This window comes from Pinus tabuliformis, chromosome 3_2 (assembly GCF_031772625.1).
Source record: "Pinus tabuliformis cultivar Carrire ecotype Pingquan chromosome 3_2, CPIR1, whole genome shotgun sequence".
NCBI lineage: Eukaryota > Viridiplantae > Streptophyta > Pinopsida > Pinales > Pinaceae > Pinus > Pinus tabuliformis.
The window spans coordinates 109,496,947-109,641,125 of record NC_142302.1 but is presented as its reverse complement, the minus strand read 5'-3'; the positions used below and the strand labels follow the sequence as shown (position 1 = coordinate 109,641,125).

Here is a 144,179-nt window from a genome sequence, read left to right as displayed (position 1 = left end):
TTCCAAAGTGCCACATCATATGCCTGTTTGAAGAATGAACTCAAAGAACATTGTCCAAGAGTGCAAGAACATCACCATATAATGATTATGCAGCAAGGGGTTATGCCAGTGAATTCAAAAGGGACTTTGAAGGCCCTTGTTTTACTTTTACTGGAATTATTGTAAAGCCACTCAGTTGATAAATATATGATTAAAATTTAAAAAAAAAACAGATAAGTAATAATTTTTTAAGGTTTTTTCTTTTTTCAAGGTGGGTAAACTGTTCTCACATGTTATTATTTCAATTAGATTTGATCTAATGAGGTAGCAAGGATGAACTAATATCCACTAGGTTTATGTTGATATTCTTCTTTATGATGTTCATTCAGTGACCGCATACAAAATATTTTGCTAGAAAACGTTCTTTTAAAGAAAGAAAGTATTTAAATTGGGCAGAAACTTCATACTTCTAAAACATAAACTTTATGAATGGATCTTTCGATGATCGTATACACTGAAATGTTTCGAGAATTGCGAATTTTGTTTGATCATTTCTCTGCTTGGACTGAAGCAAGACATCAAACAAGACATTAAAGAGGCATTAAACAAAGTAGTAGAATTTCGTACATATACTTCTTTGATTCAGCAATTTGTTCGGTGTCAAGATTTTCCTGTTTACGTTAAGCCAAGGATCACAAATAGCTGAAACCACTAAACCTATTGAACCCTTTCTTTTGCGATCTGAAATCATATAGCGATACAGACGTGTTAGAGTAATTACTTTCCCATGCTTAGTATACTTGTACAATATCATAAGAATTACTCTCGTGTAGTTCAGTTCTAACATCAACCTGCCCAAATAACTTTTCTATCGAAACTGTTGCCGGAATTGTAACAAGATTTGTTGGGTAGGGACTTGTTTCCCGACAACCCATCTTGTTTATAGTTAAAATTACAGATAAAATTGGTATAAAGCCAAAGCTACAAAAGCCAAAAAGCTTCTAGTTGCTCATTTTTGTGGTATGTATGATTTGGTGAATGTGTGGCTAAGTCATAGTTGGCCCACTACTCAAATAACTCTTCACATAAATGAACGTGTGGGAATGCATGCTAGTCCATGGGTAAAATGAAGTTCTATTTTTCATTCATGAAGTGTTAAGTGTAATTTTTTATTATGGGAATCATCAACTCTAATCTAGCAATAATTTTAACATCAGAAATGGGATATTTCTACACGTGACTACACTCTACTAAAGTTATTCCCTAACATCAACCTCATGCTTATATGTGCTTTGTTTAAGCTATGACATCACTTCATATATTAGCCAAAATCCATAAAGTTGGTCAAAAATGCATAAATGTTTTTTAGACATGATGTTATTGATAGGATCACATAATTTCAAATAGGCTAATCATTCATCATTAACTTGACTCTGTGATTCTAAAGCCAAATTTTCCCAATATTGCACTACTCTCTACATTCTAATTGTGCCTTCCTCTATTAAATTTCTAATGCTATGGTCTTGTTCTCCGTGAGTCTTTTGAATTTCCTTTATATAGGCAATTTGATTCTGCACTTTGGCTTGTTTCTCATTCCATCTCAAGAACTCTTTATGCATAACTAACAATTGTAGTGTCTCTTCGTGAAGCTCTATTATTTTTACTATTAAATAACTTTTGATCTACCCATGCTTCTTATTTTCCTCTAAAACATCTTCCACAAACTTGGTTGTAGTTTCTTAGGATCCTTTATAATAATCCACTTGACTTCTGAGGAATATAAGTTCCTTCTTGATGTTTCCATCGTCATTTTCATGAGCTCCTTTTTATTAGAAGTAGCACGGGAAATTGTTTCTTCATTAGGTACCAATTCACTTAGTTTTTTCTCTTAATGGTTCTTCCATAATACATATCACACCACCGTCTACATTTACTCTCTGCCTTTTTGGCATTGTCATGGCAATGGCTTGCCTTTAGCAATTATAAATAATATACTCTACATTGAAATCTTCATTTAAAGGTTCAAGAATTGGTGGATCATCGCATGGCAAGATGTTTTCTAAATTACTCGAGGTGTGAACTATTCCAATTCTAGTTCCTCGCCTTTGTCAATTACTTATGTCTCGTTAGGTTCCTAAGCCTAACCAGTTTCCTTATAAGCACTTCTTCCTCAACTTAGGTACCTAGTTTAAAATTTTCTTCCTCATCCTTAGTCAAATAAATGACTTTTGTAGGGGGCACTATGGATCGAGGTTCCTATTGTTGATCAAGTGCTTCGTTGGCTACACTCTCGTTATCACTTTGTATCATTATTAATATTCCCTACTATAGTTTTTCCTCATGTATTCTCTGAATTTCCTCTCCCTGCTTCTTCTTAGCTCTTTAGTAATTTATTTTGTTCTTCCTATCGTTTCCTTTAAATTCTACCTCTTCTTGAGTCTTGTCATCTTGTAATTTTCTCTCTATCTCTTGTAACTTTGTTTTCCTTTGCTCTAGTTCAACAAATTTTCTTTGTTTCTTCAACTCTTCCTAAACAACATCCTCTTCCCATTTCTTTCTCTACTCCTCCTCTATATTTCATTAGAGTTCGTGTTCTTTATATAGCTTGTTTTTCTCTTCTTGAATAGCTTTAAGCTTGGCTTCCTCCTTTAATATGATGTGTTCTTTCCTCCTAGCCTCTTCAACTTGTCCTTAACAACTAAACTTAGATTTATCTCTAACATTTGTTCATATGCAGATAAATTTTTAAACACAATAATACAATGATTCTTTATCCTCTTTAAAACTTCATCTGAAACATGCGCATCCCCAAAAAATGCTTCATTATCCCATCTTTCATGAATATATGCCTAAGTGTATGATACTAACTTAACATGCTTTAAAATTATATCTTTAAGATCATACATTTTGAATTGTCTAGTTTAAAACATATATTCCAAATAATAGACTACTTATTGTCTTGAATGTATTGGATATTTATAAAGGAGTGTCCTACTCTTAAACCATAACAAATTAAAATCATTTTCTTTGCTTCTTTTAGCAATGATGCATTGAATCCTCGAAGAATAGTTTATAAGTCTACTTTTCCGACTATTAACCTATCTAGTGCATACTTGGGCAAGAAATGGGGTGATACAAATGCATGGCACATTCTAATATACATATTTTTATGCAACCAACTCAAAAAAATATAGAAAAGATAGATCAACGACTTCAAAATCAGCCTCTTCGAGGGGGAAACCTCCTTTACATTACACAAATGAACAATTCTTGGATGCTTCAAATGGAAAAATATCCTTTCTATATATAGGAGTCTAAGGGGTCACAATATAATCAGAGTCGACATAACAATAATAACGTAAGGGCACAACAATAACAATATTGGGCTTCTATGGGGCACAATAATAACAATATGGGGACAACATGGGCACAACCATAACAATAATGGCTGCAATGACAATAATAATGGGGGCATAAACTAGTATTATAGGGACCTAACATGCCCCTCTCCTTCAAAAAAGTGTTTTCCTCAATGCTTGAGTAGTTCTGGATGTTTGTGTATAAAATTATCATCCTCCCATGTGGAATCTTCAACGGGTAAGTTCTTCCACTTGATGAGATACTCTGAAATTGATCGATTTTGTAGTTGTTGAGTTCTTTTTTCTGTGACTGCTTCAAGTTCCAATATGATTTTTCCTTCCTTATCAAGTTCTGGCAATATTGTTTGAACTGGGAGCTTGTCACCTATAACCTTCTTTAAGCATGAAACATGGAAAACTGGGTGCACTCGGGAGATGCAAGAAGCTCCAATTTGTATGCCATAGTACCAATCTTTTGCAACACCTTGTACAAACCATATACTTTGGTGATAATTTATTATCCTTATTAGCTTGCTTGAGAGATATTTGTTTATATGGTTGTAGTCATAGAAATACCGAGTCGCCTACATCAAAACTTCTTTCACTGCAATGTTGATCTGCCTGTTGTTTCATTCTATTATGTGCCAAAGTAAGGTTATCCTTTAAGAGTTGAAGAACTTGGTGTTGATGTTTGATGTGATCTTACACTGCTTGAACCTTAGGATTTTCTCTTAAAGATGATGTGATGGACGATGGATGATATCCATAAAGTGCCATAAATGGAGTCATTTTTGTTGCAGTATGGAAGGAAGTGTTATACCACCATTCAACCAGAGGCAACCACTTGACCCATTGTGTCTGTTTATCAGTTACAAAGCAACGAAGATATCCTTCCAAACATTTGTTCACTATCTTAGTTTTCCCATCAAATTATGGATGATAAGATGAGCTATGAGCTAACTGAGTACCCAAACAAGAAAATAATTTTGTGCAAAAATTTCCAGTGAAAATGGGATCTTTGTCGCTTACAATAATCATTGGGTTTCCATGTAGATTTTGTATTGTTTCCATAAATGCAGTAGCAATTGTACTGGCTTTAAATGGATGAGATAATGCACAAAAATGTGCATACTTGGTAAGGTTATCAACTACCACTATAATGACACTCTTTCTTTCAAACTTGGGTAGACCTGTGATAAAATCCATTGAAACCTCCTCCCAACACTGACTTGGAATGGATAAAGGTTGTAACAGACCCGGGGTCTTAATTGTTTCAACTTTATTTTGTTGGCAAACTAAACATTCCGCCACAAACTTTTGAATATCAAATTTAAGGCCATCCCAAAAAAATTCCTTCTTAACCCTGTGGTAATCTTTTAAAAATCTTGAGTGCCCTCCTAATGGAGAGGTGTGCAATTTGAGAAGAATCTTTTGTTTGAGTTGGGAATTATTACAGAGGTATAAGCGATCTTTGTACCATAATGAATCATTTTTCCAGCTAAATGTATCATTTGTACTGGGATCTTGCTGCAATGAGTGCCCACACTTCTTTGTCATTCTTCCATTCATCCCTTGCTTCGTTTATCCAATCTGGTTGGATAATAGAAATGGCACAAAATAATGCTTCCACATCCTCAACCTTTCTGGAGAGTGCATCTGCAACAACATTTTGCTTCCCTTTTTTGTAGATAATTTCAAATTCATAACCCAACATATGTGTGACCCACTTTTGTTGCTCTTCTGAAGATAATCTTTGTTCTAAAAGGTATTTAAGACTATCATGATCCATTTTTACCTTGAAGTGTCTTCCCATTAGGTAAGGTTGCCATTTCTCAAGTGCATGTAGTATTGCCAACATTTCCTTATCATAAATAGCTTTGTTCAAATACTTTCCTTTGATTGGATGACTTTCAAAAGTAATGGGTCTTCCTTCTTGCATTAAAACAACACCAATTCCATTTACTGAGGTATCACATTCCACAATAAATGTTTTTTTTGAAGTTTGGCGTAACTAATACTGGTGCTTGGCACATGGCCTCTTTAAGATGTTTAAAGGCCATCGTTGCTTCTGGAGTCCAAGAAAATGCATCTTTCTTCAATAATGTTGTTAGAGATGCTGTTATTCTTAACAAACTTGCAATAATACCCTGTCAACCCGAGAAATCCTCACAGATGCTTTATGGATGTGGGAATTTTCCATTCCTTAATGGCTTTAATTTTGCTACGGTCTACCTTAACACCTTCATGAGATACAATGTGACCTAGATATTCCACCTCCTGTACTCCAAAGAAACATTTGGAGGTTTTTGCATATAATTGTTTCTTCTCCAATAGTTTAAGCACCATGTCAACATATTTAATATGATCCTTCCAAGACTTGTTGTAGATTAGTATATCATCAAAAATTACTAACACAAATTTTCTAAGGAAGGGTTTGAAAATGGAATTCATCAAACCTTGAAATATAGAAGGTGCATTGGTAAGGCCAAAAGGCATAACCAAGAATTCATAATGACCCTCATGAGTTCTAAATTTTGTTTTCGAAATGTATTCAGTCTTCATTATGATTTGATGATATCCTGAACGAAGATCCAACTTGGTGAAGTAAATTTCTCCATGTAATTCATCCAATAATTCATCAATGACTGGAATGGGATTCTTTGAGCTCAAAAAACTCCTGGTCGTTTTTCATGAGTTTATACGATTTACAAGTGGCTGTTACGGAAAGGTTCGAAAAGCGAAGCTTTCCTTTTTCCATCATTTGAAAATGAGTCGCGCATAAAGGAAGTCGTTTTTGCGAAAGCACTTTCCGTAACGCGGATACACCACCGAAATACTGGCCTTTTGTTTTGACCACAAGCCCCCCCATAATCTTCAGATAGTATTTATCTTTAATAGTGAGCTTGTTGAGCTCCCTATAATACAGACACATGTACCATGATCCATCCTTCTTGTGCACCAATATTATTGGAGCAAAGAAAGAACTTTGACTAGGTTGAATTATACCAACCTCTAACATTTCTGCAACCATACATTCAATTTCACTCTTTTGAGCATAAGGATATCTGCAAGACCTGATGTTTGGAGGAACACATCCTGGAATCAAATGAATAGCATGGTCATTATCACGAATAGGTGGGAGGCCTTTGGGAGTCTCAAATAACTTGGAATGGCTATCCAAGACTTTTTGGATATCTAGAGAAATAGATGATTTTGATGTGGGAACCTCTAGTGAACATAATGGTGCAATTATGCCCCATTGTTCTTTATTTAGAAGCTTTGTCATGCCGTTAGAGATGATTATATTTCTTGGTCTCCCTACAATACCCCTTAATTCAACTTCTTTTCCTTCCTAAAAAATTTCAAGAAAAGTTCTTGAAAATTAAAAGCTATTGTACCCAAAGAATGTAGCCATTGGACTTCTATTACAACATCAACACCACCCATTGGAATGGAAAGCATTGGACTATTCAATACATATTCTCCCATGGATAACTTGATATTATGGCACTTTCCAGAGCAATTTATAGTTCCTCTAGCAACCATCACTTGACACTCTGGTGTTGGATATATGAAGCAATTCAATTCCTTGGCTATCTTACAATGAATAAAATTATGGGTACTACTCAAATCAATCAACACTATTACCTTTTTCTTCTTGATATGTCCTTCTATCTTGAGAGTTTGAGGAGTGGTAATTCTTTCCAATGCATTACAAGATATGGTCGGATTCATTTCTTCTTTCTCTAGGGTTGGTTCCTCGTGTATATCCTCTTCTTTTGATGTTTCTTGTTCCTTTTCTTCCTCCTCTTCACAATCTATGTAAAATAATTTCTTCTCAGCACACTTATAACCTTTAGTGTATTTGCTATCACAACTATAAAAAATTCCTTTTGCTCTTTTTTCTTCCAATTATTGCGGTGTCAACCTTGTAGGTTGTGGAAGGCTAGGGGCAATAACATTTCCATCTTTATAGTTGTGAGTGGTAGGCTTCCTTGTTGCCATAATTTTGCTTTCAATTTTTCTTGCCAACCTGAATGCCTTTTCCAATGAATCAGGTTCCCAAAGGAGAACTTCATGTTAGATGTTATCCTTTAAGGTCCCTATGAACATATCAAGCTTATGCTCCTCTGGAATATCATTTACCCTTATATTCAATTTTTGGAAGTCCTCAATGTGCTCCACCATTGAAACCTTTTGTTTGAGATTTATCAATTGACTAAAGAAGGTGTTGCTCTTTGTATCCTCATAATGTGCCATCATTTCCTCCGTAAAAATTGACCAAGTGACAATTTTTTTACGATAGAAAAGCCATTCATACCATACAAACTGATTGGGTTCCAAATATAAAGTTGCAATGCACATATTTTGTGTGTTTTTCACATTATGGAGATCGAAATATTGCTCCATCTATAGTATCCATGTTACAAGATCCTTGCCATCAAACTTCCTCATATCGACCTTTGGAACATGGTGGGTCTTCAATCCAATGTTAGAGTATATGAAATCATGATTAACATTTATTTTGTTCTCATCGTGAGTTTCATCTAATACCTTTTCGCCATTAGGAAGCATTTCTTGTAGCAACCTTGTCAAACCTTCCTTGAAACCTTCCATGTTTGCTCTTAAACCATTCTTAAAATCTTCCGTATTATCTTTCATGTCAACCATATTAGCTTTCATGTCATCCATATTAACTTTCATGTCATTCTTCAATCCTTCCATGTCTGATTTTAAGTTATTCTTAAAACCATCCATCTTAGCTTCCATTTCATTTTTGGTTATTCTTTTTGAGAGCGAAAATTGTTGCACTAGGTGTTTCCATTTTCTTTCTTCGGGGAATCAATTAATGAGTATTATGCTTCACTATGCCCTTTGAATCACTTCAAATTATCTTTTTAAACAAAACTTATGCAAATTTAAAAAAAATACACACCTTTTTTTCTTTGTAGGAGCTCGATATTGAATCTGTTGTATCTCTGTAATGGAGAATTACCAAGCTCTGACATTTTGTCCTGTGGTAGCCCTCTGAGTCCTCTTTCCAACCCCACAAGTTTAATCGTGATTGGATTCTCCAATAAAGCGTTATGCTCAATCTCCCACAATGACCTGATTATAGACTGGTTTAGTAGAGCAAACTTGTATGAAGTGCCACGTGTCACTGTTTTGACCTTTGGCCCTGAAATGATACCCAACAAACAAAATTTTGTCCTCTTTTTGCCACTTCTTACTAAATTCGAATCCGATGCTCAGAGAGAAAGTTATGGCGATTTTACCAAGGTCACTTGTTTGAGATGGAATTCAGGAGGCTAGAAAAACCCTAACTACCTTGGACGATATCTTCGAAAATATAGAGAGACAAGATCTGAAATTCAGACATGACATTCATTAAGATTACATATCAAATGGTTTTTTTTTTTTTTTTTTTTGGCAGTTTCTGAAGCTTCGTAGAAAAACATTTATAGCGAAAATGCCTCGAGGACTTGTTTGAAGCGGCGAAACCCTAGAATTCAAAGCTCTGATACCAAATGTTATGCAACCAACTCACAAAAAGATAGAAAAGATAGATCAACGACTTCAAAATCAGCCTCTTCGAGGGGGCAACCTTCTTTACATTACACAAATGAACAATTATTGGATGATTCAAATGACAAAACCTCCTTTCTATATATAGGAGTCTAAGGGGTCACAATATAATTAGAGCCGACATAACAATAATAATGTAAGAGCACAATAATAACAATAGTGGGCTTCTATGGGGCACAATAATAACAATATGGGAACAACATGGGAACAACAATAACAATAAGGGCTACAATGACAATAATAATGGGGTAATACATTAGTATTATATAGACCTAACACATATAGTCCTCTTGCAAATATGAGCTAGCAATACAACCTATGATCCTTTTAGCATCATCGGACAATCTTGAGCACTACAAAAAATGATAAATTATAAAATTAGGCCAAGAATAAGTCACAAATGGCTATATAAGATTTATTGTATTTATTATCCCACAAAATTTGGAAATAAACATGAATATGGGCTTGTTAAATATGCCAACTAAGGTCCAAATCTAAAAAAAATTTCCTAGCACATATGACATCTAGTAAATATGAATCCATATAGAAAGAAGGCACAACACCACACTTCTTTTAAATATTATGAACCTTCTCAATCATGCCATAAATCTTATTACATATAATAGTTACCTAGTTAAACAACATTCCCAATGTGGTTACGATATGAGCTAATGGAACCAACATATCTATAAACCTAGATGAATCCTTCTCAATACACAATTGACATAACAATATCATGAGGTACATGTACAATTCCCTTAAGCCTATAATGGAATACCACCCATCAATTATATTAAAAAACATTTTATCTTACTTCCACCAACTAACCAAGATCTTCCCCATGTCATTTTTTTTATAAAATACTTTCACAAAAGGTACATTAAAAAGCACTTCAAGTGGTGGAAACTTATAATACTTTTCCAATTCTTCAACTAATAAAGTCCCCACACAATCACCATTCTCATCCACAATCTTGGATATCTTTAAGATTAGTATGTTTTATAATCCATTCAATTACTTTAGCATAAGGAAACATAAGTGTTTTTCCAATGGCATATTGTAGATGAGATCTCCTAATATTCATGAAAACTTTATCATTAATCTCCCATATAGCAAGGTCATTATGGGGTATCACCTTTGCATACTCTTCCTTCTTAAATTTTAAATATACTTCACTCCATCGGGGCAAAAGGATTTGAGTTTTGATGCTTGGTTCAATATGTTTATATATTGGACACAACAAATGCTCCTCAGGTGTGGGAATTTGAATCACATGAAAAAAATCATCTAATGGATCCTTAACCACTATAGGTTTCTATTGAGAAGCTTCTACCATCTCTTTAGCTTTTTCCCTTAGGAGACCTAGTAAATTAAGCCATAGGGGTTTTCCTTGGCAACATATTTTCTATATTAAAAGTAAATATAAAGCACAATAAAGAAGGAAATTACATTTTGATTAATCATATAATGTATACTTTTCCAAAAAAATATTGATGTCAATTATCTAAACGTGAAAAGAGATCAAAACTAGACAACGCTATAGAAATAAAATTTCATAAATTAAACTAGTAAATATCTACCATAAGAAATTCATCCAATAGTCTCTTATTTGTTCAATTATGAATAACTTACTCATTTTGAGAGAATGAGAAATCAAATATTAAACAGAGTAATGTGCACACTCCCCTTGGCTTATAAATCTATCTTTTATGCACTAAGACACACTCCTTATAGCGAGATTATTTTGTGTAATGCTTCACACTAGTGGATTTATCCCAATTCAATAACTACAATACTTACAACTCGTGAAAACAATTGATAATTCCCAACCCTCGTATAACTCAACTCAAAATCATAATCAAAGTAAGCAATTTGGTTGAATAGTTTGAATTCAATGGAAAATGAACTCAATTTAGGAAACAAGATGACAAAATCTCACTGTAGCCTAATTATATTTATTGAATTTAAGAACTTGAATATTGAGTTTAAAGTAATAGAATTTGAACATTGAGATAAATCTTCCAATTACTAACCAATCCATTGTTTAGCAAGAACTAAAACCATTGTCTACCATTTTAGTGGCTTTTAAAAAGCTTTAACTTGGAAAAAATTCTTTGTGCAATGACAATATTTATCGAAAACAACACAAAATGTAAATGGTGGTCAACCTCAACAAATTGGAAGGGCCAATGGAAATTTTCCCATCAATATTAAATAAGATCCGTGACTCCACCAAAAAAAAAGGTAGGTTGTTGATCGGTGAAAAGAGAAAAACTCAAAATTCCTCTGTCTCGACAAACACCAAAATTCCTTTCTATCAACACTTTTACCTTTTCCCTTACCCCGTCAATGATTACTCAAAACTCTTCTTCAACAAACCTTAAAAATTGTCTTGTTAATGCATGCAAAAATTTGCCTTACCTTTCCTTCAACAACTTTCAGTACTTCCTTTTCGCGAAACTCAAAATTTCACTCCTTTGGATGAAATCAAGTTTTCCCCTAAATGATACTTACTTTTTTCTCCCTTTATAGTGATCAAAATATTTTGCTAGATTTTTATTGGACTCCAATTTTATTTCATCTATTATAATTATAATCAAAGTGAACAATTTGGTTGAATAGTTTGACTTTAATGGCAAATGAACTCAATTTAGGAAACATGATGACAAAATCTCACTGTAGCCCAATTATATTTATTGAATTAAGGAAATTGAATATTGAGTTTAAAGTAATAGAATTCGAACATTGAGCTACATCTCCCAATTACTAACCAATCCATTCTTTAGTAGGAACTGAAATCTTTGTCTACCCTTTTAGTGGCTTTTAAAAAACTTTAACTTGGACAAAATTCCCTGTGCAATGACAACATTTATCGAAAACTGCACAAAATGAAAATGGTGATCAACCTCAAAAAATTGGAAGGTCCAATGGAAAATTTCCCATCAATATTCAATAAGATCCGTGACTCCACCAAAAAAAAGGTAGGTTGTTGATCAGTAAAAAGAGAAAAACTCAAAATTATCCTCTCGACAAACACTAAAATTCCTTTCTATCAACACTTTAACCTTTTCCCTTACCCTATCAATGATTGCTCAAAATTATTCTTCGACAAACCTTAAAACTTGTCTTATTAAGATGCAAAAATTTGCCTTACCTTTCCTTCAACAACTTTCAATATTTCCTTTTTGGGAAACTCAAAATTTCAAGAGTGATGAAATCAAGTTTTCCCCTAAATGGTACTTAATTGTTTCTCCCTTTATAGTGCTCAAAAAATTTTGCTACATTTTTATCGGACTCTAATTTTATTTCATCTATTGACGCTTTGGGAAAAATTATCTTTCCTTGCTCTTTCATTTCATTCTAAGAAGTAAGGTTTACTACTCTCAATGCACTTATCAACCAACATCATTTTTTTATGTTGTTTTCAACTCTTCAAGAAAATGCGTCTTTCCATGAAAACTAGAAATGCTTCTTTCAACATTTTTTTGTTTTTTTTTGTTGGTTAACGATTCCAAAAGCTTGCCACGAACACTAGAAATGCTTCTTTCGACATTTTAAAAATTTGTTGCTCGTTAATGATTCCAAAAACTTGTTAAACTATTAGTGAACTCAAAATGTTTTGCTTTTAAGGATTTTTCCTCACACTAATGGTTTTTTTTACTTCGTTGATACTAATTTTTTGTTGTTGCTGGTAATAATGCTTTTGGGACTTAGAATTCTTGGTTTTTTTCTTAAGGCTAAAGACGCTTGCTACACCATATGAAATGCATAAAATTGACTAACCCAAAACATGTTAAAATTATTTATGAAATTAAAGAAAAACAGTACCCAAAATTTCAAAACTTTTAGTTTGTCTATTGTGTACTCAACATATTGGCATGTTATGGCCAAGGTCCTTTATAATTATTTTAAAGAGATTTCTCTTGAATATGGTCAAACTTTTAATCAATTTGAAGAAACCAAGAAGCTACTTGTGCACACTTTGAGGTGTTGTATACTGAATCCAAGGGAGATTATTCAATGCACACTATATCCATGCTTGCAAATATTCCTAAGGTTATTTCACATAATCAAATTTAGAACTAATGAGGGAGATAACAAAAGATGAAATCAAAAGGGTAGTTTTGGGAATTGAACGAGACAACATGTTAGGACAAGATGGTTTTACAATTCATTTTCTAGAGAATGTTGGGATATTATAAAAGATGATCTCAAGAGGATGTTACAATATGTTCATAAGTCATTGATTGGAGGTAGCACTAATTCCTCTTTCTTGGCTCTCATTTCGAAAAAATCCAATCCCTCTTCTTTCTCAAGAATTCAACCCATCTTGCTCTATAGCACCTCTTATAAAGTGTTATCCAATATATTTTCAAATAGGCTAAAAACTTTTCTTCCCAAATTAATCTATGAAAATGAAGGTGGATTCATGTAGAGGAGACAAATATTGCATAACATTATTTTGGTTCTAGAAGCGATGCACTCTAGAAAAGCAAACAAAGATAAAGGTATGGTAATCAAATTAAATATGGGTAACATTTTTTATAGAGTTTGACATTCTTTTGTTTTTTCATATTCTTTTGAGATATCTTTTTTTGTCCCTCCTCCATATGATGGATTTTACTTTGTATCTGTAACTTGTGATCTCCCTTTGGTGAATGGAAGATCCATCTCCTTCTTCAACGTAAGTAGAGGGCTCTATCAAGGATGCCCTTTATCACTTCTTCTTTATATCATCATGGTAGGATCACTAAATAGGAAATTAGAATAAGAAAGAAGATTAAGACATTTGATAGGGATCAAAGTTATAAGAAGCGTTAAAAGCATGAATCACTCCCAATTTCCTGATGATACTATCTTATTAGGAGGAGCTTCAACTATCATTCTAATCCATTTAAAAAAGGTACTAGATCTATTCACATAAGTTTTGGGAGGATTTTTTTTTTTATAACCAAAGCCAAATTTATAAATGGAATGTAAGTCAAGGAACCATACATAAGCAATCTCTATAATCTTACTCTTTCCATATGAAGAATCCTATACCTCTTTTAGATACGTTAGGATGCCTATTAGTCTTATTAATCCAACTTTTCATGCATGGTAGTGTGTACTTAATAAATTTAAGATGTATTTATAACAACGAGGGGTGCATTGGTTGAATCTAGTAGGGAGAGTGGTCCAAATTAAATATGTACTCTTTGCAGTATCTATATTTCATTGTTCTTCCCTTATAGCTCTAATACGTGTCATGCAAGAAATAGCTCAAGAGATTCAAAAGTTTATATCGCAAGGGGGAAGTTCAATACCAAGAAATTCCACTTGGTTAATTGGATAATTGGAAGGGCCCCTAAGGAAAATGTCGGCCTGTGCATCTGGGATCCTTCTTTAGTAAATCTATCTTTTGGCACAAATTTTCTCTAGAGACTCATATATGGACATAATTATTGATGGAAAAGATACTCCATAAAAATATTTTGTAAGGTCTCGCAAGTTCTATATAGACTCATAGATGGAAATATACAAAGGCTTGCCTATATGATGAGTTTTAGAAGTAATAATACTACTTTTATGTTTTAAATTAACATGGCTTCTAGGTAAGGGGAAAAACTATCATTTACATAGATAATGCCACAAGTAAGGAGGTTTTGGATAGTCATTGTGAGATTTTACCATTGAGAGAATGGATGGACGATTAAAATTTTAAAACATTAGTAGACATCCCTTCTTGGAATGAATAAATCGATCAATAAATAGGTTGGAATTAGGGTTGGCACCCTCACAACCCTAATCACATAATCCCATAGCCTGCTTCTTTTATTAAATGGATATGAACCTAGGTAAAAGACCATCCCAGACAAGAGAGTTCAGGGACATATGGATTACAATGTAAAGTAGGGTTATTTATACCAACTTTAGAATTTAGTCTTTCCTCCATGATCAACAATTTGGAATACTAATGGTTTGTTGAAACTAAATATATTTTGTTGGGCTCTAGTGCATGGGAAAATCTTAACAACTAAGCACCTTCAAAAATGTGGTATTCAAGGACCATCAAGATGTGTATTATTTTGATTTGATCAAGAATCAATTCACCATGTCTTCTTTGAATATGATTTCATAATTGTTGTGTGTGGAGCATGATTGTTCAAAGGTCTTTGTTTCAGCCGGATGTATACCCCAGGAAGTCTTGTACACCCCTCCATGCGGGGGGGGTGCGGGGGGGACTTGTCCCCCCCGCGGGAGTCCCGGGGGGCCGATCCCCCCCTACTGGGGGGTCCGGGGGCCAGCGGTCCTCCGGTGGGGGCTCGGGGGCAGCGCCCCCGAAGCTAAAAACAAATGTAAAATTGCCTTGTAAAAGTATAGTAATTTCTAGTCAATCTGGGCCGTTCATTAGGCGGATGAGCTGACGGTAGAACTTATGTTTAGTTTAGGGTTTTTTTTTGCCCTAGAAGGCAACCCCTCTCTTTGTATGAGGGTATTGTATTTTGAGGCTGTGAAATAGATGTGTATTCTGTGAGCGAGAAACAGAGAGGTGAGACTGTGAGAGAAAACAGAGGATATTACAACGGATTTGTTGTTTGTTGTGTCTCTTCATTTTGCTGGATAATAGAAAGGAAGGACTGGCTGTTCGGGGTGGACGTAGCCCAAACTGGGTGAACCACGTATATCTGTGTCTCTCTTGTTTTGTGCGTTTTCTGTGTTTATATTTCTGCAATATTTTATGTGTTCCATTGCTCCGTAATATATAATTTTCTAACAACTGGTATCAGAGCAGAAGGTCTATTTGGCTGATAAACTCGCAGGAAAGAAGGGTTCCTGGTTCAAGTGGGAGCAATGGCGGAAGATGGTAAGTTTAGGGTCGAGAAATTTAACGGCCAAAACTTCTCGCTGTGGAAGATGCATATGGAAGATTATCTGTATCAGAAAGATCTATACCTACCTTTGGGCGGAAAAACAAAGATGCCGACGGATATGAAAGACGAAGAATGGAACCTTCTCAATAGAAAGGCACTCGGAACAATACGATTGTGCCTTGTTGCGTCAGTCGCCTTCAACATTTCGAAGGAAACCACGACAAAGGGTTTGATGCAGACGTTGTCGAAACTATATGAAAAACCCTCGGCCTCAAACAAGGTATTTCTTATGAAACAGTTATTTAATATGAATATGTTGGAAGGTGGATCTGTTGCAAATCATTTAAATGATTTTAATACAGTTACAAGTCAGTTAAGTTCTGTAGGGGTAAACTTTGATGATGAAGTTAGAGCTCTGTTATTCTTGTGCTCATTACCAGAAAGTTGGAATGGTTTGGTAATGGCCATTAGTAACTCTGTTTCTAGATCTAGTACTTTAAAGTTTGATGATGTTGTCGGTGCTATCCTTAGCGAGGAAATGCGACGAAAAAGCTCCGGTGAGACATCGGGAAATGCTTTGAGTGCAGAGCCTACAGGAAGAAAAATGGAAAGAGGAAAGAGCTCAGGATATCGCAGTAAATCAAGGAAAGGCAGATCCAAGTCCAGATCGGGGATAGTGTGCTGGAAATGTGGAAAGAAAGGACACCTAAAGAAAGACTGTAGATCTCGGAAGGGAAAAGAAGGAGATGCACAGCAAGAAAACAATCATGAAGCAAATGTGACAGGTGAGGTGTTACAAGATGCTTTGATTCTTTCTTTCGAAAATATTACTGATTCCTGGGTGGTAGATTCAGGGGCTTCATTCCATGCCACACTTGATAAGAAATACTTTCATGACTATGTTCAAGGATATTTTGGACAAGTTCGTCTGGGTGATGATAAACCCTGTAAAATCGTTGGAATGGGGAAGGTTCTTGTAAAACAGCAGAATGGAAACCAATGGCTATTAAAGGAGGTAAGGCATGTTCCAGATCTAAAGAAAAAATTGATTTCAACAGGGTAGTTAGGCGGTGAAGGTTGTGTGACAACTTTCACAGATAAAGCTTGGAAGGTCACCAAAGGAGCCCTGGTAATAGCAAAAGGCGAAAAGGTTGGTACATTGTATTTATGCAATGGTATTTCTAACTCTGTTAATGCTTTAACTTCCAAAGGAGCAGATGCAACATTATGGCATCATAGGCTCGGACACATGAGTGAAAAGGGGATGAAGATTCTTCACTCAAGGAATTTGTTGCCGGGTTTGAAGAATGTTGATTTGGACTTCTGTGAGAATTGCATTTATGGAAAACAGAAGAGAGTCAAATTTCTCAGGGTTGGGAAAGAAAAGAAGAATGAAAAATTAGAGCTTGTGTATACAGATGTATGGGGACCTGCTCAGGTATCATCTCTCGATGGCTCTCGTTATTATGTTACTTTTATTGATGATGCAACTAGAAAAACTTGGATTTATTGTGTTAAGAATAAATCTGATGTATTTGATACTTTCAAGAAATGGAAAGCTTTGGTTGAGATTGAGACAGGAAAGAAATTAAAGTGTCTTAGATCAGACAATGGAGGTGAATATTGCAGCAAAGAGTTTGATAGGTACTGTTCAGAACATGGAATTCGCAGAGAGAAGACAGTTCCAAGAACACCACAAGAAAATGGTGTATCAAAAAGGATGAACAGAACAATCATGGAGCGTGCAAGGTGCATGAGATTGCATGCAGGATTGCCTTTACAGTTTTGGGCAGATGCTGTAGATACTGCTGTTTATCTAATAAACAGAGGGCCTTCAAGTTCCTTGGATGGTGGTGTTCCAGAGGAAGCATGGACAGGTAAAAAGGTAAACTACTCTTTTTTAAAGCCTTTTGGTTGTGAGGCCTTTGTCCATATTGATAAAGAAAATAGAACAAAGCTTGAGGCAAAGTCAAAGAAATGTACCTTTATTGGATATGGTGTTAATGATTTTGGTTATCGCTTATATGATTACGAAAATCACAAAATCATGAGGAGCAGAGATGTAATATTCAATGAAAAGGTCTTGTATAAGAATCAGTTGCAGTAAAAGAAACAGGAAAAAGAAAACAAGGAATACACAGTTCTTGATGAAATCAGTGAAAAGGTAAAGGTGCCTGAAAATAATAATAATCAACAACAACAACCACCACAACAGCAACAGGCACCCCAAACACCTGAAAGTGGTGTTAGAAGATCTACCAGGATAAGTAGACCCCCTGAACGATACTCTCCTTCATTATATTACTTATTATTGACTGATTCTGGTGAACCCGAATGTTATGAAGAAGCAATGCAAGTTGAAAGCAGGAAAAAGTGGGAGGTAGCCATGGAAGAAGAGATGGACTCCTTAATGCATAACCAGACTTGGGATTTAGTCAGGTTGCCTGCAGGAAAAACTACATTGAAGAATAAATGGGTTTACAGGCTGAAGGAAGAAGATGGAGGAAAACAGAGGTACAAAGCTAGACTTGTGGTGAAGGGGTTTGCACAGAAGAAAGGTATTGATTTTGATGAAATATTTTCTCCTATTGTTAAAATGACTTCAATCAGAACTATTTTAAGTCTTGTAGCAGCTGAAGATTTGCATCTTGAGCAGTTAGATGTAAAAGACAACCTTTCTCCATGGGGATTTGGAGGAAGAGATATATATGCAGCAACCACAAGGATATGAGGTGAAAGGGAAGGAGAAACTAGTGTGAAGGTTGAAGAAGAGCTTGTATGGCTTAAAACAGGCTCCAAGGCAGTGGTATCTAAAATTTGACAAGTTTATGTCTGAACAAGGTTATACTAGATGTCACTCTGATCATTGTGTTTATTTGAAAAAGCAAAATGATGGCAGCTATATTATATTGTTATTGTATGTAGATGACATGCTTGTTGCAGGATCTAACATGCAGGAAATAAATGTGCTCAAAAGAAAATTGGCAAATTCATTTGCAATGAATGATTTGGGAGCTGCAAAACAAATCCTTGGTATGAGAATAACTAGAGACAGGAAAAATCGTAAATTAACATTGTCTCAGAATGAGTACATACAAAAGGTGTTGAAAAGATTTAACATGCACAATGCAAAACCAGTGAGTACACCTTTTGCTAGCCATTTCAAACTTAGCAAGGAAATGTGCCCAAAGACCCAAGAAGACATGGATTATATGTCTAAAGTTCCATATGCATCAGCAGTTGGAAGCTTAATGTATGCAATGGTCTGCACAAGGCCTGATATTGCACATGCAGTGGGAGTTGTAAGCAGGTACATGAACAATCCAGGAAAGGAACATTGGATGGCAGTGAAATGGATTCTCAGATGTTTGAAAGGTACCACAAATCAAGAATTATGCTTTGGTGGTGCAAACATTTCTCTACAGGGATACGTTGATGCAGATATGGCAGGTGACAGAGATAACAGGAGGAGCACTACAGGATATGTATTTACTGTTGGAGGAACAGCTGTCAGTTGGGTTTCAAAAATCCAAAGTGTTGTTGCACTTTCAACAACAAAAGCAGAGTATGTTGCTGCTACAGAGGCTAGTAAAGAAATGATTTGGTTACAAAGGTTTATGGGTGAATTGGGTAAGGAGCATGATAAGGGCACGTTATACAGTGATAGCCAAAGTGCCATTCATCTTGCAAAGAACTCAGCATTTCATTCCAGGACTAAACACATACAGCTCAAGTACCATTTCATACGATCAGTGTTGGAAGATGGAGAGTTGAAGCTGGAAAAGATACACACTAGCCAGAATCCTGCAAATATGCTAACAAAAGTTGTAACCAGGGAGAAACTGGGAATATGCTCAGTTTCAATTGGTCTTCAAGGATGACGATGAAGATGAGGAACAGCCAGGTCCAAAGAGGAGTCATTGTCCAGCAAATGAAGCAGCGGTGGAGTTTCTACAATCATTCTCCAAGTGGGAGATTGTTGTGTGTGGAGCATGATTGTTCAAAGGTCTTTGTTTCAGCCAGATGTATACCCCAGGAAGTCTTGTACACCCCTCCACGCGGAGGGGTGCGGGGGGGACTTGTTTCCCCCCGCGGGGGTGCGGGGGCCAGCGGTCCCCCGGCGGGGGCTCGGGGGCAGCACCCCCGAAGCTAAAAACAAATGTAAAATTGCCTTGTAAAAGTATAGTAATTTCTACTCAATCTGGGCCGTTCATTAGGCGGATGATCTGACGGTAGAAATTATATTTAGTTTAGGGTTTTTTTTTCCCTAGAAGGCAACCCCTCTCTTTGTATGAGGGTATTGTATTTTGAGGCTGTGAAATAGATGTGTATTCTGTGAGCGAGAAACAGAGAGGTGAGACTGTGAGAGAAAACAAAGGATATTACAATGGATTTGTTGTATGTTGTGTCTCTTCATTTTGCTAGATAATAGAAAGGAAGGACTAGCTGTTCGGGGTGGACGTAGCCCAAACTGGGTGAACCACATATATCTGTGTCTCTCTTGTTTTGTGCGTTTTCTGTGTTTATATTTATGCAATATTTTATGTGTTCCATTGCTCCGTAATATATAATTTTCTAACAATAATTAGAGTTTGGAAAGCCATGTTTAAAGGGATAAATAACATAGTGCAAATGTTAGAATCCTAGAAGTTGATGTTTACAAATTAGAACAAATTATATAGAGGAACACTTCAAAGTAAACCTTCATTTAAAAAAGTTTGGCCAACTTTCCCAAAATTTCTTTGTTGGAGAATATGTCTAGCCAAGAACTGGGCCATATTTCATCAAAAGCTAAACATTTAATCCTCGATAGCACTTAAAGCCAAATTTTTTTTGGCAAAGAGTATTATCCCTAGAGGTAAAGATCTTAAATTGTATCGAATATCAAATGAAGAGGAATATGAGTGGTTCAAGTAGTTTCAACTTTCTACTCAAACTCTAGGCAATAAATAGTCCAAACACTAATTCATACTGTGTTGATAACTTTGTATGAGCTTATTTGATTTTGGTAATTGGAAAATAGCTCAACATTCTTATATAATATTTTCAATGGAGCTTTAAAGGTAATCATGGGGTGGTGGGTGTGGGGGGGTCATCATGAATCCCGGAGGGACATCTGGAACTTATTATTCTTGGGGTTTTGGCATTTTCCCTAACAACAGGGAAAAAGCTTTTTATCACCCCAAGAAACTCTCCTAGGTTGTATATCAGAGATGCTTGGGAACATTACAAACTCAACATAAATGTTGGAAAAATGGTGGATGAATGAAACAAATGTTGCATATTCAAGCCAGATAACCACTTCCACTATGCTTAACCCCAGACATGGGTGAACACCCCCCGACTACAAGGCTTTTAACCACCAATTACTCATAGTTTTAAAGAAATTGTGATGATGGAGAATACTAGTCACACCAGCAGATGCACAGGACCCTGTGATGGCCAGCTGCAACTAGTAAAGAGGTCTGTAAATCTGTTTCCTAACACACAGACAGGATGACAACTCTCTGGTATTAAAATAACAGACACCTACATACAAATTCAATGATACATGCTAAATTCAAACACAGAGGTGGGATGACAACCCCTCTAATGCCAAGCATCAACAACACATGAATAAATATATAGCAGGCACAACCTGGAGCAAGAAGAAGAAGTGGAAAGTAAGCAATTGACAGCAAAAGAAGCTTGCATTAGCTGAAAATGAAGACCAGAAGCTGCAGGTCTCATAGTAGTTACAGTCTCTAGAAGTTGAAGCTTACAACAGAATAACACTCATCAACCCCGATTACATCTGTTTTTTGGGTATATATAGAGTTTCATTACAAAGATATTCTGTTGTTCCAGGCGTGGAGGGGTCATCATTGACCACCAACTGCTTTAACTCTCTGATGGAGTCTGAGTGTGATTGCTTGCTATAGTGGATGAATTTGATCTTTTCTGTTTCTCGATTGTCCTTTCTGAACTGGTGGAGTGTAATATGAAACGAGCTCCATAACTAACAAATGCTTGTGATCTGCTCGAGGCATGTCCTTTTCCTTCTCGGCCATTCTGTTTCTTGAAATCGGTTGTTGAAGAGTAACTGCGCAGAGTGCTGAACACTGGCCACCTTTGTCCTTCAGATGCATGGGATAGGTTATGGACGCGGACAGCATGGCGAACAAATGAGGAAGACAGGGAATAGACATCAGTCATTGGATTGCATAGATGGACGGTGGATATGACTCAGCGGGAGATATCGGGAGGAAACGGGAGCAAAATGATCGTGAGCCATTAGATTTCGGGCGGTCAGATCCGATGGCCATCAGGGGAAAAAGATGCACAGAAGATAACGAGCGAGGAAAACAATTTAAGCGGTGGGCGTTATTGATTGCACCGCTTTGGAGCCTACGACGGTAATCATACACGGGCTCGCGATCACACTCACCAGGCGATGTGTGGCAGATGGGACAGGGTGAAAACCACTTTATCGCGAGTTAACGAGTGGTTAGGTTATGGCAGCGGGGGAAATAGATGTCGTTAGATCGTCGGGACTGATAGGACGGTGGAGGAGCGATCGCGATATCGCATCGGCGGAAGTCAAGGGGTTTGGGTTTATAGACACATGGATGCTATTGCGATCAGCGACTGAAGCCTAGACCCAACGGAGGAATTAACTACTTTTAATATCGCATCGGCAGAAGTCAAGGGGTTTGGGCCTTTACACATATGCGATTGCGATCAGCGACTGAAGACCGGACCTGATACAGGGATTAATTGCAGTTTATAATCATGTCAGATCCAATAGGGGCGATCGGTAATCGGCCATCGGCGATGTTAAAGACACGACTTATAAGAGACCACCTGAAAGCTGCGATTTGCGATTGCGATGAGACATGAAAGCGCCAAGTTATATGGTCGGGTCTTATGGAAGGCTTGAGCTTCACGCTTAGGATTGGGGTTAAAGAGGGGCTCTGTCAGATTTCAGAGGAATTATTCGGGGAATGGAGGAAAACAGAGATCACAGGAGTATGAGAATATAGGTGAAGTGAAGGGAAAAACGGAGGCAGCGGGGTGAAAGGGAGTCAGCGAGGTGAAGGAGAAGGAGGACGATAACCGGTGCAGACCTCTTCTGAGGGAGAAAACAAGGACCGAGCTTACTTCCACTCTTTGAAAATAGCAACATGTAGCAGAGCTAACACTGGCTCCTTCTGGGGATGAGATCCTCCCTGTGAGGTCTCAAGAACTGCAGACCAATGCCTTCATACAAAACAAGCTTAAAAACATTGCCTAGTATTCCATTGGGCATGGAGTCTAATTAAGTCTAAAACCTGTAAAAGAACATGCTTACAATCATTAAGGCTCAGAAACCTTAAACAACATAAATCTTCAAGAATTGGCTATCTACTGGACCATCAAAACTGTTTCCCCTCCTCTCGGCCGGCCTATCAGCCGTTTCATCAAAGATCTGCAAAATTGGATTTATTTGATCCTCTACCTCAAAGAGTTTGTGGCATTTGAGCTTATTAGGTAGAGATGGTTTATATTTCATCCCCTCTTTGTATGCTCTCATCCTTGGATGTTCTTCATAGGAGCCTTTGTACACCTGCTGAATAACAACGGTTGTTGTGTACTTGCCTATGTCATTTGTGGCCTGCACAATTAATATGAATGGTGAACCAATGTATTTTTGTGCAGGGGACAAAAGGACTTCGTCTGCTCCTACATCTTCCTTTGAACAGTCCACATCCAAGGAAGTGTCCCAAAACTGTGCATCCTCTTCCTCTGTGATTTGGCACACTGCCCTTCCAAGATGTGTGGAGGCCACCTGGGCAGGCTTCAGAATATCAAGACTGAGATTATCAGTATCAGCCTTGGGCATCGAGTTATGGCCTGCTTCAGTGCCTAGGAGGCAACTATGAGGGCTTGTCTTTTGAACAAACGAAGAAGCAAAAGATGATGGGGAACTGATTTCACCCTTTTTGATCATTGGGCTGGGGATAATAGCAGGCTGGTCAATTTGCAGATTTGCATAGTCATGGGAAGTTGAGCTGGCTTCGAGTTCAGACTCTTTGAGGACGGTAGGATCTGTTGTTGGCTGCTTCTGTTGATAAGATTGTTGTTCTGCAGGTACAACAAACTCACGAGCAGTGCCTCTAGATAATGACCTTTCATAAGCAGCTCTGGTTAAGAAAGGGGCACTGCCCTTATCTTCCAAACCATGGACCTCATCCTCTTCTTCAAAACGCTCTTCCTCCATGACTATATTCTAAATAAGGGTCTTCACCCTTTTGTCTTTGTTTGCATCTTTGCTTCTCTGCAAAATGTGCAACTGCTCCTGTGCTCCTCTATATAGATTTGGATTTGGTAGAGCAAAGGCACTAGGAGCTCCTGCTTCCTCAGAATGCTGCTCGGCCTCTAATTTGGAAAATGCAGAGGCTAATAACTCTATCATCCTAGCCATTTTATCAATCTTAAGATCTGAGGATGATGATGACTCACCCCCCTGTCTTCTCCTTTCAGCATCTCCTTTGAGTCTTTCTGCAGCCATGATGTTTGATTCTACTTCAAAGGTTGCATCTTGCATATCAGCCAAAGAAGCACATCTTCTTTCCCTGAGTAGCAAACAGAACCGAGAATTGAAGGCATTGGCATAAGTAAGCATAGCAGAAGTAGGGGTGGGTTTGACTTTAGCTGGCATTCTGTTGTACATATGGTTGAATCTCTTGTTGAAATTGGACAACAGCTCACCATTCTCCCTCTGTAAGTTCCCAAATTTAGTATGGTAGTAGAGCAGATCTTTATTATCCCCCCAATGCTTTAGGAACGCATCATCTAAGGCCTCAATGTCTGCTATAGACCTAGGGGTTAATTCTCTGAACCATTTTCTAGCTTCACCATCTAGGCTTTGGACAAAAACCCTCATCCACACATCACCTTCATTGATATCTAGGTTATCAGCATAGCTATAAAATGACTCTAGATGTTCTTTAGCTGATACTCCCTCTGTACCAGTAAACTTAGGCATATATTTTTGATAATCTCCTGCAGGCATGGCATTCAAAGGAACATGCAAGACTAGGTGTCCATACCTGGCAGCTACGATTCTTTCTATCTTTGTGAGTGCTTGTTGGCCTGCCATGACTGGGACAGGTGGAAGGGTACTAGTCGTTTGGATGATAGAAGGCTGAGAAACGATCAACAGAGCAAGAGGGAACTGATGGACTATATGGGGGACTTACTGAACATGGAGCTCTATCAATCTCTGAAGGTATTTCTTGACTAACAGAGATACATGGGATTTTTTAGGCTTACCTGATCCTGATGCTCCTTTCTGCAAAGTTTTCTTCTGCTTAACAATCTTCTCAGGGTCAGGCACTGGAACAGCTGGTGATTTCTGAGGATTTCTTCGAGCATGACTCACAAACTGAGCCAGGACTATGATGTGGAGTCACCACTAAGTAGGTCCTCTAGTAGAGTCGCCAGATAGATGATTACAACCAGAAATGTGCCCAGACTTTATCTATCATCAAAATCTGGAACTGTGTCGTCTCCCGGGGAAGCTGAGCTTCGATCTCCTCTCCCCGGCAACGGCGCCAATTAATGTTATCACCCCAAGAAACTCTCCTAGGTTGTATATCAGAGATGCTTGGGAACATTACAAAATCAACATAAATGTTGGAAAAATGGTGGATGAATGAAACAAATGTTGCATATTCAAGCCAGATAACCACTTCCACTATGCTTAACCCCAGACATGGGTGAACACCCCCAGACTACAAGGCTTTTAACCACCAATTACTCACAGTTTTAAAGAAATTGTGATGAGAGAGAATACTAGTCACACCAGCAAATGCACAGGACCCTGTGATGGCCAGCTGCAACTAGTAAAGAGGTCTGTAAATCTGTTTCCTAACACATAGACAGGATGACAACTCTCTGGTATTAAAATAACAGACACCTGCATACAAATTCAATGATACATGCTAAATTCAAACACAGAGGTGGGATGACAACCCCTCTAATGCCAAACATCAACAACACATGAATAAATATATAGCAGGCACAACCTGGAACAAGAAGAAGAAGTGGAAAGTAAGCAATTGACAGCAAAAGAAGCTTGCATTAGCTAAAAATGAAGACCAAAAGCTACAGGTCTCACAGTAGTTACAGTCTCCAGAAGTTGAAGCTTACAACAGAATAACACTCATCAACCCTAATTACATCTGTTTTTTGGGTATATATAGAGTTTCATTACAAAGATATTCTGTTGTTCCAGGCGCGGAGGGGTCATAATTGACCACCAACCGCTTTAACTCTCTGATGGAGTCTGAGTGCGATTGCTTGCTGTAGTGGATGAATTTGATATTTTCTGCTGCTCGATTGTCCTTCCTGAACATGTGGAGTGTAATATGAAACGAGCTCCATAATTGATAAATGCTCGTGATCTGCTCGAGGCATGTCCTTTTCCTTCTCGTCCATTCTGTTTCTTGAAAGCGGTTGTTGAAGAGTAACTGCGCAGAGTGCTGAACACTGGCCACCTTTGTCCTTCAGATGCACGGGACAGGTTATGGACGTGGACAGCATGGCAAACGAATGAGCAAGACAGGGAATAGACATCAGTTGTTAGATCGCGCAGATGGACGGTGGATATGACTCAGGGGGAGATACTAGGAGGAAACGGGAGCGAAATGATCGTGAGCCATCAGATTTCGGGCGGTCAGATCCGACGGCCATCAGGGAAAAAGATGCACGGAAGATAATGAGCAGGGAAAATAGTTTAGGCGGTGGGCGGTATTGATCGCACCGCTTTGGAGCCAACGACGGTAATCGTACACGGGCTCACAATCACACTCACCGGGTGACGCGTGGTGGAGGGGACAGGGTGAAAACCACTTTATCGCGAGTTAACGAGTGGTTAGGTTATGGCAGCGGGGGAAACAGATGCCATTGGATCGTCGGGACAGATCGGACGGTGGAGGAGCGATCACGATATTGCATCGGCGGAAGTCAAGGGGTTTGGGTATATACACACATGGATGCGATTGCGATCAGCGACTGAAGCCTAGACCCAACGAAGGAATTAACTGCTTTTAATATCACATCGGTGGAAGTCAAGGGGTTTGGGCCTTTACACATATGCGATTGCGATCAACGACTGAAGCTCGGACCCGATACAGGGATTAACTGCAGTTTATAATCATGTCGGATCCAACAGGGAGAATCGGTAATCGGCCATCGGCGATGCTAAAGACACGACTTATAAGAGACCACCTGAAAGCTGCGATTTACGATTGCGATGAGACATGAAAGCGCCAAGTTATATGGTCGGGTCTTATGGAAGGCTTGAGCTTTGCGCTTAGGATTGGGGCTAAAGAGGGGCTCTGTCGGATTTCGGAGGAATTATTCGGGGAATGGAGGAAAACAGAGATCGCAGGAGTATGAGAATATAGGCGAAGTGAAGGGAAAAACGGAGGCAGCGGGGTGAAAGGGAGCAAGCGAGGTGAAGGAGAAGGAGGATGATAACCGATGCAGACCTCTTCTGAGGGAGAAAAAAAGGACCGAGCTTACTTCCACTCTTTGAAAATCAGCAACATGTAGCGAAGCTAACAAAGCTAATGTTTGGTGGCAAGGGATTAGAGTAGCCAAAGGAACAAGTGTGTTGTCTCATGTTGTAATGGGATAATCAAAACCTATTATTAGCCCTATGGTACATAACTCTAAACAAGTGAGCATCCTTTAGCATCAATTCTGTCGAAGCATGCAAAACACAAGTTTATTTACCTCCAATACCTTCTATCATGTTTTACTTGATCTCAACAAAGAAGTAGATAATTGGGCCAACTATGGAGTGATGTTAAAATTTGGGGATATAATGGTTAATGGGACTTTAGAATAACAATCCATCCCCTAAATATATTCAAGTCCAGTGACACATCACAAGGTATTAAATGGTCATGTTGAAAGTCACATGCAAAGGCTCATTGTTCACATAAGCTATCACATGGTGCACTAGCCATATCTTATTAAACATACCATTCATAATATCAAGAGATAAGAGTCTATCTACTGCATTCTTCAAACATTAACCCTGCAAGCTTATCTTTTGTTACCACTTGTGTCCTAGCTTATCATGGGATAATGGTTTTTTTTCTTGTAGTGACTACGTTTGGGTAGCTTCATCTTTGTTTCTTGTGTTTTGATGACTTGTTTCTTATTTCATAGTTCATTAGGAGCCATGGAACTTCCAAGGAAGCCTCCCCCTTGGTGGATTTCTAGTATGTAGAGCCTCTAGTTTTCTCAGATTGGCATATAGTGGAAAGTTTAAGAGACTAATACGTTTGTGTTGCTCAACTTTAGAATCATTTTCATGGTTGGGAGTTGAAAGGAGGTGTGGTCAATGTAGGTAGCGGGTAGTTCTTGTCTTTTGTTGAAGAATTTAGTTTTTCTCAAAACCATATGGATTCTCAAGAACTTGAAGAGATTGATTAGGCTCTTACAAATCATGAGGAACATGTGCATCATAATAGGTACTTAATCTTCAACTTGGGTTGTATACTTAATGAAATGGAAAACTAGATTTCAACATAGGTGACCAAAATTATGGGATCTCTACTAGATTTGAAGAAGCAAATAATAGTAGTGGAAGCAGAGTGTAGCCTCCTTTGAAACTTGGCTCTGAATTTGCACCAAGGTGACTAGTCCATATCCTAGGGGATGACAATGTGCTTTTCCAAAGGGCATATCAATGGAGAACAAATTATGTATCAATTTGATGAAGAAATGACAACAATTGAATAGGAAATTAAACCTACAAGCATAGATTGAGAGGATGTTTCTAGTCGTGATGCACTCTATTAGTTTACATGTATTTTTGTATTATTAAAATCTTTGGCATCTATTAAGGGTACATAGTTTTAAGAAAATATAGGCAATATTATATAGGGACCAAGCCATCTTATGTTACTCGTTTGTAGTAGGACTAGAAATGGATAACAACTTAGCTTGTTTGAAAATTTTGAAAATTACATAGATGTAACATTTGCTACAACTTTTGTTATAGTTTAATTATAATATAATTTTTATGATTATTATTGAAAAAAATAAAATTACACTCTACAACATCCATGTTATTGAAATCCTTAGAAATAAGCCAAGACATTTACACGAAGAGCTTGTTAGTTATCCATCTCCAAGGAAACCGTCTTTCCTTGGATGACCATATTAAGTAGAATCTAAATAGAGCATTGAGATGGGTTGACTCTTGAATTAGAGGCATGTGAAACCATTTAAGGAGAGGTTAGGGAGGTGATTCCCCGACCATCGCCTTTTTCATGTCTTAAGAAAACAAAAAACATTAGGTCAAATGAACTTCAAAGAGTGAAACATAACACTTTAACTTCTTGCAAACACAATATATACAACTCTTAAACACACTTCTTATTCTCACTGTGAATTTACAATATGGTTTAGATAACACCCTAGAGTTCCATAACACTATATTCATCGAGTAAAGGTAACAAGAGACTAAATATTCATTTCCTCTATATCTTCTCTTTGTACCATGAGGTAATTAAAAGAGTTGGAAGTACAAGAACCCTTCAAAACAAGGATAAAACAAATCATTTATAGTATGCATCTTTGACCTTCTCTTTAACAACCTTGGTTTTAGTGAACTCTTGTGAGTTCCATGGTTGAGAAGGAGAATACGGGGTCATCTAGTTCACATAACAAGAAGTATCTCCTTAGAAGGGGAAGTAATATCTTCAGGTTGAAATCATTGATCATGTGACTTGCTATTGCCCTTCCTATCTACATAATACTATATCATAAATTCAATAATCAATCCACATATTTTTAATCAAATATCAAATTATTACATTGCGTAATTTTGGTTAGTTAGGCAAGGCATGGTACCTACCCACTAAAACTATCCATCCCCACTCTCACTTACCAAGGGGTAGTAAGACTAGTGGGTGCAGGGAGGGTAAGAGCTAACAAATTACAACCACATCTAGCTTATTCATTATCAATTGGAAAGCAATTAAGAAAAGAATGGGTCTTCCCTTCATGATATTCTCTATTCTCCCTCGGCTTATTTCTGCCTTCACTTATCTTGGATGGAGATATCTCTACCTTACTTTCGATACATTACACTTAACTTTCAATATCTTAATGTAGGCTCAAGAAGCCCAATGGATGTGCTCTTCACCCACAACAAAGTGTATAAATAGAGGAGGCCTCACACCTCATTTGGACATCATTTACTTGCTAATTCTTCTCTCTCTTCATTAGATTGGTTCATACAACTTGAGCATCTTCTCTCTCTCTCTCAAACGTGTGGCTAGGAGGACAAATTTTCTAGGCTAAAAAAACCGAAATTTTAGACTTTTGACCAAGGATGTTTTGACTGAAGTTGACTGTGGTTTTAAGGGGAGAATTTCACTTTCTTGAGGCCGCATTGATTGGCATGAAAATCAAGAAGTTTGGGGCTGTTTGACCTGCCTTGACCGCAAGCCTATTTAACCGCAGGGATGACTGTTGTTTGACTGAGTTTGACCAGAGTTTGTGGGACTGTTTTGGGATGACTTTGACCTTTGTTGGAGGCCGAATTGGACTTCCTTTGACCGAGCTTCAAAGGAGGTGTTTTGCTGTTGATTTGACTAGTGTTGACTTTTTGGTTAGGGCTAAAATTTGACTGCGATTGACTACAAAATTTGACAGGGTTGATTTGACTTTGTATTTGGCTAGTCTATTTCACTTTTGTACTCTCTCTATGCTGAACTATTGAACAATAATAAGAAGATTTGATCAAAGGTTTTCCCCACATTGGGGTTTTTCCCTAGCATCGACCAAATCTGGTGTCCTCTTGTCTTGGCTTGGTTTCTGCATTTATTTTATGTTCTATTTGCATTTACTGTCAATGTGATTAAAGGTTAATGTGATTGCTACTGGAAATAATTGGAAATTGTTATTGGGCTGCTAAGGAACATTGAAGTAAATTGTGCTAAGAATAGAACATACCATTGTTATCTAAAATTAACATGGTATCAGAGCCCACGTGAAGACAAAGCCCAAGCAAGAGTGAGAAAAAAAATCACTAAGAGAAGTTGTTGGACAAGAATTTGGAGCTAACCTCAATGACGACTACATCATACTTCAAATCTGAGGACAAACTTAAGGAAAAATCTGACTTTCATGCATGGAAGATGTCTCTGGATTTGACTTTGGAAGAGAATGATACTATGGCCTATGTCAAAGGAAGAGTGGTGGAGCCTCCTTCAAATGCACCCACTGCTGTAAAAAAAAAGGTACAAGAAAGGTGAGGTCAAAGCTAAGAAAACTATTGTTGATTCTATTCACAAGCCTTTGGTTGCCTATATTTTTGATTTAGAAACATATGAGGACATGTATGACAAATTGGTTTGGATGTTCAAAGTAAACAATGCAAATCAAGTCCTCTTTCTCAAAAACAAGTTGAAAGACATCAAGATGGATAAAGTAGGGTCCATTCAATCCTACTTCATGAGGATTACCAAAATCAAGAATGATATCCTATCTATTGGAGAAGTTATTGGCAACCGGGAGCTCTTTCTTATTGCACTTGGAGGTCTTACAAGACATTGGGATGTGTTTAACACCACCATCCTCAACAATGACAAGATTTTGGGTTTTGATGAATTATTGGCTAGATGCACTCAAGAAGAGATAAGGATGATGGAAAGAGACAAGCTCTCAAATGGAAATAATCCTACCGCTTTCTCTGCTCATGCTAAAAGGAAGAACAATTTTGGTCCAAGAAGACAAGGTCAAAGGTTTAAGTCAGGATTCAAAGAAGGTAGAAAAGGAAGATGCTTCAATTGCAACAGGTTTGGCCACTTTGCTAGAGAGTGTCCTCACAAGAAGGATACTCCAAGGGATGATGACAACAAAAAATACAAAGGTAATGTAAATAAAAGGAACAACAAGTTCAACAAAAAAGGAAAGAGGAATGCTCCCGTTGCTCATGGTCATCCTCCCAAAAGATCGAGAAACTACAGGCATGAGGAAACTAATGTTGTAGATAAGCAAAAATAATATTATCTTATTTCTTCCCTCACCACTGCCTCTCCTCCAGATACATTGGATCATTGGTTGATAGATAGTGGTCCCTCAAGGCACTTCATTGGGTACAAGGAGGCCTTGTCAAATTTGGTTGAAAATAAGACAAATTTGAAGATCATACTTGGAGACAAAACCACCTACCCCATGAAATGCATAGGTACTGTCACTCTTCACTTGAATCAAGGTTAAACCCTTCATTTACAAGAAGTGTTGTATGTACCTGATCTAAAAAGAACCTGGTATCTATTTCTACGATGGAAGACAGAGGATTCAAGGTGATATTCGTTGAATGGAAGGTACGTGTTTGGCGAAGAAACCCAAAAGATGCATTTACATTTGGATTTAGGGTTGAAGGTCTTTATCAGGTTGGGGGAAGTCCCTTGGGAGTTATGACTTGTGATACTTCTCTTCAATCCGAATTATGGCACCAAAGATTTTCTCACCTTCATTACAAAGCCTTACCTGATGTAAGGAAGATGGTCACATGTATGCCCGAATTCAACATAGATCGTGAAGGAGTTTTTCAAGGTTGTGCAACTGGAAAACATACAAGGAGACCATTCCCTTCAAGTGAAAGTCAAACTACCAATATTCTTTAATTAGTTCATTCTAATATATTATGTATGTTGCCCGTAACATCTTTGGGAGGATACTTGTACTATGTAATTTTTGTGGATGAATTCTCTCGCAAAACATGGATCTGTCTCTTGAAAAAGAAGGATGAAGTGTTCAAATGGTTTTTCTCTTTCAAAGCCTTGGTCGAAAATAAAATAGGGAAGAAGATAAAAATATTGAGGATCGACAATGGAACCGAATATAAGTCGAATGAATTCAATTACTATTGTAGAGAATCTGACATTGAGAGGGAGACCACTATTGCATATACTCCTGAAAAAATGGAGTTGTCGAGAGGAAGAATCGATCAATCATAGAAGATACCCATGCTATGCTTCATGACCAAGGCATACCGAAGTTCTTATGGGGAGAGCTTACAACACCATTGTATATGTTCAAAATAGATGCCTACATCAAGCATTAGACTTCAAGACACTTGAAGAAGTTTTCACTCGTAAGAAACCTGATGTTTCTCATTTTAGAATTTTTGGTTGTCCCATATATTTTCATGTGCCGAAAGAGAAAAGATACAAGTTAGATGCATCTGGGATGAAAGGAACTTTTGTGGGCTACAGAGAAACTTCAAAGGCATATAGAATATATGTTCATGGTCAAAGAGAAGTGGAAATAAGTCATGATGTCACATTCGATGAAGATTCTTCTGTTAGGAAAATCAAAGATCTTCCTATCCCTAAGAAGAACAATGATGATGATGCAAGAAAGAAGGATGAATCTTTGACCGATGAGTCGATGCCCGATGTTGAAGGTCTGATGGATCCCATTGATCCACCCCCTGGTGAGCCCTCTACTTCAAGGAAAATACCTTTGTGGCTCAAAGATACTCTTGAAGATGCCAAAAGACATGTTGCACCAAGGAGGACATTTCATGAAAGCAAGAAGCTGAGTAGGTACCAAGGATACTTAGTTGCTATGAGTACCATTGTTCAATCTGATCCATGTACGTTCGAAGAAACCGTGAAGCACCTATTTTGGAAGGATGCGATGAATGATGAATATGAATCGATCATGAAGAATGATGTCTGGGGTGTAGTTCCTAGACCCAAGGACAAGTCAGTGTCACTTCAAAATGGCTTTACAAAATAAAACATGGCGCTGATGGGAGTGCTGAAAAGTTCAAGGCCAGGATCGTTGATCAAGGCTTCTCTCAAAAGGAAGGAGTGGACTATGATGAGATATTTGCACAGGTTGCCTGATATACCACTATTCGTTCAATTATAGCTCTTGCTGCCTCTCAAGGATGGAGCCTACACCAAATGGATGTCAAAACTGATTTCTTGTATGACTTGCTTAAGGAGGAAGTCTATGTAGAGCAACATGAGGGGTTCAAAGTTCTAGATCATAAGACACATGTATGCAGATTGAAGAAAGCCCTCTAGGGGTTGAAACAAGCCCCTAAGGCTTGGTATGATAGGATTGGTAGCTATCTTATGAAGTTGGGATTTACAAGGAGCGATGCTAACCCGAACCTATACTTCAAGGTTGAAAAGGATAGGCCTCTCATTCTAGTCCTTTATATGGATCATCTATTTTAATATTTGATGACCCTCTCATTTATCAATGAAAGAGGGAGTTAGCTTCTGAATTCGAGATGAAGGACCTAGGTCTAATGCATTACTTCCCTGGAGGTATGGCAAAAGCCATATGAGATTTTCCTTTCTAAAGGAAAATACAATGTGAAGCTGCTTGAGAGATGTGGCATGGTGGATTGCAAGTCCGTGTCTACTCCGATGGAACTCAACTTCAAGAAGCTATGTGGAAGTGCTGCTAGGTCCAAATTAGTGAACCCTTCTAAGTATCGACAACTTGTGGGAGCCCTGATGTTCTTGGTAAACTCTCATCCAGACATATGCTTCGCTGTGAACACGTTGAGTCAATTTATGGTTGAGCCTCGTCACATACATTGGATTGTTGCTAAGAATCTCTTGAGATAGCTCTAGGGGGGCACAATCCATTATGGTTTGAGATACACTGCCAAGAATTTGAGGCTGCATGGATATACATATGCTGACTGGGCTAGTAGTATGGTGGATCGTAAGACCACATCTGGATGTTGCTTCTCATTGGGGAGTAGGAAGAAAAATCGGTTGCGCTAAGCACCACCGAGGCTGAATACATTGTAGCTAGTATGGCCTATTGCGAAGCTGTTTGGTTGAGGAAGCTATTTAGTGAGCTATTTGAGCATGTGCTGGATACCACCATGATCTACTGTGACAAAAAAAGTGGGATTCGTCTTTCAGAGAATCTCGTGTTCCACGATCACTCCAAGCACATTGATATCAAGTACCATTTTAGCTGGGATATGGTACAACACGGAGAAATAAGGCTCCGACACATCACTGACCGATGAGAAGATCACAGATATCCTGACAAAGCCCTTGGGGAGAGAGACTTGGAGTCATGGAAAGACACTCCTATGAGGGTCCTGCATGAGTTAGACACTGAGTTCTAGGAGCTCTTAGGGGCTTGTGGTACTTCTTAGAGCTATGAGCAACCATAGGGTGAGTGGTCACCTTCCCCTAATGGTATTCTATGTACAGGGTGAGTGGTTCACCTTCCCCTATGATACCCCATTATGGTTTACATGTGTATAGGGTGAGTAGTTCACCTTCCCCTACAATTGCAGACACATGTATGTAGGGTTAGTGATTCACCTTCCCCTACGATTGCAGACACATGTATGTAGGGTTAGCGTTCACCTTCCCTTATGATTGACATATGCATAGGATGAGTGGTTCACCTTCTCCTATGGCATATGAGTAGGATGCATCATTCACCTTCCCCTGTCAATGCCCCAACATACATCTTACCCATGGAGTCCGAGACTTATGGGAAGTAACTCTCATCTGGCTAATGAGTTGGGAAAAGTGGTTAGGGACCATAGCACTACCGATGGATGCATCGTGTATTTCCATACTCCCTATGACTAGGATGCATAGTGTTCAACAATTTGATCTGAGATCATTTGAGGTTCTACCTCTGGACTGACCTTTATCAGCGGAGAGTGGTAAGGCCTTGCGACTCACTCTCTATAAATTCTTCTTCATTATTACTTCATGGTTCAACAAAGCAGAGTAGAGCAGAGATGAAAAGATGGTACATGATGATAGGATGGCATGATGATGACACATGGATTGGTAGGTGGAATTCTTCTTAGTTGAGAGGGAGTGTTAAAATTGGAAACTAGGGCCAAATTACACCTTGGGACAACTCATTTGATGGAGATTATTATTTCATTGGATTCCTCTTTCCGAGAGGTCCAAGATTGATATAAAGATCATCTCATTCGGATAAGCAGAAGTGTGTTTTTGAATTTATTCCCTCACATGTACAAATTGTTTAGGTCAACCTCAGCTTAATGTAGGCTCAAGAAGCCCAACGGATGTGTCTCTTCACCCACAACAAAGTGTATAAATAGAAGAGACTTCACACCTCATTTGGACACCATTCACTCACTCATTCTTCCCTCTCTTCATTAGATTAGTTCGTACAACTTGGGCATCTTCTCTCTCTCTCACACGTGTGGCTAGGAGCGTTGAAGGAAATATAACTAGGTTTGGTCTTCATAAATGTGATTTTGATATTTGTATTTATTCAATAAAAGATAAATTATTTTTATAATATTTGTCAATGAGTTTCTTGCTCATTGAAAATAGGTCAAGCACATTTTAAAGTGCTTCTAGAAAGTCAAAGTCAATATCTAATTATGATGAGACCCTTTAAGGGCATGTTACATCATGAATGTCAATGTACAAGGTCGTGGGAACACCTCCAAGACAAGTCAAATCCTCTCCTAGCATCAATGAAATCTCCAAGCAGCAAAATAATGAAGAAAAGATGAATTATAGCGAAATTGTCAAGTCAGCTTGAAGAGGAGGGACAAACCTCTATTTATAGAGGTTGTCCACTCCTCAAAAGTATAACGAATTCTCTCTGAAATCAGTGAGGGTATAAGACAAGAAAAAGAGTACCAAGGAGGATGAAGAAAGCCAAGGTAAAGAGTTTACAAGGGCAGTAAGCAAGAAGGAAGAACAACAAAGAAGAAGAGACATTTTTCTAGGGCTTTTGCAGCCACACATGTGAAGATAAAGGAGGTTTCCTGCAGTCATTACAACAATAACAAGTATCTTGGTTTTGGTCTAAGAAACAAGGACCATAAGACCTCCCCAACCAACGAAGAAGAAGGATAAGACAACAAGGAGAAAGAGATTGTTTTAGGGTTTCTGTCCATACGTGCATCAAGTAAACCCTTGTAGATTTGACAACAGAAGAAGGCAACAACATTCGATGTGTATCTAGGTCTACAAGGTATCCAAAGGAAAGCGAAGAAGACTCTCTCTCTAACGAAGGAAAAAAGCTTCAATGTTCTAGGGTTTCCTAACTTAGACAAGCAAAAGAAGGACAAAGTGCTAAGGATCAAAGTACCGAAAGACATAGGTCCATGTGCCAGAAGTCATAGTGCAAAGAGAGGAAGGATTTGACTTGTGTTTGGAGGATATCCTAGTCAAGGGTCTAGGGTTTGGAAGTTGTTCAAATAACAAGCTTCAATAACAGAAATTCACCAAAGGGTTTTTCTCTCAAGAAGAAGAGCAGTATTGGCCCTAGCAGAGAGCCAACATCTTGTGTTCTTGTTTTTATGTTTTGGTAGTAGTTTGATGAAGCACACACACATGTATTAATAATAAGAAGAAGAAGATTTAGCTAACTAGAAAAAGTAAAAAGACTCCACAAATCGTTATCAAGTAACGAAGAATCACACTACACTACTTTGCCCTAGATTCCTCAACAAGGAGGATAGATATTTCTGGGCTAAAATAGAACTGAAATTTTAGAATGTTGACCAGCATTGACCGAGGTTGTTTTAGCTGAATTTGATTGCGGTTTTAAGGGCATAATTTCGCTTTCTTGAGGCCGCATTGATTGGCATGAAAATCGAGAAGTTTGGGGCTATTTGACCTGCGTTGACGCAAGGCTGATTGTTGTTTGACGGAGCTTGACTAGAGTTTGTGGGACTATTTTGGGATGACTTTGACCTTTCTTGGAGGTCGAATTGGACTACCTTTGACCGAGCTTCAAAGGAGGTGCTTTGCTGCTGATTTGACCAACATTGACTTTCTAGTTAGGGCTGAAGTTTGATTGCAGTTGATTGCAGAATTTGACAGGGCTGATTTGACTTTGTATTAGGCTAGTCTATTTGACTTTTGTACTCTCTCTCTCTCTCTCTGTGTTGAACTATTGAACAATAATAAGAAGATTTGATCAAAGGGTTTTCCCCACATTGGGGTTTTTCCTTGGCATCTGCCAAATTTGGTGTCCTCTTGTCTTGGCTTGTCTTTTGCATTTATTTTATGTTCTATCTGCATTTACTGTCAATGTGATTGCTACTAGAAATATTTGGAAAATGTTAATTGGCTACTAAGGAACATTGAAGTAAATTATGCTAAACATAGAACATACCAATGTTATCTAAAATTAACAACTTTGTTGGTAAAAAATTCCTCACTTAGGCAGCTTCACAAGAAAACTTGGCTACAAATCAAAGATTGAGGATCAACCTAATACTAAGAAGATTTGGTGGTGGAAAGAAATTTGGGGAGATAGTGCTTCGTTAAATGCCAAGCTCACCTCTTGGCTGTCTCTCAACGGTAAACTCCTCACATGGGACTCTCTTCTAAAGCGGGGTTGGGTAGGGCCAAACATATGCCCCTTGTGAAAAAGCACTAAGGAATCCCATCTTTGTCTTTTTGTCAAATGTAATTATGCTTCCCATGTTTGTGAATTGTTATGGGGAGAATTCAAGCCTAAATCCAAGTGGATTGGTGATACGTTATGTGATGTATTCAGGGCCTAGCTAGTGGACAAATAGGTAAAGTCCTTCAATGGTTTTCCCTGTCTCTTAATTGCTTGTATCTGGAGAGCCATGGATCTATGTGTATTTTAGGATTATTATATGCCCCCCTGAGGTGTATGCAATAAAATTGATAGCGCTGACCTATGAATTCAAGTAAGATCAAAAGCAAAATAAACAAAGGATCTATATCATGCCAGAGGTTGCTTATGACACTCCTTGGGGATAAATTGATGGCGCTAGCTAGGGACACCCCCCTCGTTGTGGCACAGGCATGGTTCTGTACTTCAATCACAGTGATTTTATGCACTACAGGCATGCTCCCAGGAGAGGGTCAAATAATCAGAACAAGTTCACAACGTTATCGTTATTATTGGCGCTGGCTAGGAAAAAGGGCTAAGACTTCAGGGGATGGGGGATTCAAAACTGGTTATTGATTGAGCCAATCGTAGGGTTGATGCCTCTAATAGAAGATTGGACGCCCTTCTAAACGACATCTAAGAGGCAACAAACTCTTTTGAGCATATCTTTTTGCCACATCCTTAGGGAATTAAATGAGGAAGTTGATGGACAGTAAAAGGAAGCTTTAGCTCTTTCAGTTGGTTCAGTGGGATTATATGAATTTGTAGACGAAAATGAGATTGAGTTTATGTTGGCTAATCTCCCTTTATGACTTTTTTCTTTTTTTATTAACTATGCATTCACAATGAAAAGACTAAACAAGCTTACAAGATATAGATATCTTAGAGAATCCATCCCCTAAGTTTTAGATGTAATTTTAACTATTTTTGAACTTGAGATATAACCCAATATAAATAAATAAATTCATAGAAAATGATTTTTTGAGACTTTCATCACTATCATGTCAAACAAATATATTTATATATTTTTCTTAAATTTTTTCTTTTGAAAAAAATTAATATATATAGATATATAAAACTTTTGACCTATATGCTTTTGCTTTAAAATGATGAATATCCATTTTATACCATAGCTACATTGGTATATCAAAAATCTTACATAAAATTATTGTAAAAAACAAATAAGTTTTTGGTATATAAAACATCTTATATAAAATTATTGCAAAAACCAAATAAGTTTTTCATAAAAGTTGGTATTACTTAGGGGAGGGACGCCATTACCTGTGCACCCTCCCCTCCACCTCGCCTACCGCCACGTGATATGCATGAAATTGGTACGATAGGTGTCCGCCGTGGAGGTCCACGTGTTGGGCACCGTGTCAAGGGTTTAAAACACCGTTCCACGCCGTGTTTAGGGTTGATTCCGCATCATTTGTGCGATGTGTTGTTTGTCGTTTGTTTTTCTGTTCGGGTCCAGTTGTTGGGCGAAGTCCTCCACCGACGATGGTGCAGGACGGCTCTAGAACCTACGTGCTTCGTCCGCCATGGTTGAGCTGATGTCTGCCATTGTTTGCCGATACGCGTCCATGGTTGGAACAGGGCTTTTGTCTTTCTTGTGGTTTTCCGCCTGGATTTGTTGGTCATTCTGGACCGCCAGTGGTTTAGGGTTTCTTTGGTGGTGGTTTAATTCGCTGTTTTTGTTGTTTGGGGAGGAGCCAGTAGCAGTTTCAGCCAGTTCGAGGTCGAAGGTTTTTTTTACAGGTAATTGCAGGTTTTTGTGTTTTTTGTTGGGTTTTTTTGGTTTTTTTTTGTTGTTCAATGGCTAATTTCCAACTCGTTGCAGGTGTGGCAAGCTCCGGAGAAGGTCTGACGAAGGTGTGGCGACCATCCATGGCTTCTATCTGGTAGGATTTTAATCCTACCAGCTATTTCTATGTGTTTTTCAACACAAAACACCTTATTGGAATTTTTGTTAACTTTGCATGGCAGGTTTTAAGGGTTTAGGGTTTTGCAGGTTAGGGGTTTAGGGTTTTTACAGAGCATAACGATATCTGCTTAGCTCTGATATTCTGACAACAATGTTTGTGTCTTAGGCCTCAAAGGGGTTTGTATGAGTTAAAAACTTGCAGATATTCAGTTTGCCTTGTTTTGTTGTTTTTTTAGACTGAAATCGTGTTCCATTAGGTTCAGACAAGTAATATTAGGCCTCGAAGGGGTTTGTATGAGTTAAAAACCTGCAGATATTCAGTTTTCCTTGTTTTGTTGTTTTTTTTAGACTGAAATCATGTTCAGAGGTTGCCCTGGTCCCGAAGCAACACCAACTATCGATGTGATGACTTTGCTTGCATGTGATAACTTGAACTACAGTAAAGATTGACGGTTTCCTTGAAGGGTCGATCTCACCAAATCATCTCTTGTGCCAAAAATTTTACCTGTCATAAATTTGCCTGCAATAGAGCTCGTCATTTTCCTTCAAGTATGGATCTGCCAAAATGGTCCTCCCGCTATGGTTGTTTGAAAAAAACGAAACAGTGTTTCAATTATTTGAATTCTGAAGATACAAGTAAAATTATGTTATTGTTGTCAGCGTTTCCTTTCTAGCATTTGTATGATCTCCAGAAATTTGTGGACTCTTATTCTTATACAAAGATGATACTAGTTTGTTTAGAGAAAGTGTGACCATGATAGCACCAATGAGGGTGCATTTGCGGCCCTAGTATTCAATACTCCTTACGGCTACCATTTTCCTCCTTAATGTTCTGTTATGTTGAATTTGCCCATGGAGCAAGTGTATAGAAGCATTTCATCCCTTTATTCTAATGTTGTATGGTTTTTTCCAATAAGTTAAAATTTGGTGTACATATGGAGTTAAATTACATTGTAAATGGATAGATCTTTTGGTTGAGACATACTGTCTAATGTCCTGGAGTGTGGAATGTCCAGTGTACCGCTTATTTGCACTTCTCTAGCTCTTATGTGTCCACTGCTTCGATCACACTTGTATTGGCTCAAAAATATTACAGAGAAATCAACCTAGTATACCCTTTGGCTCTATTGAGTTAATCTTTGTGCTCTAACAATTAACTGTTTACTGTTGGATATGTTTTGGTCTCGATCTAGTTTGATAATCTGGGAGGAGGGTAGATTGCCTTGGCCAAAAATTCAGACTCTAAGCAGACTCTGAACTATACCTCCACTGCCTGTAGAGGTGCCACCTGCACTTCTTCAATATTTAGAGGTTGCCTGCTCTCGAAGCAACACCAACTTTCGATGTGATGACTTTGTCTGCATGTGATAACTTGAACTACAGTAAAGATTGGCAGTTTCCTTGAAGGGTCGATCTCCCCAAATCATCTCTTGTGCCAAAAACTTTACCTGTCATAACTTTGCTTGCAATAGAGCTCGTCATTTTCATTCAAGTATGGATCTGTCAAAATGGTCCTCCCACTATGGTTGTTTGAAAAAAACGAAACAATGTTTCAATTATTTGAATTCAGAAGATACAAGTAAAATTATGTTATTGTTGTCGGCATTTCCTTTCTAGCATTTGTATGATCTCCAAAAATTTGTGGACTCTTATTCTTATACAAAGATGATATTAGTTTGTTTAGAGAAAGTGTGACCATGATAGCACCAATGAGGGTGCATTTGCGGCCCTAGTATTCAATACTCTTACGGCTACCATTTTCCTCCTTAATGTTCTATTATGTTGAATTTGCCCATGGAGCAAGTGTATAGAAGCATTTCATCCCTTTATTCTAATGTCATATGGTTTTTTCCAATAAGTCAAAAATTGGTGTACATCTGGAGTTAAATTACATTGTAAATGGGTAGATTTTTTGGTTGAGACATACTTTCTAATGTCCTGGAGTGTGGAATGTCCAGTGTACCGCTTATTTGCAACTTCTTTGGCTCTTATGTGTCCACTGCTTCGATCACACTTGTATTGGCTCAAATGAAATGCTAATTTCTCAAAAGAATCATAATGCAACTCAAGGAAAAACATGGAAATTTAATTTTATTAACATTTCAAAAATATTACAGAGAAATCAACATATCAGCAGGATTGGTGTATGATTCAAGTTTACAGAAAAGCACTGTGAGCCACTTCCAATTCCCCGTAGAGGATGTAACATGTATATTTCTCTTTCTCAAATATAAAGATTTTTTCTTTCCAGATTATATATATATATATATATATATATATATATATATATATATATATATCCATCCAAAATCCACATCATAATGTGGTTACAACCAAAAACATATGGCACCCCTATTCTTTATGACCCTGAGAATCTTGTAAGATTTCTACATTATAATAGATTATAGATGTTCCTTCTAAAATGGATTTTGGCTACAATGTCGCACACATTATGAAATAAAACAACCTAGGTTGTAAGCCAAAATGTTTCTGTGACGAGAAAAAGATACAATCCATCCAAAATCCACATCATAATGTGGTTACAACCAAAAACATATGACACCCCTATTCTTTATGGCCCTGAGAATCTTGAGTGCCAAAACTCCCCGAGTTACCTCCTTGAGCCAGGTAGGTTGGCCTACCAGTCAAGGGTTGATTAGGAAATTGTTGATTGTTGCCATATGATTGACTCCAATTTGCAGCTTCCAACCATGGAGGTATTGAGCATCCATACCTCACATTTGCACTGCTGACCCCTACATCAAGTGGAGGTGTGTAATGAGCATACATAGAATTGACACCAACTTTGGTAGGAATAAGGCAAGTGGGTAAACCCTCAGTTTGATAGTGAGGCACTTGAATGTTTATGAGATCTTGGAATAATGGTGTATTATCTGCAATGGAGTCCAATGAGTTTAAAATAATCCTGGTTTCATCAGCTATTCTTGTATCATTGATCATCCCTTGTTCCTTTTCAAGCATTTGTTGTGCCTTTCTTTTTTCCTTTTTCTGTCTTGCCATTTGTTTTTGTTGGTCCTTAACTAGCCTGCTTTATCTCTTTCAATCCTTTCATCTGCTTGACGTTGCGCTGCAACAATCCTTGCTACCTTCTTCTCCTTGACTAGATCCTTCTTTTTCTATTTTAATTCTTGCATTTCAATTTTTTTTTTTTTTTTCAGACTCAACTAACAGGTTTATATAATCCTCTGAGGTGAGTAACTATGAGCTTCGGCCCAGACGAAGACTACCTGGTGCACCTTGCTTTTTTTTCATTGATACTCTCTCTACTGGTAGCTTTAGGAACTGGCCAAGTGTCTTCTCTACCCCTCCCACCTGCATGCCATTTCTTGGTACTTCCCTTTCAGTATCTGATGGAACTGATTGAACTATATCATTATCTTCATTTGATGCCTCATTATGTGCTTCATCTTCTTCCATTGATCTATTGTCCCATGTTCATGGTTTGTTCATTGGTTGCTGAGGCACTATGTGCATTCATATTAATCATTGCTTTTGCTAGCCATGAAGGTGGGGTTACTTGGCTTGGCAATGTCAATTGGTCATTGTCAACTACATGTTCAACAATGTCATTAACAATATCAGCGACAAGAGTTTCATGTTCTTGAGTTGGTGGAACGATCTCCATGTTACTGCGAATTTGTTCATGGTTATATTGTGTTTCACATACAATTTCATCATCTTCAACATACAATTGTCCTTGAGAGAGGGAAATCATATTACCAGTTGCAACAACATCATCTTGGTCATCTACTTCTTGCACTTCAACACCTGTTTGGGCATTCCCTTCTTCCTGATCATCCACATGAAACGCTTGGCTACAACCAGTATCATGCATAAGAGCATCATAGTTCAGTGGCCAGATTCCTATCCTCCTAAAGCCAGCCTTGATATTTGATGGTGTCAAAGCCCTTTCAAAAGCTTTACTTGCAAGCTCTGCTAGCTCGAACCTTTTCACCTCAACCCCTGGATTCTTTACCATCCATGCAGCGCGCTCTGACCTGAAATAGTTCTTGAAAGGGCCAAACACACTAACATCAAGGGGTTGCAGTCTGTGAGTGGTATGAGCGGGCAATGTCAACAGGTCGATGCCTAAATTGTTTGCTTCCTCAATTGTTTGTACAGCCATGTGGCTCCCATGGCCATCTAATATCAATAGGTGTCTGTTATTAGGTGAGACGCTACCTGATACCAATGCAGCAAAGTGAAAAAGCCAACTTAGAAACAGTTCTTTAGTCATCCATGCATGCACCTGGTTCACAGTTCTATATATAGTTTTTCAGTTGATTTTTACCTTTGAATAGATAAAATCCTGGGATTGAAGTACCAATTGCATTGACACAACATAAAATAGTTATCCACTCCCTGCTCTTAGGCAAAATCTTTGGCACATTTCGGCTCCCTCTCTTGGCAATTACCCGCATGCCACAATTCCTCCCTGCTTGTAAACCTGTTTCATCATAGTTCCATATATGGTTTGCTCCATAAGAATGTTTATCGTAAGCACTAGAAAGTGTGTCATAGAACTTTTGCACAACTGCAGGGCGCAAATTTAATGCTCTGTCTCTGTCAAGGCCCTCAGCAGTACGCAATACAAGTTTTGGATGCCTTTTTTTAAACCCAAACCACCATGATTTACCAGGAAACCCATCTTTGAATGGGTTTGGCCTCCCTTGACAGATTTGAGCAATTGTTGATTTGAGTTGTATCAACTCTAGCCCGTTTCCCAATTGGGTCATCTCTTTACACCACTCAACCACCTCGGCCTCCTCCTCCTCAGTCATAACTGTAAGAGACCCTCTACATTTTGTATGAGTCAGTCCATTTATCCAATAATGTATTGATGAGGGAGGAATACCATGCTTTTTTGCAGAACTGAGTATCCATTAAACTCTATGTCGTCAATTGCAACTAACATTTGTTCTTTTGTCCATCCTCTTATAGCACTGATCTTTTTAGTTGAACTTGCCCCTTGGACTGTTGTTGATGGTGGTTCTGTGGCTGATGGTGTGTTAACATCAGTTGCCGTCACATGGTCATCCTCAACAATGTTCCCTGGTGCATTGTTGACATTGACATCAGCTGTCCTGTCCTCATCAGACGTGCATCGTAGCTGCGCACCCCTTGTCACTCTCCTACCACTTCTCCTTATATGAGCAGCATAACTTCCTTTTGCCATAGATGCAACAACCTATAAATTTATTGCATGACATTAGAATATTTGTAAATTATGCTTTCGTACAAGGCAAAAATACTTCTGCTTTATTACAGGAAATTATCAATAGGTATGTTAGTATCCTTGAAAAATCAGATATACAAAATCATTTTGTTTTATGTCTTCAAAATTATCAGTGATTGTTGTTTTGATAACTTGTCTTTACACTTGAAATACCATGACTGTATTGATTGGTTTTGTTATGCATTTCCCAACAGAGCTCTTGTTCGGTTTGACTACTTAAAATATTGTTTTGTTGTTTTGTTGTTTTCTATAAGTGATTCGCTGACATTGGAATATGTATTATTACAGAAGTCGAAGATTACAAATAGAGTTCATGCCTCAGCATCCCTTTCTCCAAACCTGTCCTTTGACCATCTCTGCGTTTCCACTGTAGTGATGTAACTGGATGGAAATGGAAGAAAACTTAGATTTTTAGTAACAGCCAAATAGGCAACCAAAAGCCAAATTATCTTGAGTTTCTAGCTTAGTCGATTTTGATTATTACATTTTGAGTCTCTCCATTGACCTTTGTTCACCTATCTACACAGTGTTTTAGCTAAGGCAAAAGCAAGAGAAATGTGCACATATATTTTGTTTCACTCTGTCTCGTATCATTTGCTAGTGATATTGCATACGCTAGCATCATTAGAACCATGGCTATGGCCAAGGAAGAAGTTCCTTCACATTCAGTTACTCTATTGATCACAACTTGTGATGTTTTGGTTATCGGTAGTTATGTGCATAAAAAGCCTTGAATCCATGCTTTCATCATGTAGAGAAAGAAATGCTCGATAATGGGGTAACTGAAATAAAGGAAAAGTTGGATCATGTTTCCAAGAAATCTTCTCCATTATAATATTTCATAGATTTGACTTCCAAAAAATCGAATTGCATTACTTCGTAGTCTCTCATTGCAAATTACAACTTTCTTTTGCCTCAGAAGATGGGCAAAAAGCTAGGAATAAGCAGAACAAAAAGCCAAGGAAAAGATGAAGGCCTGTGATAAAAAAGCGAAAATATCCAAAGCTAGACAAATTTGATCCATGTAGCACAAAAACAAAACGATAGTCAGCACCCATAATTTGCATGACACACACATCATTAGTTTCTAGGTGATATATCAAGATTAAAGTAAAATCTTGTCCTAGGTCATTTGGAGGATAGGCAACCAAAAGCCAAATTATCTTGACTTTCTACCTTAGTCGATTTTGATTATTACATTCTGAGTCTCTCCATTGACCTTTGTTCACCTATTTACACAGTATTTTAGCTAAGGCATAAGCAAGTGAAATGTGCACATATATTTTGTATCACTCTGTCTCGTATCATTTGCTAGTGATATTGCACATGCTAGCATCATTAGAACCATGGCTATGGCCGCAGAAGAAGTTCCTTCACATTCAGTTACTCTATTGATCACAACTTGTGATGTTTTGGTTATCGGTAGTTATGTGCATAAAAAGCCTTGAATCCATGCTTTCATCATGTAGAGAAATAAATGCTCGATAATGGGTTAATTGAAATAAAGGAAAAGTTGGATCATGTTTCCAAGAAATCTTCTCAATTATAATATTTCATAGATTTGACTCCCAAAAAACCGAATTGCATTACTTCGTAGCCTCTCATTGCAAATTACAACTTTCTTTTGCTTCAGAAGATGGGCAGAAAGCTAGGAATAAGCAGGACAAAAAGCCAAGGAAAACAATTTGAATTCAAGACCATTTTGGAATGAGAAATGTACACAAAAATGTTCTAAATGGAAATTTAACGCTTCAAATATCATTTTCCATATTTTTGTTGTTTGGCATTGCCAAAAATGTCTTAGTATGCCAACTTCTCCATTGCAGTCCATGGCAACCATTCCAGGCATAGTAATTAGTTTGGAAACTCAAACAAAATATGGTCATATGCTCCAGAAGAGTGCTATGCTTGTCATAATCATAGTAAGGCTGGGCAGCTTGAAAGCCATGAGAGATCTCGGTGATGCTTTCATTCGGAATTTTGTTCATTCCCATTACAATAGACTTTCACATAAATCAAGATTCCCGTTTTGGACAAAGAAAACTTAACTGAAGACGCGTGAGAAAAGATCTTAGGTTTTTAAAACATTTATCTCATTGAATGGAGAAATTAGAGTTTGAAATAAGAAACTCTATAAAAACTCTATAAAAAGCAGTTGTGTGGTTATATGGTTTCCAATTTTTATTATCAGTCATAAAAAGTTTTAAAAAATTGAACTGAAAAAATTAAGTATGTTGAAGGCATTCATTTTTTATTTTTTTATTTTAAGGAATGGTTTTAACTTTTCTAAATAGCTATATTTAGAACCTACTTTTTATTCAATGGCTGTTTGTGAAACCATCCAGCTATCCTTTTAGCATTTATGGCCAGACAGATCATGTAACCATCAAACCAAGAGAAGTAAAGGAGTATAGAGAAGAAAAGATAAATTCTCCATGGAGAAATTGACGTATTGCAAAGTCTTTAATGTTGTTTTATGAAATCTAAGTACTCTATTTTGTTTATTCGGTTCCCCTTAACAGTGTTTTCGTTACTGTCTATTTTTGTCATACCCTTGTGGTTATATCTCGGTGCTCCTTAATAGTGTTTCCCTTACAGTCTGTTTTCGTTTGATCCTCCTGGTTATATGGGTGAATTGTGAAATAGAACTGTAGGCTGTGTGTTTATTTTCATGAAAATGAAACTGAATCTGTAAGAAAGTGAATTGTGAAATAGAACTATAGGCTGTGTGTTGGTTTTCATGAAAGTGAAACTGAATCTGTAAGAACTGAAAATGTAAGAACTCTGATAAATGAAAACATAACTGTAAGAAGAATGTGTTGTAATTGATATAACTAACCTGAATATATTGGCCACTGTTTTGTGATGTTGTCTTCAAGTTTACTTAATAGTTTGAAAGCATAAGATGCAACTTCAACAGTGGGTGGACTTCTTTTATAGTTTTTGGCACTTGAATTTAATTAGTGGACATGGATTGCAATGGCTTCATTTTGAATGTGTGGTTTGGATTTAATTTGATGTGATGTAATGGTTGGGAATTGATTATTTGTTGATCCATGTGCTTTGATTTGTTTTAATGAGAAATGGAGTTGGGTGTCATTTATTGCAGTTATTGGATTTGGGTGTCATTTATTGAACAAAGTGGGTTTAAATGTTATTGGGTTGCGTGTCATTTATTGAACATAGGGGGTTTAGTTGTTGAACAACACAACAGTTATCGCTGACATACATTCCCTTTTATTATGTGCAGGTATGGATATTTATTTGGGATACAGAGCTTCAGTTCTGATGAGTGGGGGTTGAAGTGACTACTACTTTGTACTTTTGGAATAGACCATTTTGGAAGCATTTATGGTTTTAGCTGTTTTCTAGTTGGGTCAATATGGTTTGCACTCTTAGGTATTAAGATACTATTTATGGATAGTTGTGAGCCCAATCAATGTATGGGGAAATTTTGGACATAAATTATTACTTATTTATACTTAATGTTATTTATCTTTGTTTAAATATTGGTTGCAAAAGTCTCAATTTATGGTGGTTTGGTGGGACCAATACCATATCAATCACTGGTCGTGCACAACATTAGAAATCTCTCCCCTATAAACTTTTTTGATTAAAAAAGCACAGCATGACTTAGGTCGAAATCAAATCATCCCATGAGCTGTTTACTTCTTAAAGTCAAGAGACCCGTACCTTATATTTGGAAAAACTTGAAATGTGTATAATCATCTCCCATGTGTTCGTGGGTTTGGCTAGGCGCGGGCTAGAAGGGCTCCACACAACACCGCGGTGCCTTGCAGCCGGGAAAAGACGTATCGAGACAAAGCACTACAACTGACTAGAAGCTTCTAACGCATGGAACCAGCTGCTTATGATCTGCCAGAGTTCCTCGCTTCATAAATATTTACCCAGTGATGCGAAACAGATAGATACCCATTGTGTTTTTAAAATCTTGCAGTCGCAACTCTCGTCCATTCTCCTGACTGTGATCTTTGTTTGGTTTTTCAGTGGATTATACAATTTCTGCATGGCAATGGCAATGGCAATTGCACAGTCTGCAGTGGCGGTACACGCCATGAATGCGAGAATAATGTATCATGTGGCCCCCCTTGTTAAAGCTCCTCTCATGGATTTGTTGACAATTCACCCAAATTCCCCTTCCCGCAAAAGCTCAAATTCCTTCTCTTCAAGGAGAATGGGCAGCACAATAGTAAAGCGGACGCCTCTTAAAGGTAACCTGGATCCTAATTAACTTGACTTGTCATAAGTATTTATTTCTAGGCGTTATTCTTTAATGGTTCTGTCACACGGATTATTCTTTGTCATAAGAAGTGTTTGGTTATTCTATCTAGTCTTATTATGGACGGCCCATTGCTTTCTTCTCACTAACTTGACTTGTCGTAAGTATTTATTTCTAGGCGTTATTCTTTAATGGTTCTGTCATACGGATTATTCTTTGTCATAAGAAGTGTTTGGTTATTCTATCTAGTCTTATTGTGGACGGACCATTGCTTTCTTCTCACTAATTGTTTTAGTGTTTTAATTACGATCACTTTAGTATTTTACATTGGCCTCTTTCTTTTTTTCCATTTCTTTATGATCTTTTTGTCTTTTAATCTTGTTCTTCGGATTCTTCTATGTTTAGTTTCCTTGTTTATCAAGCATCATTTACTGCATTGCCCTTTGCAGATTGGTTTTCGTTTTTTCTATTGTTGTTTCTTTTGAAAGCCTGGGAAGTTGCTTTTCTTTTTAATAGTTACCTTTTTCTTCTCGAATCTGGTTTACTCTTTCCTTCCTTAGTTTATCTTATTCCTCTACTTTCGGTTCCTCTAGTTTAATGTCTGGCCTTCCTTAGCTAACTCGGTTTCCTTTTTTCCCCCTTCCTGTAACGTTTGAGGTCCTTTTTCTTGAGCCAGGTTGGAGGGTTTTTTTTAACGTGTGGGACATATTTGTAACACAAGTTTGTGGCTCAAGGTCATCCAAGTTTATGGTTAGCTTTGTTAGAAGTCCTTTTCTGATATCCATTTTTACACAGATTCTAGCGTAAATAACCTGTACCATCTTCTGGAATAAAATTGTAAGACAAGAATTTTCCCGAAGAGAAACTGAAAGATTTGAAGCCTTACTCAAATTGGTATAGCCTTGATAGCTTTAATTTCTTGGTTGAATTTTGGGTGCCAGCACTTCATGCAGAGCACCGTTCTGCTCCATATATTCTGACAAATAACCATTTTGTTAAGCTCTTAGAAGAGGATGGAGTTGTTAATATTAATAAGTAGAAAGATGCTCATGAGAGATGTTCTTAAGGGAAATAAAACTGAATGTCGCTTTTCTATATGAAGTGAAACCATCTGGCGTTGAACATATGCTGGAAAGGCACCTTTTGATCCACCGAGCATTCCCAGGAGAGTGGTAGGGTAATGCTGGCTGTGGTTCCATGCTAGCAGGCTAGCAAGCATGCCCGATATATCGTGGGAAAGACCATTCACATCGTTGTTTAGGCTACATTTCTACTCATTGGTAGGGTGTTTGGAATTTGATATATATGTGTGTGTAGCCAATCCAGCTTATGACATGATCATGTTGTGGCATAGGCTTGTCTCATCCTTGTTGTCTGCTAAGTGCGTTTTAGGAGAAGACTTAAATATGGTTTGATGTGAAGGAGTTTGGGAAGGAGGGAAATTTCAGACTATATAAATCCGAGAGGGCAGCTTGGAGCAGATGTGAAGTTGTTTTGTAGGATTTTGGTCTCAATTTTTAAAAAAGGAACGCCATGATTATGGGGGTTGGTTCATATGATGTTATAAGAGATGGAGGCAAGAGCATATCCAAGCCAAATTGGATAGATTTTATAGAACTAGAGATGGTGTGTTTTGCAAGTACATGAGGTAGATTGGTTGATGTTTAGATGTGGGCTCTTGGTTAGGATCATTTTGATATTCCGATAGTTTCATTTCTTTCTATTGGCCCCACCACACAATGATGTTCAAGGGAGTACCATTTGAACTCATTGTCTCATCTAGGTTTTGGGGATTTTAGAATCATGGTTTCCAATTGTGAAATCTAGTTGGGTTCCCTTAGGGAGATTAGGGTTGGATTATTTTGTGGAAAGTTGTATTTCTAAGAAATGTTAATGTTATTTGCACTTGGGGTAGAATGGTTTCATGTAGAAAAAAGTTCAAGGTAAAACGAGCTTACCATGATCTCGAGTGGAGCACGTTGCTAAATGAGGATATTCATAACACTGAGATCTAGGTAGAGGTTGTAAAGTTTGAATACTTCAATCATTGTAAAAAGGGTTGTAAGCAATGACTGAAAGAAAAGAGGCTCACTTGGATTAGATGGAGGAGGGAGATATACCCTCAAAGTTCTACTTTAACTTTTTGAAAAAGAACAACTCATTTGAAAATATCTTTGGGGTTCCAAAAATTGAGTGGGGCATTGGTGGAGAATTATTATGAAATTAGAAACATGTTGGTTATATGCTTTCAAGATATCTTTGCTCCAAACTCTTGTTCAAACTAGGCGTTGGATGACAAAAGTGAGTGTAGGAGGGTTCTCCACCAAATTGACTACTTAATAAATAAATTTCAATAAGGATGCTTTTTTGGCATGTTCTAGAATGAAAAATGACAAATCACTTGGGGTGGATGACCTTCCTTGCGAATGTTACAAAGTTATATGGAATACTATTGGAAATTGTTTATATAGGATGGCTTGAGAAGTGTTTAGGGAGGCTAGGCTTTTTAGAATTCCTTAACTAAGGGATGATCAAGGTTATTCCCAAGATTGCCATTGGAGATTTTATCAATGGTTGGTATCCCATTACCCATTTGCATGATTCAGAGAAGATCATTGTTGAATTTTGGGCCTTGAGACTTCAAAAGATTGTGGCCAAGATGGCTAGATCTGGCCAATGTGTTAAAATTGGCAACTAGGGCCAAACTCCACATGGGTCATCTTATTTATGATAGCTGATATTTTTATTAGATTCCTCTTTCGGAGAAGTGTAGGATTGATCTAAAGATCCTCTGATTCTAAACATGTACAAGTGAAGATATGAATTTATTTATATTATGGACAAATTGTCAAGGTCGGCCAGCGAGCAAAACACGGACACAAGCCCCCAATTCATCCTCAACGTTGCATATAAAAAGGAGACCTCAAGTCATTTTCACCATCATCTCATCACACATATCTCTCTCTCCTCTTGTGATTGGGCACACTATCCAAGGCAATCTTCTCTCTCTCCACACGTGTGAACTAGGGTTTTTGTTTGCTGCGTTGACCAACGTTGACCAAGTTGTTGGGAGGCTATTTGACTGCGTTGACCTGTTTTGACTTCAGTTTGGGTGAGGAATCTCTGTCTAAGTAGGCCGCAATTCTGGGCACAAAAATCGAGGAGGTTTGACCAACGTTGATTGTGGTTAGGGCTGACCGCAGGTTGATTGTTTGACCAGACTTTGATTGGGCAGAATTTCACTGTTTTGAGGGCTGTTTCATCTTGTTGTTTGGAGGTTGAAGTTGACTGAAGTTGACCGAATCTTTGAGGGTCAAATCTGCCTTGTTGACCAATGTTGACTTTTTTGGTTAGGGCTCTTTTGCTGCTGTTATAAATTATCAGAATTTGTAAATTGTACTATCTCTCTCTACTGAACTATTGAAGACTAAAAGAAGATTTGATCAAGGGTTTCCCCACATTGGGGTTTGTCCCTGGTTGGTGCCACATCTTGTGTCCTCTTGTCTTGGCTTGTCTTCTACTGTTTATGTTTATGTTCTATCAACATTTTACTTACATGTTTATGTGATTGCTAAACTGAAATTGATATTGGGCTCATAAAGAAATTGAAGTAAAATTGCTCTAAAGCATAGAACATACCATAGAACATACCATTGTTGCCTAAAATTAACATGGAATCAAAGCTGAGGTGAAGACAAAGCCCAAGCAAGAGTGAAAGAGCAATTACCAAAGACAATTGGACAAGGACAAAAGACTCAATGGGTTCCTCATCCTACTTCCCGGCTGAAGACAAGCTCAATGATAAATCCGACTATCATGGATGGAAGATGTCCCTTGATTTGACCTTGGAAGAGAAGGAAGTGGTGGAATATGTGTAGGGTAAAATCCCAGAGCCTCCTTCAAATGCACCGGTTGCTGCGAAGACCAAGTACAATAAGGCTGAAGTCAAAGCGAAGAAGATTATCAGGGATTCCATTGACAAGCATCTGATGGCCTATATCTCCAAATTGAAGACCTCCAAGGAGATATACGATAGGTTGGTCGGCATGTTCAAGGTTAGTAATGCTAAACAAATTCTGTTTCTCAATAATAAGTTGAAGGATATTAAGAAGGGCAAGAACGAGGACATTCAATCCTATTTCTTGAGGATTACTGAGATCAAGAATGATCTAGTCTCGATTGGAGAAGTCATTCCTGACAGGGAACTTATTCTCACCACTCTTGGAGGACTCCCACCTGAGTGGTATGTATTTAGAACCACTATACTCAACAATGATCGAATTCTAGGGTTTGAAGAATTGGTGTTGAGATGCATTCAAGAAGAAACAAGAATGACGGAGCAAGAAATGCCTTCTAATAGAAGCAACCCCACTGCGTTGTCCGCTCATGCCAAAAGGAGGAATAATGCAGGGTCAAAAGGTCGTTTCCATGGAAATCCTGGATCTAAGGGAGGAAGGAAGGGCAAGTGCTTTGATTGCAATAATAATGGCCATTGTGCAAGGGAGTGTCTTAATAAAAGGGATACACCTCGAGACGATGACTATCATAACAACTCTAGGGGCAACTTCAACAACAACAACAACGATAAAAGGAATGACAGGTCCAATGGCAAAGGAAAAAGGAATGCGGGACAAGGAAATGGTCGACCCTCCAAGAAATCAAGAAACTCCAGGTATGATGAATCCAATGTTGTTAACAATATTAAAAAAGAGTACTATTTTATATCGACCCTCTCCATTGCCTCTCCTCCGGATACTTTGGGAAATTGGTTGATTGATAGTGATGCCTCAAGGCACTTCACCGGATACAAGGAAGCCCTCTCTAATTTGATAGAAAAGGAGACAAACTTGGAGATCATCATTGGAGACGATGCCACCTATCTTGTGAAGGGAGTAGGGAATGTTACTCTTCAATTGAATCAAGGTAACACTATTCATTTGCAAGAAGTACTATATGTACCTGATCTCAAGAAGAACCTGGTGTCCATTTCAACAATGGAAGGTAAAGGTTTCAAGGTGGCTTTTATCGATGGAAAGGTACATGTTTGGAAAAGAAATTTCAAGGATGCTTTTACTCTTGGGTTCAGGATTAACAATTTGTATCAAGTTGGAGGAAATCCATTGGGAGCCATGTCTTGCAACACATCTCTACAATCTGAACTATGGCACCGGAGGTTCGCCCATCTTCATTATAAGGCCCTACCTGATGTGAGACAGATGGTGACAGGTATGCTCGAGTTCAAAGTAGAGCATGAAGGTATATGTTCGAGATGTGCTGAAGGAAAACTTACAAGGGGACCATTCCCCTCAAGTAATAGCAAGACCACAGACATATTGCAATTGATCCACTCCGACATATCTAGTATGATGCGTGTAAACTCCTTGGGAGGATACTTATACTATATCACCTTTGTGGATGATTATTCTCGCAAGACCTGGATCTACTTATTGAAGAAGAAGGATGAAGTGTTCACTTGGTTCTGACATTTCAAAACCTTGATCGAAAACCAATTCGGGAAGAAAATCAAGATATTGAGGACTAATAAGGGGACTGAGTATGAATCCAATGAATTCCAAGATTATTGCAGAGAAGCTAGCATTAAGAGGGAGACTACAACGCCATACACTCCCGAGCAGAATGGTGTGGCTGAAAGGAAGAGTTGCTCTATTGTAGAAGTTGTTCGTGCCATGCTTCATGATCAAAGGACTTTCGAAATTTCTATGGGGTGAAACTGCAAATACCGCTGTGTATGTTCAAAACCGATGCCCTCATCAAGCATTGGACTCCTAGACTCCCGAAGAAATGTTCATTGGTAAGAAACTCGATGTCTCTCATTTTAGAATTTTTGAAAGTCCCGTATACTTTTATGTGCCGAAAGAGAAAAGAAACAAATTGGGTGCATCTGGGAAGAAATGAATCTTTGTGGGCTATAGTGAAAATTCTAAAGGATATAGAATTTATGTGGCTGGTCAAAAGGAAGTTGAGATAAGTCATGATGTCACCTTCGACGAAGATATGGCCCTGGGGAAGATCAACAACCTTCCTATCCTAAGGAAGGACAAAGAAGGTGACACAGGAAATTAGGGTGAAAAAGAGGATGAATCGATGTCTGATGTTGATGAACCTATGGATCCTATTGATCCACTCCCTCATGAGCCTTCCTCCTCCAAGAGGAGACCCTCATGGCTTAGGGAGACTCTCGAAGATGCTGAGAGGCACATTGCACCAAGGGGGACTTTCCGTGAAAGCAAGAAGCTGAACAGGTACCAAGGATATTTGACCGCCATGAGCACTATCATTCAAAATGAGCCTTCATCATTCGAAGAAGCCGTGAAGCAACAAGTATGAAAGGATGCTATGAATGAATAATATGAGTCAATTATGAAGAATGATGTCTGAGATGTGGTCCCTAGATCCCTGGACAAATTGGTTGTCACTTCTAAGTGGCTCTACAAAATCAAGCATGGAGGTGATGGAAGTGCAGAAAAGTTCAAGGCTCACTTTGTTGCTCGAGGCTTTTCTCAAAAGGAAGGTGTAGATTACGTTGAGATATTTGCACCTGTTGCCTGATACACCACAATTTGCTCAATCATAGCCCTTGTTGCCTCGCAAGGATGGAACCTACATCAGATGGATGTCAAGACCGCTTTTTTGCATGGTTCAATCAAAGAGGAAGTCTATGTGGAACAACCTGAGGGGTTTGAAGTTCATGATCGAGAATCTCATGTATGCAGGTTGAAGAAAGCTCTCTATGGATTGAAGCAAGCACTTCGAGCTTGGTATGAGAGGATCGATAGCTATTTGATGAAGCTGGGATTCACTAGAAGTGAAGCCGATCTGAACCTTTACTTTAGGGTTGAAAATGATAAACCTCTCATTCTGGTACTTTATGTGGACGACCTCTTTTTGATAGGTGCAGACCCTCTTATTCACAAATGTAAGAGGGAGTTGGCTTCTAAATTCGAGATGAAGGACCTAGGACCGATGCACTATTTCTTAGGGTTGGAGGTCTGGCAAAAGCCAGGTGAAATTTTCCTCTCTCAAGGAAAATATGTTGTGAAGATATTGGAAAGATTTGGGATGATGGATTGCAAGCCTATGACTACTCCGATGGAACTTAACTTTAAGAAGTTATGTGGTAGTGCTGTTGGACTTGAATTGGGAAATGCTTCTGAGTATCGTCAACTCTAGGAGCACTGATGTTCTTGGTGAACTCTTGTTCGGACATATGTTTTGCAGTTAACACATTGAGCCAATACGTGGTTGAGCCTCATCATATACATTGGATTTCCACCAAGAATCTTCCGAGATATCTTTGGGTACAATCACTCATGGATAAATGTCCTAATGAGCCATAATATAGAGACATAGTCATATGTTACAGTCACATGGTTGGCCTGGTGTGGTCATATGGATTAAAAGACCAGGATTGCAGGCATGAATAATGGCTCCATGGTTGACCCCCATGAACCTTGAGACTACATGAATGAATATATATATATATACACAAGTCATTGGTTCTAATAAGATATGGATAACACGTGAAAAAACACATTTGGTGCTCTATGATTGGTGTGATTAGTTTTGGTTTCGAATCCTATGGAATGTGTCTCGTTGTGTACAAGACTGTGCTCCGTGGATGGCTCCAAATCTTCAACTATGGGTATTCTTTGTAGGTTCAATTAGTCACGCAATCGATTTCTCAATGATATGAAGATCAATGGCTCTGTGGTGAAAACGTATTGACAAAAGCTCGTGGTTAAAATGATAATTTCAAGTTCATCGCTTGCATACAGTCTTAGTTATCAAACCATACAGTGAAGTGTTGATTTTTTATGTGACATGGTTCCACTCAGATTGGAGCCTACTCTGGATCATGCTGCGAGTGCGGTTTTTGGTTGAGGCGTAACCATGAGTGGAGTTGGATCGCAGGATTGGGTTCCGCCCCCTTTTGGAGTTAGTTCATTGGTGTGATAACAAAATGACCTTATTTAGTTGGCATCATTCAAAACACCGCATAGTGCAACAGTAATGGACTTGTATCATACAACAGAGGTGACTGGTTCGAATCTGGTAGTTCATGAGGTCAAAAATTAATTTTTATTTACCCCCACAACTTACATTTTGTCGAGGTCAGAGTACATTTTGTAGGATTGTTGAGAAAATGTCATTCTTTTAGAAGGCACCCTGAAAGGGCCTTTTTGTCGAATAGTTAATCTTTTATATGGTTTTTGGGGTCATTTTGAACCTAAATTGAATTCCAGAAAAGGGAGATGGCCAGATTTTTATTGTGATCAATCCAGAGGTTATGAAGAGTCATGAAGATGCATGTTTGATGTTAGGAAGCCACATTATGTGTTTTGGAATGCTTCAGGGGTTTGTGAACATGTTGCGGGCTTATGAACAAGTGTTGTACACATGACCAAAACAAGTTCCAGGAAAGATGAGATGTGACCGAATTGATGAACAAGTTGTTGTAGGTTGATCTTGAAATCATGACAGTATCGATATGAATAGATTTATGACAGGTCAATTGTTTTGATGCTTGTGGATAAAGTCTGAAAATTGTGAAACGCGGTCCACTGGTTTGCGACAGAGGTGGGTGCCTCAATCAGGTTGTTTCCTACAACATGTTGGTGCTTGCATCGTTTCGAGGTTGGTGTTTCAATCAGGTTGTAGTCTAAAGCAAGTTGGCGCTTGCGTTTTCAGGGGATAGATGTCTCCTTTTGGTTGGTGCTAGCAAACATTGTAAATTGAAGATTGAAGACAAGAAGATATGTGGTTTTCCCCTGTAAGGGTTTCCATGTAAAAGCTGGTGTTCTCATGTGTTGATGTGATGATTGTTACTTCATGAACTGTTTTATTCATTGTTATGATGCATGTTACTTTATGATACATTGCTATATTGATGAAAAAATGGTTTTGAATTGTTAAATTGGCCATTACACTGATTTGCCCCCCCCCCCCCTCTCAGTGTAATCTTTAGTTTAATAATTGGTATCAGAGCCAGGTTCCTTCAGGAATAGTTAACTACTGGAAGGAAGATCAAAGGAGCTATGGCCAATAAATGGAAGAGTAAGAAGAAGATGTCTTAGAAGAAGAAAGGCTATGATTATGCAAGCAATACATCAAATCCCAAAGAAGAGATCTTCTTCATGGTCATGAATGCCGAAAACGGTCAAAAAGAGGAATCATGCACTACTTATTGCTTCAATTGTTGTAATGAAGGCCATTATACTTTCATGTGTCCATGTCTTATTATAGATAATGAAGATGATGTTCCTCATCAAATTGAGGTTAGCTACACAAAGGAAGAAGTTGAAGAAAAACTTGATAATACAAAAGGAAAGTTTGAAATGGAATTAGTCACCGGTTTGAAGCTTCAATTAGAAGATACAAGAAAAGCTAGAGTTGCTTTGATGGATTGGTTATAAAGTCGTGAAGAGGAACATATGGTGTTGAGAAAGGTAATGTCACAAGGATCTGTTCAAACAAGTTCACTTCCACTCTAGATGAAATAAGGAGTCTCATAATTCTGAATAAAGAGCAAAAGCAGTTGTTGAAAAAGTATGAAAAGCAAGATCAAGAAGAAGCAATTTCGAAAATTCATCTAGAAGAAGCAAGGATGGTGGAAGAAATGTGGCAAAGCAAATTGAAGGAAAAAGATCATTGTGAATCTTTAGAAGTTGAGAATATCTCTTTGAGAGATAAGCTAGAAAAAATCAACAATCAGACGATGAATGAAAGAAAAGGGCAGTAGGAACTCATTATAATGCTACTTCTCTAAAAGCACAATTGGAAGAATCTAAAAGGAATGATGATGCCTTGGTGAATCAATTGAAAGAAAAGATGCAAGACTTTGAAGAGAAGAATCACAAACTTATCAAAGCAAAAGAAGAAGTTGGACGCTTAAAGATTGAAGTGAAAGAAGTAGGAAAGAGAGAAGAGATTTTGACAAGTCATCTTAAGGAAAGATTTGAGGACTTGAACAAAATTGAAGTAGAATTTGGTCAACAAGAAAGAAAATTTGAAGAAGAAATCATCTCCTTGAAATCCCAACTTGAAGAAGCAAAAAGAATGAAAGAAGTAATGAAGATCTAGATGATGAAGAAAGAAGAAGAATGTGAGGAGCTTGAAGAAGAAGTTGTTTCATTGAGGGTTGAAGTTGACAAGCTCAACAAGAACTTGAAGACCTCGCAACTATTGGATGACATTCTTAGTTGTCAGAGATCACCATGCGAAAAAACAGGTCTTGGTTACACAGGATAGTCTCCATGCAAAGAAGACTCAAGCTCCAAGTTTCCAAATGTTAAATTTGAATAAAAGTCCGAAGACAAAGTTGGCATTCTTCAAAAGCCAAATCACAGTGAAGGTTAGAAGAAGATTGGAAGTGTTGCTACTCCAGGAAGTTATGCAGATGTTCCCATGAAGCCCCATCAGAAAGAAGACAACAATGTAATGAAGGACAAGCATTAGCAAAGGATCAAACCTCCTCCAAGGCAGAATATCTTCAGAAGATCTTCAAGGAAACCTTTCTCATCTAGGTATTAAAATATATTTTTTGTTATTGTTTGTAATGTATAAATTTCAGGCATAAGGTTAGGGATTGCAAAGGCTATGACAAAAATGATTATAATATTATTAGACCTCTAGAAGCAAGTTCGTACGCAGATAAGATCCAAATGGCTTTAATAGTAGAAAGTATATGTCAGTTGCTCCTTCATTTAAGTACAATGCAAAATGCTTTAAATGCCACAATCTTGGTCACATTGAATGAGAATGCAATATGAAAGGGTTACCTGAGCAAACTAGGGAAAACAATGTTTCTTCCAAGCAAGGAAAAAATCGCACCAGGGTTTGGAGAAGAAAACAGGTTGAGCCAACAAATGAACATATGAACTTGCCTTGAGTGCTTAAGGCATTGATATGATTTGTTGATTGGTTATGTGCTCTAATGTATAATCTGTGATTCTACTATTTGAAGTTCTATGTTCAAAGAGTATTCTGTCAAAGGTAAAATGTACGATATGCTTTGAAGAAGGATGCGGTATGTTATCACTCAAACTAGCAGGGGACCTAAAGGGGCAAATGCTAGACCAAGGGCAACAAATGAAGACTTAGCCCATTGTCACCTCAGCTAAGGCTCCCTATTATTTACAGACTTTCACCGATGGGAGGAGACTTGGTATATATGGAGTCACCAATGAAGGATATATCAACAAGTGGATATAGAGTGACCTAAATAATCCCTTTGCAGAAGAGGTTGAAGAATAGAACTTGCTTGCTTTCTAAGCAAGCTACAATGTCTTCTAGGAGAAGGATGGGAGGATTTGAGGGTTAGGGTTAGGGAATATGACTTGTGAAAGAGTTTCCCAATCCCTAAAATCCTTATTGAAATTTGTATCCCAGATGGTTCTTAAAGAGTTGTCTTTTCAAAGGAATGGGACCACACAGGACCAAGGGGATCCAACCTAGTTTAGGAGGTAAGAGTTTAGCAACCAATGGTATTCTTAACCCAGACAAGGAAGGGGAAATGATCAAAGACATGATTTTCACTTGAAGGTGTTGATTTGATCTTATGAGGCACTAGCCTTGGGGTTACCAGGGCAAAGTTTGATCTCAGAGCCAGGGCTTGGCTTTTCTCACAACTCCACCGTCAGAATGGCTTCAAAATTGGAGGAGGCCTTGAGGAGACACCAACGCAGGGGATGCTAGGAGATCAAACTTTTTGGAGGGCTATTTTGTCGGGAAAATGATGCCCTAGTTGACCCAACTTGGCTAGACCTAGGAAAAGGTGAAAAATAATTGATTTTGGGTGACCACTTCTTGGTAGATCAATGCCTTAGTCTTGGGAGAATGGAGTCTATGATAAATATGAGTGAGGACTTTGTTTCTTAGTCAAGGAGGCCCTAAGATTACCTCTCTAGCCTTCGAGCGCAAAGGGAAGCAACCTTACAACTTTTATACTTCGACTTGCAAAAGGAGATGGCTTATCAAGATGAATTCGTTGTTAGAATTATCCCTAGGAAATTTCATTCAAATTACATGGCCCATACATTGAGAGATGCTATATAGAGAAAAAATTCCACAATTTAAGCAGTAAATGCATGCAACAATTAGCCCTAAAAATAGCCAAAATCCCAATCCGATGTATATGACAAAGTAAAAACAAGAATAGAATTAAAAGCATGTACTTACATGTAATAGAACATATCCAACCATCCACAATTTGACAATAAAGAACCTCCAAGATAAGATAAACCAAATCCACACATCAAAATTCATCCATAAAGCTCCAATTCATCCTCCAAGAAAAAGTGTGAAATTCTCAAGAGAGAAAAGAGATCCAATCCAAGTGATGATGAGGAAATGAACTCATTTCACTTGTATTTATACACATGAGGAGTTCGAATTAGTCTCCTTGACCTACATAAGTCCCAAAAATAAAATAATGTGCTAATATTCTAACTTTTGGTGACAAGCTCACCAAATTAGCTCACAAATGAAAGAATATGCCTCTTAAGAGGTCAAATGATAAATAATACATGTCATAGAGCCCTCTAAGAGGCCTCATGAGGTCCATGGGTGCCATAATGAAGAGTAAGACCCTCAAAAGTGATGGACAAGGGGTTGGCTTATCAAGATGAATTCATTGTTAGAATTATCCCTAGGAAATTTCATTTAAATTACATGGCCCATACATTGAGAGATGCTATATAGAGACAAAATTCCACAATTTAAGCAGTAAATGCATGCAACAATTAGCCTTAAAAACAGTGAAAATCCCAATCCAATGTATATGACAAAGTAAAAACAAGAATAACATTAAAAACATGTACTTACATGTAATAGAACAGATCCAACTAGCCACAATTTGACAATAGAGAAGCTCCAATATAAGATAAACCAAATCCACATCAAAATTCATCCATAAAGTTCCAATTCATTCTCCAAGAAACAATGTGAAATTCTTAAGAGAGAAAAGAGATCCAATCCAAGTGATGATGAGAAAATGAACTCATCTCACTTGTATTTATACACTAATGAGGAGTTCGAATTAGTCTCCTTGGTCTACATAAGCCCCAAAAATAAAATAATGTGCTAATATTCTAACTTTTGGTGACAAGCCTGCAAAACTAGCTCACCAATGAAAGAATATGCCTCTTAAGAGGTCAAATGATGAATAATACATGTCGTAGAGCCCTCTAAGAGGCTTGATGAGGTCCATGGGTGTCATAATGAAGAGTAGGACCTTCAAAAGTGATGGAGATGGGGTTGCCCCCTTGTTCTCCCAACAATAAACCTGTGTTGTTCCCAATGGGTGTGGGGGCACAATAATAACCTCATGGGTCAAAAATGCCTGTAGATCGTCTGCAAGGGCTTTGATGATGGTGTAGGGGATGCCACATCATCCTACAAGTCCTGGGTCAGCTGCCAAGTGCATGGTACATCTGTGGGGCTGACTGGGCAAAGGTGAACTAGGTGCATTTTTTTCGTTCAATGGGAGTATCTTGAGCATCTCTGACCATCCTCGGGGATCCATGGAGTGTTGTCTACTGCTGTGGAGGCCCATGGCTCTGAACACACACCCTACATATGCCAATGTAGCCCTATGGAGGATTAGGACCCCGTATAGGGAGATCATAACTAAGATGGAGACCATCTGCAATCTTGCATAAGATCAAATGCGTCCCCTAGCCTTCCAGTGCAACAAATTGTTAGAGGAATCGAGTAAATGAGCTTACCAACCATGGACCACAGGTGGGAACTTTATAATGGCCTGCCCTTCGATAATGGGCTTCAGGATGTGCCGATGTCTCCTAAACTCGAAATGGGGTTAACCAAGTATCTTATTAGGTGCTTTCTACTTCTAAAGTGGATAATATATTCAAGGTACATCCTTCAAAAGGTGGTGGTATGTGACATATAGGTGAATGAAGTAGGGGATGAGAAGGGGCAACCCTGGGCCCCATGCTAGGGTACAGTGGTAGCTAATAAAAGGGAAGCCCACAGTTGGGTTTATAATGCAGACGAGGGAGCAATCGTGGTACACGAGGTGCCCCGACCTTGATTTTTCTACCTTTCTTTATATGCCTTTTGCCTTTTTATGATTTTCTTTGATTAATTGCTCGGGGCTCAAGGGGTAAGAGTATGATGCATAAGATATAGTTGTGAGTACCCCCCTTTAATGGTAGGGCGGTTCATTGCCCACCGGGGTTGGGACAATCATGGGTTCCTATATGATGAGGGAGGTTCATGGAACCTGTAGGAACTAGGGTGATGGCCATGATGATGGGGTAGAGCTCAAGTATTGGCTTTTGCCCATGTGCTAAATGTGTTTGACCCAACCATCTTTTGCATTTTGTGGTACACTTTCCTGTTGAATGTGGCCAAATATGCTTTTAGCTCTCTTTTTAGCTGCATCAACCTTCGGGGCATCATTTCAGCCCTGACCAAAGGTGAGGGCAAGGGGAATAAGCGAGTTAATCGATGTGGACCTAGTGGAGGAATGTGGACCTAGGTGGGAGAAATGATGAATGGGGTAATAATGAGTGGAAAGGGGGTAATATAAGCAGATAAGGGAGCGGGACCACGCAACCAAAATCAGGGTTTCCCGTGAAATACCATCCCTAAAGCCAAATGGTTAGTGAAAGAGATCCCACGGGACTAGAATCCAAGGTTAATATCCAAATGGGGTCTAGGGGACAGGAGCACAAACCTAGTCTCTTCTTTCCACCGAATCCCCCCATTAATCCATGCCCAGAAGTGTCCATGATAAGCAAACTAGAATACTCAATTACCAAATGACAAGGTATACCTTTAGGTTCAGGAGGCCCACCTTCCAACAGACGATCATGGCAGATGGGTGAGGGATCACATGGCTGGCTCAGGGGGTAGAGAAATGGCACAATGAGCTAGCTGGTGGCTGCTGGCTGAGGACCATCGTGGAGAAAAATTTCTCCTAGGGATATCACCCACAAAATGGTGGGTAACACGACCATGACTTATTTTTCCAACAGGATTTGAATTCATAAGAAAGATTGGAAGGTTGATCTCCCAGAAGGAGATCAACCTAGATAAGCATGACGAGGATAGTGCCAAGGATGCTCTGAATGTGGATGATGTGAAACTTGAGTTTGAAGAAAGGAAGAGAATGGACTCCAAGTGTGAAGGAGAAAAAGGGGATGAACCAAGGCGGGATGATCACTACCAGGGAAGCAGCCATTGAAAGAAGAGATTAGGTTGACCAAGAAAATCATGTTGCAAGGGAGTATGACCATTTGACAGGGTAGATGAGCAGACTTGGACACTTGCATCTATCAAGGTTTTGTATAGGTCCTTTGGAGGTGATATCTCATGCTTGATGTTTCCCAACCTACTCACAAGAAGTGTATGATGGCAGCTGTATGACAACAGGTATGTAGAAAGCTGATGCACAGGGGGGGCATGTCCACCATTTGCACAAGCTATAAAATGGGCAACACTTGATCTAGCATCTCAGGGATAGATATTGACACTTTTAGCCAATCAAGATGAGTTGTCGAAGATACAAAAGGGAGATATACACAACATAAAGCCTTTGTAAGAAGAGAGGTTATTGACATGGGAAGATTCACATGGCAGGAAGCATGTTGTTAGGAGGAGACTTCATTTACAAAAGATCAGGGCCATAGGAAAGTTCAAGAAGAGAGAAAACGTACATTGAAAGTAGGCATTGAAGTCGTACGAGGGCTTTTGAAATAAAGCAAACATTAAAGGAGAGAAAGCAGGATCAAGCAGGAAGAATCTTCACAACCATTCAGGGAGAGCCCCCAACAACATGTGAAGGGGAGTTTGGTCCATTGCCATTAATGACTATCAATGTCTGGTGGTGTTGCCATCAATGACAAAGGGGGAGATTATTGCTCATAGTGTTGTCATTGATGTCAAAGGGGATGCCTAAGAAAGCGTCAAGGTCATTCACGAATTAGAGGAAGCAGTATGATAGTTTGATCACTTGCATGCCCTCATCAAGTGAAGTCAAAGTAGTTTGAAGTTTATTGACTTTTTGTCTAAGTTATGATGCATAATGAGCCATAATATAGAGACATAGTCATATGTTATGATCACATGGTCAGCCTGGTGTGGTCATATGGGTTAAAACTCCAGGATTGTAGGCGTGAACAATGCTAGTTTTTGGTAGCATCGGAAGTGCTCTAGCCTTGAAAATTGGTGGAGAGGCTAAGGCACATGAGTTCTAAAGAGCCCAGAAACCGTTTGGTGAAATTCCATCTGGATTGTATTTATTTAAAATAATTAATGTTTTTAATGGAGTTCCTAAGTCTAAACTTAGGGAAATTAAAATATTAATGGGTATTAATCAAAATATGGGTGAGAACGATCTAGAAGGCAAATCAAGTCATATTTTAATCTTAGCTGTTTATTAGAGACTTAATCTCGACCATTGAAGACTCAACATGAAACGTATAAAATGGAGGCTTGGGGTTCATTTGGAAACACACACAGAGAGATTGAGGAAATCGATTTTCTGAGGGGAGAAGTTCTCAGGAGGAAAATCGATTGGGGAGATCTTGCAGCTGAGGGGCACAGAGAATCCGGGAGGACTTTTTGGAAAATACAGAACAAAGAGGCGGAGAGAGCTTGCAGAGAGGCAGCGTAGTAGCCGGGAGAGCTGACGTAGAAAAGTTGCATGTCACACAAAAGTCGGGAACTGCCAGAACTGCTGGGAACTGCTGGAATAACTAGAAGAGCTGACGCAAAGGGCAAAGAATATGATGTAGGGCTGACATAGAGCCAACGCAAAATTAGCTGGGGTTAGCCAGTCTTGTGCCGGATCGGCTCGAATTCTTCCGTGTGAAGTGAAGTATTTTCTCTGTAAAGGATTGCTAGATGAGTATCCTAGAGTTTTATTCAGATATTTCTCCTGCATAATAATAAACCCTCAGAACTGCTACATTGTTTTCCCACATTGGGTTTTTCCGGGGACTATTGTGTCCAAAAATAAGTGTGTCCTATGTATCTTGTTCTTTGCTATGTTTTTTGTTTCATGAGATCAAATATTTAATTAGTGTAGGCTGCAGAAGTAATTTGCTTCAGTATTCATAAGAATAACTTGATGAATGTAATTTAAAAATCAAGTAGGTGAAGTAGATTCAGATTCGCGGTAGTAGGGTTCCTAGAGTCTAGGGATTTTCACATGGTATCAGAGCATTGATTTTGAAACAGAAAGAGCAGATCAAGTGCTGAGCAGAGAGGCTGAAAGTTTACTTGGCAGCAATTCGAATTTGCGCAGTCCTTGCTGGAAGTAGATCCGAGGAAATCTCTCTCTGAGTGAGACGACAAAGAGTACGATTTCCGGTTCGTGAGTTTGCAGAGGCAAAGGGAGTGACGTAGAGCCTCAACGCAGTGCTTGAAGGGCGCAGTTTCTGCCGGGGCAGTATTCTGTCGGAAAAGAGCAAAGACACATAGAAGGGGAATTTTATCCTCAAAGAACTTTCCACCAGAAAGTTCAAATTTCTCACTTGTTGAGCAACTGAGCAATGACTAGAGGAGTCAGTTCGACAGTTGGGTGAGATGGCATCGCATGGGCTCAAAGATCATGACAGGTTGGATGGAGCCTCTATGTCATATGGAAAACCAAAATCTTAGATGTTTTGGAGGAATATGATCTTGAGGCCTACGTCAAAAGTGTTGCAGTTGTTCTTGCCGACAACAATCAAAAGAAGAAGTACAAGGCCGAGCAGGGGAAGGCAAAGAGGTTCATTCTCGATGGAGTTCGAGATCATGTGGTCTCACACTTGCAGGGCAAGGATACAACCCGAGAGATGTGGGAAGCCTTGTCTTCTCTGTATGAAGGCTATTCCGAACAACGGAAGATGTATTTGGAGCAGAAGTTGCAACGGACCTTGATGCAAAAAGGAGAAGGGGTTATCCTCTATCTTCAATGTCTTCAGGACACTAGAGACCAATTTGCTGTAGTGGGGTCCACTCCTCAGCCAATCGCGATGGTGAGGATAGCCCTGAATGGAGTCTCAGATGAATGGCAAGTTTTCGTCCAAATCATATTGGGCAGAGAAAAACTACCTTCATGGGAGGAGATGTGGCCGACTCTTCAACAAGAAGAGTTAAGGAGGGACCTAGTGAAGGTCAACCTCAATGGCAGCAGTCAGAGTGGCACAAAGGCGAAGGAGGGGGAGGAGAGCGAAACTTTAGCATTGAAGGGACAACAAAAGCCAAAGCGAAAGAAGGACATTTCGAAGGTGAAATGTTTCAGTTGTGGCGATATGGGCCACTATGCATCCCAGTGTCCTTTGAAGAAAAAGGATAAGGATGAGAAACATGATCCTAAGGCCACTTTAGCAAAGTTTGACGAGGATGAGTTTGCCATGAGTGCCCACGCATCTCCAGGAGGGAGATCGGGTGATATTGAGCTGTAGTTGGGAGGACTACATGTGGGCAGGATCCTTGAGGAGTCCACCTCTTGGATCAATTCCTTGCTATGGGAGCCCAAGATTCAACTGTAGAGAGATGGACTTAGTGTCAAATAATGCAGTGGAGTGTTTGGAGGACAGATGTAGTAGCTTGGGACCAGAGACTAATGAACGCAGAGCAAGGTTGGCAGTAGTGCAGAAGTCAGCAGTAGCGCAGAAGATTCAGGGGGTCAGAGACTAGTAGCAGTCAGATTCCAACATTCATTGTATTATGTTGAACACAGTTAAGTTCAGTTAATTTTGGATGTTTTTTTCAGTTGCTTCTCTCAGCAACTGAGTTGTAGTACGGATGCAATGTTAGCAGTGGTAGTGCTAGCAGCATAACAGATGCAACATTTGAGAGGGAGTTGTAGTACAGATGCAGCAGTGGCAGTGGTAGTGTCATGGGCAACATTACAGTAGCAGCAACAACAGTGCAGAAGGGGGTGCTTCAAAAACAGAACAACATGCAGGTGGACATTGTTGCTAGAGCACTTTCCAGCATCAGAAGTGCTCTAGCCTTGAAAATTGGTGGAGAGGCTAAGGCACATGAGTTCTAAAGAACCTAGAAACCGTTTGGTGAAATTCCACCTGGATTGTATTTTATTAAAATGATTAAGATTTTTAATGGAGTTCCTAAGTCTAAACTTAGGGAAATTAAAATATTAATGTGTACTAATCAAAATATGGGTGAGAACGATCTAGAAGGCAGATTAAGTCATATTTTAGTCTTAGCCGTTGATTAGAGACTTAATCTCGACTGTTGAAGACTTAACAGGAAAAGTATAAAATGGAGGCTTGGGGTTCATTTGGTAACACACACAGAGAGATTGAGGAAATCGATTTTCTGAGGGGAGAAGTTCTCAGGAGGAAAATCGATTGGGGAGATCTCGTAGCTGAGGGGCAGAGAGAATTTGGAGGACTTTTCGGAAAATACAGAACAAAGAGGTGGAGAGAGCTTGCAGAGAGGTAGCGCATTAGCTGGGAGAGCTGATGCAAAAAAGTTGCTTGTCACGCAGAATCCAGAATTGTCGGAACAATCGGAACTGCTGGGAACTGTGGGAACAACCGGGACAGCTAACGCAGAGGGTAGAGAAGGTGACACAGGGCTGACGCAGGGTTGACGCAGAGCCAATGCAAAAATAACCGGGGTTAGCCAGTCTTGTGCCGGATCAGTCAGAATTCTGCCGGGTGAAGTGAGGTAAAACTCACTCAGATTTTCTGCCAATATTTTTTCTGTAAAGGATTGCTAGATGAGCATCCTAGAGTTGTATTCAGATATTTCTCCTGCATAATAATAAACCCTCAGAACTGTTGCACCGGTTTTTCTCACATTGGGTTTTTTCGGGGACTATTGTGTCCAAAAATAAGTGTGTCCTATGTATCTTGTTCTTTGCTCTCTTTTCTGTTTCATGAGATCAAATATTTAATTAGTGTAGGTTGCAGAAGTAATTTGCTTCAGTATTCAGAAAAATAACTTGATGAATGTAATTTAAAATCCAAGTAGGTGAAGTAGATTCAGATTTGCTGCAGTAGGGTCTCCTAGAGTCTAGAAATTTTCACAAACAATGGCTCCATGGTCGGCAGACCACACGAACAAATACACACACACACACAAATGGGATCTAGATAAGGTGTTTTGTTCATCATTTGGCTCCGCCTTAGTCGAAGGTTGTATTGCATGAAGACAAGATCATTTAACCGTTTTTGTTCCAAACGGTTTCTCTTCTTCGTGTGTATGCGCTCAAAAACAGACCAATTGCGCTCACAACCTGAAGCACTGCCAGTTTGGTTGAGGACTCTAATTGCAAACTTTTGTAATTGAGGACATTGGTTGCCAAATGACTCCCACCAATGTGCTGCAAAGTAAAAGACATTAATTAGTAACTTAGTTCATTTCATTACTTATTTACAAATTACAAGTATTTATAAAATTTGAATTGTAAATTTGTAAACAATTTAACTTGAAAACAGAAAGAAATTGGAATTGCTTACTTGGTTGATCCACATCTCTTGCCATCTTTGCCAAGTTTTTTCCAAAGGTACCAACGGCCATACTGAAAAGAGTAAGCTGTTTATTTCTTTCCAACTGGTTTGCATGGATAGGGACCATGCGCTCCAAACAATCAATCAATCCAGCTCTAACCTCCCCATCCTACAGATCTCCTAGCTGAGCTTTATAATGATACTTTGGGTTCAAAAAATACCCAGCTGCATGTATAAGATGATGGACTTGATTGTTCTATCTGTTATCAATGATCTCCCATATATGGCCATATTTAGCTAACCTATCCTTGTAAGCTGCCCGTATCTGCTCCTTTGCCTGATCCATAGCCTCATAAATGTAGCACATGGCCAATTTTTCCCCATCCACCATCCTTAGCACCTTAACAAGGGGCTTGGTAATTTTCACAAGCTTTGCAGACCTTTTCCAAAAATAATTGTCAAACACTTTCTTTTTGGTGTCTTTGCCATCTTGTCTATGAGCCCACCGAGATTCAGTCCAATCATTAGAAGAAAACATTTTCTGCAGGTTTTTCTGTTGAGCATTGAGACATTGCAACATGAGGAAGTGAGTTGCAAATATCGTAATTGTAGGCCTAACAAGCTCTTTGCCCCCAGTGTTTTTCCTCATTAGGCTCAATACCCATGAGTGGTTGCAAATGTCTTTTGTAATGCACTTGGCATGCTCTACAATGTTTTTTACCCACTCAACTTTGCCTATGTACTCAAGCATGAGGTCTATGCAATGTGCAACTCATGAAGTTCAATATATGGTCCTATATTTGGACTCAAGCATCTTTCCAGCAAGAACATAGTTTGAGGCATTATCTATGATGACCTGCACATCATTCTGCTCCCCCACTTCTTGAATAATGTCATCCAAAAGCTCAAATAGAAGGGTTGCATCCTTCACCTTATCATATGCATCAACTGATCTCAAAAACATGGTTCCTTGAGGGCAAGAAACAAGGAAACTAATGATAGTGCGGTTCTTTCCATCGGTCCATCCATCTGTCATGATGGAACAACTTGTTTTGAGCCATGAATCTCTATACTCAGCCAAATACTCAACAATGGAAGAAATCTCTTTTTGGAAAAGAGCTCCCTTCAAGTCACGCATACTAGGGCCTTTGAAGCTATAACAGAGTCCCACATAGCTTGGTAATAAGGTGAGTGAGCAACATTAAATGGGATATCTGCATCATACCACCATCTAGCAATGTATTGATAAGAAGTTTCTTTGCATTGTTTTTTCCAATGTTGATCCAAAGTGGGTTGACAAATTGGCTGGGAGGAAGTGGGATTAATAGAGGCAATGGTGGTAGAGGATGAGAAATAACTCTGGATGTTTGTTCTCTTTGTTCCTTTTGATTGTTGGCCAAGAGAAGGAGGAACATAGTGAAAGGGGTCATTGGTGGAAGGGATAGAAGAGGAGTCTTGAATCTCATAATCATCATACCCACTCTCTTTCATGACTTCTAATAATTCCCTCTTCCTTGCAATTTCATCTTGGATGGCCTTCTCCCTAGTCTTATTCTCCTCAAACTTTTCAAACTTGGAAAGGTATTCTGGCCTAACAAGACCTAACACTTCATTCGGTGCTTCACATGGCTTTACTTGGCCTCTTATCCCAGCCAAGTGTTGTTTCAATATGAGAATACACCCACCTTCAATAGATTTATGGCAAAATTTGCATATCATTTTTCCATCAATCAAATCACAATGAGCCCATGCATTGTCCTTGGCTTTTGGAGCTATGTTGGCTTGAAATAATTAAAATTTGCAAAGAAATTTGCCATTTAAAAAAAATTGCAGCCAAGAAAAATGGAAAACCAAATCTAAATTTAGGAAAAAAAATGCACATTGTAGCCTACAAAATTTGATAACATACAACGCATAATTTTTTTTAATACATGGACAACAGTGAAATGAGGAATTTTTCAAGTGAAAATCCTTGCCTGGAAATGCAAACTAGCTTCCTTAGCCTCCTCTTGAAGATGCCAACTCTACTGACAACTCCAAACTATCTTCAAAATAGTTCCAACTGCAACTCCAACTCCAAGCCTCCAAGATGACTACTCTAGCAAAAACTCAACACTCTCCAAACTCCCAATCAAACTCACAAAAACTCCAAATGAGATGTGTGAGACAAATGAGAGGGGTAAGTTCCTTTTAAAGGCTTGGAGAGGGTGTTTTTGGACAGAAACAACCCTTATTTTCCCTCCAAAGCACACTGGAACCTTCCTAAACGGTGCTGTGTGGGTCCGCTGCGGCCTTGGTAGTGAACCGACTGGTTGGACCATAAATTGACCGGTTAGGATCTTTTTTTTCTGAAATTTGGGCAAAGAGGAGGCTTGAACCGAGTTTTTGTGCCAGTTTGACCCGGTCGGCCAATGAACCGGCCGGTTTCATCGGTTTCTGGTTCAAACCAGCCAATTTTTAAAACACTGGTCCCAATGCATGATTCCTTAGAGTTTGTTTTCATTTTCAGTGGTTATCTCTTTTATTGCTTTACTTAGCATGATTTTGCTTGTAGTTGTCGACATTTACTTTTCTGCAATTAGTTTTTTCTACAACATGTTTAATGAGTTTTTGTATGCAACACTATAGGATTAGAACCATTGAAGTCTCAAGACCTAATAAGCTACATAAATAAAACCACATGAACATTGTCTGTCGGTAATGAAAGATTGTGGTTTGAAACATGATAAGCATTAGAATCCCACAGTCCAATGACAAGTTATAATCCTTAGTGATTGGTTCTTTCTAGTGTTAATTGTTAGCATAGCTTAGAATAGGCTCTAATCATGCATTTTTTGTGCTTGCATCTCTAAGTCTTATGATCTTGAATTCGATAATTAAATGTTGGAATTAGAATACATATAATTCCACCAACATTTTTGGCGTTGTTGTCGGGGAGGTGCTAAAGGGATTAGAGCATAGTTGTTTTCATAAGTTTTTTGTGTGATCTAGTTACAGGGACAACTTGGGGGCGGAGATAAAACAGTAAGACGAGAGGTAAGAACCTGCGCATCCACTTTGGTGGGGTTGCTCCAAAGCCTCGTTGTTTCCTTCTTTTTCTTTGCAAGTGTGTTTTCTTTTAGATTGATTCATGAAAAGAAGAGAAGCCTAACTTGTGTGAACAGATAACTTGGTGACAATAGGGTCTTAGTAGCATGGTGGCGCTTCGAGTACATGATTGGTTTGTTGCATTTATTTTAAGTGTGTTTTCTTCTTATTTCTTTAGGAGTTTTAATAAGAATTTCATACACTAATCCATGTGCAGGACAGGGATTAGGAACTGACAAAGCAATATTTGAGGATGATCAAGAGTTTGAAAGAACCCTCTCAAATCTTAGCAACAAGAGTTTGAAAGAACCCTCTCAAATCTTAGCAACAACTGGGATTTCTGCTTCTAAGGAAGAACAAATCTTGACAACAGTCAAAAACTTATCTGCCTCCCCAGAAGTGATAGAAGAACAACAAGTCCATGAACCACATTCACAAGAAGATCTTCACCCTTGCAAAATTGTCGAGGAAACTGAAGAATCATGGACCACATCCAATGGAGAGAAACCATTAGAACCTGAGATTGAAGAATTTTTGACATGCCTATCTGTGGATCCTCTGACCACACAAGAGGATAATCATCTAATGCTAGATCTGCATGGTACGATAAAGGAGGATATGCTAAATGAGCCAAATAAAGAGGTAAACCAAGAGCATTTTGATTTTGTTGAAAGTTGGTTTCAAGCAATTATAAGGCCATACCACTCCTTCATTCTTCATTACTTCTTGACATCATCATTAAAACAATTGGTTCTTCATACTTAGGTATGCATTGAAGATTATATTTTAAACTTGAGTATGAATGCATTTTTATACCTATTACGCATATGGTTACATTGGAAATACTCATATACTTGAGGAGAGGAATTTCTTTTTCTCAAGTAGAGTAGGATAATAAATAAATAAATAAATAAATGTTGCATATAATAGTTAGTTTAGTTCTAAAAATATAGTGCAACATCTTTCTCATTTTTTTGTATGAGTGGGAATGTGTGTTTACAGTGTTGGACCTGCCAACATTTAGGGGATCTCCTCGATAAGATGTCCCAACTAGACCTGAAACTATTTGGAGTAGGAGTCCCAATAGTGGGTGGTAGTGTAATGCCTTAACCGCGGTAACGCACAGAGATAAGTATGATAACTTTGGGTGAGAGCAAGTGTGTGACCCTGCGGAGAGTCAAGTGCGATGCATGAAGGTTCTGACAGACAGAGGGGAAAAGGAAGTGTGCCCCTTAGAAGCCTATAATAGTACGTAGCTTGAAAGGAACACACAAGCGGAATGACATCACAAGCTAAAATGCGGAAGAGTCCACAAATTAAAGTGACGGGTTAATCCAACAACACGCATTCATCGTGATTCGTACAATTGCATACAAAGTAGTTCATAAGCAAATGCCTAAGTTAAACAACATACATTGCTAAAACAACCTGAATAATCCAATTACAATAACAACATATACATGAAAGCGTGTTGGCTCTGTTATTATTATTATAAGTAAAAGTTCCATCCATACATACACCATTGACGACCACTAGCCCCAATAGTGGAACATTATAGTCAAGAACACCTGCTCCTCCAAAGAAGTATACTCGCTCTACGCTGTGGAGAATCCAAGGCTCGTCACAATACTCCCAAGCCTTTTCTAAGCCTAAGCCTAGCCAAAAGCTTAGCTCCCCAAAAGCCCTGTCTATGAGTTATGAGGTTCTATTTATAACAAAGGGTGGGGTGACCTTTGACATTCCCCTTTGTATCTTTGACTACCCTCATGACTCTTCAACTTCTTTACAAATAACTCATTACATAACATGATGACCTTTCACATTCCACTAATGACACTTGGAATTTCACTTACAACATATTTACAAATAATATTACATTTTCCACATGTACCCATGTAAGACAAAATAGGCTAGAGACAACCTAACAAGACAAAACACTATGACTCCGAAGTTTGGGGAAAGACCAACTCGGCAACCTCCACTTGGTGCTTCTCGGTCACATATTGATGCCAAGCTTGGTACTATGTGATGATGTCCCCAAACTGCTTGATGGTGTCTTTTTGATAGCGGACCCTTGCCTCCATAGCATCCAGGTATATGGTCTTGGAACCTGTATCCAACTTGTCCTGAAGCATGTGCAACATGTTGTTGACCATGACAGAGCCACCAATGTACTTTTGCATGTTATGTGTGCTCAACTCCAAGTCATCCCTGGTGGCCTCTCACCTTAGCTGCTCCATGTACCCATCGATCTCTAGCCGAACTTGATTCTTGGGTCTAGCCTCGGTGAGGGAACCGATTGACGGGATCCTGTGCGTTCTCACCATGACATCCAAACTCTTGTACAATCGTGCATATGAGGCCTATATGCTGCTGACAAATGGGGCGAGCTGCTCATAGTTTTGGATCAACATTCAGACTTTTGCTTTCTCCAACTCTGCTTGTGGCTTCATCTTCTTTGGCAAGTGAAGCGGGGCCCCTTTGTACCGCATTGTCCACTCTTGTACATGGGCACTGGCAACATGTATGTTCCTGAGAGTTTGGACAAACTCTTTGCTTCGCTGCTGTAAGCCATGCACACGCACAACTGCTTTATGCAAGGTGACAAATCCGTCATAAAGATTCTGCATGGTAGTTTCAAGTGTTGATACTTCAACGAGTATTGCTTTCCTCATCTCTCCCATTGCGGAAATTGCACTCTGCACTTTAAGTTGTTCTGCCTTTTACTTGGCAGGCTGCAAGTTCTTTGCCATTTGTTCATTCTCGGCCAACAAGAACTTAACATTTGAGCTTGTTGCTCTTGCATAGGCCAAGGTGGCATCGACAAGGGCAACTGGATGCTTTCTGATATCTGGCATTATCACCCTTTCCTTGATGGATGCAAGTGATGCGTGATCATCCGGGAAGTGCTTCCTCCGCACCTGTACAATAATCTTCTGCAACTCATCAAATGATAGATTGTATCCATGACCGGATCGTCATCAATGAGAACAACTTCTCCTTGCTCTGTCGACACTGGCTCTAACACTGGAGGTGGTGGAGACTGAGAGTTGACCTTTGGTGCTCTCGACATAAGGTCAGTGTCTTCATTCTGTGGCTCTTGATCCAACTGCATGTCTGTCATTTCAATCAGTTGCTCAATCTGCTGAGCAAGCTCCTGATCCTGCATCTGTTCACCCTCTTCTTCTGTTGTCTACTGTTCTGACTCCTCAACCTATATGGGCGCTATTTGCTCTATCATTGTGCCTTGCCTTTGTTCTTCTTCCTGTTTCTGCTTTTCTTCTCTGTCTCTCCTCCTCAGCCCCTGTTTTTCCTTCAACTTCTTCTCTGTCTCTTGCAACTTCAATTATGCTTTCTGCAACCTTTGCTTTTCTCTCTTCCTTCGCTCTGCTCTCTTTATCCGTTGCTCCCTCTTTGCCTCCGCTGCCAAAGTTGCTTTCTCCGTGATAGGATCTGCCCTCATCTTGCAGCTTTGCTCTACCTCTAGGTTCTTGGCATTCTTCCTTTTGCCCTTGTCCTGCACTAGATTGCTACCTATTGCTGTTGTTGTTGTTACTTCTTGTCCTGCTGCTATCTATAAAGCAACTTTCCAAGTTGTTGCTATACTGACCGGCTCGTGGAGTTTGGAGGCATTGTAGCAGTACCTCCAAGGGTCCTCCTTGTGCTAGTGAAATGTCTCGTGGATCCATGGAAAGTACACTCTCTCACAGTGGTCCTTGCAAATACCGTGAGGATCATATAGATTGAAGTCTTTGGTGCCGAACTCGAATCCTACTATCTCCTTAGCTTCGGCATCTGCATCCTTCAAGCTCTTAATCTTGTACAATCCAATCCGCAAAGGAAGAGCGGGCCATGGTGCCTTCTTCTTCCTATGCAACCCTACCGACAACCTTGTGGAGAGGTGATATGAGACCTCTTACATGACCAACTTGTTAGTGGCATACCTTGGTAGAACATGCAGAGTCTTCTTTTCGTCAAACACTCTGATGAAGGTGCCATCAGGTGAGGCGTACCAATCTGCGATGTTCACTATCGCCTCCATTTCTCTTCGGACATGCAAGGTGGATCCTGCTCAAAGATTAGCTTGTATAATGGGATGATGAAATGGTCAGTTAGCTTTGCCATCACTCTTCGATAGCTGTAGTCAGAAAACAACTCACAATAAACATTGATGACAGTGTCCTTAGGTGTCCATGTCCAGCTCATGCCAGGAAACTGCTGTTGGGCACAAATTGCATCAAGTAAGTATGCAGACATGTAGAATCTCGCTTGCTCATTCTTAGGCAGATTTCGGGCATTAGTCACATGGATCTTCAACTGATGAGCCAACCAATCCAACTAGTTGAATGGCTTCCCATCATTCACCAACTGGTCCTGCACGACTACCCAATCTTCAGGAAAGGTTTCTGTGTTCTCTTGACCGTATATTCTGCATGCAAAGATGATCAAGAACTGATAAGCCTTCTTGAGCGACTTTTTCTTGTAAACATGATTGGGTGTTTGTCTGAACTTTGATGAATTTTTCACCCAGCGCTTGACGATGTCTCTAGTGTTCACAAAGCTGTGGGTAGCATAGAAAAATGAATCCATGCGCTTCACCAACCGAGGTAAATGATACATCTGCTGAAAGTTCTCCACCCTGAAAGTGGCAAGCTCTATCCCGCTGGCACTGCTCTATGTCATAGTCCTTTCATCTGCGTGGTAGATTAACTTATGTCTGCTCAACTGCTTCCCCAATACTGCTCTCGACGGTTTCCTAGAGAGATGCTCAACAACTGCTGTACCTAGAGACAAAGAGGACACTCATGGCATGCAAATGTTGTCTTAAAACCAAAAGCAACTTCAAGATAAGACCAAGCAACAAACCGGGCTCATGATGGGATAGACTGCGTCGTTTTGGTTCATAGAGGTCACTGGTTGCTTGTTGGAACTATGCATTGCGCAGTCCCAACAGTCAGTGGGGAGGCTTGCTGACTGGAACTGCACAATGCGCAGTTCAGTCTTGGGCAAGGGCTGGGAGAGACTGCACATTGCGCAATCTCAGTGGCCAAGCTGGGAGGCTGGCTCTTGGAACCGCGCAGTGCGCAATTGAAGCCAGGCCAGGGCAACCTCTACGCAATTCCAGAAGCCAAGGCAGAGGCCTTGAGCTCCCAAAATGCACAGTGCATGCAAAGAAATACAAGATCCGGGCAAGGGGAGCCCAGATCTGCCCAAGGGGAGTGTGAGATCAAGTAGATCTGAAGGATGGTGTGATGTTGAGTGTAGATCTGACTAAGTGAAGATGCATGCAAGTGAAACAAGTGCAAGAATCAATCAAATTGAAGGAAAACGAAGCATGTGAAGAGAGTTGCTGCAACGACGATTGTTAGTGCAAAAACAGGGTAATGCATGCGACACTTGGGAAAGGCAATGCAAAACTTGAAACAACACTTCTACAAGCTAAACAAGTCAAAACACCAGCAGTCATTCAACAAAACAAGTGAAACAATCTCTCACAAACTAAACAAGTAAAAGTGACAAAAAAAGCGACAAAAGACTAGAAAAGCAAAACTTACCCGGAAAAGCGACGATGCTTGCACCGAAGGTTCCTTGATCTCCTCGGGAATGCCAGAGCTCCAACATCAAATGTGCAAATGAGCTCTAGCAGCATCAATTAAATAAATTTGGTCAATTTAGGGCTTATGACGCGAAGGCCAAAAATCAAGGAAAAAACGACACTTAGCGACAGTTTCCAAAATAACTCAAGTGCCTGCTTTGGGTTGCTGAAAATAGATCCCTATTTTTTAGGGATACTTTTTCGCTTTTCACTTTTTTCCTTTTTTAGGAAAAGCTGCTAGGCATTTCCCGGAGAGATTGCGCAGTTTTGGGAGGAACCGGGCAACTCTCTGGCTTATGCACTAGGCAACTTCTAAGCATAAAGGCTTCTACACAATTTCTGGGCTGAGTGGCTTTGGGCTGCCTCTCATGCTCTATGCAAATTTCTAGTTGAAGGCTAATTGTCAACTAGCACTGTGCAATTCTCGAGTTCAAGGCTCACTGTCAGCTTGGACTGCACAATTCTTGAGAGCAAGGCAAGTTGCCCTCAAGGATTGCGCAGTTCTCTAAGGCAAGCCCAAAACTGGATGGAAACCAAGTCAAGAGATCAATTTGTGGGTTAGATAGTAAACCAAGTAAGCAAACACAAGCCAAGATGCAAAGGATGAGGCTCAGTCAAAGCACAAGTACCTGGATCAGTGCAAGATGAGCTGCTGTGATTTAGATGGGAGGCTTTAAAACGAAGCATGGGCAAAATTTTGGAGGGTGGTTGTAGCTGCTACAACAAAATGCTAATAGTTAAGAAAAAACAACTTGTTGAAAATGGGAGATCTATGTTCCTATTGCATATTTATGTTGAGGTCTCTTTCAGGGGCCAAAGTGTTGAGAAATCTAGGGCATAGTAATTATGTGATTTCTCTTCTATTAGTAACTGTTTGTGAGTGCTTTTTACTTCTTTAGATTAGGATCTTCTTTTACTTAGATTATTAGTGTTCTTCTTCATGAAACAACTACCAATGCTTAAACCATAAAGAGACAAGAGACACAAAATACAGGCTATCGGCCAGGGCCAAAACCTCTCACTCTTTGAGAGGAAAACCCGAACAAATTCTTCTTCTTATAGAGATTCCAGTTGACGAATACCAAGACCAAGACCCTTGACCTATTTGCCACTCCAAGACCAAGACACAAAGCTCCCTTGACCTATTTGCCACTCCAAGACCATGACACAAAGCTCCCTTGACGAAGTCCTTCTTCCTTGAGCCAACGGTAGTCAACCTTCTACTTTCTTCTTCTTCTCGGCTTCTCTTTAACTTCAGCTGCTTTAGAATTTTACTAGTTTCGGTCTCCTTGAAATAGGCCCTCTTTGCATGGTGATTCCTTCTAGCTTCCCTCGACTTCCTCTTGTCTTAACTTTCTTCCAACTCGACTGCCTTATTAGCACTGTTTCTTTCTGCAACAAGTATATTTTATTTCCTTCGTATGTGTGTCTTCAAAACAAACCCAAAACAGGTCCAAGAGATGCCCAAGATAACTTTGCTCTTCTTTCTATCTTTACATTGGCTAGGAGGCTTTCCTTTCTGACCTTCACACTTCTGATTAACTTCAAATCTAGACGTTGTACTTTAGACTGTGATAATCGAAAATTTGCCTCTGAAATGAAGTCGAGCGCTCCTATTTATAGTTGTTTGCCTCTGTAATTAGCTGAGATGAGTGTATGTGAGCCGACATGTCCTTTGGAGGAGTTAATTAATTCAATATTGAAGTTGACTTGTAGGAGTGGTCTTGTACTTGTCTTGGAGGGATTTTATACTAATTTAATGACTCATACAAATGTGTAACATGCCCAAGAGGGTCCTTCATACATGACATTGACTCAATTTGACTTTATGACCAATCCTAAGGACTCACAGTGGGAGTCATACTAAAAATAAAATTCCTTGCTCATGAAACCCATGAGACAAACATTACAATAATAATTTTAGTTTTCTTCTTTTCATCAATTACATAAATTCACAATTACACGTCATTATGAAGACCAAACTTAGTTACTTTTCAATACTCCCTCTTAACTAGGGAGGTATTCATAATGGTACTTGGTAATTCTCAATCTGAAGAATTTCTCATAAGAAGAGTCGGATTGGTAACCCATCTTTATAGCATCATATCAACCGACATTGTGACATAGCAAGGCCTCGACTAACAACTCTATCTCTCCACGAGATTTGAGTACAATGCTAGCGATACCAATGATGTATAGACACCCTCATCATTGTCTCTCTTGGAACATATCCCACTCGGGTTCTCAGGGTGTGTTCCACCAGGACTATTCTTATCTTGGATTCCAACCTCAAAGAATATCGGTCCTCAACAACTACTCTTATCTTGGATTCCCTAATCCCTAATACATCCTCAAAGAGCATCAGATGCCAGATGCTTACCTAATCCTCCATTTTGTCTTCCCAAGTGAAGACAAGAATGATATACCTAAGGAATGTACCTAAGCTCCTTCTTGGCTTAGGAATTTCCAAGTTTCTTCCAAGTAAGAAACTTGTTTCCAGACTCCCTCTTAATTAGGGACCTACAACAGCTCCTTAGGTGGAGATAATGGGACAACTAGCTGCTTGAAGAACTCCTCCTCACAATGTCATGAACTTCTTTTTGTTATTTAGGAGTCTTCATGTTTGGGACTTCTACCCATGGCACCGACCATCCATCACTTTCATCCATGAGTCAGCCATGTCATCATTGGAAAGTGATCCATCAGTCCATATCTGGCCTTCCTTTATGCCATGCTGCTTTCTTCATGCCATGTTTACTTAAGGATCTTTCATCCTACTACATGTGCATTGATGGTGGAAGACATCCATAGATCTTCCCTTGGCAACCCTGCATAAACCCATCCAGATATTCAAAAATAAAGGAATGAACATTAAAATCAACATTACCTTTGTGATGGTCTTTCATCATGACATCTTCTAGTTTGCATCAACATCTTGCATACATATCGACACATCTCCCAAAGATATATATATTGTCAAGGGTCTCTTTCTTTTTCAGACTCCATCAGAGTCTTCATATCTTCCATGGAGATATCCTAGTCAAGTTTTCTTGGTCTTTCGGATGTTGATTGCCTTTAACATGGTTGCATATTCCATGATCTCTTCCTTCCTTTCATTACACATTGCATTCCCAGGAGCTTCCAATCAGAGTTCTTCAATTGTAATCAACCACCTCATACTTCATATGAGGACATATTATGTTGATTTCATCTAGTGAATGTGTGACCCATGCATTCCTGCATCCCTTTGAGGGAGGAGATCCTTTCTTTTGAACATGCTCCTAAGATAGAGCATTGGTTCATGATACCCGCAACCATATGACATGACTTCCACAATATCAAATGTAAGCATGCATACCTAATTTTTCCTTTGGGTCATCCAGACTTCCTGCAATAGCTTCCTTGATTGAAAGAGCTTCAATCCCTTGATCTGCTTCACTTTTATGTCATCATACCATCATCCATGAATACAAAAAGATTGGAATTCTTGATGAAACACTTGCTTTTCCTCATGATTGATGAACCTTTCAATGAAGATTCAATCAGAGAATCTTGAGGATCTAAAGAATCCCCATCAGCAGATGTTTCCTTCCAACAGATGTATGATGAACCTTGTACTAGATGACCTTGCCACTTATGTTCCCAATGAGATTCCCAAGAGCTATATCCTTAACTTCCAAACCCTCTTTCATGCTTCTCTATGATGATGTTCTAAGCTCTTGCTTTCAATGCTTCTATGATGCCTTAATGCATCCCATTTAGTGAGTCGTGATAGCCATATCTTACAACATAAGACTTAGGAATTTGAGAAGAACTTAGGTGAGGAAGACTATCTCAATAATAGAGATCTCTTGCTTCCTCTTTCTTGGACTTATTCTTTTTAGCTTCCTCTACTTCTTTGGCGATATGGGCTTCTTCTCTTCCTCTTTTGTTGGCCTTCTTGACCTTAGGACAATCTCTTTTGTAGTGCCCATATTCCTGACACCTATAGCATTGAATCTTAGACATGTCCCTTTTCTTTTTCAAGAACCAGACTTTCCAAATTTTCCTTTTCTTCTTGTCATTGTAGTATAAGCTTGACTTTGCTCACGTGCTCCCACATCAGATTTGGCCTTTAGTCTAGATTCTTCGATCTTGCATAGTGACCATAGATCCTTGAATGAAGTAGCTTCTTTCTTCCCATAAATACTTGAAGTAAAGTTACGCCACTCTTTCGGTAGTGCATTTAATACAACTGTAGTCATTTCACTATTAGACATGACTTCTCCTAGATCTTGTAGTTGATCCCGGATCTCAAATATAAAGTATGGGGCTATTCCATCTTCCCTAGACATCTTTAGCTTGCAGAGTTCTTGCCTTAATGAGATGACTTCTCCTGCAATGCTTACAGAATACAACCCTACCAGTTTGTCATAGATTTCTTTTGAAGTTTCGAGTTTAGATACATATGGGATGAGGGGATCCTTGATGGATTCTATGAGAATCCTTTGAGCCCTAACTTCCCCTTTCATATACTTGGCAAGAGCTTGAGCATCTTCCTTTCTTGGTTTTGTGATAGATCGTTTGACATGTTCCATCACCTTATTTTCAATGAGATTCATATATGTCCTTTTCTTCCATGCAAGATAGTTTGAAGCCCCAACCAATTTGTTGCTTTCCTTGCAAAAAGACATTTTGACAGATTCAGATGTGGACATAAATATACTTACTTGATAGGATGCTCCTTCTTCTTACTACTTCCTTGATGTTGATGATGATATAGAGGATAGAAAACTTCTCCTTGATGAAGGTAGTTTTCTTCAAGAATGATCCTTGATCCCACAGAGAGTGAGATGACACTGCCTCTTTATCTAGCTTCCTTTGGATGAATAGTCTTTAAAACACATTAACTTGAGTAGATGTAGGGTTTTGGCCTTCTCCCTCTTGACGATGATCCCAATACTTCTTTGTAGACTTCTTTGATCTAGGGTTATGATGCTTCCTTTGACTTCAAGATGATCTTTGCTTTGATGCCTTCCTTGAGATTTGATCCTTGAGTGTCCCTTGATAAGATGCCCTTCCTTGACTTAGTCACCTTAGCTCTAAAACCATGTTGAGAAATCTAGGGCATAGTAATTATGTGATTTCTCTTCTATTAGTAACTGCTTGTGAGTGCTTTTTACTTCTTTAGATTAGGATCTTCTTTTACTTAGGTTATTAGTGTTCTTCTTCATCAAACAACTACCAATGCATAAACCATAAAGAGACAAGAGAAACAAAATATAGGCTATCTTCTAAGGCCAAAACCTGTCACTCTTTGAGAGGAAAACCCGAACACATTCTTCTTCTTATAGAGATTCCAATTGGTGAATACCAAGACCAAGACCCTTGACTTATTTGCCACTCCAAGACCAAGACACAAAGCTCCCTTGATGAAGTCCTTCATCTTTGAGTCAACGGTAGTCAACCTTCTGCTTTCTCCTTCTCGGTTTCTCTTTACCTTCAGCTGCTTCAGAGCTTTACTAGTTTCGGTCTCCTTGAAATAGGCCCTCTTTGCATGGTGATTCCTTCTAGCTGCCCTCGACTTCCCCTTGTCTTGACTTTCTTCCAAATCGACTGCCTTATTAGGACTGGTTCTTTCTGCAACATCTTTTACTTCCTTCGTATGTGTGTCTTCAAAACAGGCCCAAAACAGATCCAAGAGATGCCCAAAATAACTTCGCTCTTCTTTCTATCTTTACGTTGGCTAGGAGGCTTTCCTTTCTGACCTTCGTTTCTGACCTTCGCACGTCTGATTAACTTAAGATCTATACCTCGCACTTCAAACTGTGATGACCAAAAATTTGCCTCTGAAATGAAGTCGAGCACTCCTATTTATAGTTGTTTTCCTCTGTAATTAGCCGACATGAGTGTATGTGAGCCAACATGTCCTTTGGATGAGTTAATTAATTCAATATTGAAGCCGACTTGCAGGAGTGGTCTTGTGTTAAAGGGCTTTTATACTAATTTAATGACTCATACAAATGTGTAACATGCCCAAGAGGGTCCTTCATACATGACATTACTCAATTTGACTTTATGACCAATCCTAATGACTCACAATGGGAGTCATACTAAAAAAAAAATTCCTTGCTCAAGAAACCCATGAGACAAGCATTACAATAATGATTTTATTTTCTTCTTTTCATCAATTTCATCATTATGAAGACCGAACCTAGTCACTTTTCAACACAAAGAACCACCCCAAGTGACCAAACTTTGAGTTGGATAGTTTTTTCACTAACCTGGGCCCACAACCGCACGCATGACAAGGCAACGGTGCGGTTATAGTCTTCCAACTGCACAATTGTTAGTTCAGAGGGTGCGGTCCCAAGATATAAGCCATTTTTCCGGGCCAGCCTCCAGACCATTGCCAGAACTGCCTGTAACTTCTCAGAGTGATAAATGACATAATGACAATGTTATTCATACAAAACTTGAACAAGAAATTGACCTAGCCAGGCCTAACCATGACAGTCATTTTGTCAAACATATGGTGAACATGTGATTTACAGGTCATGAATGCATATTCGATCACTGGATTTTGAATCTTATCTGAGAATCACCAAGAAGGTCTAATGCCCTCTCATAATAGCTGCAATAACACTTGTTAGCCCATGCATTCATTAACCATCAAATACTTATCAAATCTTGAACAAGTCATAACTAGAGCACATTACAAATCCATACTTATAACCAAAACAGAACCGAACTACTAACCATGACAGATCAACCATCAAATCACCATAATAACAAGTGCTCATAGATTACATTAGGAAAATAACTCTTATTAACTTATACAAAAGCCAACCAAATTAGGGACTTCCACGTACCACCCGACCATAGATTGAGCTGAACCAAATCTTTCTTTCAACTAATCACCCCCATGCCATATTCCAAGCATGAATGTGGGATCTCAAGACATAAACAACCAGGGCTTCTTGGAGATTAAACCACCTCCACCCTCAGGCTACCACGATCTCGCCAAAACTGGTCAAGAGATCACAAAGCCAAAACAAGCTTGGATGCCTCAGAATTTCTTCACCATTACCTTGAGGAATTTGCCTATCTCCACCCACTTGTCGAGGGCTTCCCGGAGATTAAACCACCTCCACCCCCAACCCTTGGGAATTTTCCTGAGACCACCTCACCCGGTTCCAAAACCTTCCGGCAATCCAAGCTCAACCAAGAAAATAATCCCATCACACCATGGTTATCCAGGAAATGGCAAGGCAAGGCTGAAACCACTGTCAAACCCGACAAAACCCATGCCAATGATAGCAAATGAACCAAATAAACAAATGCATGTACCATGCATTCACACCTCAGCTAGGAAATCACACATGCAACCTGTTACCTGCAAAATCCTCCTGCTAAAGCTGTTTGATCCAACCTTCCTTGCTTGTCCTTTCCTTTCCTTTCTCTAATGCTAGAGTGCTCCAAGAATGCTCAAGTGTGCAAAAGTATGAGAGAATAGAGAGAGCTCCAAAACTGAATTGGCAAAAGCTATGAACCATTGAGGCCTCTATGTTCCTTCACTTTTCCTCTCATGCAAATTTGTGACCCTTCATCTCCCTTTTCTCCTATTTTCCTTTATTTTCATAAATAAATGACAATTATTGCCTCTTTGCCTTTGCCGATGCCTTTGCCAATTTCCTTAGCCATAATAAACTGAAAGTGACACCCGCTAGCATGTTTTGCCCAAAATTTCAGCTTGGAATACGTGTCCCATGACCTTGGTCTTATTCTTTTGCCTTTATTAACCTTTATTACATGAACTTTTAACCTAGGGTTGTTACAATTTGGTTCGCTTTTTTTTGTGACTGATTACGCTGAGTCAGGCAACAACAAGCAACGTGGAAGAGGAGCATTCTGGGTAGTGTTTCTGTGCACTATTTGTGGTGCAAATACCTTGCAAAACAAGCCGAGTTTTTTTTGTGTTGTTACAAGAGGGACCGAACCCTAGTTTAGGGCTGGTTTGTTGTCTTAAGGATTTGGATCAACAATATATAAGAGGACAAGTGATAGCACAGAAAGGAGGAATCTGTGGAGACGGGTTTGCGAAGTTTTGAGGCAACAGATTGTGGGCTGACGTGGGTGCAGGATGCCCTAATTAGAGGGTCAAAAAACTACAGGTAATTGCACAGGGCCGTGACCTAGAGAAGTATAAGTTGTTTGTTGGTTAAGGTATGTTGAATGTTATTCTCAAGTTGATGTTTTGCTAAGTGGATGAGGTCTTATTGGATAGTTGTGTGGGCAACTTAACTACAGGCTGGAGAGCTGTTAGAAGTTGCCCTATTGTGCCCTAAGTACAGTCTCTTGTGAAGGACTACTAGGATGTTAGTGGTCAGGTGTTGTAGAGCTTTTTGGGGAAGCAGGATGGCATACCAAAGATTGAGAGTAAATCATTGTTTAGAGCAGTGAAGCACCACCCCTGTAAAACCCACGAGTAAGAACGGGTCATAAGGGCGGACGGGTAAACCTCATCAAACCCTCGGTCTTTACCCTTACCCCTCGGGTTTAGTACTAGACCCTCTTACCCTTATAAGACCCGCGGGTTTAATACAAGACCCCTATCGGACCCCTATAAGACCCTTCGGGCAGCAAAACGTTTAAACTGTCCAAAAATTCGATTTTTTTTTTAATTTTTCTTTTTCTTTTTTGGAGATGAGGTGGAGGAAAAGGGAAATTGGAGGGAATTTTTTTTTATAAGCAACTCTCTCCCTTCTATTTCTCATTCACTTGTCATTTGAGTGTTTGGCTAATTTTTGTGAGTGAGAGTGAAGCTAAAGGAGCGTGAAGGAGCTGTTGGAGGAGGCTAAAGGAGGCTTCACCGGATCAGACTAAGCTTCAGGTAGGCTTCATGAACCTAGTTAGAATGTTTTCCATGTATTTATTTTTGTTTTGTTTTTTTTTTTTTTATGTTTGCAATTTTTTTTGATTGGGAATGCTCGTGGGTGAGAAACTTAGCCACACAACCAAAAAAAATTGCAAATTAAAAAAAAATTCAAAACCAAAAAAAAATTTAAAATAGATTTTTTTTTTAAATTTCCTTTGTTTCTTCTAGATTTTGTTACCATGCCACCAAAGGGTTTCAGACAGTCTCGTGATTCGCCATGGGCACATGGTCAGCGACTCATTCCTGGTAATGACCACAATATGAAGTGCAATTATTGCAATGCCACAATGTATGCAGGCATAAACAGGCTGAAATACCACCTAGCCAGAATCCCTGGGCATGGTGTGGGTGGTTGTCAAAGTTGCCTAATGAAGTCACTACTGAAATGGTAGCTGCTTTGGAAGCCATTAAAGAAGCAAGTTCTAAAAGGAAAAGAATGAAGGATGAGATTATTGGGATAGGTAGATCTTCACCTCAGAGTGAAACACAGTATCAAAGTCCAGGTATTGGTAACTCCTCTTCAACTGCTATGCCAAACAAGAGTATAACCTCTTCTTTCTTCAGTGCTTGTACAACTCCAGGATCTCAACTAACCTTGGACAATTTCAATGATAAGAAGAGGAAGGAGGCAGATATGGCAGTGAGGAGGTTTTGGTACCATAACAATCTTTCATTCAACTATGCAATGTCTTATTTTTATTAGCCCATGATGGATGCCATTGCATGTGCTAGCCGTGGATACAAAGCCCCAACTTATAATGCACTTAGGGGGAAAGAGCTAGATGAGGAGCTTGAGTGTGTCAAGGAACATTTGGAGAACATTAAAAGCTTATGGAAAATTACAGGTTGTACACTTATGTCTGATGGGTGGACAGATCAAAGGGGTAGAACAATAATAAATTTTGTTGTAGCTTGCCCTAAAGGAACCATGTTCCTAAAATCCATTGATGCATCTGCAAATGTAAAAAATGCACATTCGATTTTTTCATTGTTGGCTAATGTCGTGTAGGAAGTTGGGGTTGTAAATGTTGTCCAAGTAATCACGGACAATGCAGCAAATTATGTGGTAGCTGGAAGGTTGCTTTGTGCCAAATATCCCACCATTTTTTGGACTCCATGCACTGCCCATTGCATAGACTTGATGCTAGAGGACAGGGAAGTTGGAGTGGGTGCAAGACATTGTGTAAGAATGCAAGCATATTACCAAGTATATTTATAATCATGCTTGGGTGTTGAACCTTATGAGGGAATTCACGCAGGGTGAGCTTAGTCGCCTAGCTGTCACACGGTTTGCTACAAAATTTCTTTCCCTCCAAAGCCTTTTGCATGAGTACCAAGCTTTGAGAAGAATGTTTTGTAGCCAACAATGGGTATTTTGGAAAGATAGCACAAAACCGGAAGCAATCTCTGTGAAAACATTTGTCTTTGCTGATAGTTTGTGGGACAAAGTGACTAATATTGTTAGCTTCACTGAGCACCTTGTGAAAGTCTTGAGATTGATGGATGGAGAGAAACCTGCAATGGGATATATTTACGAGGGCATGGACAGGACCAAAGAGGCCATCAAGACTTTTATAAGGGAAATGAATCTAAATATATCCCTATATGGCAAATTATTAATTCCAGGAGGGACATGCAACTACATTCACTATTGCATGCAACAGGAGCATATCTAAATCCGAGCTTATTCTAGAATGAGGGGTCTAGCATTCAAAGAGATCCCGAGGTGATGAGAGGTGTCATGATATGCATTGAGAAGATGTTCCCGGATGTAGATATTCAGGACAAAATCAACTTACAACGAGATATGTACAAGGAAGCATCTGGCATGTTTGGATTCAGCTCAAGCCAACGTCTCAAGGACAAGAAAATGCCTTGTAAGTGCAAATTGTTAGAACTTAGCTTGTAATTTTGCTAGTTCTCTTTTATATGTTTGGCATTGCAAACTAATAATCTTTGTTGTTATTTTTTTACAGCTCATTGGTGGATAGATTGTGGCACTGAGGCACCATAATTACAAGAATTCGCCATCAGAGTTCTGAGTCAACCCGATAGTGCTTCTTCTTGTGAGTGCAATTGGTCAGTGTTTGAGCACATCCACAACGAAAAGAGAAACATGTTGGAGCATGAGAGGTTGGAGAAGTTGGTTTTCATCTACTACAACCTTCGAATGCTGAAAAAACAAGTGCAACCAAAGATAACAGATCCAATTTTATTGGATACTATTGATTTAGAGTCTGATTGGGTTGTGGAGGAGGAGGCCCCTGATTTGAGTTGGCTTGATGAAGAGACTAAGGATCTCTCTAGTTTTCCATCTCAAATGGAGACTCCAAATACACCTGCCTCACAGTTGCTTCAACCCTCTGATGTTAGCACTAGCTCCGCGAGGGCTTATTGTAGGCGTAGTTGTCCATGAGTGATGAGACACAAGATTGTTATGAGACAATCATTTATCATTTATGACATGTATTTGAATTTTGAACTTGCTGACATTTTTTATTTTAATTATGGAATCATGAGTCCTTTTCTTATTTAGTTTCTAAATGTTTTGCAGCTAGAGGGAGCATCGAACTTCGTTCCAAGGAAAGGGAGGATAATGGCAAGGGAGAATTTGTGACACAGGTTATACCACCACCACAAGATCCCCAACAGTTGACCCAACATACTAAGAATGATATCGAGGCAAGGAGGATAATTCTAGAAGGGGTCGGACATCATATAGTTCCGCATATCCATGAGAAGAAGACAACTTTTAAGATGTTCAAAACTATTTTAGATCTATATCAAAGTACCAGTGATAACATGAAGCTTTCTCTTAAGGAGAAGGTAAGGAGTGTTAGAGATCATATAGTTCCTCATATCCATGAGAAGAAGACAACTTTTGAGATGTTCAAAACTATTTTAGATCTATATCAAAGTACTAGTGATAACAAGAAGCTTGCTTTTAAGGAGAAGCTAAGGAGTATCTAGATGAGCAAGGATGAGCCCATTGTCACATATTTCTCAAAGTTCACTCAGGTACGAGATGAGCTGGGTGGTGTGAAAAGTTCATCTATTGCAGCAATTGGAAATTATTCTCCTAACTGTAAATTTAATTATGCAGTTTATTTGCTACGACAAACAATGAATAGAGTCACAACTACGATTTCACCATAAAAATACTGCGGAAAAACAAAATACTGGAAACTGATAAATTCTAGCACAAACAAGAAATTTGACAGTTATTTTTGGACAATTGTCCCCGGAAAAACCCAACTTGGGAAAACCGGTGCAACAGATGAGGGTTTTATTCTTATTGTTCAGCAGCAAATCTGAGTACAATAATATGGATGTCAAACTAACAATCCAATCTGAGAGAATCACTTGCAAAATTATTCTGAGGAGTTTTCCTCACCCCACGACTGATTTCAACTCTCGAAATTGGCCCCTTGGCAATTGTAATGCTTTCTGTGTCAACCTCTGTGGCAGCCCCCCTGTCAGGGGGTTTACAATGGGGCGGTAGTCCCCTTGCATGGGGTCTAGGGTAGCGCCCTAAGATTTTTTTTTTCCTATATAGATGTGGACCCAAGGATGGGTGGCGGACCCAAAGATGGTGGGCATGGGTTTTGCACATGGTTTTGGGCATGATGGTTTTCTGTCCATGGTATTTTGTAGATCTAGTCAAGGGAATTACAGTTATGTTCTAATCCAGGGTTAATGGATTGGGGTTTATGAATGCTTCAACTTGTATATATATGTATTGTAACATTGAAAGGAACATAATGAAAAATCAATCTGGTAGTCCCAGTTTTGGGATCCAGGGGGAAATATTTTTGTATTTGTTTTGTGTTCTCGCCATTGTATATTTTCTATTTTAAGAATTCGTTTGCAAGTAATTGTTGTATAGGGTTAAAACCTAAAATTCGAGTTCAGTTAGAATAAGTTGGGTCTTCAGTCTTGATTGAAGGAAGAGCAAAGTAGATCTCCAGTGTTGATTGGAGAGAGCACAAGTTAACAACTCCTATGATGATTGGAAAGAGAGTGAGTAACACTCTCAATTAACTCGCTATTAGAGCTTGAGTCCTAAATTTGAACTAGCCTAATTTAGCATGGATCGAATCTATAAGGAGGATGAATGCACGAAATTGGATCATTATTTTGTGTGAGCACAAGGTTGTGAGAGACAATAAAGTGCACGAGTTTGTGTGAAGAAGCTTTTGAGAGGAAGAGCATGCTAAGGAGAAGCTTGTGCACAAATTGGTAGAAGGTAATTTCCTTGGGTTTGCACTAGGATTTAGGAAGAAATTCCTAAATAATAGGAGCTCTCTATGCGCAAGGATTTAGGAGGAATGAGCTAGGAAATAGGGTCTCCAGAAGTGTGCAAGGAAATATGGAAGCAAGATCAAGGTTCTTGCAAAGTGTTTCAAGCTTAGGACAAGCAGGGAGAACAAGATTGTTTTATATTGAAACATGATTGTATTGTAAGAGATCTATTGCTCACATTTCTATAAATAAAATTCTCGAACAAGCAGAGGGTTTTCTTTGTTGGGTTCCCTAGAATTTTTTTGTGTTATTGTATTGTGTGAATGTGTTTTTAGTTTTGTTCTATTCCACTACAAATTAGAGAAATTGTGTCTTAATGAAAAGAAACTAGTTTTCAGATTGTTCATTAGAGCAGTTGTAAATTTTCAAGGAAATTCCACATTTGCCTAGTCATTATGAATACCTCCCTAGCTAAGAGGGAGTGTTGAATTTTGTAGCTATGGTCAGTCTTCATAATCATATTTTAACCCTTGTAATGTATAAAGAATTTGTAAGACATGTTCTTCATGTTGGATTTAGAAGAGAAATTTTTTAAATTTAAAATTTGAATTTTTGGCTCTAAGATAGTCACGTCGGCCTTCCCTCAAGTCAAGTTGGCCCAGTGAAGAGACACACCCATTCTGGATAGGTAGATCACTATATAAAGGGATTTGACCTCCTTCACAAGATAACCATTCGATCATCACACAACAAGACAGTTTCTGGACATCCAAGCGAAGGACAAAATGAAGAAAAGGGACGAAGATCTCTCTCTCTCTCTCTCTCTAGCTTGCATTTCTCTCTTCAAGAACTTACATGCGTGACTTTTCTGGGCAAGCCGAAATTCTGGGGAGCAGTTTTCTAGGCAGGCCGAAATTCTGGGATGCCATGTTTTCTGGGCATATTTTGGAGGCCAGAATTTGGCCTAGGGCAAATCTGATAAGAGGGAGTTGTTGGGCTGATTGGGAGGCTTGACTTGAGGGCTGGAGACTAGGTTTGACCATAAGCATAGTTGACTAGCCGCATTAGATGTATGTCTTGTTGAACTGAAGAATTTCTTTAAGAAAAGGGTTGCTGAGTTTTAAACTAAGTGGGGTTTCCCAGGGTAAATCTTGTGTTCTCCTTTTGTGCATTGTGATCTCTATTGTCTTTATGGTTTATGGTTGAATTTATGAAGTGTAATTGCTTAATGATATGCTGGAATTATTGAAAGAAGATATATATAATTTGACGTAACTACCAGTGGTTCAAAAATATTGTGCTTGTATCTATTGCACTCGGAAAATCAACAAAAAGTAGGTCGAGGGTTCCTTTCCTGCCCACTCCAAAGGAGTTGCTACATCCATACAATAGAATTCAACAGCAAGACTTAAGACATCAAAATTCAAATCAATGCCAAATTTGGCCATGATTTTGCCAGAAGGCTAATTTAAGTTGAATAGAAGCTTGTTTTCTAACCGAATCTAATAAAAGCACAAAGCAACCATTCTCGTTGGTGGAGGACAAAAGTATTCTAACCTAATTTTGGGGCTCATGTATATGCCCTAGCAGATGGATAAATACTTCTGATTGTAAGGGATCAGAAGTTCAAATCAACAGCAAAGGAGGGAATATTGAAAGCAAAGAGGCTATTATAAATTGAAAATTTGCCTGCAGCATCACTCTTCCTGTAGAAACTAGAACTATTCTTCTCCTCTTTTTCTTTTTCTCCATTCCCATCCTCCCTACATGCCCAAGTGGCAGATTGTAATCTATATATGAACCTAAATGCCATATTGACTTAGCAAAAAGAGCTGGTTCCCTCTTAAAACCCAATATGTGCCATTCTAAATGACATTTTAATGAAGAATGTTATAGAATCAATGGTGAAACGCTCCCCCATAGTATTCTACCATCATTTTTAAGGAATAGTGGAGGCAGAGGTGAATCAAACCCCCACACCCCCAAGACCATTTCCTTTCTTCCTGTGAACTTTGATGTAACAGATATGTGGAGAGACTCAGGACAAAGTTAAGTCAACTTAACCCTTGGTTGCCTTTAACTATTTCCAGTTCGTTAATGGTAGAATCCTCATGTAAATCAACAATCAACTTTGCTGCTCTAATTAAAGTCCCAGCCTTTTCTCTTGCCTTCATTGTGTCTATTTGCTTCATGAGTATTCATTCAAATTTGTTGGATCTATTTTAAATGTAATGTGTCTTCTGGAGTTTGCAGCCATAGGAAAGAGTTTATAAACAGCCCACCCTTATTTGCAAATCCATTTTCCCTTCGATTTTTGTGTTGCAAGATTAATTGTGTTGCACGTGGTTCAGAACAGCATTCTTATGTCTAAAGTCTACCGAATCGCCATGATGTTGGCTTCTTGGTCACTCTTAGAATTATTACTCAAAGCTCTTTCCAGATTTTTTGAGACTACAACGATGCCATGTTTTTGAAATGTAGCCTGTGCATTCCGAGAGGATCTCTGACTCATTGAGAGTAGCACCCCAACCCAGCTGACCCGGGAGATCCCTGTTGGAAACACTGAGAAGGGCGGTGAATCAGTGTTTCACTTAATTTTAATTACTTTCAGAGCATTAAATATTGTTTCCACAAATCAGATAAGATAATTGGCAACACATCACATCACATGAAGAGTACACAAGAAATTTTTAGGTGGAAACCCTTTCGGGAGAAAAACCACTTAACACTTTTAATATATGTCTTGAAAATTATATCAACAGGAAGCTCCAACTTCCAAGCAGCAATGACTAGGAGGCTCCAACTCCCTGGTTTTATCAGCTCCAACTGAAAGGATGCGCAACACCTTGATTTTACTAGCTCCAACTGGAAGGATGCTCCAACACCTTGCAAACTACAACTTGCCCTAGCATCACCCTGCCACCCTTGTAGTAAAAGATAGAAAAAAATGTGGGCTCCCATACCAGGGAAAATGATCCACTTACAGTGATATTCTATTGAACCCTTACTGTTGTCTCTGCTGATATATGCCCAGATATGCAATGATGAAATGTTAACAAACTTTGTCAAACTATCAAGGTATCACACTTCAAGTCTGCTTCTTGAAAGCTGCTATAGATCTGCCCTTATAAATTAATGACTCTTGTATAAACCCTTATCAAGTATAGATTTTAATTCATAGCAAGGTACAATACAACAAATTTACATATCATACCTCTGATTGCAACACTTTCGAGGGAGGATTTGATTCCACCCACACAAAGGCTTCCTCTAAATGCCACTGGTTGCTTCTGATTTTGCCAAGAGTTCTGCCTTTGGAGATGCCCCTTATCAGCCCTTTCAAGATTACACCTCTGATGTAGCCCTTCAATCTGCCTTTTATGTAAGCACCAGCAGAACTTGTCACCTTTCTTCAGTAATAAATTTGCCTAAGACAACCCTCAATAACTGTGGTTCTGTGGTATTAATGCACCCCTTTTCTCTGGACTAGAATGGCACTGAGTCATATCTGGAAACACTTCAAAATCAGCTGAAATGTCTTCTTAGATCAAGCCCTTAACAGACCTTGAATTCAGCCTTAAGCAGGCCCTAACAAAACCTTGACCTTCACAGGGATATTGTAGCTCAAATTTGTGGCCTTGATCAGACTTCCTTGCTGGCCAAAATGAGCTTTCTTTACTTGACCTGGATAGACTTAAATTCATTGATTAACTAGCCCTAGATTGGGTCTCAAAATGCTTCAGATTTATCCTTGAAAACAGCCTTAGACTTACCGCAGTGGGGCCAAATTAGGGCTTAGTGATTGTCACAGAAAAAGGGCCGAGACAAGCCCTAGGACTGGTGCGAAAATTTCCCACAAATAGCTTCTGAACTGGGGCGAGAATGTTCCACAGAAAGCCTCAGAATTTGTCCGAAATATGCCACAGAGAAAGGTCTCAGAAACTGCCTTGGATTGGCCTTCAGAGTAGTGTGAAAACAGACCTCAGAACCAGTGCAATTAGTCATCAATCTGAGCCTCAGAAAGGCTGAAAGACAGGCCTCAGACAGACCTTCAAACCTGCCTCAGAAAATTTCCTCAAACTTCAGCGTATATTCATCACAAATTGATAAAACAGTAAGCTCAGACCACCTCAGAAAAACTCGGCCTAACTCAGAGATCAGCGTGACTTCACCAGCCATAAAAATACCAGAGAGAATGATAAAAAAACGTTAAGCTTGATTGATGCCTTTGAATGGAGCCGTGCTCTCTCATTTATACTAGCAGGAGAGGTCTAGAAGAGGGGCCGACTAGCCCTGGAGCCAACCCTATTCAAGCACAATAATTTCATGGCCGACTTGATCTCCATTTAATTTTTTTTTCAATACAACAAATATTCATTTGAGGGGTGAGATGGAGACCCTTTTCCAACCTTCAAGACATAAGATACATCTTTGAATTAATTTCATAAATTTGCCAATTCAAAGGGCTGCCTTAGCATCTCATTTGGGCACCATAACGACACATGTGGGGCTCCAACTTTTATGAGGCATATCTCCTCAAATGTGAGGAGTTATGAGGTGTGCCACCTATTGTTAGAAATGGCATGACGAGTACTATCATCCTATGATGGTCTTGCTTGCAATTTCATTGATCTTCCCATTCATTTTCCTCATCAAATGTGGGGCTTCTTCTAGCTGCTGCTTGGGTTGACGTCAATGACAACCAATTTCCAACAATTCCATGAATTGTCGAAAGTGGCATAAGAGGCCTTCCTACACATTGTGCCCTGGCATTGTGTCCATGAGATGTGGGAACAACTTGGGGGGCAATAAATACTACTGTGTTAATACTTGGATTTCCCAATGTTTTGAGTGGATGCTCCGCTCATCGTTAGGGGTCTAGAAGAAACATCTTATAATGAACAGAGATTCTAGAGTGCATCATAATTAATGGTGGTATCACTGTGTAGTTTTTGTTGACATTAATTGCCATTTTTTTGGTTTGATAAAGAAAGTTTAGAACTACGAAGTATGCCTGCAAGTACTTTTGGATTGGTTAAAGCAGATTGTTGAGAGCTTTCTCATTTGTAAACAGAGTAGTGAAAGTCCCGATCTCTTAACATAAATTCTCAATCTTGTCAACATTGCTGTTAAATGTGTGAAGAAACTATGTTGAAATCAACATACCTCCGGGGTTGAGAAAATAAATATACAAAAAAGCTTCTGTCTGGAATTGTTTTTAATCAGGCTGCCAAAAATTCTCAGTGACAAAGCCCAAGTTGCAGAAATTCAAAGTTGTACTATCGAAATGATCTATGTTGTCGTCTATGTCACAAGGTTCATCGAACTTTAACCTTAAGGTTTGAATTTTGGCGAACCTTAAAATTTTTTTGAGGTTTGGTGAACCTTCAAAAAATTTCGAGGTTCGGCGAACCTTGAAAAAATTTCGAGGTTCAGCGAACCTCATCGAACCTCATAGCCATTGACCAAGTCCATAGATCAAAACTCATAACTCATGTCACAACTCAAACTTGTAATTTATCCTTTCTGTTTCCATGTCTGTGATAGCATTTTTGGTGTTTACCGATGTTGATTTCTTACTATTTAATCCTATAATTCATTTTAAGTTTATATATATATATATATATATATATACGAACCTAGTGGCGAACCTCATAAAAAAATTTGAACTCAAACCGAACCTAATCATTGCCGAACCTGAACTCGAACTCGAACCATGTGACACTGGTTGTCGTCCTACAATTTTAGGAAAACGAGAATGGAAATTGAATTGGCACATTGAAACTAAACACTGATTTGAAAATTTATGTAACTCATCTGTAAAGTAATAGTTGATAGCGGAATCTGCAATTGGAATATCACGACTTTATACACAGTCCTTACTTCAATGTCTGGTTCAAGCAAAGTTGATGATGGTAGAAAGCCATGTTACAAAAGCAACATTGCCAGCAGATGTGCCTGGAGTGCCCTCTGATGTGCAGTTCAAGCAAAGTCAAGGATGGTAGAAAACCTTCTTTCAAAATCAATTTTGCCAGCAGATGTCTCTGATGATGGTAGAAATCCCATGTTACAAAAGCAACATTGCCAGCAGATGTGTCTGGAGTGCCCTCTGATGTGCAGTTCAAGCAAAGTCAAGGATGGTAGAAAACCTTCTTTCAAAATCAATTTTGCCAGCAGATGTCTCTGGCATTCCCTCCTTTGTCTCCTTTGCAGTTGTGATGTTTCCCTTCAACCTATAAATCGCTTCCTTTGAGGGCCTTGTGAGCAGAGCATTTTATCCTCTACCAAAGTTTCGGACTATTGCAAATGATTTCTTCAAATCCACAAACAATAAATGAATTTTCATCTTTTGTATCTGTGAATCTACTATTAATCTACCACTATTTTTCTGTCTTGAACTGTGCCTGATTTTATTTATTGAAATCTGCCTGCCTTTTGACACAAATCTAGAAATTTTTGGCCAAAAGACTACTGAGAAGAAGAAGGTTGCTTCTGTTCAGCTTTGCCATGCGGGATCATGCCTGAAAACTTGAAAAGTGTAACATTACCTGCAGAAAGTAGAACTGACAGCAATACCTCCTGTCATATATGAGGAGCAAGTCATCTCTGTAGACTCTGGTAGACTGGTACTGAATGTCAGATTATTGTGACTGGGGCTTGTAATTTTCTAAAATCCCATGCATTGTTACATTTGAATCTAACCAGTTTTAAATATCTGTGAAGAGAGATGCAGATATTAAAGTAAGGCATGTTTAGAAAACAGCAGTTGCCAGTTATATGATAAACTATAGGAACATCAGTGCTTCCTCAAGATGTCCTTGTTTCTTGCTAATTAATTATTTGGTGCCCAATTCCTCTTGAAGAGTTTGTTTCCGTGACTAGACATTTAGCTTTATAATTTTCCTGTGAATAATACTCATTGAACATTTGTACAATTACAATGAAGCAAGCTTAAGCTTATTGTGCTTCTTCCAGTTAATTGGATTAGTCTTTAGTGAGATTCTGCACTAACATTGAAATTTTTCCTAGTCCATGTTAGTTATTTGATTCTTAATTAGAACAAACAACTCTCATTTTAAACGTTAAATAAAATCTTGAGTCTGAAATCTCAAGTTTCTCTATTTGTTGACCTTGTTTGCAGCAAGAGCAGAGGTGCAAGCATCTGGGGATGGTACAGCTGCAGCATACTTAACACAGTTTAAGCATGTACTTTTGCCCATTACTGATAGCAACCCATACCTTACAGAGGGTACAAGACAGGTTGTAAACTTTGCCAGGTTTTAAGAGACCATGTTAGGATCTATGTATCACTGTTTTTCAACGAGTCATTTATGTAAGCTGTGTTCTGTGATATGTACGTATGTGTTTATGTAAAATTACAAGTGAGAAGGAGATATAGTCAAAGGGAAGTCGAATAATGGCTAAGAACTAGATGTCTTTTCTTGAAGGCACTGAATCCGGAAATATCATGCTTTATTTGTGTTATTGGAAGTGTGTGTTTTTCCCACAAAATGAGAAGTGCCTGTGGATTTAACAGGTCAGATTGGATGTTGTCCTTGTTTCTTGCATGATCTTGTGCAAGGGATGAGTTTTTATCATCTGGAAGTCCTTTTCAATTATGGTTTTCTGGCATGTGTGACTTAATTATTTAGAACATGTAGGTTAAGTGGTACTCAATATAGTTTAACATATAGGACATGCAATTTGAGCCTATTGTAAATTACGTAGGTGGGTGTTCCAACACAGGTGCCATAGGAGTAGGTTGGCTATTTTAGATACATCAAGCATACGATTGAAAGGTGGGATCTTTCCTTGGCACTTGTGGTCATTCTTTCCTTAATAGCTTTGAGTCATCCTGTTTTCTGCTACTATACTAGCTACTGGAGCATGTCTTTTTTATCATTGACATGATGCATCTTGTATGATGCCAGAGGATCACGGTAAATAATTCATTTAAAGTGCTGCATTTTGATATCTGGAAACACGTGATGCTAATCTAATGCTTCATCTAGAAAGGTTTAACGGAAATATAATATGCCAGCAGAACAAGCAACTATGCAGCAAACCTTGATGCTGCACTTGTAAACGTTGGTCAAAGAAAGTTCACAAGATTTTACAGCATAAAATATGTGCTTTAGCATCAAGGCCCCAATTTTTTCTAAATTTTCTTATAAACTTGTTTGTTCACCAGCATAATTTTCACCCTTATGGATGAGTTTTGGCAACTTTATCTTTCCAAGTTACACGACAATGGCTGCGATTGCCTATGTACATTATAATCATCAAGCATTATGTGTCTTTGTTTGACAGTGTAGGCTCCTGTGATGCCAAGACACTGTCCTCCTCCCATAGAAAAGGTAGATAAATGCATTATGGGGAAGAGGATCTACATGAAATTGAAAAAATTACTAGTTTTGGTTTAGGCAAGAACCTGAGTCACATACGAGGACACAGGGCATGGAGGACACAGGGATATGAGTATATGACATGGGATATATCGACCCTAGAAACAGGACATGGGGGACACACACACATGATAATATATATGTTAAACAGACCATATATATTTAAAGATTACAATTTGAAAATACAAAAATGAAATATAGACATAAAGATCCAAAATTTTAGAAACTGGAACATATTTACAAAATTATGACATGACTGGTTACTACATCAATGATTATCAAACACACAAGAAATTAAAGTATAAATATTCAATACACATATGTCATAAAATAGAAGCTCAAACGGTAGAACCATAAATTGTAGTGCTGAAATATGTAACTAGGTTCGGTCTTCATAATGACATTTGTAATCATGATTTCATGTAATTAATGTAAAGAAGAAAAACAAAATTATTTTTGTTATGCTTGAGACATGGTTTTCATGCTCAAGGAATTTTATTTTTATAGATCAAGCTCCCATTGTGATCTCTTAGGATTGGTCATTAAAGTCAATTGAGTCTTTGTCATGTATGAGATACCCTTCTTGGGCACGTTACATATTTATTTGAGTCATTATAAGAGTCAAAAGACCCTCCAAGGCCTTCTCACAAGCACTCAATCAAGCCGGCCTTCCAAAGAAGAAGATATAGATCGTTCTAGAAGGAGATGTTGGCCTAGGCATGAGGACAAGTTGGCTTATCTACATGGGCAGATCACTATATAAAGGAGGACACGGCCTCACTTGAGAGATCATCCATCAAGCATCCGAAAATAAGAAAGAAGTGCGAGCAAAATGAAGAAAGAAGCCTCTCATCCAGCGAAGAAAAAGAGAAGGAGATTGAAGTATTTTTGGCACTATTTTGGGTCATCTTCCTCACACGTGTGACTGCAGCTAGGGTTTCTGTAGTTAGGTATTGCAGACCTCAAGAAATCCAAGATCTTATCTAGGTGAAGGGCATATTTGCTAGTTGAGATCACAAGAAAAAGTCTCCAAGTCAAGCGAAGGACAAAAGCCTCACCAAACTCCTCCAATCAGCTCACACGTGCGAAATTGCAGTGGTTTCAAGCAAGGCGAAGATTGCAGATCTGTGTAAAGAAGCCGAATTTCAGAGAAGCTGAGAACAAAAATTCAAGAAGAAAGTTTGACAAGCGTAGACTTGAAAGAGAAGAAGTTGTTCAAAAGGTCTCGTGACTTGGTCTTGGAGAGGTTAGTAGGTCAAGGTGTTGAGAAATCTAGGGCATCAATAGTTAGGTGATTTCTCTACTTATGATAATTGCTTGTGATAGTTGTTTTGCTTCTTGATTATGATCTTCTTTTCTTGAGTTATTATTGTGTTCTTTTCATGAAAACAATTACCAAATCATGAACAATAAAGAGACAAGAGACACAGTATATAGGCTTGTCAGCTAGGGCCAAAACCTCTCACTCTTTGAGAGGAAAATTCCAAACGAAATTCTTCTTATAGAAACTTCAATTGACAAATACCAAGACCATGGCAAAGACCCTTGACATTAGAGTCCTCCCAAGACCAAGTCACTAGCCTCCTCTTCAACGCTGCTCTTCCTCTTCCTCTTCTCGGCTTCCTTCAGATTCTTGGCCTCTTCTTGTAGGTTTGCAACCCTACAACAAAAACCCTAGATGATTTTCGCTCCTTGAATAGTCTCCTCAAGAGGGAGACTCCTTTCACTTCCTTACTGGCTTCCTTGAGCAAAGTCCTTTCCCAAACTTGATTACCCTTGTATGATTGTAAAAATTTCGGTCTATCCTTGCCAACTTCGGACCTGCAATTTCTCGCACGTGTGAGGGTAATCTGGCCCAAAAACAGTCCTCCAATGATGATCCTCTCCTTCACTATCTTCTCTTCCTCCTTCGTTGATCTAGAGGCTCCTTCTTAGTATGACTATCACACTTCACCAAATTGATTGCTTCCAAATGAGTCCGAGCACTGCTATATATACTTGTTTGTCCATGTCCTTTAGGGCAACATGATCTCTGGAGTAGGCCGACTTCACCTTTCTAGAATAATCCTTCCATTATAGACCGACTTGAGTGAGGCTAGTGAAAAGGTCTTGGACGGTTACTTACAAAGACAAGTATGACTCCTTACAATGTGTAACATGCCTTCAGTACATGACAATGACTCTTTTAGACTTTTATGACTAAATGACAATATCCCTAAGGGCTCTCAATGGGAGCCTTAACCAATGTTGCACAAAGCGGGGACGAAACGGGGACGTTTTTTGGAAGCGGGGATGCGGAAGCATAATTTTCCAAAAATCTAGGAAGCGAAGCATCTCGGAAGCGTCTACTATATATATATATATTTTAATTTTTTTACATAAATTAAGATAGATATGGCATCCATTGTACATCATTGATTAATCATTCCAGCATCAACCATCTACAATCTAGATTCCTCTTCTCTTGTCTAGTTGTTGCCTCTACTTCAATTCTATAGGGATTTTAGTCAAGATTGCCTAATTTTGATCAAATGGCTTAATCCAAGCCTTATAATATGGTAGAGAAAGCTTAACATGCCTGATAAATGATTTTGACTTGAGTGAAGGGTACATAATTGCTAAGGCCATGACAAAGGAGTTCAACAATCAATAACACCAACACTGGGGGGGGTACATATAGGACTTGTTGCTCTTGATTAAATGCCAATCCTAAGGGCTCTCAATGGGAGCCTTAACCAATGTTGCACGAAGCGGGGACGAAACGGGGACATTTTTTGGAAGTTGGGACGCGGAAGTGTCATTTTCCAAAAATCTAGGAAGCGAAGCGTCTACTATCTATCTATCTATCTATCTATATATATATATTTTATTATTTTTATTATTATTATTATTATTATTTTTTGCATTTATATTAAAAAAAACATCCAAAATACCAAATTAGTTGTAGAAGACATGAAAACATGCATATTTTTACATAAATCAAGATAGATATGGCATCCATTGTACATCATTGATTAATCATTCCAGCATCAACCATCTACAATCTAGATTCCTCTTCTCTTGTCTAGCCTTTGCCTCTACTTCAATTCTATAGAAATTTTAGTCAACATTGCCTAATTTTGATCGAACGGCTTAATCCAAGCCTTATAATATGGTAGAGAAAGCTTAACATGCCTGATCAATGATTTTGACTTGAGTGAAGGGTACATAATTGCTAAGGCCATGACAAAGGAGTTCAACAATCAATAACACCAACACTAGGGGGGTACATATAGGGCTTGTTGCTCTTGATTAAATGCCAATCACATGCCCTCATACATGATATAATCCAATGAAACGCCACAATCCCATTGATCCTGAAAACTGCTAAGTCTGCTGAATTTTGAATGGGATATGAAATTCTATTTTCCATATGAAGTCCGATGAGGTTGGAACCACTGTCAAACATCCTAAGTCATTTCATGGTAATGATAAAAATTTAAGTAAAAGGATGGAAATAAAAGATAAAGGAGAATGTCACTTTTACGTTAAGAATTTAACAGGGAGCGCCTTGGGAGTATTCGGAAAGTGTAGTTCCTCACAGAACAGTTCAAAATTTCCAAAAACAAAAAAAGCCCCGCGGAACTGTCCACCTTCTCTCGGATCCGCTTGCGATCCGCGGTGGATACATGCCCGAACCTCCACAGATCCGCATCTGATCCTTTCTGGATCCGCAGATCGGGAAATAGGAACCGCGGATCGGGCAGTAGGAGCCACGGATCGGGGCCCCACGAATCCATTTTTGCAGGAACCGCCAAAAAAAGATGATCCGCGGATCTGATTTTCCGATCTGCGGTTCCGCCAAAGGATCGGTGGCGGATCCGTACGGGACACGGATCTGCCTTTGGATCCTTGGGGGGGGACGACTCCTGCAACACTGGCCTTAACTAAAAATAAAATCTCTTTCTCATGAAACCCATGATGCAAGCATTACAATAATTTTTTTTTTCTTCTTTACATCTCTTACATAAAATCACAATTACATGTCATTATGAAGACCGAACCTAGTTACACTTTTCAACACTCCCCTCTTAACTAGGGAGGTATTCACAATGGTACATGGTCACTCTCAATCTGAATAATTTCTCATAAGAAGAATCAGATTGGTAATCCATTTGTATAGCATCATATCAACCAACATTGTCACATAGCATGGCTTTGACTAACAACTCTATCTCTCCACAGGATTTGAGCTCAGTGTTGGTGAGACCAATGACAGTCTCATCTGTTGAAATTTCTAAGTATTACTCGTTAGAAATTTTATTTGTATTCTCTGGTTTATTTTGCCTACTTGTGTAATTACTAACAAGTTATTTAACCATATAAACACTAAAATAAACACAATACAGTCTCAACCATCTACAGATCAACAACTGAAAGAAATAGACAAACACACAAGGGACACTGTTATTTTTGGACAATCATCCCCAGAAAAACCCAACTTGGGAAAACCGGTGCAACAGTTTTGGGGGTTTTATTATTAAGCAGTTTTTTCTTGAGTACACTGGGTGCCAAACTAGCTCACCCGACAAAGATAAACAATCTGGTAGTAGTACCTCTCTTCGGAAGCAGATATTCGGAAAGTCTGCTCCACGAAACCCTTTCCAGCACAATCTAAAGTACTGCGTCAACCCTCTTGGCCTCTATGTCAGCCCTCTGAGGCTCTGCGTAGCCTCTCTAGCCCTCTGCGTCACTTATGCAGCCTCTGTGTGGGTCACGCAGGCCCTTTTGGCCTCTGCGCAGTCACTGCTGGCCTCTGCATGGCTACCTCTAGCTCTGCGTCTGACTCTGCGTCTGCCTCTGTGCTGGTCTTACGACACTATCTCTGCCTCTGTGCTGGTCTTCTGGCGCTATCTCTACCTCTCTGCCTCATACTCATTGCGCCTCGTTGCAACTCTGATCACTGGTTCGATTTCTCTTAGCAAACCCCGCTCTAGAAAATCGAACTCACTGATCACTCTAGTGCATCTCCAATTGACCCTCAAGCCTCCTCTTATACTTTTTCTGTTGAGTCTTCAACAGTCAATATTACATCTCTAATCAACGACTAAGATTAGATTTGGCTTGATCCATGTCATTTAGAACCTTCTAACCCAGTTTTATATTAATACCCATTAATATTTTTATTTTCCTAAGTTTAGAGTTAGGAATCCATTAAAAATATTAATTATTTTAATATCTCCTTCACTGGGTAGAATTTCCCCAAACGATTTCTAGGTCTTGGAGGTCCCTTGTGCTTTAGCCTATCCACCAATTTTCATGGCTAGAGCACATCCGATGGTACCCCAAATCAACATTGCCTCTTAGCGAGGAATGTGCTCTAGTAATACTCCACCACTGAGCATCACCCTGATCATCTGACACCGGTACCTGTGCTAATGTTTGGCCTTGCTGCGCAACATCCTCTGCACTGTTGTATCCTGTACTGCTACCCATGACTCTACCACTGCCACTGCTGCATCTGAATGACAACTCCTCTGCATCCGTGCTGTTGCTAGTCCTTCCTCCCAACACTGCATCTGCATTGCAACCCTCTCTCCTCATGCTGCATCGTGCTGCCTATAGCACTACCGCTGCTACTGTTGCACTGCAACTTAGTTATTGAGACGATGGTAACTGATCTACCCAACCACTAACATCCTTGTCAGGGTAGAAAGCCTCCTGATGCTGAAGCTCCCTCTGCTATCTCTCGCACCGCTGCAACATATATGTGCCTCTCGCACCGCTGCAAACCCCTCTGTGCCTTCCTAAACTGCTGCAACGTCCTCTGTGCCTCTCGCACTGCTACAATCCCCACTGCGCTGCTTGGGACTACTACACTGTAGCACTCTCTGCCGCTCCATCCGCATCCGCTTCTATTGACATCCACCATCCTGCTACTGTCACTTCGGGGCTCCCGTAGTTGGATATGATCCAAGAGTTTGGGTACCTCAAGGATCCTGCCCCTCATCACCTGTAGTCCTCTTGACTACAACTCGATGTCTCCCCAACTCTTCCCTAGAGGTACATGAGCGCTCATGGCACAATCGTCATCATCCTCTACTTCCTTCTTTGCCTTTGCTGGCACTGCCTTGGAGTCAGATGCCTCTCCCTTATTCTTCTTCCTAGGACATTGGGTTGCATAATGGCCCAGCTCCCCACAACTGAAGCACTTTATCTTGGAGAGGTCCTTTTTCTTCCTCTTCCCCTGCTGCCTCGCAGATGCTAGAGCTGCATCCTCTTCCTCCTATTTCTTGACCTAGGCTCCTTTGCTGCTGCTTCCCGCCTTGGTCAGCCATCTGTTCTCTTCTTGGCGAAGAGCTGCCCATAGTTCTTCCCATCTTGGAAGAATCACTTTGCCCAAAATACTTTGGATGAATGTCTCCCACTCCTCGGACACTGCGTTTAGGGTGGTCCTCACCATTAATTCCTGATTCGGCATGGCCCTTATGGAAGTCAGTTGGTCCCGGATCTTCTGCAGTCTGCTGAGGAAGTTATCTATCTGCTCCCCCTTCTGCATTTGGTACGACCACAACTGATTCTCTAGTAGCATCTTCCTCTGCACGGAAGTGCCTTGATACAACTTCGTCAAGGTGTCCCACATTTCCTTCACTGTATCCTTCTCGGAAATATGCTGGACCACATGATCCTTAACCCCATTAAGGATTATGCATTTCGCCTTTGCCATTGCATCCTCATACCTTTCGTTATCAGTTGGGTCAACTGGAATAGCCACGGTTCTCAAGGCGAAGGCATTGATGCGATGTCTATCTAGAACGGATAGTATTCTGGCCTTCCAGATGATAGAGTTGGATGCCCCGTCCACCCTGTCTTGATCCCTCAGTGCATTCATGGCCATCTCTGCTCTTCTTTTCGACTCCTCCAAGTCTCTACTTCCCTCCTGGAAGTTCTCTCTTAGAATCCCTCTGAGTCTGTACTTCCCTTCTGGAAGTTCTCTTACTAGACTCCCTCTTGAGTCTCGATTTCCCTCCTGTAAATCCTCTTGCCAATAGTCGAATCACACCTCTCTGATCTCCTAAGCTCCTACAACACTGATCTAGATTTCTTGGCTAGAAATCCGCCTCGGTAGCGACTCCCTCTACCTTGGTTCTGTCCCGTTAGGTACTGTTCTGCCTTGACAACAACAACACCCCACGAGCTTCACTCTCTGCAATCTGCCCACAACTTCCTATGCCCCAGCAACTGAAGAATTGAGCCTCTAGGCTCTGTGCAATCCCGACACAGGCTGAATTTCTCCACTAGCCAACTGCGTCACTCCTACTTGGCTGAGCAGGATGACGTGGCTCTTCATGAGCCTCTTCTGCCTCTCATTGCTTCTGTGCTGGCCCTTTCTCTGGCTCGAATTGATGACGCAGGCCCTTTGCATCAACCCTTCTCTGCTGCTTTCTGCTAGGAACAACTTTTGTCACTTGGGGCAGTTGTTTCTGTTGCATATTTTCGGATTCAGTTGGTGCCTTCAGCTCTCCTGTGATCTGCAATGCTTTGATACCATGTTGGAATTTCTAAGTATTACCCGTTAGAAATTTTATCTGTATTCTTTGGTTTATTTCGCCTACTTGTTTAATTACTAACAAGTTATTTAACCATATAAACACTGAAATAAACACAATACAGTCTCAACCATCTCTAGATCAACAACTGAAATAAATAGACAAACGCACAAGGGATACCGTTATTTTTGGACAATCGTCCCTGGAAAAACCCAACTTGGGAAAACCGGTGCAACAGTTATGAGGGTTTTATTATTAAGCAGTTTTTTCTTGAGTACACTGGGTGCCAAATTGGCTCACCCAACAAAGATAAACACTCTGATAGTAGTACCTCTCTTCAGAAGCAGATATTCGGAAAGTTTGCTCCACGAAACCCTCTCCAGCACAATCTGAAGCACTATGTCAACCCTCTTGGCCTCTGCGTCAACTTGAAACCCTCTGTGTCAGCCCTTTGAGGCTCTGTGCAACTTCTTTGGCCCTCTTCGTCACTTCTGCAGCCACTGTGTGGGTCACGCAGGCCCATCTGGCCTCTGCACTAGTCTTCCGACACTAACTCTGCCTTGCTGCCTCGTACTCACTGCTCCTCGGTGCAACTCTGATCACTGGTTTGATTTCTCTTAGCAAACCCTGCTCTAGAAAATCGAATTGACTGATCACTCTGGTGTATCTCCAACTGACTCTCAAGCCTCCTCTTACACTTTTTTTGTTCAGTCTTCAACGGTCAATATTACATCTCTAATCAACGTCTAAGGTTAGATTTGGCTTGATCCATGTCATTTAGAACCTTCTAACCCAGTTTTATATTAATACCCATTAATATTTTTATTTCCTAAGTTTAAACTTAGGAACCCATTAAAAATATTAATTATTTTAATATCTCCTTCAGCGGGTAGAATTTCCCCAAACCATTTCTGGGTCTTGGGGATCTCACGTGCTTTGGCCTCTCCACCAATTCTCATGGCTAGAGCACATCCGATGCTACTCCAAATCAACGTCATCATTGTCTCTCCCAGAACATACCCCACCCGGGTTCTCAGGGTGTGTTCCATAAGGACTATTCTTAACTTGGATTCCCAGTCCTGAAAGAATATCGGTCCTCCACGACTACTCTTATCTTGGATGCCCTATCTCATCCTCAAAGAGTATCGGATTCCAAATGATTACCCAATCCTCCATTCTGTCTTCCCAAATGAAGGCCAGAATGAGGTTTCTATCTCTCCCTCTCAATTAGGGAGGACATATCTATTCCACTAAATGAATGTACTCATTCCTACGGAAGGAATGTACCTAAGCTCCCTCTTGGCTTAGGAATTTCCAAGTTTCCTCCAAGTAAGAGACTTGTTTCTAGGCTCCCTCTTAATTAGGGACCAACAACAGCTCCTCAGGTCGAGATGATGGGACAACCATTTGCTTGAAGAACTCCTTCCTTCGATGTTATGAATTCCTTGATATGGAGTCTTCATCTTGTGGGACTTCTTCATAGGGCACAGACCATCCATCACTTTCATCCATGAGTCAGTCATGTCATTATTCCTTTCACCAGAAAGCGATCCATCAGTCTACATCTGGCCTTGCTTCATGTCATGCTGCCTTCTTTAGATTATTTTTTTCCGGAAGGATCTTACATCCTTCTACATGATCCAAGGGGAAGACATCCACATTTCTTCCTTTGGCAGTGCTACATAAGCCCATCCAGATACTTGTTCAAAAATGAGAGGTGAACACTTAAATCACAACTACCTTTGTGATGGTCTTTCATCATGACATCTTCCTGTAGGTATCAACATCCTGCATACGTGTTGACACATCTCCTAAAGATATGCATTATCAAGGATCTCCATCTTTTCCAAACTTCCATTAGAGTCTTCATATTTTTCTAGGAGATATCATAGTCAAATATTCTTGGTCTTTCGGATGTTGACTACCTTTACGATTGTTGCATATTCCATGATCTCTTCCTTCCTTTCTTCACATATTTCATTCCCAGGAGCTTCCAATCAGAGTTCCTTAATTGTAGTCAACCACATCATATGTTATGAAACCAGCTCACAAAAAGATAGAAAAGAGAGATTCACGCCTTAGAATTCAGCCTCTTCGAGGGGGCAACCTCCTTTACATTACATAAATAAACAATTCTTGGATGATACAAATGACAAAACCTCTTTTCTATATATAGGAGTCTAAGGAGTCACAATATAATCCAGCCGACCTAACAATAATAATATAAAGCCACAAAAATAACAATAGAGGGATTCTATGGGGCACAGAAATAACAATATGGGGGTAATAGGGGCACAACAATATAAATAGGGGGTATAACTACAATAGTAATGGGGTAATCACTAGTATTATAGGGACCCAACATGCCCCTCTCCTTCAAAAAAGTGTTGTCCTCAACGCTTGAGCAGTTCTGGATACTTCTGCATAAAATTCTCATCCTCCCATGTGGAATCTTCAGCGGATAAGTTCTTCCACTTGATAAGATACTCTGAAATTGATCGATTTCGTAGCTGTCGAGTTCTTGTTTCTGTGATTGCTTCCGGTTCCAATATAATTTTTCCTTCCTCGTCAAGTTCTGGCAATATTGTTTGAATTGGGAGCTTGTCACCTATAACCTTCTTTAAACATGAAACATGGAAAACTGGGTGCAATCGAGAAGCTGCAGGAAGCTCCAATTTGTATGCCATAGTACCAATCTTTTGCAACACCTTGTACGGACCATAATACTTTGGTGATAATTTATTATCCTTCTTAGCTTGCTTTAGGGACATTTGCTTATATGGTTGTAGCCGTAGGAATACCCAATCACCTACATCAAAACTTCTTTCACTGCGATGTTGATCTGCCTGTTGTTTCATTCTATTTTGTGCCAACACGAGGTTATCCTTTAAGAGTTGGAGGACTTGTTGTTGATGTTCGATGTGATGTTCCACTGCCTGAACCTTAGAATTTTCTCTTAAATATGATGTGATGGATGGTGGTTGATACCCATAAAGTGCCATAAATGGGGTCATTTTTGTTGCTGTATGGAAGGAAGTGTTATACCACCATTCAGCCAGAGGCAACCATTTGACCCATTGTGTCTGTTTATCAGATACAAAGCAACGAAGATATCCTTCCAAACATTTGTTTACTATCTCAGTTTGCCCATCAGATTGAGGATGATAAGATGAGCTATGAGCTAACTGAGTACCAAGACAAGAAAATAATTCTGTCCAAAAATTTCCAGTGAAAATGGGATCTCTGTCACTTACAATAATCTTTGGGTTTCCATGTAGCTTTTGAACTGTTTCCATAAATGCAGTAGAAACTGTACTGGCTTTAAATGGATGTGATAATGCACAAAAGTGTGCATACTTGGTAAGTCTGTCAACTACCACCATGATGACACTCTTTCCCTCAGACTTGGGTAAACCTGTGATAAAATCCATTGAAACCTCCTCCCAACGTTGGCTTGGAATGGATAAAGGTTGTAATAGACCTGGTGTCTTAATTGTTTCAACTTTATTTTGCTGGCAAACCAAACATTCCGCCACAAACTTTTGAATATCTGATTTAAGGCCATCCCAAAAAAATTCCTTCTTAACCCTGTGGTAAGTTTTTAAAAATCCTGAGTGCCCTCCTAAGGGAGAAGTGTGCAATTCCATAAGAATCTTTTGTTTTAGCTGGGAATTCTTACAGAGGTATAAGCGATCTTTGTACCATAACGAATCATTTTGCCAGCTAAATGTATCAGAAGTACTGGAATCTTGTTGTAGCTTTTGAATAAGTGCCCACACTTCTTCGTCATTCTTCCATTCCTCCCTTGCTTCGTTTATCCAATCTGGTTGGATAATAGAAATGGCACACAACAATGCTTCCACATCCTCATCCTTTCTTGAGAGTGCATCTGCCACCACATTTTGCTTCCCTTTTTTGTAGATGATTTCAAAGTCATAACCCAACATCTTTGTGACCCACTTTTGTTGCTCTTCAGAGGATAATCTTTGTTCTAAAAAGTATTTAAGGCTATCATGATCCGTTTTTACCTTGAAGTGTCTTCCCATTAGGTAGGGTCGCCATTTCTTAAGTGCATGGAGTATTGCCAACATTTCCTTCTCATAAATAGCTTTGCTTAAAAACTTTCCCTTGATTGGACGACTTTCAAAAGCAATGGGTCTTTCATCTTGCATTAGAACAGCACCAATTCCATTTCCTGAAGCATCACATTCCACAATAAAGGTTTTTGTGAAGTTCGGCGTAGCTAAGACCGGTGCTTGGCACATTGCCTCTTTAAGATGTTCAAAGGCCTTTGTTGCTTCCGAAGTCCATGAAAATGAATCTTTCTTCAATAATGTTGTTAGAGGTGCTGCTATTCTCCCATAATTCTTAACAAACTTGCGATAATACCCTGTCAACCCAAGAAATCCTCGCAGATGCTTTATGGATGTGGGGATTTTCCATTCCTTAATGGCTTTAATTTTGCTAGGGTCTACCTTAACTCCTTCATGAGATACAATATGACCCAAATATTCCACCTCCTGGACTCCAAAGAAACATTTGGATCTTTTTGCATATAATTGTTTCTCCTCCAATAGTTGTAGCACCCTGTCAACATGTTCAACATGATCCTTCCAAGACTTGCTGTAGATTAGTATATCATCAAAAAATACTAACACAAATTTTCTAAGGAATGGTTTGAAAATTGAATTCATCAAACCTTGAAATGTTGAAGGTGCATTGGTAAGGCCAAAAGGCATGACCAAAAATTCATAATGACCCTCATGAGTTCTAAATGCTGTTTTCGGAATGTCTTCAATCTTCATTCTGATTTGATGATATCCCGAACGAAGATCCAACTTGGTGAAGTAAATTGATCCATGCAATTCATCCAGTAATTCATCAATAACAGGAATGGGGAACTTATCTTTAATAGTGAGCTTGTTGAGCTCCCTATAATCTGGACACATGCGCCATGATCCATCCTTCTTGTGCACCAATACTACTGGAGCTGAGAAAGAACTTTGACTCGGTTGAATTATACCAGCCTCTAGCATTTCTGCAACCATACGTTCAATTTCACTTTTTTGGACATATGGATATCTGTACGGCCTGATGTTTGGAGGAACACTTCCTGGAATCAGATGAATAGCATGATCATGATCACGCATAGGTGGGAGACCTTTGGGAGTCTCAAATACCTTGGAATGATTGTCCAGGACTTTTTGGAGATCTGGAGAAATAGATGATTCCAATGTGGAAACATCTAGCGAACATAATTGTGCAATTACACCTCTTTGCTCCTTTTTTAGAAGCTTTGTCATGCCATTAGAGCTGATTATCTTTCCTGGTTTCCCTGCAATACCCCTTAATTCAACTTCCTTTCCTTCCACAGAAAATTTCATGAAAAGTTCTTGAAAATTAAAAGCTATTGTACCCAAGGATTGTAGCCATTGGACTCCTAGTACAACATCAGCACCTCCCATTGGAATGGAAAGCATTGGGCTAGTCAATACATATTCTCCCATGGATAGCTTGATATTATGGCACTTTCCAGAACAATTTATTGTTCCTCCATTTGCAATCATCACTTGACACTCTGGTGCTGGATATAGGAAGCAATTCAATTCTTTTGCTACCCTACAATGAATAAAATTGTGGGTGCTTCCTGAATCAATCAACACTATTACCTTTTTCTTCTTGATTTGTCCTTCTATCTTGATGGTTTGAGGAGTGGTAATTCCCGCCAATGCATTACAAGATATGGTCGGATTTATTTGTTCTTCATCTAGGCTTTGTTCCTGGAATATATCCTCTTCTTTTGACCTTTCTTGCTCCTTTTCTTCTTCCTCTTCACAATCTATGTAGAATAATTTCTTCTCAGCACACTTATGACCTTTTGTGTATTTGCTATCACAATTGTAACAAAGCCCTTTTGCTCTTTTTTCTTCCAATTGTTGTGGTGTCAACCTTGTAGGTTGTGGAAGACTATGGGCAACAACACTTCCGTCTTTATAGTTGTGAATGGTATGCTTCCTAGTTGCCATAATTTTGCTTTCCATTTTTCTTGCTAACCTGAATGCCTTCTCTAATGAATCAGGTTCCCAAAGGCGCACATCATGTTGGATATTATCCTTTAAAGACCCTATGAACACATCAATCCTATGCTCCTCTGGAATATCTTTTACCCTTATGTTCAATTTTTGGAACTCCTCAATGTGCTCCATTATTGAACCCTTTTGTTTGAGACTTATCAATTGGCTAAAAAAAGTGTTGCTTTTTGTATCCTCATAATGTGCTATCAATTCTTCCGTAAAAATTGCCCAAGTGATAAATTGTTTACGAGAACAAAGCCATTGATACCATACAAACTGATTTGGTTCCAAATATAAAGTTGCCATACGTACCTTTTGTGTGTTTTGCACATTATTGAGATCGAAGAATTGCTCCATCTGTAATATCCATGTGGCGGGATCCTTGCCATCAAACTTCCTCATATCGATTTTTGGAACATGGTGAGTCTTCGATCCAACATTAGAGTCTATGGAATCATGATTAACATTTCTTTTGTTCTCATCATGAGTTTCCTTTACTACCTTTTCACCATTAGTGACCCTTTCTTGTAGCAACTTCTTCAATTCTTCCATGTCTGTCTTCAAATCTATTTTCAAATTTTCCATCGAATCCTCCATCTTAGCTTCCATGCCCTTTATCTTAGATTCCACGCCACTTATCTTAGCTTCTGTTAGCTTTTGTGAGCGTGACATTTGTTGCACTTGTTCTTGTAATTTTGATATATCATGTAGCATTTCTTCCTCTTCTTCATGAGTCATGCTAGAGCTTTCAGGTTCCTTACTAGGTGTTTGCATTTTCTTTCCTCGGGGCATCAGTTACCAATAATAATGCTTTACTATGCCCTTTGAATTCTGTTAAACCAAGCTTACACAAAAATAAAAAAAAAAACTACACACCTTTTTTCACTTTATAGAAGCCTGATATTGAATCTGATGTATCTCTGTAATTTCGAATCATCCAATTCTGAAATTGCTACCTGTAGTAGCCTTCTGCGTCCTCTTTCCAATGCCACAAGTCTGAGCCAAATTGGATTCTCCAAGGAAGAGTTATGTGAAATCTCCCACAGTGACTTGCTTTTAGACTGGTTCAGTAGAGCGAACTTGTACAACGTGCCACGAGTCCCTGTTTCAACCTTTGAATCTGAAACACACATACAAGAAACTATAGTCCGTCCTCTTTCTGTACCTTCTTACGAAATTTCAATCCGATCCCTAGAGAGAAAGTTATGACGATTTTCCCCAGGTCACCTGTTTTGAATGTAATTCAGGAGTCTGCAAAAAGACCAACTTCCTCAGATCATATCTCCGCGAATATCACGCGAAAAGCTCTGAAATTCGGACCCAAGGTTCAGCGCGATTTCTTCTCAAATGGGTTTTTTTTGCGACTTCTGAAACGTCACAGAAAAAAAGTTATAGCGAAAATGCCACGATAACCTGTTTGGAGCAGCGAAACCCTAGACTCCAAAGCTCTGATACCAAATGTTATGAAACCAGCTCACAAAAAGATAGAAAAGAGAGATTCACGCCTTAGAATTCAGCCTCTTCGAGGGGGCAACCTCCTTTGCATTACATAAATGAACAATTCTTGGATGATACAAATGACAAAACCTCCTTTCTATATATAGGAGTCTAAGGAGTCACACTATAATCCAGCCGACCTAACAATAATAATATAAAGCCACAAAAATAACAATAGAGGGATTCTATGGGGCACAGAAATAATAATATGGGGGTAATAGGGGCACAACAATATAAATAGGGGGTATAACTACAATAGTAATGGGGTAATCACTAGTATTATAGGGACCCAACATCATACTTCATATGAGGACATATTATGTTGATTTCATCTAGTAATTATGTGACCCATACAATCCTGCATACTATTGAGGGAATAGATCCTTTCTTTTGATCATGATCTTAAGATATGGCATTAGTTCATGATATATGCAACCATGTGACATGACTTCCATAATATCAAATGTAAGCATACATACCTCATCTTTTCTTTGTGTCATCCAGACTTGCTGCAGCAGTTTCCTTTCACTGAAGACGCTTCATTCCCTTGATCTACTTCTTTGTTATGTCATCATACCATCATCCCATGAATTCCATAGGTTTGGAATTCTTGATGAAACACTTGCTTCCCCTCATGATCGATGAACCTTACAATGAAGATTCCATCAGAGAATCTTGAGGATCTTCCATATCTTATCCTGCAGATGTTACCTTGATGTTACCTTTTGATTTATGTATGATGAGCCTTATCCTAGATGACTTCTTCCTTTTTCCAGAAGTATCACTTTAGCTTTTAATGAGGTTTCCAAGAGCTATATCCTACATAGTTGACTGCCATAGATTTTGTTCCAGACATCCTTCATGTTGCCTATGTCACGAGCTCTTCTAATGCTTCTATCATGATGCCATACTCTAATATGATGCATCCTATCTTATTTAAAATGCTTCCTATCTATAATTTACACAACAGAAGAGTAATTTTAGTGAAGGAGATTCCCTCAGTGATAGTAGAGATCTCTCACTTCCTCCTTCTTAGGCTTCTTCATCTAAGGTTCTTCCACTTCTTCGGTAATATGGGCTTCTTCCTTGTTTCTCTTGTTATTGTCCCTTTAAGTTTAGGGTAATCTCTTCTGTAGTGCCCGTTTTCTTGACATCCATAGCACTGCACCTTAGCCATGTTCTTATTTTTCTTTTGAGGACCAAATTTACCAAACCTTCCCTTTCTTTTTGTCATAGTAGCATATGCCTGATTTTGCTCAGTTGATCCTACATCAATTTTTTCCTTTTAGTCTGGTTTCTTCGATCTTGCACAATGACCATAGATCCTGTAAAGGGGTGGCTTCTTTCTTCCCATAGATACTTGAAGTGAAGTTGCCCCATTCCTCCGGTAGTGCATTTAATACTAGAGTGGTCATTTCTTTGTTAGACATTATTTCACTTAGATCTTGGGGTCCTTGTCATATCCATGGCCGGAATATATGTGGTCAACATGTTGTTGGGTCCTTAATGACATGGGAGTCGCCAGGGTGAATGAAATTGCCTTACCAAATGCTTGCTTCACCCTACAAGCATTGACTTTGAAGTTCAATGAAGAACTAGGGCTTTGTTATTCCAATGGAGTCGCCAATAATGTCATGTCAATATGTCGTATGAGGAACCAAACACACGTTTCGTGTCCTCGGCAACGGTGCCAAAATGTTACTGCTCAAACTAGCAGGGGACCTAAAGGGGCAAATGCTAGACCAAGGGAAACAAATGGAGACTTAGCCCACTGTCACCTCAGCTAAGGCTTCCAACTATTTACGGACTTTGACCGATGGGAGGAGACCCAGTATATATGGAGTCACAAATGAAGGATAAATCAACAAGTGGATATAGAATGACCCAAATAATCCCTTTCCAGAAGAGCTTGAAGAATTGAACTTGCTTGCTTTCTAAGCAAGGTACAACGTCTTCTAGGAAAATGATGGGAGGATTTGAGGGTTAGGTTTAGGGAATATGACTTGTGAAAGAGTTTCCCAATCCCTAAAATCCTTATTGAAATTGGTATCTCAGATGGTTCTTGAAGAATTGTATTTTCGAAGGAATAGGACCACACGAGACCAAGTGGACCCAGCCTAGGTTAGGAGGTAAGAGTTTAGCAACCAAAGATATTCTTAACCCAGACAAGGAGGGGAAAAGGATCAAAGAAAGGATTTTCACTTAAAGGCATTGATTTGATCCTATGAGGCACTAGCCTTGGAGATACCAGGGCAAAGTTTGATCTTGGAGCTAAGACTTGGCTTTTCTCACAAATCCACTGTCAGAATGGCTTCAAAATTGGAGGAGGCCTTAAGGAGACAGCAACGTAGGGGAGGCTCGTAGATAGAACTTTTTGAAGGGTTATTTTGTTGGGAAAATGATGCCCTATGTGACCCAACTTGGATAGACGTAGGAAAAGGTGAAAAAGAAATTGATTTTGGGTGACCACCTCTTGGTAGATCAGTGCCTTAGTCTTGGGAGAATCAAGTCTATGATAAATATGAATTAGGACTTCGTTTCTTAGTCTAGGAGGCCTTAAGACTACCTCGCTAGCCTTCGAGGGCAAAGGGAAGCAACCTTACAACTTTTATACTTCGACTAGCAAAAGGAGATGGCTTATCAAGATGAATTTGTTGTTAGAATTATCCCTAGGAAATTTCATTCGCATTACATTGCCCATACAATGAGAGATGCTATACAGAGACAAAATTCCACAATTTAAGCAGCGAATGCATGCAACAATTACCCTAAAAATAGTGAGAATCCCAATCCAATGTATATGACAAAGTAAAACAAGAATAGCATTAAAAGCATGTACTTATATGTAATAGAACATATCCAACCATCCACAATTTGACAATATAGAAGCTCCAAGACAAGATAAACCAAATCCAAACATCAAAAGTCATCCATAAAGCTCCAATTCATCCTCCAAGAAAAAGTGCGAAATTCTCTAGAGAGAGAAGAGTTCCATTCCAAAGTGATCATACAAATGAATTCATGTCTCCTATTTATACACTCACGAGGAGCTTGAATTACCTAATTTGAGCCTACATTAGCCCATCAACTAAAATAATGTGCAAATAACTATCTATTGGTGACAAGCCAACAAAACTAGCTCACAAATACAATAATAAGCCTCCCCCAAGAGGTTGAATGATAAATAATGCATGTTGTTGGGCTCTCGAAGAGGCTTGATGAAGTCCATAAGTGCCAAAATGATGAGTTGGACTTCCAAAAGTAATGGACAAGGGCCCCTTGTTCTTGTTAAAATTGGCAACTAGGGCCAAACTCCACATGGGTCATATTATTTATGACAATTGATATTTTTCTTGGATTCCTCTCTCCGAGAGGTGTAGGATTGATCTAAAGATCATTTGATTCTGACATGTACAAATGAAGTTATGAATTTATTTTGATTATGGTCAAATTGTTAAGGTTGGCCAGCAAATTTATGTAGGCTCAGAAGCTCAACAGTCACATCTATTCATTTTCAACGTTGCATATAAATAGAAGGTGACTTAGCCTCATTTGGACACACTCGTCTTCACACTTCTCTCTCTCTCTCATTGATTGGGTACGAATTTTTGGGCCCCTCTCTCTCCACATGTCCGAAATTTTAGGAGAGCGAAATTTCAGGAGGCCGAAATTTCAAGAGACCAAATTTCTGGACAATTTGACCAAGTGTTGACTAGCATGCGTTGACCTTCTTTGACTGCATTTTTGTGAGGGCTATCTCTATTTGGGCAGGCCGCATTTCTGGGCATAGAAATTGAGGCTAAACGTTGACTGTTGACCAGCGTTGACTATAGCTAGGGTTGACCGCAAGTGGGTTGTTTGACCAGATTTTGACTGGGTTGTTTTTGGGCTGTTTTGAGGGCTGATTCATCTTGTTGTTTGGAGGTCGAAGTTGACTGAAGTTGACCAATTTGTTAAGGGTCAAATCTGCCTTGTTGATCAGTGTCGACTTTTCTGGTTAGGGCTCTTTTGCTGCTGTTATAAATCATCAGATTTGTAAATTGTACTATCTCTCTCTGCTGAACTATTGAAGACTAAAAGAATATTTGATCAAGGGTTTCCCCACATTGGGGTTTGTCCCTGGTTGGTGCCACATCTTGTGTCCTCTTGTCTTGGCTTGTCTTCTACTGTTTATGTTTATGTTCTATTTGCATTTTACTATCATGTTGATGTGATTGCTAATCTGAATATTTATACTAGGCTAATAAAGAAATTGAAGTAAAATTGCTCTAAAGCATAGAACATACCATTATTGCCTAAAATTAACATGGTATCAGAGCTGAGGTGAAGACAAAGCCCGAGCAAGAGTGAAAGAGCAATCACCAATGAGAGTTGGACAAGGACAAAAGGTTCAATGGATTCCTCATCCTACTTCCCGGTCGAAGACAAGCTCCATGATAAATCCGACTATCATGGATGGAAGATGTCTTTTGATTTGACCTTGGAAGAAAAAGAAGTGATGGACTATGTGCAGGGTAAAATCCCTGAACCTCCTTCAAATGCACTGGCTGCTGCGAAGACAAAGTACAATAGGGATGAAGTCAAAGCAAAGAAGATTATCAGGGATTCCATTGACAAGTATCTGGTGGCATACATCTTCGAATTGAAGACCTCCAAGGAGATCTATGACAGGTTGGTCTTCATGTTCAAGGTTAGTAATGCTAATCAAATTCTATTTCTCAAGAATAAATTGAAGGATATTAAGAAGGGCAAGGACGAGGATATTCAATCCTATTTCTTGAGGATTACTGAGATCAAGAATGATCTATTCTCGATTGGAGAAGTCATTCCTGACAAGGAACTTACTCTCACCAACCTTGGAGGACTCCCACCTGAGTAGTATGTATTTAGAACCACCATCCTCAACAATGATCGAATTCCAGGGTTTGAAGAATTGATGTCGAGATGCATTCAAGAAGAAACAAGAATGGTGGAGCAAGAAATACCTTCTAATAGAAGCAACCCCACTGCATTCTCCTCTCATGCCAAAAGGAGAAATAATGTAGGGTCTAAAGGTCATTTCCATGGAAACCCTGGATCTAAGGGAGGAAGGAAGGGTGTGTGCTTTATTTGCAATAAGTTTGGCCACTATGCAAGGGAGTGTCCAAATAGAAGGGACACATCACATGATGATGATCACAATCATTCCAGGGGCAACTTCAACAACAACGATCAAAGGAATGGCAGGTCCAATGGCAAAGGAAAAAGGAATGCGGGACATCAAGGAAATGGTCGACCCTCCAAGAAATCAAGGAACTCCAGGTTTGAAGAATCAAATGTTTTTAACAATAATAAAAAATAGTATTATCTTATATCGGCCCTGTTGAAGTTTCTAAGTTTACTTAGTTAGAAACCCTCCATGCACTTTATCTGATTTATTCCTACCTACTTGTTATTTTCCTTAACAAGTTATTTACAATGTAAATACTGAAAATAAACACTAGTGCATTCTCAACATATTACAGATCAGCGACTAAAAGAAACAAGAACAAACACACCATATGACCCCATTATTTTTGGACTAATGTCCCTGGAAAAACCCAATGTGGGAAAACCGGTGCAACTATCTGAGGGTTTTCTTATTAAGCAATATCATAGTACAATCTGGGTGCCGAAACTGGCCTACCCAACAGGGAATTTCCTTGGCAGTAATACCTCTCAGTTTCTGACAAATCTACTGGCTGAAACCCTGGATAAACCTTCCGGCAGCTACTTAGCACCAATCTGCCCCAAAAAAACCCCAGTGTCTGCCCAATCTGGACTGCATTAGCGTCTCCTAGCCCAACGTTGGCCCTGCGTCAGCGTTATGAGCCTCTGCGTCAGCTACGCTGGCCCCTCTTGTGCTCTGCGCAACACTTAGCTGCCTCTGTGTGGCCCTGCGTCAGCACTGGCTGCTCCTGCGTCTCTCTCTCTGGCTGCTTTGTTGCTATCTTGGCATTATCTCTGCCTCTCTGTCTCTTTGTACTCAATGCCCCTCAGTTGCTTTCCGATCACTGATTCTATCTCTCTTAGCAAACCCTGCTCTGGAGAATAGAATGACTGATCACTCTGGTGTATTCTCCAAGTGACCCTCAAGCCTCCTCTTATACTTTTCCTGTTGACATATCAACGGATGAGATTAAGTCCCTAATCAATGGCTAAGATTAGATCTAGCTTGATCCATGTCTTTTGGACCATTCTAACACAGATTCATATTAATACACATTAATATTTTATTTTCCCTAAGTTTAGACTTAGGAACTCCATTAAAAATATTAATTATTTTAATATCTCATGATCTGTTTAGAATTTGCCCAAACTCTCTATGGGTATTGGAGATCTCATGTGCCCCAACCTGTCCACCAAATTTCGTGGCTAGAGCACATCCGATGCTACCCCAAATCAAGACTCCCTCTTAGCGAGGACTGTGCTCTATCAATACTCCTCACTGAGTATTACTCTGATCATTCGGCATTGATACCTGTGTTGATGCTAGGTCTTCTTGCCCAACATCCTTTGCACTATTGCATCCTGGACTGCGGCCCATGGTTCTGCCATTGCCACTGCTGCATCTGTACGACAACTCCGTCTGCATCTGTGCTGTTGCTGGTCCTTCCTCGCAGCACTGCATCTTCACTGCACCTCCTCTCATCATGTTGCATCGTGCTGCCCACTGCTGCACTGCAACTCAGTTACTGAGAAGTAAGTCACTGATCTCCCAAATGACCTCCCTGTTGGGCTAGAAACACCCACTAATGCTGAAGCTCCCTCTATTGCTGACAAGTGCTCCCTCTCTGACCTCTGCGCTGCTGCAACAACTCCCTGCATCTCGCACTGTTGCACACCTCTCTGTGCCTTTCTGCACTGGTGCAACACTCCTGTGCCTCTCGCACTGCTGCAGCCTGCTAGCTCTGCGCTGTCTCGGGACTCCTGCATTGTAGCTTTCTCTGCCACTCCATCCGCATCCGTCTCTACCCACTCAGCTAGTCCTGCTACTCCTCGTCGGGGCTCCCGTAGCAAGGTCTAATCCAAGAGGCTGGGTACCTCGAGGATCCTGCCCCTCATCGTCTGTAGTCTACCTGACTACAGCTCGATGTCTCCCCACTTCCTCTCAAGTAGCACACGTGCACTCATGGCACAATCATCATCTATCAAAACTTCCTTCTCTGCCCGTGCTGGCACTACCTTAGTCTTGGAAGACTCTCCCTTACTCTTCTTCCTTAGACACTGGGTCGCATAATGACCCAGCTCCCCATAGTGGAAGCACTTGATCTTGGAGAGATCTTTCTTCTTTCGCTTCTCCTGCTTTCCCTCAGATGCTAGGGCCACATCTTCCTCCTCCTGCTTGACTTTGATCCCCTTGCTAGTGCTACCTATCTTTGACTGCCGTCTGATCTCTTCCTAGTGAAGATCTGCTCACATCTCGTCCCAAAGTGGAAGTGTCCCTCTGCCCAATATACTCTGGACAAATACTTCCCAGTCTTCTGAGACAACATTCAGGGCTGTCCTCACCATCAGCTCTTGATCTGGTGTCACTCCTATAGCAGTCAACTGGTCTCAGATCTCATTCAGTCCTCCGAGGAAGGTGTCAATAGATTGTCCCTTCTTCATCTGATACGACCTCATCTGATTCTCAAGCAGCATTCTTCTCTGCACAAAAGTATGCTGGTACAGCTTCTTGAGAGCCTCCCATATCTCAAATGTCGTTTCCTTCTTGGCTATATGTGGTACCACATGATCCTTGACCCCGTCAAGGATAATGCACTTGGACCTCGCCATCACCTCCTCGTTCCTGTCATTATCACTGGGATCGATTGGGACAACTATTACCTTCAAGGCGAAGTTCTTGACACGATTCCTGTTAAGCACAGATAAGGTTCTGGCCTTCCAGACTGCGAAGTTCAATGGTCCATCCAGTCCATCTTGGTCTCTTACCCCATGTAGTGCCATGATGCTCCTCTAATTCCCTCCTGGAAGTTTTTTGTTCGACTCCTCTAAGTCTCTAATTTACGTCTGGAACTTCTCTTCTGGACTCCCTCTGAGTCCTGATTTCCCTCCTGGAAATCCTTCTACCGCTTGTCGAGATGTCCCGTACTTTGATCGACTTGTGCAACTGCACTTTTGATCCGGGTTCCTTGGCTAGAGACCCTCGGTAACAACTCCTCTGGCCCTGCTCTGTCAGGGACTGTTCTGACTACAGTACCTCACCAACTCCACTCTACAATATTCCTGCAGCCTTCTAGACCCCAGCAACTATGTCTATGTGAATTGCGTCAGCCCCTCTCTGCCTCACGCTGGCCCTGCTTCACCCCAGATGGGTCTGCGTCAGCCCTGGGATGCCATGCGTCAACCCTTTGACCCTCTGTGTCAGCAACGCTGGCCTCTCTGAGGCTCTACGCAGCTCTCGACTTTCTCTACGTGGCCTTGGTTGGCTCTACGTCACACACCTTGGCTTCTGCGTTGCCAGAAACAGCTTCTGTCACCTCGGGACAACTGTTTTTTGTTGCTATTGCTCCGCTTCGCTGATGTCTTTTAGTCCTCCTGTGATCTGCAATCATGCTCTGATACCATGTTGAAGTTTCTAAGTTTACTTAGTTAGAAACCCTGCATGCACTTTATCTGATTTATTCCTACATACTTGTTGTTTTCCTTAACAAGTTATTTACAATGTAAATACTGAAAATAAACACTAGTGCATGCTAAACATATTACAGATCAACAACTAAAAGAAACAAGAACAAACACACCATATAACGCCATTATTTTTGGACTAATGTCCGCAGAATAACCTAATGTGGGAAAACCGGTGCAACTATCTGAGGGTTTTCTTATTAAGCAATATCAGAGTACAATCTGGGTGTCGAAACTGGCCTACCCAACAGAGAATTTCCTTGGCAGTAATATCTCTCAATTTCTGACAAATCTACTGGCTGAAACCTCGGATAATCCTTCCGGCAGCTACTCAGCGCCAATCTGCCCCAGAAACCCCAGCGTCTGCCCAATTTGGATTGTGTCAGCCTCTCCTAGCCCAGCGCTGGCCCTGCACCAACCTATCTTGGCTTGCGTCAGCCCTAGGAGGCCCTGTGTCAGCTCTATGAGCCTCTGCGTTAGCTACGCTGGCCCCTCTGGTGCTCTGCGCAACACTTAGCTGCCTCTGCGTGGCCCTGCGTGAGCACTGGCTGCTCCTGCGTCTCTCTCTGGCTGCTTTGCTGCTATCTCGGCACTATCTCTGTTTCTCTGTGTCTCTGTACTCAATGCCCCTCAGCTGCTCTCTGATCACTGATTCTATCTCTCTTAGCAAACCCCGCTCTAGAGAATAGAATGATTGATCACTCTGGTGTATTCTCCAAGTGACCCTCAAGCCTCCTCTTATACTTTTCTTGTTGACATATCAATGGCCAAGATTAAGTCCCTAATCAATGGCTGAGATTTGATACACATTAATATTTTATTTTCCCTAAGTTTAGACTTAGGGACTCCATTAAAAATATTAATTATTTTAATATCTCCTGATCTGTTTAGAATCTGCCCAAACCCTTTCTGGGTATTGGAGATCTCATGTGCCCCAACCTGTCCACCAAATTTCGTGGCTAGAGCACATCCAATACTACCCCAAAGCAACAGACCCTCTCCACTGCCTCTCCTACGGACACTTTGGGAAATTGGCTGATTGATAATGGTGCCTCAAGGCACTTCACTGGATACAAGGAAGCCCTCTCTATTCTGATAGAAAAGAAGACAGGTACCCGGTGAAGGGAGTAGGGAATGTTACCCTTCAATTGAATCAAGGTAACACTATTCATTTGCAAGAAGTACTATATGTACCTGATCTCAAGAATAACCTGGTGTCCATTTCAGCCATGGAGGACAAAGGATTCAAGGTGGCATTCAGCGATGGAAAGGTATGTATTTGGAAAAAAAAATTTAAAGATGCTTTTACTCTTGGGTTCAGGGTTGACACTTTGTATCAAGTTGGAGGAAGTCCATTGGGAGCCATGTCTTACAACACATCTCTACAATCTGAACTATGGCATCGGAGGTTTGCCCATCTTCATTATAAGGCCCTACCTGATGTGAGACAAATGGTGACAGGTATGCTTGAGTTCAAAGTAGAGCATGAAGGTGTATGTCTGGGATGTGCTGAAGGAAAACTTACAAGGGGACCATTCCCCTCAACGTAATAGCAAGACCACAGATATATTGCAATTGATCCACTCTGACATATCTGATATGATGCCCGTAAACTCTTTGGGAGGATACTTATATTATCTCACCTTCACGGATGATTATTCTCACAAGACCTGGATCTACTTCTTGAAGAAGAAGGATGAAATGTTCATCTGGTTCAGACACTTCAAAGCCTTGATCGAAAACCAATCTGAGAAGAAAATCAAGATATTGAGGATTGATAATGGAACTGAGTATGAATCCAATGAATTCCACGATTATTGCAGAGAAGCTAGCATTAAGAGGGAGACTACAATGCCATACACTCCTGAGCAGAATGGTATGGATGAAAGGCAGAATCGCTCTATTGTAAAAGCAATTCGTGCCATGCTTCATGATCAAGGCCTTCCGAAGTTCCTATGGGCTGAAGCTGTAAACTGTCATGTATTGTTAAAATTGGCAACTAGGGCCAAACTCCATGTGGGTTACCTTATTCATGGCTGATAATATTTTTCCTAGATTCCTCTCGTCGAGAGGTGTAGGATTGATCTAAAGATCATCCGATTCCGATGGAGATATGAATTTATTTTGATTATGGACAAATTGTCGAAGTCTGCCAGCAACTTATGTAGGCTCAGATGCCCAATAGACACATCTATTCATCAAATACAGGATGCCTCCTCCTCATTTGGACACTCACTTCTCATCACATATCTCTCTCTCTCCTTCGCAGAAAAGACTCTTCTCTCTCCTGCGCAGAAAGGCTCTTTCTTTCACACGTGTGGAAAAAGGACACAGATTTCTAGGGCTGAAGCTACAGAAAGGAACTTTGACCAGCGTTGACCAGTGTGGACTCCTCTTTGACTGCGAGTTTGGTGTGGCTGATTCTCCTTGGAAGGCCACAATTTTTGGCATAGGAATCAAGGTGATCTGACCTCCGGTTTTACAGATATTGACTGCCCTAGTTTAGGGCTGATCTAGGGTTTGCTGCTGCTGATATAAATCAGATTTTTGTACTATTTCTCTCTGCTGAATTATTGAAGATAAAAGAAGATTTGATCAAAGGGTTCCCCATATTGGGGTTTGTCCCTGGCTAGCCGCCACATCTTGTGTCTCTTGTCTTGGCTTGTTTTCTGTTGATCGTTTAAATGTTCTATCTGCACTTTACTTAATGTACATGTGATTGCTAATTTGTGGATAATAATAAGAAAAACAAGTAAACTGCTCTAAGCATAGAACATACCATAATTTAACATGGTATTAGAGTTGAGGTGAAGACAAAGCCCAAGCAAGAGCAAGAGCAATCACCGAAGAGAAGGTTGGCAAGGCTATCTAAAAGAAACTATGGGGTCCTCAACACACTTCCCTGTTGAAGACAAACTCCGTGAGAAGTCTGACTACCACGGATGGAAGATGTCTCTCGATCTAACATTAGAAGAACAAGAAGTGCTGGACCATGTGAGAGGCAGAGTTGTTGAGCCTCCATCAAATGCATCCACTGCTGCCAGGAACAAATGGACCAAGGGAGAAGTCAAAGCAAAGAAGATCATCTGGGACTCTATCGACAAGCGCTTGGTGGCCTATGTTTCTGAGCTGAACACCTCCAAGGAAATCTACGATAGACTGGTGAGTTTATTTAAAGTTAATGATGCAAATCAAGTCCTGTTTCTTAGAAATAAGCTGAAGGAAATTAAGAAGGGAAAAAATGAAAATATGCAGGCATATTTCTTAAGGATCACCAAGATCAAGAACGATCTCCTATCTATTGGGGAAGTAATTCTTGACAGGGAAATGGCACTCACATTTCTTGGAGGACTACCATCTGAATGGTATATATTCAGGACTACTCTCCTCAACAATAATGTAATTCCTAGATTTGAGGAATTAATGGCAAGATGCATTCAAGAAGAAGCAAGGATGGAAGAACAGGAAATGCCACACTTAAATCATCCCGCTGCCTTTTCTTCTCATGCTAAAAGAAGAAACAATTCCGGGGCTAAATCCAAAGGAAAGGCTGGACCAAAGAATGGAAGAAAAGGACGATGTTACCATTGCAATAAACCAGGTCATTATGCAAGGGAGTGTCCTGATAAAAGGGACTCACACCAGGATGATGATCAAAATCCCTCTCAAGGCAATCAAAGAAATGGCAGGTCAAATGGCCAAGGTAAAAGGAGTGCTGGAAATCAAGGAAGAGGACAACCATTCAAGAAGGCAAGAAATTCTAGGTATGAATCTAACACTGTTAACAATAAGCAAGATGAATATTATCTACCAACTGCTCTATCTACCTCTGCTCCTCCGGACTCGCTGGGAAATTGGCTTATTGATAGTGGTGCCTCAAGGCACTTCACTGGTTACAAAGAAGCTCTCCATAATCTAATAGAAAAAGAAACCAACCTGGAAATTGTTCTTGGAGATAATTCAAAATATCCTGTGAAAGGTGTAGGAAATGTCTCTCTTAAATTGAATCAGGGTAATACAATCCACCTACAAGATGTATTATATGTACTTGATCTTAAAAAGAACCTGGTATCCATTTCGGCTCTGTAAGACAAAGGCTACAAGGTGGCTTTCAGCGATGGCAAGGTACGTGTATGGAAAAAGAATATTAAAGATGCCTTCACTCTTAGGTTTCGAGTTGATTCATTATATCAGGTCGGAGGAAGTCTGCTAGGTGTCATGTCTTGTGACACATCCCTTCAGTCCAAACTATGGCATCAGAGGTTTGCTCACCTTCATTATAAAGTTCTACCCGATGTTAGACAAATGGTGACTGAGATGCCTGAATTCCGAGTAGAGCAAGAAGGTGTATGTCCGGGATGTGCTGAAGGAAAGCTCAAAAGGGGACCATTTCCCTCAAGCCAAAGCAAGACCTCCAATATATTGCAATTGGTTCACTCAGACATATCTGGTATGATGCCTGTGAACTCCTTGGGAGGATATTCATATTACCTCACTTTTACAGATGATTATTCTCGCAAGACTTGGATATACTTCTTGAAAAAGAAGGATGAAGTGTTCTCCTGGTTTCAACACTTCAAAGCCTTGATCGAGAATCAAACCGAAAAGAAGATCAAGATTTTAAGGACTGATAACGAGACTGAATATGAATCCAATGAGTTTCATAACTTTTGCAATGAGGCTGGCATTAAGAGGGAGACTACTACACCATGTACTCCTGAGCAGAATGGTGTGGCAGAAAGAAAGAACCGTACAATTGTGGAAGTTGTCCGTGCTATGCTCCATGATCAAAGATTGCTGAAGTTTTTATGGGCCAAAGCTGCAAACATCGCTATATATGTGCAAAACCGATGCCCTCATCAAGCATTGGGTTCCAAGACTCCCGAAGAGATGTTCACTGGTAAGAAACCTGACGTATCTCATTTTAGAATTTTTGGAAGCCCTGTATATTTTCATGTGCCAAAAGAGAAAAGGAATAAATTGGGTGCATCTGGAAAGAAAGGAATCTTTGTGGGCTATAGTGAAAACACTAAGGGCTATAGAATCTATATAGATGGTCAAAGAGAAGTCAAGATTAGTCATGATGTCACCTTTGACAAAGATATGGCCCTTAGCAAGGTGGACAATCTTCCTACTTTGAGGAGCTCTCAAGAAGCTGACACCAGGGAACCGAAGGAAAAAGAAGATGAGATAATGCCCGATGTGGAAGAACCCTTGGATCCTATTGATCCTCCACCGCCTGAGCCTTCCTCTTCAAGGAAGAGGCCTTCATGGCTTAGGGGGACACTTGATGATGCTGAAGGACACATAGCTCCCCGAGGAACCTTTCGTGAAAGTAAGAAGCTAAACAGGTATCAGGGATACCTGACCATCATGAGCACAATCATCCAAAATGAGCCTTCATCATTCACAGATGTCGTCAAGCATCAAGTATGGAAGGATGCTATGACTGAAGAATATGAGTCTATTATGAAGAATGATGTCTGGGATGTGGTCCCCAGACCCCAGGACAAGACAATTGTCACTTCAAAATGGCTTTACAAGATAAAGCATGCAGCTGATGGAAGTACTGAAAAATATAAGGCTCGTTTTGTCGCTCGTGGCTTCTCCCAGAAGGAAGGTATAGACTATGATGAGATATTTGCACCTGTTGCCCGATATACCACCATCCGCTCGATCATAGCCCTTGCTGCTTCGCAAGGATGGAACCTACATTAGATGGATGTCAAGACTGCATTCTTACATGGTTCGATCAAAGAGGAGGTCTATGTGGAGCAACCTGAAGGATTTGAAATTTATGATCGAGAATCTCATGTGTGTAGGTTGAAAAAGGCCCTCTATGGGCTAAAGCAAGCACCCCAAGCATGGTATGAGAGAATCGATAGCTATTTGATGAAGCTGGGATTCACTGGAAGTGAAGCCGACCCTAACCTTTACTTTAAGGTTATAGATGACAAGCCTCTCATACTGTTGCTTTATGTTGACGACCTCTTTCTAACAGGTGCAGACCCTCTCATTCACAAATGTAAGAGGGAGCTGGCTTCTGAATTCGAGATGAAAGACCTAAGACTCGTGCACTATTTCCTAGGACTCGAAGTCTGGCAGAAACCAGGGGAGATTTTCCTATCTCAAGGAAAGTATGTGGTGAAAATACTGGAAAGATTCGGCATGGTGGACTGCAAACCCGTAACTACCCCGATGGAGCTTAACTTTAAGAAGTTAAGCGGTAGTGCTGCCGGACCTATTTTACGAAATGCTACTGAGTATCGACAGCTCTTTGGAGCATTAATGTACTCGATGAACTCTCGTCTGGATATATGCTTTGCAATCAACACTTTGAGTCAACATATGGTTGAGCCTCGCCACTCACATTGGATTGGTGCCAAGAATCTGCTGAGATATCTTCGTGGCACAATCACTCATGGATTAAGATACACTGCCGGAAATGTGAGACTCCTTGGGTATACTGACGCTGATTGGGCAGGCAATGTGGAGGACCGAAAGAGAACCTCCGGGTGCTGTTTCTCCTTGGGATTTGCTTCGATATCCTAGATAAGCAGGAAGCAGAAGTTGGTGGCTCTGAGCACCACCGAGGCAGAGTACATTGCTGCTAGCATGGCCTCTTGTGAGGCAGTCTGGTTACGAAAGTTCTTCAGTGAGCTGTTTGGATTTACATTGGATACCACCGTGATCCTGTGTGGCAACCAGAGTGGGATTCGTTTATCAGAGAATCCCGTATTCCATGATCGCTCCAAGCGTATCGATATCAGATATCGCTATATTCGAGATATGGTGCAGCGGGGAGCTATAAGGCTCCAACATATTGGTACGGATGAACAGTTCGCCAACATTTTGACAAAGCCCCTAGGAAAGGTCAAATTCCTGACTTTCCGAGAACGACTTGGAGTCGTTCAGAGACCCTCCTTTGAGGGTCAAGTATGATGTACCGAGCTTTGGGAGCTCCAAGGGGGCGCGGGGTACTTCTTGGAGCGACACATGACCACAGGGTGACTCACCATCCCCTGTTGGTGCACTTTGTACAGGGTAAAAGGTTCAACCTTCCCCTGTGACACCCCGTGGCGACTATGGAACAGGATGATTAGTTCTCCTGTGGGCCAGGATGATTCGTTCTCCATGGCGATTGTGGAATAGGATGATTCATTCTCCTGTAGGCCAGGATGATTAGTTCTCTGTGGCATCCACTGGACAAGATGATTCGTTCTCCTGTGGATAGGATGATTAGTTCTCCTGTCGAGGCATCCTACCCATGCAGTCTGGGACTCATGGGAAGTACCTCTCATCTGATCAATGAGCAGGGAAATGAGGATAGGGACCATAGTAGTTCTATCGATGGACGCATCGTTGTATCTACCGTACTCCCTATGCTAGGATGACCTCCATTGATCTGGGATCAATGATACTGGTTTGGGACCAGTGAGAGTGGTACACCCTCTGAAACTGACTTCGGGTCAGTAGAGGACTGGTCTGGGACCAATGAAAGTGGTACACACTCCAGACTGACTTCGGGTCAGTGGAGGATGGTATGATACATCCTCGATCACTTCTTATTCTTCATAGTTCAAGCAGAGCAGAATATAGCAGAACAGAGCAGAGCAGAGTAGAGCAGGGGTCAAGCTGTACAAGGCAGTGCATTTGATGGATGAATAGTAGCGACGGTTAGACAAATTGTATATGGAGTTCTCCCTAGTTGAGAGGGAGTGTTAAAATTGGCAACTAGGGCCAAACTCCATGTGGGTCACCTTATTCATGGCTGATAATATTTTTCTTAGATTCCTTTCGTCGAGAGGTGTAGGATTGATCTAAATATCATTCGATTCTGATAAGTATTTATGGAGATATGAATTTATTTTGATTATGGACAAATTGTCAAAGTCGGCCAGCAACTTATGTAGGCTCAAATGCCCAACAACGACATCTATTCATCTTCAACGTTTGGATATAAATACAGGACGCCTCCTCCTCATTTGGACACTCCTCATCACATATCTCTCTCTCTCCTGCGCAGAAAAGAGTCTCTTCTCTCTCTTGCATAGAAAGGCTCTCTCTTTCACACGTGTGGAAAAAGGACGCAGATTTCTAGGGCTGAAGCTGCAGAAAGGAACTTTGACCAGCGTTGACTGCGAGTTTGGTGTGGTTGATTCTCCTTGTAAGGCTGCGATTTTTGGCACAGGAATCAAGGTGATCTGACGTTCGGTTTTATAGATATTGACTGCCCTAGTTTAGAGCTGATCTAGGGTTTGCTGCTGCTGATATAAATCAGATTTTTGTACTATTTCTCTCTGCTGAATTATTGAAGATAAAAGAAGATTTGATCAAAGGGTTTCCCCATATTGGGGTTTGTCCTTGGCTAGCCACCACATCTTGTGTCTCTTGTCTTGGCTTGTTTTTTGTTGATCGTTTAAATGTTCTATCTGCACTTTACTTAATGTACATGTGATTGCTAATCTGTGGATAATAATAAGAAAAACAAGTAAACTGCTCTAAGCATAGAACATACCATAATTTAACATGTATGCTCAAAACCAATGCCCTCATCAAGCATTGGACTCCAAGACTCCCGAAGAAATGTTCATTGGTAAGAAACCCGACGTTTCTCATTTCAGAATTTTGGAAGTCCCATATATTTTCATGTGCCGAAAGAGAAAAGAAGCAAATTGGGTCCATCTGGGAAGAAAGGAATCTTTGTGGGCTCTAGTGAAAATTCTAAGGGATATAGAATTAATGTGGCTGGTCAAAAGGAAGTTGAGATAAGTCATGATGTCACCTTGGACAAAGATATGGCCCTTAGGAAGATCAACAACCTTCCTATCCTAAGAAAGGACAAAGAAGCTGACACCGGAAATTAGGGTGCAAAAGAAGACGAAATGATGCCTGATGTTGATAAACCTATGGATCCTATTGATCCTACTCCTCATGAGCCCTCCTCCTCCAAAAGGAGACCCTCATGTCTTAGGGAGACTCTCGAAGATGCCGAGAGACACATTGCACCAAGGAGGACTTTCTGTGAAAGCAAGAAGCCAAACACGTATCAAGGATATTTGACCGCCATGAGCACTATCATTCAAAATGAGCCTTCATCATTCGAAGAAGCCGTGAAACATCAAGTATGGAAGGATGCAATGAATGAAGAATACGAGTCAATTATGAAGAATGATGTTTGGGATGTGATCCCTAGACCCCAGGACAAATCGCTTGTCACCTCTAAGTGGCTCTACAAAATCAAGCATGGAGCTGATGGAAGTGCAGACCCTCTCATTCACAAATGTAAGAGGGATTTGGCTTCTGAATTTGAGATGAAGAACTGAGGACCGATGCACTATTTCCTAGGGTTGGAGGTCTGGCAAAAGCCAAGTGAAATTGTCCTCTCTCAAGGAAAATATGTTGTGAAGATATTGGAAAGATTTGGGATGGTGGACTGCAAGCCTGTGACTACTCCGATGGAACTTAACTTTAAGAAGTTATGTGGTAGTGTTGCTGGACCTGAATTGGGAAATGCTTCTGAGTATCGTCAACTCATAGGAGCACTGATGTTCTTGGTGAACTCCTGTCCGGACATATGTTTTGTAGTTAACACATTGAGCCAATATATGGTTGAGCCTCATCATATACATTGGATTGGTGCCAAGAATCTTCTGAGATATCTTCGGGGCACAATCACTCATGGACTGAGATACATTGTCGGAGATGTGAGGCTGCATGGTTATTCTAATGCTAATTGGGCTGACAGTGTGGTGGATCGCAAGAGCACTTATGGATGTTGTTTTTTGGGTTCTGCGTCGATATCTTGGATTAGCTGGAAGCAGAAATCAGTTGCCTTGAGCACCGCCAAGGCCGAATACATAGCTTCTAGTATGGCCTCATGTGAAGTTGTCTGGTTGAGGAAGCTCTTTAGTGAGCTGTTTGGACATGTGCTAGATACCACCATGATCCTCTGCGACAACCAAAGGGGGATCTGATTATCAGAGAATCCATTGTTTCATGATCGCTCCAAGCATATAGATATCAGGTACCACTTTATCCTGGATATGGTACATCGAGGAGCAATAAGGCTCCATTGCATTGGGACTAATGAGCATGTGTCTGATATTATGACAAAGCCCCTGAGGAAGGTCAAGTTCTTGGCCTTTTGATAACGACTTGGAGTCGTAATGAGACCCTCTTATGAGGGTCCTGTATGAGATGGACATTGAGCTCTGGGAGCTCCGGGGGACTTGGAGTACTTCTTGGAGCGATGAGCAACAATAGGGTGAGTGGTTCAGTGTTCCCCTAGTGGTTTGCTGTGTATAGGGTGAGTGGTTTAGCCTTCCCCTACAATACCCCTTGGTGACATGTAGGTAGGATGAGTGATTCATCCTTCTCTTGTTGAGACATCCTACCCATGCAGTCTGGGACTCATGGGAAGTACCTCTCATCTGGCTAATGAGTAGGGAAATGAGGATAGAGATCGTAGTACTACCAATGGACGCATCATGTACTACTGTACTCCCTATGATAGGATGATCGATATTGATCTAGGATCAATTGGAACTGACTTCGGGCCAGTAAGAGTGGTATGAGACACTCTCTTTTGATTGGAACTGACTTCGAGTCAGTAAGAGTGGTATGACACACTCTCCTTTGATTGGGACTAACTTCGGGTCAGTAGAGAATGGTATGATACATTCTCGATCACTTCTTCTTCTTCATAGTTCAATAGAGCAGAGCAGTTCATTGATGGCAGAGATAGTACAGATTGCCAGATGGATTAGCAGATGGAGATCTCCCTAGTTGAGAGGAAGTGTTAAAATTAGCAACTAGGGCCAAAATCCACATGGGTCATCTTATTTATGACAGCTGATATTTTTCTTGGATTTCTCTTGCCAAGAGGTGTAGGATTGATCTAAAGATCATCCGATTTTGACATGTACAAATGAAGTTATGAATTTATTTTGATTATGGTCAAATTGTCAAGGTCGGCCAACAAATTTATGTAGGCTCAAAAGCCAAACAATCACATCTATTCATCCTCAACGTTGCATGTAAATAGAAGGTGGCTTAGCCTCATTTGGACACACTCATCTTCACACTTCTCTCTCTCTCATTGATTGGGTATGGATTTCTGGGCCTCTCTCTCTCCACACGTCCGAAATTTTAGGAGGCTGAAATTTCAAGGGACCAAATTTCTGGACAGTTTGACCAAGTGTTGACCAGCATGCGTTGACCTCCTTGGATTGCGTTTTTGTGAAGGCTATCTCTATTTGGGCAGATTACATTTCTGGGCACAGAAATCGAGGCTAAACGTTGACTGTTGGCTGCAGCTAGGGCTGACCGCAGGTGGGTTGTTTGACTAGATTTTGATTGGGCTGTTTTGAGGGCTGATTCATCTTGTTGTTTGGAGGCTGAAGTTGACTGAAGTTGACCAATTAGTTGAGGGTCAAATCTGCCTTGTTGACTAACATTGACTTTTCTGGTTAGGACTCTTTCGCTGCTGTTATAAATGATCAGATTTGTAAATTGTACTATCTCTCTCTACTGAACTATTGAAGACTAAAAGATGATTTGATCAAGGGTTACCCCACGTTGGGGTTTGTCCCTGGCTAGTGCCACATCTTGTGTCCTCTTGTCTTGGCTTGTCTTATACTCTTTATGTTTATGTTCTATCTGCATTTTACTATCATGTTGATGTGATTGCTAATCTGAATATTGATACTAGGCTAATAAAGAAATTGAAGTAAAATTGCTCTAAAGCATAGAACATACCTTTGTTACATAAAATTAACAGTTTTCCACATAATAAACCTGTGGTGCTCCCAATGGTTGTGAGGGCACACAAGTGACCTCATGGGTCTCCAAGTAAGTCGAAGATGCTTGTAGACCATCTGTAAGGGCTCAGATGATGATGTAGTTGAAGCCACATCATCCTACAAGTCCTAGGCCAACTTCCAAGTGCGGGGTACATCTGTGGGGTTAGCTGAGCAAAGGTGAACCATGTGCATCTTCCTCGTCCAATAAGTGAATCTCGAGCAATCTTTGAACATCTTTGAGGATTCATGGAGTGTTGTCTACTGCTGTGGAGGCCCATGGCTCTCAATACACACCCTACATGTGCCAATGTAGCCCTCTGGAGGGTTAGGACCCCGTATAGGGAGACCAAACCCAAGATGGAGACCACTTGCAATCTTGCATAAGATCCAATGTGTCCCCTAGCCTTCCAGTACAACAAATTGTCAAGGAAATTGAGTAAAAGAGCTTACAAACCAATGACCACAGGTGGAGACTTTATAATGGCCTGCCCTTCCATAATGGGCTTTGGCATGTGCTAATGTCTCCAAAATCTAGATGGGGTTAACCAAGTATTCCATTAGGTGGTTTCTACTTTTAAAGGGGATAATATGTCCAAAGTACATCCTTTAAAAGGTGGTGGCATGTGATAAAGAGGTGAATGGAGTAGTGAATAAGAAGGGGCAACCCTGGGCCACATGCTAGGGTACAAGGGTAGTTAGTAGAAGAGAAGCCCACACTTGGGTATCTAATGTATAAGAGGGAGCAATTTTGGTACATGAGGTGCTCCGACCTTGATTTTTCCACCCTTCTTTATATGTCTTTTGCCCTTTTATGATTTTTCTTCAGTTAATTGCTCGAGGCCCAAGGGGTGAAAACATGATGTGTGAGATATAGCTGTGGATACCCCCTTTTAAGGTAGGGTGGTTCATTGCCCGCATGATGTGTGAGATATAGCAGTGGATACCCCCTTTTAAGGTAGGGTGGTACATTGCCCATCAGGGGTTGGGATAATCATGGGTTCCTATATGATGAAGAATGCTCATAGAACCTGTAGGAACCAAGTTGATGGCCATGATGATGGGGTAGAGCTCATGTATTTGATTTTTCCCACGTGATAAATGTGTTTGACCGACCATCTTTTGCATTTTGTGGCACATTTTCCTGTTGAATGTGGCCAATTATGCTTTTATTTTCTTTTTAGCTGCATCAACCTCTGGGGCATCATTCCAAGCCTGACCCAAGGTGTGGGCAGGGAAGGGGAGAGCTAGCCCTATGTGGACCTAGTGGAGGAATGTAGACCTAGGTGGGAGAAATGATGAATGGGGTAATAATGAGTGGAAAGAGGACAATATATGTAGACGAGGGAACGGGAGCACGCAACCAAATTCAGGATTTCCCATGAAATACCATCCCTAAAACCAAATGGTCAATAAAAGAGATCTCACGGGACTAGAATCTTAGGTTAATATCCAAAAGGGGTCTAGGGACAAGAGCACGGACCTAGCCCATTCTTTCCGCCAAATCCCCCCCCCAATTAATCCATGCCCAAAAGTGTTCATGATAAGCAAACTACAATACTCAATTACGAAATGACGAGGCATACCTTTAGGTTCAAGAGGCCCACCTTCAAACATGACAAATGGGTGAGGGACCACATGGCACAATGAACTAGTTGGTGGCTGCAAGGAGCTGCTGGCTGCCGCCTGAGGACCATCTTGGAGAAAAAATTTCTCCTAGGGATATCACCCACAAAATGGTGGGTAACAGGGATCACCACTAACCAATTTGATTTAAATAATGCGATGGCTTCTGGTTTATCACCAACTATTCAGCAGTCGAGATTCACAATCAATCAGATTTGTTATATGGTGTTTCTCTCCTGTGCAACTTATCTAGGCCTCACGCCCTTGAATCTCAGGTCTTAGGCTGCACACTTTGATATTATCAACCTCTTAATGATGGCTCTGAAATTTCATCCTCTCTTCACCATGGCTCTGATACCATGTTAAGAATTGGAGCAAGCACAAATGAGACAAGAAACAGGCAAAAATAGGTTTAAAGTCATTCTCAACTCATTGTATTGATTTCAAGATATGAATTTATAGTACATCAATTTTACTATTTTAGATCTAGATCTCATTGACAAGTTATCAATAAGTCATGACAACACCTTATCAAAGATAAGGTTTAGAACTGATGACAATGTGGTCTCAGACATTGTAATTGTCTAGGGACTCTCAGTCTAACATTTTGAATTTGTTCATCGTTGCTACAATCTCTCTAACGCGCTGCCAGACTACAGTTGGCGACAGACAATGTTTATACAGTTATGCAAGAGGTCAGCCTATAAAAGCAGCCTCACATCTTGTCTATAAAACGATTCATAAAATTCAATGAAAAAACTTCTCCTGAATCTTCTCACATCCTCTTAACGAGTTCTTAAAGTGAACATCCTCTAAAGAAGTCTGATCTTGATTTCTCACCTTGCATCACGTCATGTCTCTAATTTTGGAAATATAGCAAGTCAAGAATTATATGCAATATGTATGATAAAGAGATTATGATTTAAGACACGAAAGGAAATGTTTGCTGTCTTTATACATATTTATCAATTTAGTTTAACTTGGGATAATTACAGGGCGTACAGATATGGTCATAAAAATATAGAATTACACAATAGAGCTGATATTTCCACACAACTGTGACAATAATGAAGTTACATTATTGAAGCTTAATACTGCTGCTAATAAATATATGAAGCATGGTTCTGGACTAGAATGGAAGTGATACAGGTTAATAATGAAGATATTCTTCTTCCCTTCTTCTTTATGTGGTGTGATGATATAGATGTGGAGAAATTGCAAAATTGAAGCTGGGTAAACTTTTGACGTATTTATCTAGTGGGAACATGCTAATTCTAATATCATAATAGGATGATGGAATTGTGTGCAGAACGTTATCTGTTTGAATGCTTTAATATATTATTGTAAATGATTATTGAATTGATATTCGTATTTGAAAATTTGTTACCGCTTTCTTTGTTTTAGTATTCATTTTCAACTGATATTCCTGGGTTAATTGACAGGCTGTCGCAACGACTACAGCATTGGCAAAGAAATATGGTGCGGACATCACTGTTGTTGGTATGTTGTAAAATAGCCATGTAGTGAACGTCATGTTGAAAAAAAAAGGTCCAAAATGCTTTAAATGTTCAACATTTGATGCTATGGATCTCTTGATGTTTATGCTTGGTTGATGTGAGGGATAGTTGTCTTGATAATCTTTATGAGAGATAGAATCTAAGAAAAGACATTATTGTACTTGTTTACATGTGTAGTTATTGATGAAAATAGCAGGGATGCAATAGCAGATCATGACACACGATTATCCAGTATTCACTGGCATCTGGCTCAAGGTGTGTTGCAAGTGAAGTTTTCTTCTAGTGTATTTGCTTTATAGTGAGTCGTTTAACACTAACAAATAATTTAACTGGAGTAAAGATGCTGTTATATGCATGACTTTCTGGTACGTCAATTGCACAGCCTATTTTATAATTATCAGTATGACTTTCTAGTGTGGTGATGCTATGTTGAACTTTCTTCTGCATTCAGGTGGTTTTGAGGAGTTTAGCTTGATGGAGAGACTCGGTGAAGGCAAGAAGCCTACTGCTGTTATTGGAGAGGTCGCTGATGACTTGAATCTTGATTTGGTAGTGATTAGTATGGAATCCATTCACTCAAAATATGTTGATGGGAATTTGCTGGCAGAGTTCATTCCCTGCCCCGTTCTTTTGCTGCCACTGTAGTTTGAGTTGCGGTTGATTACACTGATTTAAAATTGCTTATTATGAAGAACAGCTTACAAGTGGCATCCTTTTTTGTTAAGCTTGTTTTGGATAGGTGCGTATTTTCCAAGAACATCTTGTCCAAGAAAGGATACGCAAAAGAGTTGAGGAATGCAAGGGGTTATCCTGAACTACAGAGATCTTGTACAATTCGTTTGTGTTACAGAACCAAGTTTTCATGTAGAGAGAGATCTCATATGCTTTTAAAGTGATTCTTCTGGTGTCAAAAGTGTCAGGTGTTATTTTTCCACCCTGGCCTTTTTGTAAGATGAAGACAATAAGTGCAGTAGAAGTAGACTATGTCCTCACCGCTTTCTCTCATGGCCATGACTTTCTTTGTCAATATACTAGCTCACTGGACTTATGTCAGATCACGTAATGGCATTTCAATCTAACACCCATTAGTCTGAGACCCTGACCAAAGATATTGAGGCTATTAAATGTTTTCAAGCAACCCTCGACACCACTAAAAGACTTTAGAGCAAGCATCTGGTTATCTTACACTGTCAATATAGAGCGTATTTAATTATTTTCTTTGCCTGTACTGCTTTATACCTTCAGTCCAATGGGCTAGTTTGAGTGTTTGAGTTCTTTGAGCTTTATATAGGAGGTTTCAGGGTTGATTTTCTGGGCTGGCTGCCTTTGTCATGTGCCTCACTTGATGTCACTGATGCATCAGGGGTCATAATAAGTACTAATGGTTTTGCATTGGACACTATCTGTGAATGCAGGGAAGTGATCGGGAGTTTCTTTGTGAGGTTTTCTTTATAGAAAATACTGCTTCGTAGTCTTCAACATTACATGTCTATTTTAATTGCTTGTACCCTATTTTTAAGAACACTGACCCTCACCAATTTAAAAGTGATTGATACAATATTGTAGTAATTTTCGTTCCTTGTGAAAAGAGATGTCCTTTCTATCAGTTGGAAGTCATAAAATGGAGTGCTCAGATCCATTTCAAAGTGAATACTTCACGACGATGCAGCAGTATGGAATTCAACGAATTTTCCATGGGTACAGGTATAGTCAACATAAGTTTGACTATCTCTGATAATATACCTCGTGTCTTTGATACAAGTCAAACCATAAACCCAAAAAACCTCCAAAATAGTTTTTAAAAACTATAAATATGATGTAAATCACTAAATTTGGAAGGATTGAATTAATTTTCTTATGAGCATTCGTGAAGATGATTGTTTTTAGAAATTGGAAACAGAATGCATGTAATGCTATCTATGAGATGTATACATCCGTTTTGGTGCTATATGTGTTTTTTGGTTAAGCATTTTTTATACCGAATTGTATTTGAATCTCGCTACCATTAGTAAGTGACACTGAGTTTTTGAAAGTATTCACTCTGCATATGTATTCAACCTTTTGATATATATCTGAATTAATATTTTTGGATATGTGGTTTCTGTAGTTTCATTGAGTGACTTCAATAATACCATGGTTTCCACGATTTCCACCCGTCCGTAAGGGGATGTGTCTGAAACAAGTACACATGACTAGTTGCACATGATGCACAGTGTTGCAAACACATACTTGATTGGGGTCCGGGGATATCCATGATGGGGAACGTGCCTCGGTTCCATTTGGAAGTTTAGGGGCACTTGTATTTTCCTTGGGATGTAGGACAAGGGAAGAATTGTCCTTGGGTTAGAATCTGGTAATGCCTTTGAATCATCAATTGTCTTCTCTCACTTCCCACATTGTTATTACATTATTGAGTTACACAAGTTGTACGTTTGTTTACTTGAAAATTTCAGCTTAAAGTTTAAATGATTGAACACTGTCGATTTAGCATAATATACACATGCTTTAACTTTGGGTAACCAATGTCTAAGATGAGGCAGTAGTGTTGCTAGTAGTAGTTAGCTTTGATTGAACATTGCCCTTGATCCGATTTACATAATATACACATGATTTAACTCTAGGTAACCAACATCTGAGATGATGTGATTGTTAGTTTGACAACGAACTTCAACCGTAGTTTAGTTTTTAGTTATGTACAGTTTTCTTTGTAACGAATAGTTTTTGGTTATGTAACGGTAAATACATGAATATATCGAATGTCATGTAGAGGATATTGATCATCGAATAAAACAAATTCACATATTCAGTTTATCTTTCTTGGTCTTTGGTCTTCTCTCATTCTGTTTCTTGCTGTTCTTTCTTTCTTCCTCTGCACTTAATTCAATAAGTGGTATCAGAGGCAGACAAAACTCCTGTGATCAAACCCTTGCCGTGATTTATCCCTGAGGACGGCTGAGTTGTGAGGCTGCTACAGCCCTGTGGATGACGGCATCAATCTGTGGAAGGACGGCGTTGCTCCAGCGTTGAGGTTTGAAGAATCCGAATCGGCTGCTGAATCTCTGAGGACGGCGTGGACGGCTTTGTGGACAGCGTTGTGAGGCTGCTGGGAAGAATCGTTGAACGGTGTCACGGTGTGCCTTGTGGACAGCGTTGTGAGGCTGCTGGGAAGAATCGAATCCGGGTATTATTTCCCTGAATCCGGCCCTGTGGATTGTGTTGTTTAGTCTTGAACGGTGTCACGGTGTCGGTGTTGTGAGGCTGCAATCCGGGTATTGTTTCCCTGAATCCGCTGTGGACTGCGTTGTAATCCGGGTATCGTTTTTTACACAGAAATTTTTTTTTTAAAGGAAAAAAGGGTTTTGCAGATTCTTTAAAACATAGCAGTTTGCAGAATTTAAAAAAAAAAAAAAGATAGCAGATTGCAGATTTGTAAAAGATAGCAGTGTGCAGTTTTTTAAAAAGATAGCAGTTTGCAGAGTTTTTTAAAAGATAGCAGATTGCAGAATTTTTTTTTTTTTTTTTTAAAAGATAGCAGAGGTGGTTGTTGTGGTCTGTTATAAAATTATTGAAAAAAAAGGGAAGGGTTTGCAGAATTCTTGTTTTAAAGATAGCAGCAGAGATTGAAAAGGGAAAGGGTGTTGTCGTTGTTTTGTTTTAAAATATTGTAGAAGAACAAGTTTGCAAGTGGGAAGTTATTTTTTTTTTAAAAGACTGAAACCCTAGGAAGGAGGAAAATGGCCAAGATGTCGAATGCAAGATTCGAGGTGGAGAAATTCACCGGAAAGAGCAATTTTGCTCTTTGGAAACTGAAGGTTAAGGATCTGCTTGTGCAACAAGGGTTGCACAAGGCATTGGATGGGGTTACTAAGAAACCCACAACCATGACTACTTCAGACTGGGAGGACTTGGATGCCCGAGCTCTCAGTACCATCCGGCTATGTCTAGCGGATGAAGTTCTCTTCAACATCGTTGAAGAGACTACGGTGTCAGGTTTGTGGGAAAAACTTGAAAACCTTTATATGACAAAATCATTAACGAACAGAATTTATCTGAAACGACAATTATACAGTCTTCGAATGAAAGAAGGTTCAAGCGTTGCAGAACATTTGAATGTCTTTAATACACTAATTTGTCAATTAACAGATATGGAAGTAAAAATACAGGAAGAAGATAAAGCCATAACCTTGCTGTGTTCTCTGCCTGAATCATGGGATCACTTCGTAACCTCGATCAGCTTCAGCTCTGCTGATTCTTTGAAGTTTGAATCAGTCGTGGGAGCTCTTCTGTCTGAAGAGGTACGGAGGAAATCCAGCACTGATACAACTGCATCAGAAGCCATGGTCGCTAGAGGACGCTCAAAGGAAAGAGGAGACAAACCAAGGGGGTCTTCCAGGTCGAAATTGAAGGGCAAAAAGTGTAAGGCAAAATGTTGGAACTGCGGTAAAGTTGGACACTTGAGGAAGGACTGTTGGAAACGGAAGGAATCCGAAAACCTGAAGAACGAAGCAAATCAGGCTGATTCAGGTATTGTAGACGAAGTTTTATCTGCTGAAGATTTGTGTATGATAGATGAAACTTCACCTGAATGTAATGTCTCTCATAGTTTTGATAGTTGGCTGTTAGACTCTGGTGCTTCGCATCATATGTGCCCACATAGAAACTGGTTTACTTCGTATGAAAATGTAAACGGTAGTTCTGTGTTTATGGGTAACAATATGTCATGTCAGACTGTTGGGATGGGAGATATCAGGATTAAAATGTATGATAACACAGTTAGGACATTAACTAGTGTTAGACATGTACCTGATTTGAAGAAAAATTTAATCTCTTTGGGAGTGTTGGATTCAGATGGTTATAAGTTTACAGGTCAGGATGGCGTCTTGAAGGTCTTCAAAGGTGCCCTTGTGGTTATGAAGGCAGAGAAGGTCGGGAATCTTTACAGGTTAAAAGGAAGTACTCAGGTCGGTGAAGCAGCGGTTGCGTCAGAAAAGGAAGAAGCAGGTACTTGTCTGTGGCATCAGCGTTTGGGTCATATGAGCGAGAAAGGTCTTCACATACTGATGAAACGTAAATCTCTTCCCGGTCTGAAATCCTTGAATTTAGATTTCTGTAAACATTGTGTGTATGGGAAACAGTGTAAACAGAGATTTAAAGTT

The 144,179-nt window shown here is 39.8% G+C and overlaps 1 protein-coding gene across 1 annotated transcript; it reads left to right on the top strand.

Moving 5' to 3' along the window:
- Window positions 1–49,210: 49,210 nt before the first annotated feature.
- Window positions 49,211–140,117, top strand: LOC149180075 (cell wall integrity/stress response component). The gene is made up of 5 exons (XM_089415886.1): window positions 49,211–49,619; window positions 99,067–99,185; window positions 138,949–139,006; window positions 139,201–139,278; window positions 139,475–140,117. Exons 1-5 carry the CDS (start codon window positions 49,259–49,261, stop codon window positions 139,666–139,668), a joined length of 810 nt encoding a protein of 269 aa, XP_089272012.1. The 5' UTR covers window positions 49,211–49,258; the 3' UTR covers window positions 139,669–140,117.
- The last annotated feature ends 4,062 nt before the right edge of the window (window positions 140,118–144,179 follow it).

Excerpts from the sequence above, each read along its gene's own strand:
- LOC149180075 (XM_089415886.1), top strand. The coding sequence starts at position 49,259 with ATGATCTGCCAGAGTTCCTCGCTTCATAAATATTTACCCAGTGATGCG. Across the intron at positions 99,186-138,948 it reads TTACAGAGGGTACAAGACAG|GCTGTCGCAACGACTACAGC; the intron begins GTTGTAAACTTT and ends GTTAATTGACAG. Across the intron at positions 139,279-139,474 it reads TCACTGGCATCTGGCTCAAG|GTGGTTTTGAGGAGTTTAGC; the intron begins GTGTGTTGCAAG and ends TTCTGCATTCAG.